Below are 130,651 nucleotides of genomic sequence, written 5' to 3' on the forward strand. Positions count from 1 at the left end.
CAAAAATACTCTGAAGTACCATTTCAAAAGCATTACATCAGTTCCATAGATATTTTAAAAGGCTTTAGAGATGCTCACAACTAAAGTTCTTACAACATATATTCACTGGGCAAAAGTTCACTTTACATTAGAAATTAACCAAGAGACATCTTAGAATTCTGATTTCTAGGAAAATACAAAAACAAAAAGATTAAACACTCAGATTACCATAGAACAGAAAGCATTTCACACTTGTGTACAAAGTTCTCTGAAGGTCAGGACTAGGTTGATACCTGGAGACAAAACTTGGCATGAAATAAAGTTATCATAATAATAGCATGCATTTTCACATACAGGACAGGCTGATTAATAGTCAGTAAAAGTTCCCACATTTCCATGAGATTCTCCAGTTTTATCTCAAACTCTATACCAAGGCACAATGCTATGGCTTAACTCTATCAAGATGACATCTGAGATCACTTATAATTCTTTGCTAAGTACCTCTGGAAATTTTAGTTACCAAAAGTCTCAGAGATCAAATAAAAACACTGGTAGGACAGGTTTTGCAGCTAACTTTATAACTCTAGAAACTCATGTTTTAAAATAAACATGAATCTGTTTTTATGTACCACATTATTTCAACTCACAAGATTTTCTAGGTCAAATATTCTAATCCAATGCAGATACAAATATGTACATTGATATAACAGCATAAAACCTTTGAACCACCAATTAATATAAAACATGATAAAACCCTCTTTGACTTAATTTCAATAGTTCTTGTCCCTTAGTTATTTAAATCATAAGCTTTCTACACCAGTTACTTTTACCAATTCCACAAGAATACAAACATGTTCTCAGACACAGAAAAAGCCCTTTAGTTTTTTCCAAACTTTGATATTAGCATAAGAAAAAGCACTTGGACTGTCAATGTTTATGGAAACATAAGAAAACTATTTATGAATATGAGGAAACTTTATTTTAGTGGCTTATGTACCTCTGTTGTTTGTAAAACAGCTAAATTCCTCATTACAATTGGCTGAGGCTTGTAAGATAAAGCCTTGCATTCTCTGGACTCTATTTCACTTTGGTTTCAGGTTCTAGTTCCACAGCTCTTCTAGATAGTACAGATTCTTAAAAGAATTACAACTGTTAACCATTAATGTTCTTCTAATAGGAAATTTAGATTGAGAATTCTGCTTTCTCTGTAGGCTCAACCTTCTGATAAGAAATCTTCATTTAAACCTTGTCAAGCAAGTTCCAAAAACAACTGCATTCCTTAAATCACTGAGTTGCATATCACTGACATCTCTAGAATTTCTACTTCTGATTTCAGCCTGGTCCCAACACTCTAGTGTTCCACATAGAGAGACAGATAGACAGACACAGACAGACAGACAAACAAGACAATGAACTGACTTAAACACCACACATACATGTGCACACATCTGTAGTTGATCGATCAATCTGACCCTTCAAAAAAATGGCAGGGAGAAACTGATGGACTGAGAAAGGAAGGGACTGTCCCCAGGGCGAAGAAACCTTATTGCTGATTGGGAACTCTGCTCCCCATTTCCCAGCCTGACCAGCCAGTCTCCCGCTTGTTAAAAATGGGTCAAGAAAGCACTTTTGTTGATATAAGCCGGCAAAATAAACTATGACAAAGATGTTACCATATATTGGCCAAGGCTAGTTCTGAGGCAGGGAGCTAGTATCATGTTCTTGCATTTTCCTGCCTCTTTTGCTTTGATAATCCTATTTCTTTTGTTACCTGCAAAGATCTGACTGCAGAATGATCTGGTAACGCAAACTGCCATTCACTGTATATTCTTCCCAATATTCTAACTTATACTCAGGCCACGTGGTGTTACAGAGGTCAACAAGATACTCCTTATCTAAACCATCTACTTGGAAGCTCTTCCGGTCCCCTTAGGAGAGGCAAAAGTGATAGACCTGGAGAAAAGTTTTGCCAAGGAACCATCCCTTTTCATAGATTATTGCTTGCAATTAGGAAATCATCTGAGGAGCTTCCAACTAGGTAGTTTTAGATAAGGAGATCTTATTGACCTCTGTAACACCATGTGGCCTGAGTATATTGGGGAAAGATAGCCAGTGAATGGCAGTTTGCATTACCAGATCATTTTGCAGTCAGATCTTTGCAGGTAACAAAAGAAATAGGAGAGTATCAAAGCAGAGGAGGCAGGAAAATGCGAGATCTTATGATAAACTGTTTGACATCAGAAACAAAGAAGCCTATCCCCATGTCTGATAGGAAGGTACTAGTTCCCTGCCTCAGAATTAGCCTTGGCGAAAATATGGTAACATCTTTGTCATAGTTTATTTTGCCGGCTTATATCAACAAAAGCGCTTTCTTGACCCATTTTTAACAAGTGGGAGACTGACTAGTTAGGCTGGGAAATGAGGAGCAGAGTTCCCAATCAGCCGCCCTGGGAACTGTCCCTTCCTTTCTCAGTCCATCAGTTTCTCCCTGCCATTTTTTTGAAGGGTCAGATTGGTCGATCAACTACAGATATGTGCACATGTACGTGTGGTGTTTTCGTCAGTTCACTGTCTGTCTGTCTGTGTCCGTCTGTCTGTGTCTGACTGTCTATCCATCTGTGTGTCTGTGTGGAACACGTGAGTGTTGGAACCAGGCTGAAATCAGAAGTAGAAATTTTAGAGAAGTTAGTGACATGCAACCCAGTGATTTAAGAAATGCAGTTGTTTTAGGAACCTGTTAGACAAGGGTTAATCCTTATCAGAAGGTTGAGCCTACAGAGAAAGCAGAATTCTCAATCTAAATTTCTTGTTAGAAGAACATTGATGATTATATTATTAACAGTTGAAATCCTTTTTGAACTTAAGAATCTTGTACTGTCTAGAAGAGCTATGGAACTAGAGCCTGAAACTAAAGTGAAATAAGAGTTCAGAGAAAGCAAGAACTTGTCTTACAAGCCTCAGCTAACTTTTATGAAAAATTTGTAAGAGGCAGTTTCCCTTTTCTCACAGAACCTAGCAGGTCTTAGATACGGAGATCTCAGGTGCTAGCCAGGCCTGATCTTTGGGTTGCAGATTCCCAGCTCTAGGCAGGCTAGTCTTTGGTACGAGAGTGGAGAGAGGATTGGAATAAACTGCAACTAAGATCAAGCAGCCTGGCCATAAGGTTTCCTTCCTTTTCCTGCCCATCTCCATCTACCTCCCTGGAGTGGGGGAAACTACAGAACGCTGGCGGTGGGAAAGATAGATTGTTGCCATCCTTTTTGTGCTCACACAACAATTCAAATATTTTCTTATGCTGATATCAAAGTTTGGTTAAAAAAAAAAATCCAAAGGGCTTTTTCTGTGTCTGAAAGCATGTTTGTATTTTTGTGGAATTGTTAAAAAGTATCTGGTGTAGAAAGCTCATGATTTTAAATAATTAAGGTACAAGAACTATTGAAATTAAGCCAAAGAAGGTTTTATCATGTTTTATAAAAATTGATTGTTTATAGGTCTTATGCTGTTATGTTAATGTACATATTTGTATCTGCATTGGATTAGAATATTTGACCTAGAATATCTTGTGAGTTGAAATAATGTGGTACATAAAAACAGGTTCATGTTTATTTTAAAATATGAGTTTCTAGAGTTATAAAGTTGGTTGCAAAACTTATCCTACCAGTGGTTTTATTTGATCTCTGAGACTCTTGGTAACTAAAATTTCTAGGGCTACTAAGCAATAAGTTGTATTGAATTAGTCTCAGATGTCAGCCTGACAATTAGAAGCCATAGCATTGCTTGTCTAGTGCTTGAAAGTACATGCTATTATTTTGATAATTTTATTTTATGCCAAGCTTTGTCTCCAGGTATCAACCTAGTCCTGACCTTCAGAGAGCTTTGTCCTCAAGTGTGAAATCCTTTGTTTCATGGTAGTCTATGAGTGTTTTAATCTTTATATCTGTGTTTTCCTAGAAATCAGAATTCTAAGATGTCTCTTGGTTAATTTCTAATGTAAAGTAAACTTTTGCCCATTAAATATATGTTGTAAGAACTTTAGTTGTGAGCATCTCTAAAGCCTTTTAAGTATAGAACTGATGCTTTTGGAATGGTACTGCAGAGTACAGTTTTGTCATGTTAAGTGGATTATTGGAAGCTGTGTCTAAACTTGGGAGATCATGTTGCACTAATATGGATGTATGTCATAAGTCAGAAAGATAATGGATGGAAATATCAGAGGGAAAAAAAAGGAAAGGAATTCTGTTAAAGTGAGGTTGATTTTTAAATGAATGAAAGTTACAGAATGTATGTAAAGGAATGTGTAGAAGGTTTGAGGTTGTTCTAAAGAAAAGGAACTGGTCAAACTGTTATAAGAAACGCTTTAAATCACATGCAGAATTCTTCTAGCACCTTTGTGGTAAGATCTATGGAAAAGATGATTGATGGATTATCTGGACTCCTGTTACAGTGCTCTTAAGATCATTGAATTTTTCAAAAGTTGCAGGAAATCAAGGGTTTTGACATGGGATTAAAAACATGTTAAACGGTATGCTTTATCTCTACAGATTTTAGCTTCTCTGACTAGGACCCACAGCAAACAGGTGTATTACATCTCTGTGAGTAAAGTGAAATACTTGCTTTTCTCTTCTTTTGTACCTTCAGTATGTTTTTTGATGTTTCATGGCACTATGTTGATTTGCATAAATCCAGATAAGTCTTTCCTCTCTGTAATAGGGTCTACCCCTCATGCAGACAGGAAAAACCAGCCATGGGACCCCAAAGCCCTCTTCCAGGGAAACAGTTAGGGGATCTGTCTAAATGACAGGAGCAGGGATTTAACAGGTACTGTTTCAAGAACCCTACAAACCTCAGGGCGACCCTAGAGGCAGGCTGGCTCGAGAAAAGACTGGAAACCATCACTGCTATGGAGAATGAGGAATCTAGGACTCTGCAATGACTAACTCAGACTGGGCCTACTCTCAGCGTCAAGGAGAAACCTAGAAACCAGGATTTCTCCCAGCCCTGAAGAAGGGATGGGATGGATTCCTTTCTGCCAGGACATCTCTGTGGAAAACGAGGACCAAAGCCACAACCCGAAGGCTCGAGACATCGCGGGACATCTTCTGGCCAGGCCTGGGTAGCTCTGACATGCCAGATAAGATTAATGAAGATTAATGCCACTATTGTTGTGTCTCCTGTCTTTAGCTGATCCCCAGGACTTCTCAGTAAATAATTGGGTATCCCAAATGGAGAGTTCTCTAATCTTACTGTGCTTATGCAAAAGAACAAGCCAGGTTTGTTAAACTATCTTGCAACGTTTTAAAATGAAGGTGGAGAGAAAACCATGTTTCTGTAACTTGCTTTTTGTAAGAATCAGATTCTAATTCTACAGAGGTGATTGAATAAATGTATTCTAATCTTGATCTAAAAGGTACCCCCTTTGGGGAAATTTAGATAAAACTTAATTTACTGTCTGTAGGTAAAACAGCCTGATCTGTAAAGGGAACTCAATATTATACATGCTGTCACTAGTCTGATACGAGCATTGAAAGCCAGAGCTTTACTAGGGTGAAGCTCATCTCAAAGTGCAGAATTGCTTTCCCCCGGTCTGAATTGGCCAAAGTGTCGAGAAAGGCATCTAAACTGGTTAAATTAGAGTAGATTAATATCTAGTTCTAAAATACTGTGAATTTTCTTTCTATACTTTATTGCATCTCATTTTCTGTGAACAGTCATTTGGAGAGAACAAGAATATTATCAGCTCTTAATTTCTGTTGCATCATGGGATTAACAACTCCTGGACCAATGCAATGGAATTTTATTAAAGGGTTATATTTTAACACCACTAGTGAGAACCATCTTCCATGGGGAGGAACTGAACAGCAAGTAAGATAGAAGTAATTCAGAACTGTGCTTTCTGTGCCATTAATGAACCTAGTGGAAATCCTGAGCCTCCTTTCCTAACACCTGTTCAGCATCAAGGAACTTAGAGGTGAATCGGCAGCTTGACCTTATACAAATGATCAAATGTTCATATGTTCAATGTATAAATATCTGTTGGTTCTCATTGATAGCTTCAGTATGTGGGCAGAAGCTTTTCCAATCTGCACTGAGAAAGCCAGAGAATGGCTTGGTGTTTCTGTGACCATTAGAAAAATCTGAACACAGGAAGTTATATTATCAACCAAACCTGTTTGTAGAGTTAATCCTTTTCATTGTTTTAATGATAGAGATGGGTATGGCATTATGTTGCTTTGGTTTCTGTTGCTTTAACTCTTTTTAAGACCTCATCGAGAAATCTCTCACATCCCTGTTCGAGATAGTCTCCCAAAACCTGAGAGGACTCGACCTTCGACCTGTTGTTCCTCAAGAACAGAGGGCTTTGCTCTGATCTGGTGGAGGGAGGCTGTTTCTACGCAGACCACACTGAGGTTGTCAGAGACTCTATAGCCAAGCTACGGGAAGGCCTTGAACGACGTCGGAGAAGCCTGGGAGAATTGGTTTGAGTCTTGAAGATCCTCCTAATTCTGGGCAACAATACCGGACTCTACCCACTGAGGAAAGCTGCTCTTAACCACGGGTCCTTGAATTAGGCCCCGACCCCCACACAATCTCTAGGATTAGAGATGCTCATGAAAAGAGGTGGGGAATGAAAGAATCCATATTAGGGCATCAAATTTTTGTGTACTTTAGTTAACTTGCAACATTGCTTTCTGTAAAACTGCTTGGCTGCTTTGCACCTGGGGGAGAGGGGACTTGGAAAGTGATTTACTGTCCCTGAAATGTATTGTCTCAGTAAAGCACCCTGCAGATTTGGGTAAAGGATAACTCAGGATGCGGGTGGTTGGGGGAAATTGCCCTTTCCTGGAATGTATTGTCTCACTAAAGCACCCTGCAGACTTGGGTAACTCAAAAGGAGGATGGTCAAGGGAGATTACCTAAGGCTTAATGATTCCAGCTATAACCTTGCTTGTGCTGACAATCGATGTACATAAATGCTGATTTTTGAATCTATAGGCTAAGGAGTGAGGTAATTTTAAATGGATTGGTTAAGAAAGTATATGTTCTTACAAATCTATTGGCTATGAAATGCGCGGGCTTTGCTGTAACGGCCAGTGAAGGCCTATATAAGATCCCCTTTGAAGAAGTTCGGGGCTCTCAGCCACTGCCCATTTTTGGGGTATGCTGCAGAGCCCCAGCATGCTGGTCTAAATAAACCCCGTTTTTACTCCTGCAGGAATTGTGTCTATCTGGTCTCTCCGCACCTCCCAGGGCTAGGGAACTCCCGATCCCAACACTGGTGTCTGGGCGCACCTGAGAGGAGGTACTGACTGTGGCTCAGAACACTCAGGCCTGTGCCTGTGGCCCTGTCAGAACCTGTGTACACACACAAAAAATAAAAGGCCGGCGGTCAGGCCGTTTCCCCACTCCAGGGAGGTCGATGGCGATGGTCAGGCGAAGGAAGGAAACGAGGGCCAGGCTGGTTGGTCTTAGCAGCAGTTTATTACAGGGAAGAGATGTATGTCATGGAGGCCGCAGGATCTCTCAAGCACGTGCACCTTTGTTCTCTCAGCTTCTGTCCTCAGCCCCATCTTCCCAGGTTCTCTGACACCCGTGTCCCCCAGAGCCTGGAATCTCCCTTATATAGATCATGTACCTCTAAAGGGCACAATATAGTGATGTCATCAAAAGGAGTTACAGAAAGAACATTGAGGCAAACCAGACATGTTTCTTGACATCCACATTGTTTCTTGACATCCACAGGCCAGGAATCCTGGCCTCACCTTTTACAAGCACTTGGATTTGCATCCCAAAGACCAGCCTGGCTAGAGCTGGGAATCTACATCCCAAAGATCAGGCCTGGCTAGCACCTGAGATCTGCATATCCAAGACCAGCTAGGTTTCTGTGAGAAAAGGGAAACTGCCTCCATATACTGAAATCATTTACTGAAGGCAGTGTGAAGGGGAGAAAGTTCAGTCTCATCCAAGCTAGTCAGGACACACAGGAAAACTGCTTCTAGGACAGAGTCTCATTTAGCAGATCAACCCACCCTAGAACAGATTTCCCTGGATGTGTTTCTCCTCTCCTTGTCCGACCAACCTATTATAAGCATACATAATATAAACCATTTTGTATGGACAGAGTAAGAAATACTTTGAGCTTATAGAATTGCTCTCCCAGGGCCATCTTGATCTCAGACTTCAGTGCTCAGGCCAGATATCTTTCCTATTCCCAGTAGCAGGGTCCTAGTCTCGTCGTTACCTTTGGATCATGACAGCCTATGATCAAACTCTTAAGCTATAGTTAAGAAGCGTGGCACCTTGGCCTGGCCCATCGCGATGCCAGTGTAGCACATAACTTACCGGCTTGCCCTGGTTCCATCCAGTCCCACGTCGCGACCCTGCTTTTGGGGTGCTAGGAAGTGAGGGCAACTGAGGCTTAAGAGGAGAAGGCAGGTGCCCAGGATTGAATAATATTCAAGGCCAATCAGCTCCTAAGTTACAAAGCATAATATTAACGGTCTTCCTGTATCTGTACAAAAAGGACATTGTATTAAAGCAAACAATTCAAAAGACATAAGGAGAGGAGAAAGGCAATATTGACTTACAGTACAAGTTCAGCGTCCTTGAAGGATGAGCCCTTACAAATTGGTTGGGGAAAAGAGCACAAAGAAATAGTTACAGACAAACAAAGTAATGGGAGTGGCTTGGGAGCACTGTGATGGGTGCGACCTGATAAACCTAAGCTCCTTGTACTCCAACACCCATGGGATGTTGGGAATCGAACCCAGGTCAGCTGCGTGCAAGACAATTTTCCTACCTGCTATACTACCTACCTCCAGCCCCGATGATAGGATTTGGGATACAAACCTAGCAGCATCCTCCTGTGTTACATTATGATCATCACCTAATCTCGCCTGCACGGCAGAGCCTGGCAAGCTACCCGTGACGTATACGATATGTCAAACACAGTAACAACAAGTCGCACGATGGAGACGTTACTGGGCCCGCTCGAGCAAATCAATGAACAACGGGAGGACCGTGACCATGAAAGTTCAGTTCTATTGCAATCAACAGAAAAAAACGAAATGATAAAGAGAATATTAATTCAGCATTTAAAGATATGACAGCAAGGTCTCCCTGGGGTCATCTTGGTGGCGTCATCCGGGCCCTGGGGCTGCTGGACCTGGGTGTTGGGCTGGAGAAGGACCTTGCCTACCGTGGCGCCCTTGCTGGATCTGTGGTGGATGACAGGGGCGTCCAGCGGTCCCCAGCGGTCTGGCACAAGACAATTATGTAGGTGGCTGAGACACGGTGGTCTCGGGGTGAGGCTGCATTGATCGGGGCCCCACTGGACGGGAGCCGGCAGACCAGGCCTGGTCTGGACTCTGGACAGCAGGAGGGTGTCCCTGGAGGGGCGGTCGTGGTGGGTGTCTCGGGGCAGACTGCAGGGATGGGCCTCTGCGCAGCTGGGGAGCCAGGGCAGAAGCAGTGGCTATCACCGGGCAGGATGCAAGGTGGCAGCTGGGGTGGACAGCGTGGGCCTGCTGATCGACTTCACAGTGAACCATTGCTGGCGAGGCAAAGCGTGCCTGGACACGAGGCCTGGGCCCAAGGAGGGGTGGGGAGTGGGGCGGCGGTCGTCCAGGACTGGGAACCTGCAGGGAAGGGGCCTGCGGGGCCCAATCCCGTCGCTGGACGGCCACTCTTCTCTGGTGGGTGCTCCGCAATCTAGGAATCCACGCCCCGGCAGAGCAGGCGGACCCGAGACATCCAGCCTGTTCCCGCGCTGGGAAGAGAGGTGGCGGAGATGTCCATAAAGAGGTTGGAACCACTGGCCGGCGTGGTGATGCTGCCGCTACCCTGCTGGGAGGCCAGCGAGTGGTTGGAGCTGTCCGCCAATTCGCAGGAGGGGTGGATGGTCGCGTCAGGGGAGCCGGAGGCCTCGGCCGCAGTGGTGGCGGTGGCAGCAGTGGCGGCGGTGGCGGCGGTGGCAGCGGCCGGGGCAGCCATAGCCGAGGCCGATTCTACGTCGTCCTTCGCCTCCTGCATCTTGCGTTGGAAGGACCACAGCCACCAGATAAGGCTGACAAAGTAAAAACTGGCAGCGACATAAATCATTGCAGACCAGGACCCCTGGCCGGTCCACACTCCAGCTAGCAGCAGGGAGACGCTGGCCATGATAAAGGCCAGTGTCAAGGCGCACAACAGCTGGATGCGCCGCAGTACCACCCACCGCTGCTGGGCAGACAACTGCCAATTCCAGGGCAACCATGGGCTGCCCTGGGAATCCATGGCGCACGACAAACTGTCACTAGGCGTATTGAAGCTTCTGGCCTGAAGCGCAGCTACAGGCCAAATGAAGCCTAGGCAGCCCCTGCCTCTCCTAGGCACCACGTCGGGGCGTGGCCCGCACTGTTATGTCATGTGCAGGGCACAATGGGCTGGGACAGGAGGGGTTGGGGCCCGCATGTGCAGTTGCTTTGCTCAGCCTGCCGGCCTTCCCTGCCGGCCCCTAACCCATCCATCTGAGTTGTCCTGGGAGGAGGGTGGTCTGTGTCCTGGCCACGTGGCACAGGAAGTGGTGCTGCTGCCTCCTCCCAGGTCTGCGCCTTCCAGAACGAGGGCGAGGTTCTGGAGGAGAGCCAAAGTCAGCCAAAGTCACTCCCAGCAGCCAGTATTGGTGCTAGGTCCCGAGTTCTCTGTCCTTTGGTCCCTGCGAGTGGGTGCCAGGTGGTTGTTGATTCTGAGGTGGGAGGAGAGCCTAGACCCCCAAGGACCGTGGATTCAGGGAACTTCCAACAGACCAGTGATGCTGCCTGGCCCTGAGGTGCAGTCGCCTGAGGGATCTGAGTTTCCCCGCCGTTTGGGAACTGCAAGTTGGGTGTGGGGTGCTTATGGTGTTAGGTCTTCCCTGGGCCGGATCTTCTTTCCCATGGCCTGGCTGACTAGTGAGATGGTGCTCTTGGTGGGGGGAAATAGGTCAAAGAGCTGAAGCACTTGCGTAGTGTGACGCAGCTCCAGGTTTGATCTCTGGCAATGCCAGGGTGACCCCCCACCCTCTCACCCCAACCCCAGCCACAAAGTTGGGACCCGTAGGCAGGGTGTATGAGCAAAGATCACTCCTTGAGCTAGTCAATAGCAAGCCTGGATGTGTATTCTGTCTATGGGTTTTCAACCTGGCTTCTTTCCTTCCTTCCTTCTTTCTTTCTTTCTTTCTTTCTTTCTTTCTTTCTTTCTCTCTCTCTCTCTCTCTCTCTCTCTTTCTTTTCTTTTACCATTTTGTTTGGGTTAGGAGTGTTGTTGCTGGCCTTTTTTTTTTGCTCACAGGTGGAAAATGGATTTCTAAAGCAAAAAGGGTCTGGAGTGACAGTACAGAGGGCAGGGGATTTGCCTTGCATGTGGCCGAACCAAGTTCTACACACATAGGCACTGCATATGGTCCCCCAAGCACCACCAGGGGATCCCTGATGCAAAGCCAGGAGTAAACCCTCAGCTCTTCTGGTGTGGCTACCAAACACACAAAACATAAAAACAACCACAAGGGGCAGAAAAGATAGCGCATGAGGTTCAATCGCTTGGCTTGATACAAGTTGGATTCTCAGCACCATGGAGCCCCCGTCTGCCCTAAAGACACAGACACAATTCTTTTGAAATGATACTTTGCATGATTACACTTTGCCCAGAAAAATTTGATCACAATTTTTTTTAATGGTAAATAAGAAGGTTCTTTACATTTTAAAGGGACGTTAAGTCCACTGGAAATTTCACCAAAACTTGGTAGGATCTCTGCCATCACAGTTTCTATTATAGATTGCCCTGTTTCCTACGCATTAATTTACACCAGAGAATTGAAGTTGTTTCAATGTTTCTGCTACTGGGTGAAAATCATTAGTCTTCACAGGCAAGCTTTAAAACTTTAAAAGTAATTGTATATCTTTTGTTCTCCTTGGGTTTAGATGATAGGTTTTGGCTATTTTGGGGGGGGGGGGAGGGCGGGTCACACTCAGCAATGTCAGGGGTTACGCCTGGCTTTGCATTCGGGGATTTCTCCTGGCAGTTTTCAAGGAATCCCATGTGTGTAAACACACAAAAAAGGACAGGCAAGGGGGATGGTGGTGGCCTATCTCTCTCGCCGTCCACGTTCGGTAGTCTCAGGCCGTTTCCCAACTCCAGGGAGGTCGATGGCAATGGTCAGGCGAAGGAAGGAAACGAGGGCCAGGCTGGTTGGTCTTAGCAGCCGTTTATTACAGGGAAGAGATGTATGTCATGGAGGCCGCAGGATCTCTCAAGCACGTGCACCTTTGTTCTCTCAGCTTCTGACCTCAGCCCCATCTTCCCAGGTTCTCTGACACACAATCCCCCAAGAGCCTGGAATCTCCCTTATATAGATCATGGTACCTCTAAAGGGCACAATATAGTGATGTCATCAAAAGGAGTTACAGAAAGAACATTGAGGCAAACCAGACATTGTTTCTTGACATCCACATTGTTTCTTGACATCCACAGGCCAGGAATCCTGGCCTCACCTTTTATAAGCACTTGGATTTGCATCCCAAAGACCAGCCTGGCTAGAGCTGGGAATCTACATCCCAAAGATCAGGTCTGGCTAGCACCTGAGATCTGCATATCCAAGACCAGCTAGGTTTCTGTGAGAAAAGGGAAACTGCCTCCATATACTGAAATCATTTACTGAAGGCAGTTTGAAGGGGAGAAAGTTCAGTCTCATCCAAGCTAGTCAGCACACACAGGGAAACTGCTTCTAGGACAGAGTCTCATTTAGCAGATCAACCCACCCTAGAACAGATTTCCCTGGATGTGTTTCTCCTCTCCTTGTCCGACCAACCTATTATAAGCATACATAATATAAACCATTTTGTATGGACACAGTAAGAAATACATTGAGCTTATAGAATTGCTCTCCCAGGGCCATCTCGATCTCAGACTTCAGTGCTCAGGCCAGATATCTTTCCTATTCCCAGCAGCAGGGTCCTAGTCTCCTCGTTACCTTTGGATCATGACAGCCTATGATCAAACTCTTAAGCTATAGTTAAGAAGCGTGGCACCTTGGCCTGGCCCATCGCGATGCCAGTGTAGCACATAACTTACCGGCTTGCCCTGGTTCCATCCAGTCCCACGTCGCGACCCTGCTTTTGGGGTGCTAGGAAGTGAGGGCAACTGAGGCTTAAGTTGAGAAGGCAGGTGCCCAGGATTGAATCATATTCAAGGCCAATCAACTCCTACGTTTCAAAGCATAATATTAACGGTCTTCCTGTATCTGTACAAAAAGTACATTGTATGAAAGGAAACTTTTTAAAAGACATAAGGAGAGGAGAAAGGCAATATCAACTTACAGTACAAGTTCAATATCCTAGAAGGATGAGACCTTACAAAGTGGTTGGGGGAAAGAGCACAGAAGTGATTACGAACAAAGTAATGGGAGTGACTCGGGAGCACTGTGATGGGTGCAACCTGATAAACCTAAGCTCCTTGTACTCCAAGAAGAACCGGGCCTCTTCCTCCAGCACAGGAGCTTTCAGAAAACAGGAATTGGGGGGAAATGGCAGCTGGGCAAGAGAAACCTTGTGTCTCAGGTCCCTGACGACCAGTCTACTCCCACAGGCCTCTATGCTGTAGACAGCACCTGCGTTTCCATTCTTCCACTGTTTACCTAGGGCCAAACAGACAGTGTCATTGTCACAGTTAATTCTCACTTGATTTGGTCAATCCAAAGTCAATCAAATTTCAAAGAATTTTTTCATACACTGTCCAAGGATGAACATTCCTTCAGCTTTTTCATAAGTATACAGGTAATTATTAGAACGTTCGTTCTCACTGATGATGACTTTGTATAGGGACAAAGAAGACGCTTGTGCCAACCTTGTCTGCCCTGTGTACAACTCAGTGTTCAAAAGATGACCCACGAACCTCAGGACTTTGTTCTTGGTGTCATCACTGAAGAATCCCAGCCCTGTCAGGTGCTTAGAAAGACCCAGTAGAGGCTGGAGTGATAGCACAGCGGGTAGGGCATTTGCCTTGCACACTGACGACCCGGGTTTGATTCTCACAATCCCATATGGTCCCCTGAGCACTGCCAGGAGTAATTCCTGAGTGCATGAGTAACCCCTGTGCATTGCTGGGTGTGACCCAAAAAGAAAAAATAAAAGGAAAAGAAAGAAAAGACACAGGAAGTGTCTTCAGCACATAATCTACTGGGCCAATGTCCTGGTCCTAGTGCAGAGACACACACATTCTACAAACGTACAGTGTGCAAACCCTGAGCAGTGTCAGGTAAGGCCTGACTCTGCCCCAAACGCATGGAACCTCGGCACTGGCTGTGTAATGTGCGTGTACCCCTTCATTTCATGGAGCACACAGATCTGACCCCACCTGCACTCTCTCCAGCACTGACAGCAGTTTCCAGGGGAGTGGACCTCCAGATCTCAGATATAGTCTGGAGCGGATGGGGAGATGGCACCGTTTCCTAAAGTTCCTTCACCAGGCCAACAGGGCACCTTCTTAGATCTACGAAAACTTGTGTCCAATCATCCACTTTAACTGACGATTGTATAAACATTTAAAAAACTTGTTTTCAGCATATTAAATAAGATGCAGTTCTCTTTTCAGTGCTTCTTGATGCATTTTTTAGCTGTTTCACTCATACTGATGTAGATTAAAAATATCCTGGTTTATCACTAGTAATTTAATGGAAACAATGAAATAATGATCATTCATTTTGTGTTTTTTCATTGTTAGACACTCCTAGCATGACAGAACACTTTTAAATTTTGTCCTTAATAGTAATTTGGTCAGGCTCAATGGGATGCTTTGTACATGAATGTCTCAAGTTTATTTTCCATTACCAGTAATTGACACCCGAGCACTACACGTGGAACCAGAACAGAGACAGGAAGTAAACGAGTATTTCTAGGTGTGTTCTCCAAATCAAAGAAAAACATACATTGTCCATATTTGCATAAAATCATTTTAACATAATGATTAGTCATCAGTTTTATTATAATTTATTCATTTGCCCTCTTGGCCGAAAGTGTGATTCTAACAAGAAACACATATTCAGTATTTGTCTTTTGTTGACATTGAACTTTTAAAACTCTTTCAGACATTCTTCCCACCCCAGCGAGACCACAAGTTGCCCCCACAAGTGACTCTCCAACACGGCCGTGGCCCCAAGGCACACGGACCTAATTCAGAACCCAGCAGTTTTTGGCAGAAGTGTGAATGGACTATGCTATGGCGCCATGTTACCCCCCACCCCCGAGGGAAGGGGTGTCTGTCTCTTCCGCCCGCCCCCTCCCCGGCGTCACGGTGGCTGCTGCCTCAGAGCTTATTGGACAGCCAGGTATGAACTGGTGGTGACGGGGCAACTGTGGCCTAACGGGATGGGGGGTGGAACCGGCACGTCCTTCCCTCCCATCTGAGACCACGAGTTGCCCCCCATGAGCAACTCTCCGGCACGGCCATGGCCACAGAGGCACACAAACCAATATCAGAACTATGCGGCTTTTTTTTTGCTTTTTTTGGGTCACACCCAGTGATGCACAGGGGCTACTCCTGGCTCTGCACTCAGGAATCACCGCTGGCTGCACTCAGGGGACCATATGGGATTCTGGGAGTCGAACCCAGGTCAGCCGCGTGCAAGGCAAACGCCCTACCCGCTGTGCTATTGCTTCAGCCCAGAACTATGCGGCTTTTGCAGAAATTCCTCCAGACTTAATTAGTAAAATATCAGAAATCAAAATAATCCGGTATCTTGGCCGCACAACATCATATGGTCTTCATAACCAGAAATAGAAAACAAATCATTTCATGATGCTTTTTCAGCAGGTCTGATTGTTGGGGTAAAATTCAAATAATAATGGTGCATCTTTTGTCGAAAGAAACCCAATGTTCATACACAGTTGCACAAGAGTGTGAAGCCAAACTGTGGCCTCATGGGATGGAGGGCAGCTTTGGGCAGAAATGTGAATGGACTATGCATTAAGCTATGGCGCCATGCCCCCCACCCCGGGAGGGAAAGGGTGTCTGTCTCTTCTGCCATCCTCCCCACCCCGCCACCTCCAAGCATGTTGCTGTTACCTCAGAGCTTACTGGACAGCCAGGCATGAGCTGGCAGTGACAGGGAACTGTGGCCTCATGGTATGGGGGGCAAGGTTCATGAGTCATCTTTTGAACACTGAGTTGTACACAGAGCAGACGAGGTTTATGGTTAGGGTTCAGGGGTTAGTGTTAGGATTAGGGTTAGGGTTAGGTTATTTTAAGATTGGCGTTATGGTTAGGGTGGGATTAGTGTTAGGTTTAGGTTAAGGGTTAGGGATATGATTAGGTTTGGGTTAGGGTTGTTCTTGGTGTCATCACTGAAGAATCTCAACACTGTCAGGTGCTTAGAAAGACCCAATAGATACTGGACTGATAGCACAGCGGGTAGGGCATTTGCCTTGCATGCGGATGACCCAGGTTTGATTCCCACAATCCCATATTGTCCCCCGAGCACCACCAGGAGTAATTTCTGAGTGAAGAGCCAGGAGTAAAAAAAAAAAAACCCCAAAACAAAAAACAAACAAAAAAAACAAAAAAAGACCCAGGAAAGTGTCTTTAGCACACAATCTACTTGGCCGAAGTTCTGGTCCTAGCCACTGCATTCCGAATTGGGTCCATGTGCCTCTGGGGCCATGGCCATGCCGGAGAGCCGCTCATGTGGGGCAACTCGTGGTCTTTGGTGGGGTGGGAAGGACATGCCAGTTCCGCCAGACTCCATCAGCTGCTCCTCACGCTGGACCCCTGCAAACACAAAGACATCAACTCTCCTCACACCGAGGATTTGCCACTCCCCTCACTCCCATGCTCCGTGTCTCTGTCGCCCATGAGTTACCGCCTAATACAGCCACCAGGAGAAGCCAGCTCAGCCCACATGCCACGCTGGTTCCGTCTCAGTCGGGATGGAGCCCCTGGGAGCCCCTGAGCTGACTCCTCTCCTGGAGCTGAGGCTGGGCTGGGCTGTTTTCACCACAGCAGGGAGAAGCTTATTTGCAAATTCTCCTTCTGTATAAAAAGTTCTAGTTTGAACTTCCACCAGGTAATTATTTGGAGATGATTTAAATGATATTCGTTCATGTTTATAGTTTGAGACAAATCATGCAATTTATTTAATATCATGTGTATTAAGCAGATGAACATTAACACAAAAGTCCTTAAATACTTGGACACTGTGTTGATCACAGATATCTGGTGAGTATAGGCTCTAGTATTCAGACCGGTGTGTTCTCTGAGCAACTGAGTTAACAGTGGACTTGGGTTGGAAAGGCTGTCCACAACTCAGGTCCTTACCTTGCTCCTAGTTGACTGTGCTTGATCCCCAACACTGATAGTAATGTCAGATGGGATCCCTGACCCAAGGGGGACCCCTCTTGGCTGACAGGAGGGGCTCACCATGCACCCCCCTTTTGGCTGTCAAGAGGGGGACCCAATAGGACCCTTCTTGGCCAATTGGATGGGGCTCTCACCCCACCTCAGCCACCAAGAGCGGGATCGAAGAGGGACCTCACATGGCCCACTGCTTGGAGCTCACCACACACCCTCCCGCTCTTGGTCTCCAAGAGAAGGATGAAGGGGACCCTTCTGAGCTTACTAGAGGGGCTCACTTTGCACCCCCCATCTTGGCCGACCAGAGGGGGCTCACCACACATGTTTCTCTTGGATCCTCCCTCCAAGAGGGGGGACACAAAAAGGGCCTCTCTTGGCTGATGGGATGGGGCTCACCACTCACCCTCCCTTCTTGGCTGACCAGAGTGGGTTCACCATGCAACCTCCTCTTGGCCTCCAGGAGGGACCAAGAGGAAACTCTCTTGGCCGACCAGAGGGGTCTCACCACTCACACCCCCTTCTTGGCCGCCAAGAGGGGAACCAAGGGGCACCCCTCTTGGCTGACGGGTGAGGATCACCAACCACCACCTCCCTCATCTTGGCAGCCAAGAGGGAGACCCAAGGCAGATCGCTCTTTGCTGATCAGAAGGGACTCACCATGCACCCCCATCTTGGTCACAAAGAGTGGGACCCAAGGGGGATCCCTCATGGCCAATCAGAGGGAGCTCACCATGCACTCCATCTCTTGGCTGCTAAGCGGGAAACCCAAGGGGTCCCTCTTGGCTGACTGGTTGGTGCTCACCACTCACCCTCCCCTCTGGCTACCAGTAGGGGACTCATGGGGGAACCCTGTTGACCGACTGGAGGGTGCTCATTACACACACACCCCCACCCATGACCAACCAGAGGGAGCTCAATATGAGCCTCCCCTCTTGGCCACCGAGAAGGGGACCCATGGGGGAATGCCCAAGTGGCCGACCAGAGGAGGCACACCACACCCCCATTCTTGGCCAAAATGAGAGTGATCAAGAGGGTCACCCTCTTGGCTAACCGGAGGGGTCTCAGCAAAGGCGTCCACCCTTCTTGGCCTCCAAGAGGGGGACCTAAGGGGTACCTCTTCCAGCAGACTGGAGGGGGCTCACCACGCATATTCCCCCGCTCCCAGCCACCAAGCGATGGATCACTGAAGGCCCTTCTTGGCTGAGAGCGCTCACCACTCATCTCCTCATCTTGGCCTCCACGAGAGGACCCAAAAAGGATCCCTCTTGGCTGACTGAAGGGGTTCACTATGCACTCCAACGCTCTTGCCCTATGAGAGGGGAGCCCTAAGGGGACCATTCTTGGCTGACCAGAGGGTGCTCACCATGGACCCTCCCACTCTTGGCCATCAAGAGGGGGAACCAGGAGGAACCCCTCTTGGCTTATGGAGGTGACTCACCAAGCACCCTCCTCATCTTGGCTGCCAGAGGGGGACCCAAAGGGGACCCCTCTTGGATGACAGGAGGGGGCTTATCATGCGCCCACCCTTCTTGGACAGCATGTGGGAGACCTATTGGAGACTCCTCTTGGAGGACCAACTGGACTCACCACACACTCTCCCTTTTGACCTCCAAGATGTGAACCAAGGGTGATCCTTCTTGGCCGACCTGAGGGCATCACCTCATACCACTCCCATTTTTGCTGCTAAGAGGGGGACCTAAGGGGGTAGCCCACCTGACCGACTGGAGGGGGCTCACAACACACCTCCACTCTTTGCCAAATATAGGGGCCTCACTGCGCACTCTCTTCTCTTGTCCACCAAGAGGGGCATCCAAGGGGTCCCCTGATGACCGACCAAGGGAGGCTCACCACACATCCCTCCGTCTTGGTCGACCAAATTGGGCTCACCATGCACCCCCTCCATGACTGTCAAGATGTGGACAAAGAAGGACCTTTCTTGGCCGAACAGGTACAAGGCTCACCTTGTACCACCCCCATTTTTGCTGCCAAGAGGTAGATCCAAGGGGGACCCCTCCTGACCGACCAGAGCAGGTTCACCACGCACTCCACCCTTCTTGGCCTATAAGAAAGAGACCTGAGGGGACCCCTCTTGGCTGACTGGAGGGGGCTCACAACACACCCCCCTTCTTGGACGCCAAGAGGGGGATCCAAGGAGGACTCCAGATGAATGACCATAGGGGTTCACCACGCACACTCCTCCTCTTTGCCGCTAGAGGGAGCAAGCTCACCAAGCATACCTACCTATTGGTCGCCAAAGAGAGACCCACGTGGGACCACTCTTGGTCGAACTGAGGGGGCACACCATGCACCCCCTTTCTTGGACTGCCAAAGGAGGATCCGAGGGGGACCCCTCTTGACTGACAAAGTGGTTCACCATGCCACTCCCCACTTGTTAACCAAGGGGGGGACCCAAGTGGGACCCCTCTTGTCTGCTAAGGGGGGATTTGTCATATCACACCCCCTCTTTGCCAACAAGAGGAGGCTTGCCGCGCTGCCCCCTCCAGGACACTGAGAAACAGACCCAAGAGGAACCCCTCTTTCCCACCAAGAGGGGCTCATCACTCCGTCCACCCTTTTGGCCATTGAGAGGGGGACTCCAGGAAACCCCTCTTGCCTGCCAGGAGGAGGATAGCCACGCCGGTGCCCCATTTTGGCCACCAAGAAGGGGACTTAAGGGACCCCTTTCGCCCAACAAGAGAGGGATCAAGGGGGACTCCTCCTGTTCACCAAGAGGGATGGGCTCGCCGCGCCACCCCCAACTATTGGCCACGAAGAGGGGAACCAGAGGGAGACGCTCACCTTATTCCTCCCTTGGCCACCAAGGGGGACCTGAGGGAAACCCCTCTTGCCCACCAAGAGTCGGCTCACCATTCCACCTCTCCTCTTGGTCGATGAATGGGGAACCCTAGGAGGGACCCCTCTTGACCGCCAAGAGGGGGCTTGCCATGACACCCTCCTGTCTTGCCTGCCAAGATGGAGACCTGAGGGGGCTCGCCCCGCCATCCCACCCTTGGCCACCATGAGGGGGACCTAAGGGAGACACATTTTGCCTGTCAAGAGGGGCCCGCCCTGCCACCCCAGGCTTGGCCACCAAGGGGGGCCCGAGGGAGACACCCTTACCCACCAAGAGGGGACTTGACCTGCCACCCACATCAGTGCCACCGAGAGGGGGACAGAGGTGAAGCCCTCTTGTCCAACAAGGGGGTCTCAATGCCACCCCCTCTCTTGGCTGTCAAGAGGAATCCCGAGGGAGACCCTTCTTGCCAGCCAAGAGGCAGCTCACCACGCCACCACCCCCCTTAGCCACTGAGAGGGGGATGCGAGGTGGACTACTCCTGGCTTCTCCCTGCACCCCAAATACTTGTGTCTGCTAGGAGGAGGATCCAGAGGGAACCCCTCCTTATCAACACGAGAGAGTTCTCCCCCACAACCCCTCTTCTGGCTGCCGGGAGGGGCACCCAGGGGGACCTCTGCTAGCAGACATGAGTAGACTCTCCCCACACACCCCCTTGTGTCTGCCAGCTCTCCTCACACACCCCGCTCATGGCCTCAGGAGGAGCACCCAGGGGGGACCCATCTTGGTTAATGGGTGCTATCCCTGCATCCCCCACTTCGTGGCCACCAGGAGGGGAACCTAGGGGGGGACCCCTCCTGGCCGACACAAGGGACCTATTGCCGCACTCTCCACTTGTGGCTGCTAGGAGGGGCACTTGGGGGACCCCTCCTGCCTGACACGATGGGACTCCCTGTACCCCCTCCCTTGTGCCCACCAGGAGAGGCATCCAGGGTGGACCCCTCCTGGCCGACAAGAGGGGACTCACCACATACCATCTCCCTTTGCGTCTCTCAGGAGAGGCACCCTGGGGGGACTTCTCCTGGCCACCAGAACCAAGAGCCAGGCTCCTGGCCACCAGAAGGGGACCCAACGTGGACCCCTCGGAAGGGCCAACTGGAGGGGGACCCAGAGAGGACTGCGCCAGTCCACAAGATGGGGCTCTCCCAAGAACCCCCACTTAGCGACCAGGAGGGGGACGTAGGGGGAAACCCTCCTGGTGGAACTTCTTTGCATCCCACCTCGTGGCTCTGAGATAGGCACCCAGAGGGGACCCCTCCTGGCCGACAAGAGGGGGCTCTCTACAAACCTCCCTCTTGTGGCTACCAGCCTTCACCTCATCCCCCCCCTCCAAACTGCGCCAGGAGTGAGACATTGGGGAAACCCCTCCTGGCTGATTGTCTTGGCACCCCCCCTTGGTCTGCCAGGATTGCACCCAGGGGGGACCCTCTCCTGGCCAACAAGAGGGACCTCTTCCTGTGCCCTCCCCTCATGGCTACTGAGAGGGACACCCAGGGGGAACCCCGCCTAGCCAAAAAGAGAGGGCTTCTCCGCACCTCCTCCCTGTGGCCTCCAGGCTTGTGGCTGCCACGCTGGTGACCTAAGGGGAATCCTTCACAAGGGCTACTGGAGTGGGACCCAGGGAGGACTCCTCCTGATTGACAAGATGGGGCTCTCCCCTAATACCCCCACTTGGCCACCAGGAGAGGGACTAAGGGGAACCACTCCTGGCTGACAATCTTTTTTTTTTTTGCCTTTTGAGTCACACCCAGAGGCGGTGCACAGAGGTTACCCTGGCTCTGCACTCAGAAATCACACCTGGAAGTGCTCAGGGGACCATATGGGATGCTGGGAATGGAACCCGGGTTGGCCGCGTGCAAGGCAAATGCCTTACCCGCTGTCCTATTGCTCCAGCCCCATGGCTGACCATCTTGGCACTCCTGCCTCATGGCCACCAGGAGGGGCACACGGGGAGCCCCTGGCTGTCAAGAGGGGGCTCTCTACACACCCTCCATCTTGGCTGCCAGTACTCCCCACACCCCTCCCCCCACTTGGCTGCCAGGAGGGGAACCTAGGGGGGACCCCTGCTGGCCGACTGTGCTGGCACCCCCATCTCATGTTTGCCGGTATGGACACAAGGAGCGCCATCCTGGCCGACAAAAGGAGGCTCTCCCAACACTCCAGCCCCCTCGTGGTCACCAGGAGGAGCACTGACGGGGGACCCCTCATCACCAACACTAGAGGGCTCTCCCCAAACCCTCCTTGTGACTGATAAGAGGGGCATCCAGAGATGACCTGTCCTGGCTAACAAGAAGGCACCCCCCACACCCCACTCATGGCCTCCAGAGGGGCACAATCCTCCGGACAATAAGAGAAAGCATCCCCCTGGCTGCCAGGAGGGACCAGGTCAACACGAGTGGGGTCTCCACACACCCTCCACACACACCCCTTGTTGCCGCCATGAAGGGTACCCGGAGAGAACCCTCCAGGCCGACAGGAGAGGGTTTTCCCCACAACCCCCTTGTGGCTGCCAGGAGGGGCACCCAAGGGGACCCCTACTGGTTGATAAGAGGGGGCTCTTCCTGCACAACCCCCTCATGACCTGGGGGACCCCTCCTGGCCGAAAAGAGGGAGCCCTTCCCACACCCCCCATTAGCCGCCATGAGGGATTTCCAGGGTCGCCAAGAGGGGCTCTCTTGCGGCTGCCAGTAGGGGACACTGAGGGGGACTCCTCCTGGCTGACAAGAGGGGAGAACCCTGCTAGTCAACAAGAGGTGATTCTCGCACCCCTCTCTTGTGGCTGCCAGGGGATCCTTCTAAGGCCTGACCTTATGGGGGACCCAGGGAGGACCCCTCCTGGTCAACAAGATGAGGCTCTCCTAGCACCCCCCACTTCCTGGCCTCTAGGAGGGGTACCCAGGGGGGATGCCTATTGGACAACATGAGTGGTTCTCCCTATACCCACCCCTCGTGGCCGCAGAAGGGGCACCCCTCTGGGTCAACAAGAGGGGGCTCTCCCGCACCCCCCACTGTGGCCATCAGGAGCTGCACCCAATCGTTCCCCCTCCTGGCCAACAAGAGGGGCCTCTCCCTGCACCACCCCCCGTGGCCACCAGTGAAGTTGCCCAGGGGGTAGTCCACCTGGCCGACAAGAGGGCACTCTCCCTGAGCCCCCAGTGGCCGCCAGGAGGGGAGCCCAGTGAGGACCCCTCCAGGACCTCAGGAGTGAGCTCTCCCCGCAGTCTCCTCCTCTTGGCTGCCAGGAGAGGTGCCGAGGAGGGACACATGCTGGTCCCAAGAAGCTCTCCCTGCAGCCCACCCCAATGGGTGCCACCAGAAGGGGTGCCCAGGGGTCTCCTCCTGGCCCACAAGAGGTGCCTACAAAATGACCTTTTGTCCACAGCCAGCCCAGGAGGTCAGTGACCATGAGGCCAACTTGCAGGAAGTCAATCGACTCTCTAGTGACAATCCACCAAACCAATCATACGTGTCTCCGTGAGTCCCAGCTGGGACTGGTCAGTACCAATAGCTTTGCTCATTCCGCTTCTGAATCAATCAGAGAGCACAAACATGCCCCCTGTGGTCATACAGGAAGTGCCACTAGTCAGTGCCTGTCAGCTTGCCAGCCCACAGCCGCTATGTCTAAACTACAAGCAGCTCTGAATGGACACTTGCCTTTCTCGCTTGGTCGTTCTTTGGTTGTTCCTGTCCATCATTGATGTGCCATCTTCCTGGCCGGGGAGGGGCCGGGAGTGGACACCAGCTCTGACCCTGGCTAGGTGTGTGTGTGTGTGTGTGTATCTGTCTGTGCCTATCTGTGTGTGCGTCTTTGAGCGTCTGTGTCTATGTATGTGTAGCTATGTGTGATTGTGATTCAATGTGTCTGTGTGTATATGTCTGTGTGTATCTGTATCTGTGTGCTTGTATGTGTGTGTATGTAGGTGTGTCTGTGTGTCTGTTTATGTCTGTGTATGGTTACTGTGTGTGTATGTTTGTGTCTGTGTAACTGACTTATAACCAATCACTAAGTACAAGTAGTGAAAAGCCTTCTTTCAGACTGCAGCCAAAAGGGTGGTCCGCATTTAGTCCCTGTTATACAATGCTCTGGTGTGAAAGCCCATCACTTTTGAGACTCGGGGCCACTTCTTCTGAGCAGGCTGCTGCTGTGTTGGTGAGCCAGATGAGGGCCGTAGCTTAAGCTAGCCGATAGAGACCTTTGGCTTAGTGCGTCGCAGTCTGTCTTCGTGTGACTCCTTCGGTGGGGTCTCGGCCTGGTTTGACATCTGGATGTGTGTGTATCCCTCCTTTCTCCTCCTTCTCTCCTTCCCTCCCTCCCTCCTTTCCCTCTCTCTTCTCTCCATCCCCTAGCTTTGCTGTCCCTTCTCTCTCCTTTCTCCCTGTGGTTATTTGATAGTATCGCAATGGCCAGGGCTGTGGACACTCCGTGTGCTCCCCTGCTCAGTGCTGGTGACCAGCAGAGCTGCCCACTCTCCCTTAATGCCAGGCGCCCACACTCACCAGAAACTAAACTCACAGCCTCACACCTCCCGGGCAGAGACTTTGAGCCACTGAGCCCCTCATCCTTTCATTTCATTTTTTTCCGCGCTGGACAGTGCTCAGGGCTTACTTCTGGCTCTGTGCTCAGGGATCACTCACGGTGGTGCTTGGGGGACCAGATGGGGTTCTGAGGATCAAACCTGTCTCAGCCGCGTGCAAGATGAGCTCCACACCTACTCTACCATCTCTCCGGTCCCGCCTTTCATTTCATTTTTACGTTTTGGTGTCTGGTGCTTTGGTGCATTTTGATGTTTGATGCTTTGCACATATGAAGCACATTCCCTATCACTGAGCTACATTGTGGGCTTTTGAAATGAGCCTTTTAAAAAATTTTCGCGAGTCAGGGATTTTCCCCATCCCTCAGCAAACCTCCCCTCCAGCCGGTGTCAGTAAGAGGGGCACACGCGAAGACCGAAACCACAGGACCGAGCCGGGAGGGCAGCCTCGGAGGGGCTCTGTGCTCCACCAGCCCCTGCCAAGGGGACTAAAGGCCTGGCAGGTTCCCAGGGACCGGGCAGGGGAGAATCCCTGCTGACAAGGAACGCTGAGAACAAGGGCAGAAGGAAAAACTTCAGCTGTTCGGTGGGGCCCGTCTTGGAACAGCTGCCCAGAGCTCCTGAGGGCAGTGAGTGGGGACGGCTCCTGGGGACATGTTCTCCGCAGGGACCTTGGCGATCATGAGGGAAGGCAGAGTCTTCCAGGGGCGCTGAGGAGATCTGTGGGTTCCCGAGTCCCTTCAGGAGAAGGCACGTGGCACGGTCCCTGTCAGACTCCCTCACCACCACAGCGCTTGCCCCCATGCCTTGGGAAGTGACCTCTGCAAATGGTGGCAGGCACCGCTCTGAGGATACGCCTGATTAGAGGTGCAGGTTCTGTGACGGGTGGAAGCAGGGTCCTCGGCTGCCCCTGGTGCTGTTGAGTCTGCGGGTGCAGGCCTGCTGCCCCGGGGCTAGGCGCCAGAGGCTCTGGGGCCACCCTACAGTGCGTGGACCACCATGCAGGACTGGGATGGACTGGGGAGGACCGGAGAGGCCCAGCTCTGCCCCCTGAGCCCTGGTCCTGGTACTGCTGTCTGCGAACCCCATGCCCTGAACTCCACCTGACCATCACAATCTTTCTTCCCCAAGGCCTCTGGCTGTGGGTGATGAGCCCAAACAGAGCCAAAATCTCTCGGACCATTTCCCAGGCTGTGCCTCGGTCCCAGATGCTCCGGCTCAGCCCCGGGTGAGAGATCTGGAGGAGCTGGGCCAGGAAGCTGGCACCACCTTGGGCCCGGCTCCCGCAGGTACCAACAACACAGATCCACAAGCAGGTGCACAGGGCAGGGGGTGGCAGGGAGGAGGACTCTGGGCTGGTCTTGGAGGCAGCCTCTCCCCCACCAGCTGAGGAGGCCCTGCAAGGACAGAGGTGGCCCTGCCCGTTGTCACAGGGAAGAAACGATGAGTCATGAGGGCTGGTGGGTCTCGGTGGGTGCCTGAGCACTGCGGGTGCACGGAGCTGGGTGTGGCCCCAAAGACAGAGGGGCAGTAAACAAACAGGAACCAGGGGAAGCCCCAGGACCAAGCCCCAAAACCCAGGCAGCTGAGCAGGCAGACGCTCACCTCCTTCACACCAATGGGTGCTGGGGGGGGGATGCTGGCCAGGTGGGCTCTGCTGCCCAGTACAAGGGATCTGGGCCCACCACTGTCTGCGTCCAGGCAGCCCAGCACAGATGCTGTTCCAGGGCAGCTGGTCAGAGCCCACCTGGCTTGTGTCTGCCCAGCGCCTCCATGGGCCTCTGCCAGGATGGGACCAAGTGAGGGGCGCTGTGCAGCTGGGGCGGGACCGGCCACAGGCTGTGAGGACGTGCAGGCCCCAGGGAGGCCGGCCCGGCCCCTGCAGGCCCACCGACTCCTGCGGCAGGCGTGCTGGGGGACTCTGGGGCGCAGGGCCGCAGGGGGCACACACCCAGCCGGGCAGAAAACCAACGTTCTTTATTGAGCTGGGGCCACTCAGGGGCCCGGCCAGAGCAGGGTGAAGGCCCCGCGGGCGCAGCGGAAGTCGGGCTGGGCCTGCTCCGGGCCACGCTCCACCGATACCAGGCGCCTCGTCCCGCGCTGGCTCAGGGGGATGCAGTCGGACACGCGCACGGCCAGCGGGCGGCCCTGCCTGGGGACAGGGCGGCGGGTCAGGGCGCCTAGTGGGCCGGGGGCAGCTCGCCCCTGGGGACACGGGGCTGCAGAGAGCTTGCTCCTGGGGACGCGGGGGCCAGGATACCTTGCCCCTGGGGACACGGGGGCCAAGGCAGCTCGCCCTTGGGGACACGGGGGCTGGGGGCCGGGACAGCTCACCCCTGGGGACGCGGGGGCGCGGGGAGGGCAGGCAGGACAGCTCACCCCTGGCAATGTGCGGCCAGCACGCCCACCAGCTCTCCCACACGGTTGTCCTGTGGGGGCTGCGCACAGTGCAGACACACCACCAGGTCGTCGTGGCCCTGTGCGTGCAGCACCACCAGCTGGTCCCGCCCACTGGTCACGCTCAGTCCGGTCACCTGAGTGAGGGAAGGGTCAGGGTGCGCACCACTCCGCGTACACAGCCAGGACGGACGTTCTTCTTCCTTCCGAGCCCCCAGGACACACTCTTGCCCCACCCTGCGTGGGGGATCTGCAGAGGGAGCAGAGGCTAGGGGTGCGCAGGGAGTGGGGGGGACACTCACCTCATGGATGGGCAGTGCCCGCATCACGCGGTACCGCCGGCCGGGCTCCAGCTTGTACAGGTGCCGGTCAGTGAGTAGGAGCGCCCGGTCCCGGCGCTTGCTGAAGCGGTTCACCTGCAGGGTGGCCATGGGGGTCACTTGTCCACACTTGGGGCACTCTGTGGGGGTGGCCGGCTGCCCCCTTCCTTACCTCTGATGGCAGGAGTTTTAGGAGCAGTGGACAGCCCTGAGCTGGGGTTGCCCTGTTGCCCTGCGCCTGGTCCTGCCCACTGTCCCCTGGCCCTTGCCTCCTTGGTTCTGCTTGTCCCTTGCACCCCACCCTGGCCGTGCCCCCCCACCCTGGGGAGCCCTCCTCACCTTCCGGACGTGGCAGGAGAAGAGAACCGTGCTGAAGCCGTCCTTCTCCCTCAAGCTCCTCAGCTGCTGAGCAAACAGATCTGAGGCTGCAGGGTTGTCTGTGGCCTGCGGACAGAGGGACCAGCTGGCACAGGGTCCTCAGTACCCCTTGTGGACCAGCAATCGCCCTTCCCCTAGGGCTGACCCCGGCCAGCCGGCTGCTCCCCAGGCCTCAGATGCATGCCCATCCCCCTCTCAACCCCTGGGTCTCCGGGGGGGTCTTTGCTGCTGGGAGGCCCAGGCCCAGCAGGGTCAGACACGTTTCCACGCAGGGCCTGGGACTCACTCCCGCCACCATGGGCTCTGCCTGGGAACCGGGGGGCGTGCTGGGAGCGGGGGCTGCGCTGAGAGCAGGGTGCAGGCTAGCAGGGGGAACATCTGGAGGGCAGCTGTGAGCACAGCAAGGTTGAGTGAAGAGACCCTGCGACTGCAAGGAGCAGAGAAGGGCAGGACCCATGGACAGACAGACAGACAGACAGACAGACAGACAGACAGGAGGGAGAACGCAGCTGGGCTGGGCAGGGCCGCGGCTCCCCCGGCTCTCTGCAGCTGCCAACACTCACTGAAGACAAGTAGTCCTGGCTCCAGGCCCGCTGGCAGCCCCAGTCCGGCCGCAGCCCCTGCAGGGCACCCATGGCCGCAACCTTGGCTTTGATCTGGGCCACATCTGAAGGGGGGATGTTCTTGATCAGCTGCCACGCCCGCCACCTGCAGGGGTCAGAGGGCGTCGTGCATTCCTGTCCAGGTCCCGTGCATCCCATGCAGGCTTTGCCTCTCTGGGGCCTGCTGCCCCCTGCAGGGGGTCTCAGGGCCTCTGCCAGAGAACTCCCGCCCAGCACCCCAGGCCCGCTCAGAGGCAGTGTCCCCATTCCCGAAGCCCAGGCTCCAGGCAGCTCGGGGCAGGCACAGCGGCTTCTCCCACGAGGGTCCCTGTGTCCCCGAGGGGCTCCGATCCTGCTCCCCTTCACCCAGCAGACGCTGGCGGTCTGAGTGGTTACCTGCGGAAGAGCACCTGGCAGGTGTCCTGGAAAGGCTGCAGCACGGCGGGGGGCGGGGGCCAGACCATGTCCCGCCCATACAGCGGGGGCTGCCGCTCGGCCTGGAACTGCTGCTGCAGCCTGGCCAGGTGGGCGCGCACCTTGTGTCTCCGGAAGCAGCGCATGATGGTGTAGACGGCCCGGAGCCGCCGGCAGCGCCACCGGGCCAGGGTGCCCCGCCACGCCTGGGGAGAGGACGGAGGGAGCCCTGGGTCAGGCCTCGCTGGGCCCCACGACGCCCCTTCCCCTGAAAGCACTGCTTCTCTCTGAAGCTCTCCCTCACCCCAGCCTGAGACTCTGGCTACGTCTGGGGCTCTGCCAGGAGCAGGTCCTAGAAAGAGCGGTTCTCGCCACTGCCCTGAAGTTGCCATTCCAGGGCTGGAGAGAGTGCAGTGTGGATGGCCTTTGCCTTGCACAGGACCGGCCTGGGTTCAATCCCCAGCACCCCATACCATCTTCTGAGCCCTCCCTGAATCCAGAGCCAGGAGTGAGCCCTGAGCACTGCCGGGTGTAGCCCCCAAAAGAAGAAGCTGTGATTCCTACAGCTGGGCACCCCCACGTCCTCTGTGAGGTTGGGGGCACGCTCTCTCCTACAAATGCACCTGACCTGCTTTCGGCTGACTTTGGGCTTATAGGAAAAGTGAGACAAAAGGCTACCCCAGGGCGACCCAGAAATAAGCCCCTCCCAGGGACAGCAGCCTCGACTGGAAGTTGACAGGGCGTGGACACTGCCGGATGGCCCAGCAATGAAGCACAAACTTTCGAGAAACCCTGTGCTTGAGATCATGATATTGTGACAGATTCAAAATGGGGGGCTGGAGCGATAGCACAGCGGGTAGGGCGTCTGCCTTGCACGCAGCCAACATGGCCGACCTGAGTTTGATTCCTCCACCCCTCTCGGAGAGCCCGGCAAGTTACCGAGAGTATTCGATATGCCAGACACAGTAACAACAAAGTCTCCAATGGAGACGTTACTGGGCTCGCTCGAGCAAATCGATGATCAACGGGAGGGCCTTTACTTTACTTTACTCAAAATGGGGGGTTGGAGCGATAGCACAGCGGGTAGGGCATTTGCCTTGCACGCGGCTGACCCAGGTTCGATCCCCAGCATCCCATATGGTCCCCCCAGCACCGCCAGGAGTCATTCCTGAGTGCATGAGCCAGGAGTAACCCCTGTGCAAAGCTGGGTGTGACTCAAGAAAAAAAATACCAAAATGGGTATCTGGCTGTTGGTTTGGTTTGGGGGCCATACCCACTGGTGTTCAGGGGCCACTCCTGGCTTGGAGGTTGGGAGTGCTCCCTGCAGTGCTGGGGGACCATATGGTGCCAGGGATAAAACCCAGGCCTCCCCATGCTACAGCCCTTGGAACATCTCTGCTGCACCCAAGTCACCCCATATGTTAAGGGAGATAAATGAAACGTGTTGTCACTGATGGGTCTGGTACTTAGAGGGGTGTTTGGGATATTCCTTTCAGTTCTGGGAGAACCTGTCACAACTCAAGATGGAACCAGGGTCACGCCAAGAGCCTCACTCCAGCCCTCTGGGTTCCAGGTTTTTTAAATTGCTGTTTTTGGGATACCCTGGCAGTGCTCAGGGCTTACTCCTGGCTCTGTGCTCAGACATCATTCCCGAGGGGTCCAGGGGACCTCTTGCTGTGGTGGTGGTAGGACACATGCAAGGCAAATGCCTTAAGCCCTGCACTGTATCTGGAGAGGGAGGGGCATGGGGCGAGCTTAGTGATAGCCCTCAGGAGACCCGATCTAATTCCCGGTCCTGAAAAAAAAAGAAAAATGGTAAGAAGATGTCATATTTGGGGCTGGAGAGCGTTTAAAGGACTGGGCATATGGTTTGTGCAAAGCAGGAGGCCTGGGTCCCCAAGCACTGTCAGGAGTGAGCCCTGAGCACTGAACTAGGAATATCCCCCAAGCACTGCTGGTTGTGAGCAAAAACGAAACAAAAAATAATAAAGTAAAAAAGATGTCATGGTAACAATAGGGCACTGACCTACATATTAGATACTGAGATGTATTTTTTATTTTGTCAGTGTTAGAGTTCTTAAACTGCTGATGTGAATTTGGATCTAAAAATTAAAATACTAGTTCTTAGAATATGCTTCCTGAAATAGGGTCCTATGATGTGATTCCACACACACACACACACACACACACACACACACACACTCCTTTATGTGAATGTGGAGAAAAGGTGAGTACACAATCGTCACCATTTAAATCTTTCAGCGTTGCTGCTAAAGCAATAAAAAGTTATGGGGAGAGGTGGATAAGAACAAGATGATTTTTGAGCAGACGTTAAGGGATTTCAGCTCCTAAATAACCGGTTCCCAGGCTGGAGCGATGGTACAGCGGCCGGCCCGGGTTCCATCCTCGGCAGCCCACGTGCTTCCCTGCTACTAAGCTCCGAGTCCCTGAGCACCGCCGGGTGTGACCCCCAGACCAAATCAAACCAAGCGTTTGTATTCCAGGCACCAGGCGGCGCTGTGGGCGCGGGCAGCGGCGGGTTCTCCACTAGCCCTGCTACCTGCCCAGTGGAGGACAAAGGAAGGAAGCCAGAGGCTCCCAAATTCTCACGCCTCCAGATCTTGTTTGGAGCCCCTCGATTCGCCGCAGCCTGAAGCTGGGGACCACGGAACCAATGTGACCTGGGAGGCACCCACACTTGTTGCCTGAGTAGCGCTGGGGCGGCCCCTACTGTCCCCAGGGTTCCTGTCCACCCTGGACGCTCGGTGCCCAGAGCTCACACCCCTCCCACCCGTTAGCGGAGCCGCCCCGCCCCGCCGCGCCCCGCCCCGAACCACCCCGCACGCCACGCCCCTTCTGGCCCCGCCCACAAGACCGCATACAAATGCTTGAGCCTCCGGGCCCGCCCACAAAGCCCCGCCCACAAGGTCACTTACCTTTGCTTGATTCCTCTGGGCCACGCCCACACGCCACGCCCCCTTCTGGCCCCGCCCACAAGACAGCATACCAACGCTTGAGTCTCTGGGCCCGCCCATAAAGCCCCGCCCACAAGGTCGCGAGAACCTTTGCTTGATCCCTCTGGGCCCCGCCCACACGCCACGCCCCCTTCAGCCCCGCCCACAAGACCGCATGCCAATGCTTGAGCCTCTGGGCCCGCCCATAATGCCCCGCCCACAATGTCGCGTACCTTTGCTTGATCCCTCTGGGCCCCGCCCTCACGCCACGCCCCTTCTGGCCCCGCCCACAAGACCGCATACAAATGCTTGAGCCTCCGGGCCCGCCCACAAAGCCCCGCCCACAAGGTCGCGAGAACCTTTGCTTGATCCCTCTGGGCCCCGCCCACACGCCCCGCCCCTCCTAGCCCCGCCCACAAGACCGCATACAAATGCTTGAGCCTCCGGGCCCGCCCACAAAGCCCCGCCCACAAGGTCGCGTACATTTGCTTGATCCCTCTGGGCCCCGCCCACACGCCACGCCCCTTCTGGCCCCGCCCACAATACCGCATATCAACGCTTGAGCCCCTGGGCCTGCCCATAAAGCCCCGCCCACAAGGTCACGTACCTTTGCTTGATCCCCCTGGGCCCTGCCCACAAGCCACGCCCACTCTGGCCCCGCCCACAAGACAGCATACCAACGCTTGAGCCTCTGGGCCCGCCCACAAGATCCCGTACAGTTGCTTGATCCCTATGGGCCCCGCCCACACGCCACGCCCCTTCTGGCCCCGCCCCCAAGGCCGCATACCAATGCTTTAGCCTCTGGGCCCGCCCATAAAGCCCGCCCACAAGGTAATTTACCTTTGGTTGATCCCTCTGGGCCCAGCCCACACGCCACGCCTCTTCTGGCCACGCCCACAAGACAGCATAACAACGCTTGAGCCTCTGGGCCCGCCCATAAAGCCCGCCCACAAGGTAATTTACCTTTGGTTGATCCCTCTGGGCCCCGCCCACACGCCACGCCTCTTCTGGCCACGCCCACAAGACAGCTTACCAATGCTTGAGCCTCTGGGCCCGCCCATAAAGCCCCGCCCACAAGGTCGCGTACCTTTGCTTGATCCCTCTGGGCCCCGCCCACACGCCACGCCCCTTCTGGCCCCGCCCACAAGACAGCATAACAACGCTTGAGCCTCTGGGCCCGCCCATAAAGCCCCGCCCACAAGACAGCATACCAATGCTTGCGCCTCTGGGCCCGCCCACAAGATCGCGTACCCTTGCTCGATCCCTATGGGCCCCGCCAACAGGCCACGCCCCTTGCGCCCCGCCCACACACCGGTGCTTGCCCCGCCCCCTGTGCCACGCCCATGCGAGTCTCGCCCACGGCTTGCTCCGCCCCGGGCCCGGCCCTGCCCCGCCCCGCCCAGCCCCCCCCTCACCTTCTGCAGCAGCAGCACGATGATGGGGATGAGGCGGGCTCTGCTCTGCTCCAGCGTGACCAGAGTTCGGGGCGAGCGGATGAACAGCTTGCTGTGGCCGAAGGCCACGTCGTCCTGTAGCCCATGCTGCTCCAGGAGGGCGGCCACGGCTGCCCGGTCGGAACCCAGCAGGTGGTTGGGCCACGTGTACTCACAAGTCATCTTGTACCTGTCACCGCAGGACCCGCAGAGGATGTGAGCCCCCCGGGGTGAGCCCCCCCTTGGCGCGCCCTCCGGCCCATCCCTGGCCGCACCTGCCCTACCGGCCCCTGCCGCCCCACCTGGCCCAGCCCTGCCGCTGTGCTCCGCCTCCACGCCCTTGGCTCACTGGCCTCTGCCTCTCGCAGGGACAGGAGAGGGGGTCTGTACCTGAGCAGAAAGCGGGAGTAGGGCTGGCGGGAGGCAAAGCCGGCCCTGCGGACCCTCACATTCTCCAGCAGCCCCAGGTACGTGACCTGGTGGCAGCAGTGACTCTCATCCAGCCTCTTGGCCACCTTGTCTTCGTTGGGCTTGATACAGCGAACATAGAAGGGCTCCTGCCAGGGACAGGACAGTGTGGGCTGGCCACTGCCGCAGGCCTGGAGCACTGGGACAGGAGAGCTGTGCGCAGTGGGGAGGAGGGGAGCTCAGGGTGGTGGTGGAGCAGGGCCTGAGGCTGGGTAGCGCAGAACAGGCCCGCGAGACCAGTCGGTCTGGGAAGCTGTGCCCACCCATCCCATCTCTCACTTCATAGGCTCTCAGGCTGTCCTGGGTATTGTCCAGTCACCCTGGCCCCCTGTGGCACCTGCCTCTTAGCTTCCTAATACAGTGCTCCTATCCGGTGCTCCCACCCAGGGCTCCTTGCTCAGTGCTCCTGCCCAGTGTTCCTGTCCACATGCTCCTGCACCACTGAACAAGCTTATGGCTTCCCCTGTTGTCCCTGTGACCCCAGGGCCATGACCCTCAAACTCAGAGCAGGAATCCCTAGACCTCACCAGAAATCCCACAACCAGATTCTGCTGTTCCCACCGTGAGAGGTGTGAGTGCAGCACACTGGGTGGCCACAACCTCCCCCAGGACACGCGGTTGCGGGTCAGGCAGAGACAGTGGCTCTGGGAGGCCATACCTTGGAGGCCAAGTTCTCCACCAGGGCCACCATGGAGTTCTTGAAGAGCGTGCCTGCTGTCAGGGGCCTCCTGGTCACCTCAGTGATGTCCTGCTGCCCGTCCGGCCACATGGCCCGCACGATGGGGTCCTTGCTGTGGACACAGGCTGCATGCCCAGCTGCCCTGCCTCAGCCCTTGAGGCCCCATGGCCTTTGGGCGGGGCTGGGGGGTGGGCTCAGAACTGAGCGGCCTGAGCCTCTGGCCTGCAGCCACCCCTGTTGAATGCAGCGGGTGCCCCGTTACCTGTTGTACAGGAGCCGCTTGAAGTCCTGAAAGAGGGAATCTCTGTTCTTGTCGATGAAGCCCTCCACTGAGTACCTGCGGGCACAGGCCTGTGAGGGTGTCTGCGAGCCCCTTGCCCCACCTGCCCGGCTCTCTCTCCCATGCTCCCCTGAGTCACCCGCGCTCCCAGGGAGAACACTTCTTCCAAAGGCGCACTCACGACGAGTTACTTGAGCTCTCTGTGCTTGCTGTGCCAGGCCAGGCTCAGCACCGTTTCCATGAGTCTCGGTGACGGCCACCGGCCGCACCTCATGAGCACTGAGGACTCAGACTCCACTGCCTTGTTCCTCGCTAGAAAGCTCAGTGCCACAGTCTAGGTTCTACTTCTGGCGGGCTCAGGCAGCTGCCCGGACCTGGCTCCAAGGAGCTCCCACCTCCACCCCATAGGATCTTGGGCCCCAGTGCATCCAGTGACTTCTGCGTGGGAGGGTGCTCAGACTATGGACTGGTGAGCAAGCGTCTGAGCACGACCACAATGGGAATGTGACAAGAGCCTGTAAGAGCACTGCAGTGAGAGCACCGTGATCCCTGAAGCACGGGAGCACCACAGCTCGAAAGCGCACACACAGACATCCAGGGGTGAGCAGTGCCACTGGCCACCAGGACAGCAGCAGGCGACTAACTTCAGGGCTTGCATGTGGGTCTGGTCAGCAGATCTGACCGACATCCTGTGTTCCGTTCATCCCATCCTATTCTTCTGTTCCTTTGTTCTGTTACTGGACCACACCTGGTGGTGCTCGGGCCTCTATGCTCAGGCTCTGTGCTTAGAGCTCACTCCTGGCTCTGTGCTCAAGGAACACTACTGGCAATATTTGTGGAACCATATGCAGTGCCAGGAATTGAAGCGGGTTGACCGCGTGCAAGGCAAACATCTTATCCACATACTACCTCTCTAGCCCAGATAAAGATCTTTATTTGTTTACTATGATCGGTTATTCTTTTTGCGTTTTGGGTCACACCTGGCGATGCACAGGGGTTACTCCTGGCTCTGTACTCAGAAGTTACTCCTGGCGGTGCTCAGGGGACTATATGGGATGCTGGGAGTCAAACCCGGGTCAGCCGTGTGCAAGGCAAACGCCCTACCCTCTGTGCTATCTCTCCAGCCCCCTGATCTATTATTTTTTGACCATTTCTAAAGCTGCCCGGGGATCAACGCAGGCCGGCGGCAAGATTACACACACCTTATCTGCACTAGCACTGTTTTCCAGGGGAACACTTTTATTAAAAATCTATCTTTTATTCTGGGGTCATGCCCAGCAGGGCTCAGGGGTTCCTCCTACCTCTGTGATGAGGAATCACTGCTGGGAATGTTCATGACTACATGTGGTGCCAGGGATGAAACCGGGGTTGGCTGCATCCAAACAGCACCCACTCCGTTATCTCTATGACCTGGACAGGTGTTGTGTCAAGTTCCCCCAAAGATACACCTGCACTTGAAACTACTGTTTCAAGGGTCACTCCCTGATTTTTCCCTTGCGAGTCCGGTGAGGGGTTTGATTTCTGTGTTTTCGGAAGGGGGTGGGGGCGGCTGCGGACCGAGTGGGCAGGGAGGGCTCTTGCCTTGCTCGAGGCCGACTGGGGTTGGAGCCGGGACCCCCAGATGGAGCAGCCGGGCGTAAAAATTCCTGGGGTAGACAGAGCCAGGGCAGAAGCAAGCGCTGAGCACAGCCGGGTGTGGCCCCCTCAGGAGAGCGTGGGAGGGGGGCGCAGGGGTGCTACCCCTCTTCCACCCCCTGCCCGCACCCGCCTTACGTGACGTCCCCCGCGTAGTGCTTGATGCGGAAGTCCCGGCCGAACTCCATGGTCTTGTCGGTGGGGCACAGCTGTGGGGCAGCACAGGTGAGCAGGGTGGGCGCGGCCCGGGCCCCGCCCGCACCGAGGGCGCGCGGCGCGGGCGCACCTGGCGGCTGCAGTAGTGCGGGTGGTGGCGGTGGTGCGTGTCCAGCGTCTGCAGGAAGAGGCGGTCGGTGACGGTGCCCGCCGTGCAGCAGGCCTCCTCCAGCACGGCCAGGATGCCGCGGTGCGGCCGCTCCACCAGCTCCACGATGGCCGCGTTGTTGAAGTACTCCACCTGCACACAGTGAACCGAGCCGCCAGCACCTCCTCGCGCGCCCCGTGCGCCCCCCGTCCCACCGACGCCCCGCCCGCGGCCGCCCCCGCCGCACGCACCGCCTGCCAGGCGATGCCCTCCCGCTCGTACTCCTCCTGCTCCTGCTTCAGGATGAGCTGGATGAAGAGCTGCTGCAGCTTCTCGTTGCAGTAGTTGATGCAGAGCTGCTCAAAGCTGTTGGCGGGCCGCGCCCAGCAACGTGCTTCACTGCACTGGCTCTGGCTCTGAGGATTCCCCCCCTCCCCCACCACCACCTCCCTCTGCCCCCGCCTCTGCTCACACCCTTCAAAGCAGTTTTGGGGGGCTGGAGCGATAGCACAGTGGGGAGGGCGTTTGCCTTGCACGCCGCCAACCCGGGTTCAGTTCCCAGCATCCCATAGGGTCCCCAGAGCACCGCCAGGAGTGATTCCTGAGTGCAGAGTCCTGAGCATCGCTGGGTGTGACCCAAAGAGAAAAAAATAAATAAAAGGAAAGGCTCTCTTTCTCTCTCCGAAGCAGTTTTTGGTTTGGATCAGGTGTTAGGGCCACACCGACCGTGCTCATGGCTTACTCCTGCCTCTGCACTCAGGGATCACGCCTGGTGGGGCTCGGGGAACCCTGGAAAATGTCAGGCATCCCTCACTTAAAGGGAAGTGAGCCCAAGATTTTGTCTTCCTGGTCACCGCCAGGTGGACAGCACAGCATGAGGCATGAGGCAGGGAGCAGTGGGGACAGTCCCCAGGAGCCTGTTCCCTTCCCAGGGGCACTCCTGAGAAGAAGGGGGCCCTAGTGGGGAGCGAGTGGGGGTGTCCTTGGTCACCCACCTGTTGACTGGGAGCACCTCGAAGCCGTAAATGTCCAGCACACCGATCACCGTGTCCTTCCCGTGGCGCCTGGGGTCCCGGTCCCGAGGCTCCATGACACCGTTGATGCGAGCCACGACCCACTCGAAGAGTCGCTGGTAGATAGCCTGCGAGGACGCCAGGAGCCTGTTACCAGGGCTGCATCTGGCCCTGACCCCTTCGGGAAGGCTGCTTGGGTCCCACCAACCCTGCCTCCTTCTCCCGGAAAACCTTAGCACAGGCATCGCGGGCATAGCTGGCCTCCGCCGACGTGTGGCCCTTCTCAATGAGCTCCCGGCCTCCCGAGGCCACGGTGCGGGACAGCAGACAGCGCAACAGCATGTCCCGGGGCGTGGCGGTCAGCTCAGCCACGTGGTCCACCAGCTCCTCTGCCGCCACTGCCACATGTCCTTGCTCTGGCCCGTCCTCTGCCGTCTCCACAAACTCGATGTTTCCCTGGTGAAGGGAAGCGTGAGGGGACTGGGCTCCCTGCTCCCTGCTGGAGGGGTGGAGGAAGGGAGGGCAGTGCAGGCGGGCAGAGCTGCCTTAGACAGCCGAGACGGGCCCGCGCCTTCCCCAAGACCCCCGGACTCCTGACGGATCCCACTGCATGACTGCAGCCGCGTTCTGCCCCTCCTGCTCCTCCAGATCCCGCGGACGAGAGGCTCAGAGGCAGCGAGTGACCCGCCAAAGCCACCCAGCTCCGGAATGACAGAAGACGCTGGCACACCAAGCACAGCCTCATCGCTGGGCCCGACATGCCTCGTTCTGAGCAGGAACGAAGCTCAGGCCGGAGCCTCAGCCAAAGCCATTGCATTTTCAGCAGAGGGGAGCTGACCAGAGGCCTCCCGAGGCCGCTGTCTGTGCAGTGGGAACGCCCCAGCCCCCTTGGCGGCTCACCAGGTGCAGTATGGCAGCCAGGACCCGGCGCACGGAGCACACCTCCTCTGCACTGAACCCAATCACCCGCATGGCCTCTTCCACCGCCTGGTGGTGGCTCCTCTCATCCGTGTCCAAGGCCTGGGGGCGAAGGGACTCAGCACACCAGGGCCAGACTGAACCCCAATCCCTCTGTCCCCGCACTGACCTCCCCCCAAGACCATCAGTCAGGGCCCCAGACGATGCCCCGTGAACAGCTGCCTTGTGCCTGCACCAAGACTGCGGGACAGGGATGGATCAGCCAGGCTCACAAAGAGCTCAGCCCCGCCCCACCTACACTGAGCCCCGCCCCAATCACACTGAGCCCCGCCCCATTCACACTGATCCCCGCCCCCACCTACACTGAGCCCCGCCCCATTCACACTGAGCCACGCCCCCACCTACACTGAGCCCCGCCCCACTCACACTGAGCCCCGCCCCCACCTACACTGAGCCCCGCCCACTCACACTGAGCCCCGCCCCCACCTACACTGAGCCCCGCCCACTCACACTGAGCCCCGCCCCACTCACACTGAGCCCCGCCCCATTCACACTGAGCCCCGCCCCAACCTACACTGAGCCCCGCCCCACTCACTGAGCCCCGCCCCACTCACACTGAGCCCTGCCCCCCTACACTGAGCCCTGTCCCGCCCACACTGAGCCACACCCCCACCTACACTGAGCCTCGCCCCACTCACACCGAGCCCAGCCCTGCTCACTCTCGGCCCTGCCCACCTACACCGAGCCCTGTCCCCCTCACGCTGAGCCCCGCTCACACTGAGCCCCGCTCCCTGGCGGGTGAAGTTGTACAGCGCAGGATTTCTCTGCAGGTGCAGCGCTCGCAGCTCCTCGTCCTCACACCCTCTCAGCATCTGTGGGACCATGGCACCCTCAGTTAGGGTCCCTGAGTGCCGGCTGTTCCTCTACCTCCACCACTCGCCCCTCCCGGGCATCCAGAGATGGTGTGGACATTGCCAACGAGCTGGTAGCTCTCACTTTGGAGATCAGAGTCCACTGGAGTGAAAAGCTGTCTGACACAGCACCCAGTGGTTCCGACCCATATTTGGCTGGTTCTGACCCCTCTCCAGGAGAAACAGGCTAAATGCCCCTCTGGAACAAGCAGAAAGAGCCCCCAGTTGTACCCAGAGCTACCATCCTCCCCCTCCCCCCACATGGTCTTAGCACCCCCAAGGGGGTGGGGGTGCCCACACTGGGGAACACTGGTACTGAACCCAGTCTATAAGAACCCACATCAGGGGTCATGCAGTGTAGACACTGTCCAAGACCAGGTAGAAGCAACTTTAGCGACTGACACAGCTTCAAACAGGGGATCAGTCTCACTCAGTGGATCTGCCAGTGTAGACTTCCAGCATCCTCAGAGCACCCACTAAGTGAGCCAGACCTGATTTAGACGCAGGTCAGTCATGGCGTAGACACAGCCTCAGTGAAGCTGGGTAGGGAGGGTGGTGGGGTGGCCCTGCCCCCCATGTAGCCTACCTGGTAGAAGGAGTGGAAGTTCCTCTCCCCCACGTGCTGCTTGAGGACCCGGGACTGTAAGGAGAGGGGGCGACTGAGTGAGGCTTCCACTGCCCCAAGCACAGCAGGAGGCCGGGGCTTGCTGGGGAGTCCTGGGGCCCTGAGGAGGAACTAAGTGCGGGTGCCCGGCCAGGACACTTGCCAGGGACCTGGGCATGGCAGGGGCTGTGCGTCATGCCCACCTTCTCCAGCAGGTAGCTGTGGATGTGCCCGCCGATGGGGTCCCCTTTGAAGTCAAAGTTGATGTCCATGTACTTGCCGAAGCGGCTGGAGTTGTGGTTGCGGTTGGTGCGTGCATTGCCGAAGGCCTCCAGCACGCAGGTAGACTTGAGCAGCACCTCCTTGACCCTGGACGGTGGGGGCGGGGGACTGTCATGAGGCAGGCCCCTTGCTGTGGGGATGCAGCCCACTCCAGCCCTCTCCGTGTGAGGACCTGCAGTCTGCAGTGGCCTTCACTCGGCTGCCCCGCGCACCCCAGGGACAGGGAGCCTTCCTCACAGATGCTTGGAAATGTTGCTGCCACACAGCTGTGAGGCATGAGCTGGTGTGAGGTGGTGCGAGATAGTGTGAGGTGTGAGGTGTGGGCTGGTGTGAACTGGTGGGAGGTGTGAGCTGGTGTGAGCTGGTGAGAGATGTGGGCTGGTAAGAGGTGTGAGCTGGTGTGAGGTGTGAGCTGGTGAGGTGTGAGCTGGTGTGAGGCGTGAGCGGGTGTGAGCTGGTAGGAAGTTGAAATGGTGTAAGTTGGTGTGAGGTGTGAGCTGTGAGCTGGTGTGAGGTGTGAGCTGCTGTGAGCTGGTAGGAGGTGTGAGCTGGTGTGAGCTGGTGGGAGGTGTGAGCTGGTGTGAGTTGGTGAGCGTTGTGAGCTGGTAAGAGGTGTGAGCTGGTGGGAGGTGTGAGTCTGGTGGGTGTGATCTGGTGTGAGCTGGTAGGAGGTTGAGATGGTGTGAGCTGGTGGGAGGTGCCGACCCCAGGAAAGCTTCTGCTTCCCAGTACCTCGGCGCCCTCGTTCTTTCCTGAAGGAGACTGCCACCAACTTGCATTCCTTCTCCCCCGAGCCCCATTTCATCCCATCTCCACAGGAAGTACTATGTCCCCACGAGTCCCCATGTGTAGGACAGAAGGACTCTGATTTCCAGATTCATACTCTCTACCCAAACCTCCCGCCTACTGTCCGGGGCCTTTGTAACCACTGGCCAACGCCCCTTCTGTCGGGACCCTTGGGAGGGACTGCGGCAGCACGGCACCTTGGCAGGGAGGTTTGCAGGGTCCTCAGGGGCTGCTCTGGGCTCGGAGCTCAAGGCAGTGACCAGGAGACCGTGTCGTGTGGGGTCGCACGCCGTGGCATGCAGGTGCTGGGCTGCCGGACGCTGTCCCCAGATGGCCGAGCTGCCTGTTCCGAGCATGTGGCGCGCCCTGGAGCCTGTGGGCAGCCAGCGCCCTGAGCCTCACCTCTCCACCTCGTCCCTCTGACGCCCTGAGCCTCACCTCTCCACCTCGTCCCTCTGGCTGGGGTTGGTGACTGCTGCGATGTACTGCATGATGTGCTTGCTGGCCTCCGTCTTCCCTGCCCCGCTCTCCCCTGGGGAGGAAGGGTGAGATCAGTGCCCCCGCCTAACCCACACCGGCTCGGTCCCCTCCCTGGCACCAGGTGAGGCGGCTGGGCGTACCTGAGATGACGATGCAGGTGTCCCTGGCCCGCTGCTTCATGGCGCGGTAAGCAGCGTTGGCCACCGCGTAGAGGTGGGGCGGCCGCTCGTATAGCTCGCGGCCCTGGTACCGGGCGATGGCCTCGGCTCCGTACAGGGGCAGCTCCTCATAGGGGTTCACGGACACCAGCACCTCACCGATATAGGTGTAGATGTGTCCCTTCTCAAACCTGCCAAGGAGGGCCGGGCCTCAGCACTTGGGCCACCCACACAGCCAAGCCCCGCGGCCTGGACACAGGGTCCCCCGAGGGGCTGAGAGCCGAGAAGGGGCAGGGCTGACTCCAGTCTCCCAGGTGTCACTGAGGTCTGAGCTGGTGCGAGTCTACTGCACTATTGGGTGCCCGCCCCAGCACAGAGCCGTGTCGGGGCCCTGTACCACAGGGCACCTGACCCCTCACTCCGTGAAGGGCGCCCTGATATCACAGGACCCCTCTCTCTATGAGAGGTGCTGGTAGCATAGGCTCAGCCCCTCACTCTGTGAGGGGTGCCCCAGTCACAGGACCCTGACTGCTCATTCCGAAAGGGGACCCCTCAGTCCATGGTACTCCGACCCCTCATTGTATGAAGGGGCCTTGGCCTGAGGCCACCGTGGGAGCTGACGTGCAGGGGCTAGGACAAAGGGTTGGCAGGGCTGTGGGGGAGAGAGAGCTGGCAGGGGTGAGGGGAGCTCAGAGGGCTGGCAGGTAGGGGCGGGCTATGACTTGTTTCCGGTGTGACTCAGGCGGGGACCCAGAGGCAGATCCACCCAGCCACACCCAAGTGCCCAAGGGGTGCAGCAGTCACTGCCCCACCCCACCCTTTGCCCAGATGAGGTGACAGCAGGGGCCCTGGGCTGGTCCCTCAATCGCTCTGCCTCAGTGGGCACTGCCGGATGTCCCCTTGGTGCTCTGGTGCTCTTGTGGGCTGACTGTCGGGGGTTCCTCTTCCTGTGCCCGCCTCTGATGAGGGAGACCGGGGCTCTCTCTCCCCACACCCTGGACACTGCCCCTGGGTCCTGCTCTCCCATCCTGGCTGGGCAGCAGCGAGCCCCCTTAAAACAGGAAGGTCCTATCAAAGCTACTTTGACAAGTGCAAAGTAAAACCCTGCCTGGCGCTGGGCCTACACACCGCAGAAGCTAGCTTGGTTCCAGTCCGAACCTGCCCCGCACCCCACAACATCAGTCTTGCTCGGGGAGTCCCAACCCCAAAGCCTGCGTGTGCCCTGGGCTTCCCCTGGCCATCCGAGATGGGGCCACCCTCACTGCTCTCCATTCAGCCCTGCTCGCTGCCTCCTCAGTGGTGAATCTGCCCCATGTCACTTCTCCCAGTTGTAACCAACCCCCAGAGCGTCACCCCAGCTGTCCATCCAAAGCCCGGGGGACACTTGGCAGCTTCATCAGACTCAGCCCCACACCTGACAGACCCTCGCCTGTCCAAGACCCTGGCACCCTCCTAGTCCTGACTGAGGAGGAGGCAGAAGGAGCCCTGCGGGCAGGAGGGAAGGGCTGGGGAACCCGTCCTGCCCACCAAACCCCATCATCTCAGAAAGGGCTTGCGCGGTGCTGGTGACGGTCATGGGGAGGCCGTGCCCTGGCTACCTGGCTCGGAGGTTCTTCATGAAGTCCTCCAGCGTCACCTGCTCCAGAAGCACGAAGTCTGGCTGGCCACACTCGGGCCCCTCCTCGGCCTCCATGGCGCTGGCGGGCTGCGGGCGGGAGAGCGTCTCTGCACTCACTCAACCTCCCTGCACCTCCCCGTGCTGGGGGGAAGCAGGAAGTGGGTTCTGGCGGGGAGAACCCGCCCTCCCCTTTAACCACAAGCCCTCCCTTGGGACTCTGACCCCAGCTTCCTGGGTCTGCAACCGGCCAGACACGAGGGGATGCTCTGAGGCTGCTGTGAACCCCGAGGGCCACCCGCACCCCAGATATTCAAGCATTCAAGCTTCCCAACCTTGTCAGAAATCTGTATGACCAGAAGGAAAGAGTATTTGGCCTGTGCCATAGTCAGGGGGCGTGGTGCTGGTTTAGCTTGTGGCCGACCCTGATCCCCAGCACCGCAGAGGGTCCCCGAACCTTGCCAGGAATGACCCCTGAGCCAGGAGCCGGCTCCAAGCAAGGTGTCGGATATGGGCACGCCACCCTGCCAAAAAGCTTCCACTGCCAAAGCAGCCCTCTACACAGGTTCTGGGGGTTAAAGACGATAAAGAGCTAGAAGATGCCAGAACTGAAGCCTTCCCGCTAAAGTGCCTGAGAGTAACCCAGAAGCGCCTCCCACACGGCCCACCAAGTGTGCTTTCCGGAGCCCACCAGCCGTGATCCTGAGCACCTGTGATCCTGTGGCCCCAAATCTCCCTCAACCCCCCAACAAAATAAATTCCTGCGGATGGCTCCATACCTTGGAGTGGAAAGGGTTTGATTGTCCAGTGAAGCCTGACCAGGCACTAGCACCTTGAGGGGTCACTGGATGAAAACTCACTCCCGCCAGGAGCTGGGGCTAACACCTCTTGGGGCTCTGGGATCCAATCTGAGTCATTTCATCCACCCAGGCCTGGTGACTTCTTCTGTACCCCCAGCTTTTGGGTTGGTGATCTTTTTTTTTTTTTTTTGCTTTTGGGGTCACACCTGGCGATGCACAGGGGTTACTCCTGGAGGTGCTCAGGGGACCCTATGGGATGCTGGGAATCAAACCCGGGTCGGCCGCGTTGAAGGCAAATGCCCTACCCGCTGTACTATCACTCCAGCCCCTGTATTGGTGAATTTTTAGGGGGCCACACTAGTGATGCTCAGAAACCATATAGGGTGCTGGGGTCAAACCCAGGAATCTCCACTCTTCCTTTACAAAACATTTTCAATATCATTTTTCCAGAGCGACTGACCAGACGACAGCTGCGCCCCCAACAGTGGTTCCTCTCTCACCGCTTCCCGACAGTGAATGGAATTCATTTTCTCACTGCAACCCTGCCAAGTCTTCCCAGTCCTTTGGGTAGGTGCCATTCCTCTGATGTAAGATGCGGGGGACAGATTGAGGGGCACTAAAGTGAGGGGACCCCGTGATCCCGCAGCGACTGGCTGCAGCCCTGTGCTGTCTCGGGCCACTCATTGTCACTTTAATTTGGATTTCCCAGATGATCGGAGAGGGGAATCATCAAATGCCTACTGGCTGTCCTCGTGGGGAAGTGTCTGTTCACCGACCTGCTGGGCTGATGATTTTTGGTTTTGAAGGGATTTCCAAATCTACACAGAAAGTGGGGGAACCCTCCCCACCCTTGCACTTCCCTTTCTAGAGGGTTTCGTCCTGTGTGGATTAAAGCAACCCTTAATGAAACAGACCTGGAGAGGTCCCAACACCGAAAGTTGAAACCAGAAACAATCAGATGGGTATGAGTCAGGTTCTGTGGAGGGGCAGGGGGTTTCCACCTGAAATGTCAGGACCTTTCTCCTGAGGGCAGTGGGTTCGAGAGCTGCTGTTGCCCTTGAGCCTAAATGCACCCGGGACAGTGGTTCCGCCCCCCCCCCCCCCCCGACAGCTTGCGCAAGATTTACTGCCCACAGCGGCGGCAGTGATGATGTCACACCAAGAAGTCCTGTGGGCAGGACCTCGGCTCCGTCTGCGCCCCCAGGTGATGGGCAAACAGGGCAGAAGGGGACCCCCACAGTTCTCTCTCTCACCTACATCAGTTTCAAGGTAGTTCCTGGCCACACTCCAGCCCCAGTGTGGGGTGGCAGCTCCCGAACCCCCAACCCTTCTCTGCCCCGTTACACTGATTAGAGGATTCACGTTTGACAGTTTGGCTCCGTCTCAGGCCCCAGGGTAGGGCAAGACCTCACCAAGACCTCAGCTCAGGCTGAGAAGCCTGTCTAAAGTTGTCTGCCACCCCCTTGCCCCAGATCAGGTTTGGGTTCGCGGTTCTGGGCAGTCATCATGGAGAGCAGCCCCTCGCAGGGAGAGGCTGCACTTTCCTTTTCAGTGTCATCGGTCTGGGCGTGCAAGGGACTCGGGGGTCCCTACAGGCTCCGGCAGCTGAGCTGACCTGGGACACGGTCACAGAGATCATGGCGTTCCTTTCCTAAAGTCCCAGGCCAGCGGGGTCGCAGACATACTTACTGTCAGCAGCTGTGGGTCCAGGCTGAGGTGCCACCAACAAGTCTGTGCTATGCTGAAGGGAACAAGGGGCAGGAAATGCCACCAACCCAAGGGACCCACGACCCGTCAAGAAATCACCCAGAAGCAGTGTCTGCCACGTCACCCAGACTCCAGCTCTCAAAGGTAGAGGAACAGGAGACCAGGAAACCCCTCCGTTTGGCCGAAACTCCATCAACGGCGGCACTTTATTCTCCTCTATGTAACACAGAACCAGCCCGAGACAGGGACGCAAAAGGCACTTGCCTTGCATCCTGCTGACCCTGGCTCGGTTCGTGGCCCTGGAAGTGAACCCCTGATCAATGCTGGTTGTGGCCCCCTTTCCCACCCCCCCAAAAGAATGCAGCCTGAATTGAAACACAGCAAACACTTTTCTGGGAATGTGGCTTGGCCGAGGAGAGCGTGTCTTCCCTGGGTTGGATGCCAGCAGCACACATCACTGTATCACTGTCATCCCGTTGTTCATCAACTTGCTAGAGCGGGTACCAGTAACATCTACATTCGTCCCAGCCCTGAGATTTTAGCAGCCTCTCCTTACTGGTCTTCCCAACACTGCCATATTGGAGGTTCTTTCAGGGTCAGGGAAATCAGACCCATTATTGTTACTGTTTTTGGCATATCGAATATGCCACGGGGAGCATGCCAGGCTCTGCTGAGAAGCACACATAGAAACCACTTAATCCAGAAATCCTTTGCCACTCATCCAGAGGGGCTGGAGTCCTGGGAAGGAGGAGGCAGGTGAGAACCTGGAGACAGAGAATCCACCAGCCCCACACAGCCCATTCCAGAGACCCACAGCACGCCTCCTGGTGGGCAACAAGGAGGGCTGTTGTCACCGCAGAGTACAGGCATGGACAGCTGCCTCATTGTCTGTCACACCCTCCCTGGGTTACCCACGTGGGCAGCACAACCCTTGATGTGGGATTCCTCTGATGCTCTGTAAAAAGAAGAAAGAAAAGTGAGAAAACTGGAAACACCTTCCAGGGCTGTTGTTAGTAGCCAGACATAATAAATTTTGTCACAGACGCTGAGTGTCCCTATGGCCACCTCTATGAGCTGAGGCCTGAGATGGACGGCAGGGTACATGATGCTGCCGGCAGGAGAGACTCCCCAGGCAAGAGGCAGTGAACCAAATCCCAAACCAAAGGCTATGTCAAAGAGCCAGGGTTCCACCCGTCAGCTATCAACCAACATGCTAAGGGACTTTTAGCTATAAAGGCCTCGTAAGCTCAAAGGCCGTTAACTTTTCTGGGACCCAGTCATCTCACTGAAGTCAGTGTTTTGAAGAGCTGGGGAGATGGCACGAAGTCCTGGTAGGAACCAGGCTTTGCATACGGGGTCCCAGGCTTGTCCCTCAGCTCCGATGGGGGGTCAGGGATAGGGACAGTGTCATATTGGTGACCACAGCTGCTGAGTGGCCAGGGGAGACCTTTTAAACACTCACCCTGCCCAGGGTCCACAGAACTGTATCAGCCCTCTAATCTTGGCATTCTGGATCCTGGGATGAATTATGGTACACTCCGTGTCACGTGCGGTGGCAGGGACACGGCAGGGCCATCAGGGAACTGTCTCGAAATCTAGGAGGCTGCATGCCCTGGTCAGCAGTTTTCTGGACTGATAGAACACAAGGCCATGTGAGTCTGAGAGGCGGTCCTTCCTGGCCACTGACAGCAGTGGCCTCCAGTTCCCCCTCACGAAGGGTCGCCCGAGTGAAGACAGAGCCACGGTGCGCTCAGGAAGGAGCCAGCACGCCCGCTTCTGTCCGAGGTCACTGCATGGAACATACACCTCACCCTCACCAGAAAGGCCACGTGGACAGCACCAGGCAGGTCCAGGCTGTTGGAGCTGGCGTTTACAGGATCTGTCAGGACTGCTGATCCCAAACCTGGACGCAAAGGCTGAGTGTCTAACCCGGAGCCTCCAGCTCTTGCTGGGCAATTCCAAGCACTACAGGTCCCAGGCCTCCCATCTTTCCGGAACCTAAGATACCTCATGGCACACCGCCCACCCCCCAAATTTAGAGTGAGTGAAAGATCAAGACGCCTGGCACTGCAGTATGGCCAACCGTCGCTCTCCTCAAAGTGGGATGTATGTGTGGAGATGTATGTGTGGATTCACTGTCACACAGTGCTGGGGGCTCACACTTGAGTGGGATTTAATTAGGAGAAGCTGTAGCATGACACAGGACATGCTTACCTTAGCCTCACTCGGGCCTCAGGGGCAAGTCCTGCTATGGGATTTGGCCTGCTGTTCAAGCCTTTTTAAAAAAATTGTTTTGGGGCCACACCTGACTGTGTTCTGGGATCACTCCTGGTAGGACCTGGGGGCATGAACCAGGGTTTGCTGTACACGTGCCTTCCTGCTGTTCCACTGCTCTGTGGCCCATGTCAGCCTCCTAGCTGCTAACCACACTGGGCCTTTAGGGCAGCCTTGCTCATCCCTGCCGACTCCTGACTCCCTCCCTCTGCTCCCACCGCTGCCTCTCTGAGCTTTCCCTTCATTAATTACCTTTATTTCCCATAGCCTATTACCCCAAATCCAAAACAACTTCCAGGAAGCCCTAAATAGTCTACTATATATGGACCCAAATAAGGCCACCACGCCCCCAAATGTGTGAAACACAAATTTTAAAACCGCATTCTGGGGAGATGGCATTCAGGGAGAAAGCACATCGTGTGCACGTGGGCACCTTGGGCACAATCTCCAGTGCCACACGGTGCCCTAAGCCAGTTTAACCTAGAGCCAGCCATATGTAGGAAACAGCTTTCTTCACCAGAACACTACAGAAGAAAGCAAGCGATGGTCTGGAACTTATAACCTTGCTCTGGATGGAGCAGGGCGAGGCCTCAAACTGTTTCATCTTGTTCTCACCAGCACTGCGGGAATGCACAGGGTCACTTCGGACCCAAGCACACTGGAGGCTTGCACGAGCCCTAAGCTAGAGGGAAAGGAAGTCCCAGCTGGGCTTCCTTTCCAGGACCCAGAGACTCAGTGCAGGGCTCTTGTCTGCAGCTGACCTGGCTCCATCCCCTGAACCACCAGGAGGGATCCCTGAGCACTGCCGCCCAGGGTCACTGCAGGGGCTGTTCAAGGAACCCAAAGACCCAGGGCGAGCCCCGGCCCGGCCCGCTCAGTTGGACATCTCAGAAAGCACGTGCCATCCCGAAGGAGAACAGTGAATGGCGAACGGATCCCGATGAACGGTGGCAGGAATGCGGAGCCCAGCTGGTCAGCACCACTTACCAGGCACACAATGCGCCCTTCATGCACAGGAAAGCCCAGACGGCCAGGCCGGCCAGCACTGCAGGCAGCCCCCAGAAGGATGGGAAGAAGGCAGCAGGGGCGGTGGAGAAGGGGGCAGGTCTCCGCAGAACACGGTAGACCAACCACTCCTCATACTTCCAGATGCCATTCTCTTCCCTTTTAATTTTAGTATTGGGATTTTTGTTTCTTAGGCCACATGACTGCAACGCTGTATCACTGTATCAGTGTCATCCCATTGTTCATCGATTTACTTGAGTGGACGCCAGTAACATCTCCATTCGTCCCAGCCCTGAGATTTTAGCCGCCTCTCCTTACTCGTCTTTCCCAACACTGCCATATTGGAGGCTCTTTCAGGGTTAGGAGAATGAGACCTGTTATTGTTACTGTTTTTGGCATATCAAATACACCACAGGTAGCTTGCCAGGCTCTGCCTGCAATATATATACATACATATAAATATTTGAATTATATACATAAATAAATGAATTATATTTATTTATTGACTTTTTGGGTCACACCTGACAAGCTAAGGGGTTACTCCTGGCTCTGCACCCAAGAATTACTTCTGGCGGTGCTTGGGGGACCATATAGGGTGTCGGTCCCATGCAAGACAAACGCCCCACCTCCTGTACTATCTCTCGCGCTGTTGCACTTTTCAAAACCTGCTTCCTCATCTTCAGAATGGCAATCACTTGAAACTGAGTGATTGTACAGTGGGTATGGTGCTTGCCTTGCCCATAGCCAAACGGGCGCTTAGTCCCCAGTGCCCCAGGTGGTCCCCCAAGCTCCACCAGGAGTGATCCCTGAGCAGAGCCAGGAGTAAGCCCTGAGCACCACTGAGAATAGCCCCAAACAACGCAGAGTGGAGATAGATTTAGAGAGCAGAATGAAATAAAATTACATAAATTCTACTCTTAGGAAAATAGGATCCAATAACATTATTCATGGGGGACCTTTTGCTAAGAAAAGCTGCCCATACTTCATTTGGTCCTTCATTGTGCAGACAGGGGTACCTGGAGTTCTAGATTTCAGTGGGTTGAGATTTGCAATAAGGACCGTGCCAAACAGCTTCTCACGGGCCCCAGTGAGTAGGAGAAAGGCACGTTTGGCCCAGAACTTGGCCTTCTCCCTTATTTCTGTCTGGTTGATATGAAAATCCCTACCAATGCTCTCAAGGATACATTCAACCTGCCATTTTGATGGTACTAGAGACAGAAAACGTGGCTTTAATATAGTTAGAATTAAATAGTTCTGCTAATTGCTTTAGGCCACATCAGACCACATCAAACATGGGTCGGCAGCATAAGGCAGGAATCCTGCTTGCTGCACTATCTCTACGGTCCCTCCCTGACCTTTAAAAAAAAACCAATTTTATTTTTATTTTATTTTAGGGCTGGAGCAATAGCACAGCGGTAGGGCGTTTGCCTTGCACGCAGCCAACATGGCCAACCCGAGTTCGATTCCTCCGCCCCTCTCGGAGAGCCTGGCAAGCTACCGAGAGTATCTCGCCCGCAGGGCAGAGCCTGGCAAGCTCCCCGTGACGGATTCGATATGCCAAACACAGTAACAACAAAGTCTCCAATGGAGACGTTACTGGGCCCGCTCGAGCAAATCGATGATCAACGGGAGGGCCTTTACCTTTTACTTTTATTTTTATTTTGGAGTGAGCAGTTCTCAGAGCTTACTCATGGCTCTCTGCTTAGGGATCACACCTGTCAGGGCTTGGGGCATCGATGCTAGGGATGGGACCAAGGAAAGTGTCTTCTTGCCCACTGTATCTCCCAGGCCTCTCCCTTTACATGTGTATGTAGACCTGGAATGGATGTGTAACATACAGCTGGGCTCACTGCTCAGGACTATACTCCTTGGGAGCACTCACTTTAAAATGTCATTGTCAAGAGGATAAAGCCTCTCTTCTGGTTCCTTAGTAGGTCAAGGCCCCAGCTACATACTGAGTCCCAAGTTGCTCAGCCTAATTAGTGCAATGGCTTGTGTCCACCTGGTTATTAAGAGCAGAGGGTTTTCTGGTTAAGGGGAAATTTGGGGAAGGAGAGATAGTGCATCGAGTAAGACACTTGCCTTGAACACAGCCAACCTGGGTTCAGAACCTCATCTGGACCCCTGAGGTCCTCCTGGAGTGATCCCTGAGCACATCCAGGTGTGGCCACCACCCCCCCAAAATGAAGAAAAATTAGAAAATAAGAAGGAACCGACATGGCAGTACAGTAGATAGGGTATTTGCCTTGCAAGTGGCCGACCTGGCATCCCATATGTCCTCCCTGACCATCTCCAGGAGTAAGTCCTTAGTGCAAAGCCAGAAGTAACCCCTGAGCATCATCAGGTGTGGTCCAAAAATTAAAATAAAAAAAAAAAGAAAAGAAAAATTTTCTTTTAATTATATTTACTTCATATTACTTCATACAAGTCAGGGAAAGCATGTTGTAAGGGCACCTGCGTGATAGTACAGTGGGTAGGGCATTTTCCTGGCATGCGGCTGACCCAGGATTGGGCCCTGGCATCCTATATGGTCCATCGAGCACTACTAGTAGTAATTCTTGAGTGCAGAGCCAGGAGTACCCTTGAGCATCACCGGATGTGACCCAAAAAGCCAAAACATGAAAAAAAAGCACTGGAATGGAATTGGGGATATTCTTGGGGATCACTTAATCACCTGACATCCCATTACTCATAGATTTGCTCGAGCGGACGCCAGTAATGTCTCCATTCATCCCTGTCGCGTGCTAGTGTAGCCCAATGGCGTCTGCTCACTCCAGGAACACGAAGAGCCTCAAACCGTTCATTCAGGGTCTTGACAAAGAAGTCTGACCATCACATAAGTGGGTGGCCATGTGATCTTTTAACATCCTGTGGAATCCAGTCGGTAATGACTCTAGCCCAGTGGTCATCTCCAAATCGCATTACGTATCCAGCCCATCTGATTTTCAACGCCTTGGCAAACATGACAGCATCCTTGATACTCAATCGTCGACAGAGGTCGGAACTCCGGCTTCTTTCTTTCACTTGAGTGAAGTGTGATACTCCAAGCATAGCTCTTTCAATTCCTCTTTGGGAGACCCGATTAGCATTTTCATCCTGTTTTCATAGGGCCCAGGTCTCTGAGGCGTATGTTAATGCAGGAAGAATGGTGGAGTCGAAGAGATGTGCCCAGAGCCAGAAGTTCTTTGTCCTCTTAGCTATTTCTTCGACGCTCTTGAAGGCATTCCAAGCCACTCTTTTCCTCCTACACAACTCAGGTGCCAGGTCATTCATCATGTTGAATTTTCGACCTAGGTACACGTAACTGCTGCATTCAGAGATGTTCATTCCGTTGAGAGTGAATGGAACAAATGAACATTGTCTTCATGAGATTCACCTTCAGTTCAACCTTTCCAGACTCATGGTCGAAGTCGGCCAGCATTTCTGCCACTTGGCTAATGTTTGGTGTTATTAGAATTATGTCATCAGTGAAGCAGAGGTGGTGTAGTTGCCGACCGTCTATCTTCACTCCCATTCCTTCCCATTTCAGTCGTTGCATGATGTTCTCGAGGGTGGCACTGAGGAGTTTTGGTGAAAATGGTATCCCTGCCGAACCCCTCTCTTTACCTTGATGATCACTTCCTTGTAAAATGGTGAGACCCTGGTAGTGAATCTGTAATACAGCTCACGGAAGATCCTGATGTATTGAGTTTGAACGCCCTGTTTGGCTAGGGCTTTGATGATTGCTTCCAGCTCAATAGAATCAAAGGCCTTCTTTAAATTAATGAACGTTAGACAGAGCGGTATCTTGAACTCCCAAGAAAACTCAATGAGCTTGGTTACCATGTGGATATGGTCGATCGTGCTGAATCCTTTTCGGAACCTGGCTTGCTCGCATGGTTTCCTTCATTAGTGTTCTGCCAATCCTATTCAGGATGACTCGAGTGAACACCTTGTAGATGACAGATAACAGGCAGATTGTTATTGGCAATAGTTGCCAATGTCGTGGATGTCTCCCTTCTTGTACAGTAGAATGGTCCTTCTAGTTTTCCATTGGGATGGAACCTTGTATTCAGACAGGTAGCATGTGAAAAGCTGAGCCAGTGTATTGATGAGTACTTATGGCAGGTTCTTCAGGTGTTCTGGTCTGACCTTGTCTGGGCTGGCTGCTGTTCACTTCTTTACCAACAAAATGGCGTGTCGGATTTCAGAAGGGAGAATGTTGGGAACGACATATCCATCCTGTGGAATTTGGTATATGGGCAGGTGGACATGGCTATAGAAGAAATCTGAGTAGAGGTCATGGATAATCTTCTCCATTGCCCTTCTGGAAGATGTGATAGATTCATCAGGACATCAGAGTGCAGTCATTTTGGTCTTGTAGTTGGTGAAGGACAGGCAGGTATTGCAAATGCTTTTCTGGCTTCTGCCGCATCTGCCAGCACTGCTGCTCTTCTCTCTTTGAGGTCTTCCTTTATCACTTCTCTGCACTGCTTTGCGAGCTCGAAGTTAGCTTGTGGTTGCTAACGTGCCCAGCCACGTTGGCGAATGAGCTCGAGAGTTTTTGAAGACAGGAGTTTGTTTGTGGCTTTCTCTCCCTTGGCATTCCTTGAACAATCATGGAGGTGCTGAACCAGTCGATTGTATTCTTCATCAATGTGGTCAACAACGGCATCTTCCCATGTTGCTGCAATAGTGCCAAAGAGCTCCCACTTGGTGGTCATTCTGGGAGTTCTCTTCTTAAATTTTGCAGCCCTTTCTCTCCGCTCCATGAAGTAGAATTTTGTATGAAGGAGATGGTGGTCCGATCCCATTTGGAATTTTGGGACAACAGCGACATAGGTCAGGCAAAACTGTTGATTGAATCTGATGTGGTCAATTTCATTGTGGAACTATCCACCGGGAGACTCCATGTCTAACGTTTAGATTCGGCCTTCTGGAACTGTGAACTACCATGGATGGTCTTGGTCGACATGATGAACTCAGTCTCTCACTCTGTTAGTTCCATTCTAGGCCATGGGTCCCGATGTGGAATTCTTCGGCCAATCTTCTCGGTCTTATCTTGGCATTAAAATCACCGACAATGATCTTGTAGAAGGTGTGGTCTTCTTTATAGAACTTCTCCAGTTTCATGTAGAATTTCTTAATTTCTTCTTCATCGTAATTGGATGTTGGTGCTGGCAGTGAGCCACATTTATTCAAGTCTAATCATCCGATTCGGGTTGTTAGGCATTTGAATGAATCAATGCTCATGGCCAAGTACGTGTTGACAAGGACATGGACACCACCGACGCCTCTTTTGTCACACGTTCGAGTTCTTCTCCAGTGTCGAAAATGGCATGATGTGACTGATGCCATCTTGGTGGGACCAATGATGTCGTACTTGATCTTCCACACTTGTACCATCAGGTCCTCGATGGATGCTTCCAATGCCAGCATATGCGCGTTGAAAGTGCAGATAGTCATTTTAGTCCTTCTTCGTTTTGGCAGCCTAGTTTGACCCTGAGATTTTATCAGCCTCTCCTTCCTCATCCTTCTTAACGCTGCTGTATTGGGGGCTCTTTCAGGGTCGGGGAATGAGACCCATTGTATTTACTGTTTTTGGCATATTGAATACACCACGGAATCCTACGCCATGGATTCTTGGAGATACAACCAAGAATTCCAGGGTTTTGAGTGTTCTTGACATCCACAAAGACTACAGACTCAAGGATCAGGAATATCAGTCTGGAAAGGCAGGATTCTGATTTTATTAAGTGCAAAGCGGTACCTGAAACTCAAGTGTAGCCCAAGTAAATACTTGCAAGCACTCTACAGTATACACACCCCATCACTTCATTAAATTTTATTATTTGGAGCAAAAATGTTGCTTCCAGATTGCTCTCCTGGAAACTCAACATTCACTCAAAGAGGTTACCTTCCTCGCCACCTCAAGGAATGCTCTAGCAGGTGCATGTTCTTTGAGGTTCTCTGTCCATCCCATTCTCTTTGCTGTAAAAGAAAGAGAACTAGAAATGGAAATGGTTATGGAAGACCGAGGTGTGTAGAAGTGTATCTGTGTGACAGAGAAAGGTGGGTTCTCCCAGGACTGAAGGCAGAGTTTTAAAATTTTCTTTCTAAAATTCTGTCTCTCCTACCCCTGCCTAAATTCTCTAAAGAGGGTAGATACTTCATGGAAACTTGTGAAAGTAATATTAAAGAAAGGATGCCAAGATGAAGGAATGGGTGTTGGAACATTGCAGGACTGAAACCCAATCATGAACAACTTTGTAACTGTGTATCCCACGGTGATTCAATTAAAGAGAGAGAGAGAAGAGAGAGAGAGAGAGAGAGAGAGAGAGAGAGAGAGAGAGACCGCCAAGATTAAAAATGAAAGTCCTCAGCACTGCCTTACTTTGTGCTCAGGTCCCCCCCACACACACACAAAAGAAAAAGAAATAGAGGAATACTGGTTATATTGGTACCAGATTACATGCTAGGTCTGCCACAAGGTTCTTATTGGCAGCTTGATTTCGTGGCAAAACACTGGGCCAACTTCTCTCGGGACTAGGGCGCGGGGGTCCTAAGTGGTGCTCCCGCTAGCTTCTGAGACTTCAGTTTTTAGGGTGCTTCTCGGCAAACTGGCCGATTCCCTTTTGGTTTGGGCCACACCCGGCAGTGCTCAGGACTTCCTCCTAGCTCTGTGTTCAGTGACCACTCCACCAGGGCTTGGGGACTGACCTAGGTCAGTCTTCTGTCCAACCTCTGTATTAAACTTTATTTTTTGGTTTTTGGGTCATACCCGGTGGCGCGGGGGTTGCTCCTGGCGGGGCTTGGGGGACGGGGGGCAGAGGAGCGCCCCACCCACTGTACTATTGCTCCCGCTCTAAACTTTTTACTTAAGTAAATCTGCACTCTCTCCAACCCACATGTACTTTTTTCTTCAATTCTTTTCTCCAACCCCTATATTACACTTTTAAAATAAATATGCACGAATAGGGAGCAGCAGCAGCCCCAGGGTTTGGGCTCAGTGCGGCCGGGAAGCCGAGACAGCTGCTCTCCTGGGTGCGGTCGTTCTGACGGTTAGTGCTTTCCCCGAGGTGTCGAGGGACTAGACTAGAGTAAGCCCTAGAAACCTCAGAGCAACAAAGTGGCTAAAGGAGAAAAAAAAAAAAAAGACGCGCCGGGCCCTCCCTTCCGGCCCGGCTCCGCAGCCCCGGGGCTCGCCGCACCCCAAAGCCAACCCCGGCCCGCCAGCCCCGGGCGCCCTGGCCCCGCCCCGACTCGGGCCCGCCCCGACGCAAGCCCCGCCCCTTTCCGGGCCCGCCAGCCCTCCGCGCCCAGGCCCCGCCCTGACGCAGACCCCGCCTCTTCCCGGCCCGCCAGCCCTCCGCGCCCAGGCCCCGCCCTGACGCAGACCCCGCCTCTTCCCGGCCCGCCAGCCCTCCGCGCCCAGGCCCCGCCCCGACTCGGGCCCCGCCCCTTCCCGGGCCCGCCAGCCCTTCGCGCCCAGGCCCCTCCCCAGCGCAAGACCCGCCCCTTTCCGGGCCCGCCATCCCTCCAGGCCCAGGCCCCGCCCTTACGCAGACCCCGCCCCTTCCCGGGCCCGCCAGCCCTCCGCGCCCAGGCCCCGCCCCGACTCGGGCCCCGCCCCTTCCCGGGCCCGCCAGCCCTTCGCGCCCAGGACCCTCCCCAGCGCAAGACCCGCCCCTTTCCGGACCCGCCACCCCTCCGAGCCCAGGCCCCGCCTCGACTCGGGCCCCGCCCCGACGCAGGTCCCGCCCCTTTCCGGGCCCGCCTGCCTTCCGCGCCCAGACCCCGCCCCTCCCCGGCCCCGCATCTCCCCAGCAGGGAGCCCAGCTGGGGCCCAGCAGGAGCACTCCCGGCCGAGGCGCTCTGTGAGGGTGGGGCAGGGGACGGGAAAGGGGCGGGGCTAGATGGCTCCGCCCCCGGGCGTGGAGCGGGGCGGGGCCCGCAGGCTCCGGGCCGAGGCGCTCTGTGAGGGCGGGGCAAGGGGCGGGGAAAGAGGCGGGACAAGGGGCGGGGCGATCTGGGCTCCGCCCCGGGCGTGGACCTGGGCGGGGCCAACACGTCCGGCCCGGGGTGCTCTGGTGGGCAGGGCAGGGGGCGGAGCTGGACGGGGCGAGCAGGGCTCCACCCCCTGGAGTGGAGAGGCTCCGGGCCGAGGGCGCTTTGTGAGGGCGGGGCACGGGGCGGAGCTGGGCGGGGAAGAGCGAGTCTCCGTTCCCGAGCCGTGGAGCGGGGCGGGGCCTAGCAGGCGGGCTCTCTGTGCGGGGGGGGGGCCGGGGGCGGGACCGGGCCCGGATCCGCCCCCGGGGTGGGGCTGGGCGGGGCCAGCAGGCTCTGAGCCGCGGGCGCTCTGTGCAAGCGGGGGCGGGGGCGGGGCCGGGCCCGGGGTCCGCCCCCGGGGCGGGGCGGGGCGGGGCCAGCAGGCTCTGGGCCGCGGGCGCTCCGTGCGGGCGGGGTCGGGGGCGGGGCCGGGCGCGGGGTCCGCCCCCGGGGCGGGGCGGGGCGGGGCGAGCAGGCTCGGGGCCGCGGGCGCTCTGTGCGGGCGGCGCTCCCGGCCCGGAAGTGCGGGGTGCGGGGCGCGCGCGGCGGGGGCGGAGACTGCGCGGGGCGGGCGGTGCAGGAGCGCGGCTGTGGCCGGCCGCGGGGCCCGGGCGGCGGGCATGTAGCTGCCGGGCTGGCCGGGCCGGGCCGCTGGCGGCGACATGGACGAGGAGGGCAAGAAGGGCAAGAAGGTGAGCGCGCGGGCGCGGCCTCGCGGGAGCGGGCTCCGGGCGTGCCCGGGACGGTCCGCGGGGCGGAGTGGGCGTGGGCAGGGGCGCCCGGACAATGGGGCTCGGTGGTCCCCGCCGCGGGCCGGGAGGAAGCGGCCACGCCTTTCCGCGCCTTCCGCTCGGCGGCGGCCCCCGAGGCCAGGCCCGCACGTGGCCTTCCTGCGGGGCACGGGGCGTCGGCGCGGCGGAGGGGCTGCAGCCCCGGGACGGCGCCCGTGGGTGTGAGCGGTGGGCGCGCGCCCCGCGCCCCTCCCGCGAGCCTGTCGCGTCCCGCAGCTGCCCACCCCTTGGGAAGAGGCCCCGTTGGAGATGCAGGGTGGCTGGGTGGTCCTCGGGGGTCTGGCGGTACTTTCTCACTTTCGCGGGCGCCCGCTCTCGGTGGTGCCCAGGGCTGCTCTGCCCCCGCCCTGCCAGGGAAGCTGTCCTGGCAGGGCGCAGGGTGAGGGGATCGAGCCCCCCGCCGCGGTGCTGCCGCCGGGACCCCTCCTCGCCCGTCCTCGCTCTGCCTTGCCTTGGGCACGCGTGTCCGACCGAGGACGCCGTCACTGGTCACGGCGCAGGCTGCAGAGATGCTGCGGGGTCCAAGCAGTGGTCCAGGCAGGAGAGGGAGTTGGGCGTTGCTGCCCGGGAGAGTGAAGTCCATCCCGCTCTTTCCCGCCCTGCAGCAGCTTTGGTGGTCAGTTCCAGCGTGTGCTCGGGAGGGGACATCCGCGCGAGGGTCTAACTTGTGGGTGCGCGAGGGATGGATGGACAGGTAGGGACGGACAGTGCAGGCCCTGCTGTGGCTTCCCCGGGAGTGGAAGGCCCCAGGACTCAGGAATCGCGGACACTTGGGCAGTAGGGATGGCCCGTGACTGATTTCACGTCTCTTGTTAACGGTACACCCAGTTGTGAATAGTTGCCAAAGTTAGGAGTTTTGTGATTCAATTCAGACACTGCTCTCATTTTCTCATCCAGGTAGAGAGGAACCAATTTTTGTTACACTCGGTGATGCTCAAGTTGTCACTCCTGGCTCTGCACTCAAGAATCACCTCTGATGGTGCTCTGGGCTAGATCGAACTTGGGTGGGCACACGCCCTAGAGGAACCAATTTTTGTGCCCAGGGATCACTCCTGGTGGGACTCAGAGGACCGTAGGAGGTGCCAGGCTTGAGCCTGGGTCTGTACGAGGCAAGTGCCCTAGTTGCTGGCCCCAAGAGGGACTGGTTTCTCTCCATGCCAACCTGAAAGCACACCCGACTTCCTGGTCCTGCCATGGCCGTTTGGCAGAACCCTTCTGCCCTCCTTCCCTGTTCAACATAAGGTCACCTCCAAACCTCCGGCTCATGAAATCTGGGGCCTAAATTGTTCTCACTAGGCTTAATTATGAGAGCGGCCTATTTACTGATGATACCTGGCAGTGCTCAGGGGCTCCTCCAGACCACGCGGTGCTGGGGCAGGGAACTGTGAGTTGCTGGTGCTGGAACCTGGGACTCCAGCTTACGCTCCAGGCTTTGGAGCCGTCTCCCTAGACCACTTAGTGTTTGGGTCACAGCCATGCTGTTCAGGGCCTGCTGCTGGCCTGGAGCTTCGGGGGCTGGACTTGTCGTACCCCGGGCACCGTGAGGTTCTGGAGCTCAGGTCTGGAGCTCCTACATCAAAGCTTGTTTCAGTCTAGCCCTTTGCGCTATCTTCCCAGCTGGAGACCTACTTTTTTCCCCTTTGGTTTTGGGCCACACCTGGCGGTGCTCAGGGCTTACTCCTGGCTCTGCACTCAGGCTTCACTCAGTTTGGGCAAATCATACGTGGTGTTGGGGATCGATCCTGGGTTAGCCACGTGTAAGGCAAACTCCCTCCCCCATGTCCTGTCGCTCCGGCCCGTCTAGCTGGAGACCTAGCTAAAACCCCCTGATAACTTAAATGTTTTATGAAACTACAGTTTGGACATCGACTTATTTTTTGGTTTTTGGGTCACACCCTGTCAGTGTGTGGTTCAGGACTTCCTCCAGACTCTGCACACAGGCGTCACTCCTGGCGGGGCTTGAGGGACCATATGGGATCACCAGGATGGATACTCGCTAGGCTCTGTGCAGCGCAGGTGGCCGCCTGCTATGCTATTGCTCTGGCCCCCAGTTTGGACATTTAAATCTTGAAGCTGGCTCCTTGAGAAGATGAAAATCCAAACCTTAAAAGAAGTGAAAGGCAGGCTCTGCATAGGTCCCCAGACCAGAGTGTTTGGCCGAGCCCTTACTCGGCTGCTCTCACATGGCCTATTTCCTTAGGAAGCGATCAGCAGGCCAGAGACCCAGGAGGCCAGAGGAGCTGACAGAAAGTGGCCGACACACAGCCTGTCCCCTCGTCTGCTGCCTTGGCACCCACCCAGCGGTGACTCGAATTCTTGTCACGTCCCTGAAGACCTGTGTGATGGCACTGTCAAGGACTGAGCTGTGGGGAGGTGGGGTCTGGTGCGTCTGGGGACCGGCACGTGGATGCAGTCGTTGGCTGCTAGAACTCCGGGGTTCAGGGAGTAGAATCGGCACCTAGGGGACCCCTCCTGCCGACCCGTCTCCCGAGTCCTGGTTTGGGATTTGGAGAACAAGACCACCTCCTTGGAGAGTGCGAGAGCTTCATGTGCTTTGGCATAGTCTGTAAAAATACAGTGGTAAGAAATGCAGGTCGGGCACCAGAGCGATGGCACAGCAGGCAGGGCACTTGCCCTGTATGTGTCTGACCCGGGTTCAGTCCCAGGTACCACATATGGTCCCCTGACCTTCCAGGTGTGCGCCCTGAGCACAGAGCCAGAGTAAACTCTGAGCATGGCGGGGTGTGAGCAGAAAAAGGGAAAGGAGGGGCCGGAACAATAGTACAGCGGGTAGATCCCTGGCACCCCATATATTCCCCCAGCACCGCCAGGAATGATTCCGGAGTGCAGAGCCAGGAGTAACCCTCGAGCATCACCAGGTGTGAACCTCTCCACCCACCCACCCCCCCCCCAAAAAAAAAGAAAGTAAAAAGAAATGCAGATGTATGTTTGAATTGGGCTGTATGATATTTCTGATTTGAGGGCTACACCCAGCAGTGCTCAGGGCTTACTCCTGGCTCTGTACTTACAGGTCACTCCTGGTGGGGTTTCAGGGACTCTCGTGTTGAACACGGGGCGTCCACGTGTGAGGCAGGTGCCTTCCCCACTGTGCTCTCTCTGGGGCCTTGTGTGCATTTTGATGCGCACACTCCGGAAAGCCAGTTGGGAAGCCATCATTGTGCTTCAGCCCTTTGGGGCCTGGCCTCTGCCCCGCTGCTGTCAGTCTTATTTGTTTGTTCTTGGGCCACTCCTGGCAGTGCTCAGGGATCTTCCTGGCTCTGCACTCGGGATCACTCCTGGCAGTGCTCAGGGATCCTCCTGACTCCGCACTCGGGATCACGCCTGGTGGAGCTCAGGGATCCTCCTGACTGCACTCGGGACCACTCCTGGCGGTGCTCAGGGCATCCTCCTGGCTCTGCATTTGGGATCACTCCTGGCAGTGCTCAGGGATCCTCCTGACTGCACTGGGGACCACTCCTGGCGGTGCTCAGGGCGTCCTCCTGGCTCTGCATTTGGGATCACTCCTGGCAGTGCTCAGGGATCCTCCTGACTGCACTGGGGACCACTCCTGGCGGTGCTCAGGGCGTCCTCCTGGCTCTGCATTTGGGATCACTCCTGGCAGTGCTCAGGGATCCTCCTGACTGCACTGGGGACCACTCCTGGCGGTGCTCAGGGCGTCCTCCTGGCTCTGCATTTGGGATCACTCCTGGCAGTGCTCAGGGATCCTCCTGACTGCACTGGGGACCACTCCTGGCGGTGCTCAGGGCGTCCTCCTGGCTCTGCATTTGGGATCACTCCTGGCAGTGCTCAGGGATCCTCCTGACTGCACTGGGGACCACTCCTGGCGGTGCTCAGGGCGTCCTCCTGGCTCTGCATTTGGGATCACTCCTGGCAGTGCTCAGGGATCCTCCTGACTCCGCACTCGGGACCACTCCTGGCGGTGCTCAGGGCGTCCTCCTGGCTCTGCATTCGGGATCACTCCTGGCAGTGCTCAGGGATCCTCCTGACTGCACTGGGGACCACTCCTGGCGGTGCTCAGGGGATCATATGGGATGTTGGGGTGAACCTGGATCAGCTGCGTGCAAGGCCAGCGCCCTTCCCGCTATACTGCCTGGCCGTCCACTGCTGTTAAGTTTTAAGTCACATTGCTTGTAGGGCTGTGATTTGAGCCTGAACAAATTTATTATTTTAGGTTTTGGGTCACACTCACACCCAGTGGTGTGTGGGACTTACCCCTGACTCTGTGCTCTGGAGTGATCACCTCTGGTGGGACTTGAGGAACCATATGGAGTGCCGTGTGCAAAACAAGTGCCCTGTCCACTGTAGTATCGCTCGGGCCACAGAGTTTTTTTTTTTATTAGAGAGGGCCCTCCCTGGGTCCCCTTTACTGAGATCCAGAGGTGTAGGTTCACAGGTGGGTGCTTGAGTCCAGAGATGTGGTGCTACATGGGCTCCCTGGGGCATAGGGGCCACCAGAGCTGTATCTGGAGGTGCTGCAGAGTCACATGGTGTGTGTCAAAGTCAGTGTCTTGTGCAGGTGGACTGCGCATGCCCCTCCTTTAACTGCTCCTCCTGCCCCCAGAGTTAGGTGTTTCTGCATCACTCTGTGTCATTTCATTCCTTAAATGATTATACGAACAAAGATTATATGGTACCCGGGAGATGAAGGCCTGGATATTAAAGGAAATGAGGAATTACTATTTTTGTGGGTCTTAATATTTTACATTTTGTCACATTCCGATAACTGAAAGATTAAATAAATGCTTTTTGCTGCACGGCCTTCTAATTTTAAAAATAAAGTTATCTTCCTTTTATTTTCTGTTGAAAAGAACCAGTGGTTGTGCTGCTAAACTGTTTTTGTAACTAAGTTTCGTGGCTGTGGGGGTGGAGAGATAGCACAGCGGGTCGGGTGCTTGTCTTGCCTGTGCCTGGCTTCGGTTCCCTGAGCACTGCCAGGAGTGATCTCTGAGTGCAGAGCATTGCCAGGTGTGGCGCAGAAACCAAAATAAGTTTCGTAGCTGCCACCGCCAGAGCTTGGGTCAGCAAAGTGAATATGGGCCCTTGTTCCCTTTTCAGCTTTTCTCTTGGAGACTCATTGCGGGGTGCGAGGTGTGTCGTGGGGGGCTTGTGGCTCTCAGAACGAGGAGCCAGAGAACCAGGGTGAGGTGGGCGGACCCAGCCTTGGTCAGGTGCCCCAGAGCCCGGAGTGATTGGCAGGTGTGAGGTTCACGGTGCTTCCGGTTTGGAGAAACCCATTTCCACGGTATCCTGTATTTCACAGGGCTATTTTTGTTGTTGTTGATATCCTGTATGTCATCGGATTTTGATTGCTGTTGTGCCTGGGCTCCTTGTCTTTGTGTGTGGAGATTGCTCCTGGTCGTGCTCAGGGGACCCTGAAGTGCTGGGACTGACCCTGGCCCCTCGTGCACGCGGAGACTCTGTCCAACTCCCGGAGTCCACGTGTCATTAGTTTTCAGCATCAGAAACTTTGATATTGATGACATCCCCCCCTCCACCCCCCATTGTGACGATCCAGATTCAGAAAGCATGTGCGGGTCTTAGAGTATTTCTCTTGGTGTACAGGGCATTAGTGGGCGAAGGCAGTGTAAGGGGATGCTGCTCTCAGCAGCCGTCCCATGTGGAACCGCTCAGAGGTACAGGCTGACTCACTCTGCCACTTGAGGTGACAGACAGACAGACAGGCATCTTCTTTGTCCTCGGTTTCTTCATTTAAGTCAGTGGTAACAACCCAACTGCCGTGTCCTCCTCCTGGGTCGGCTGCCAAAAAAAGACCAGGTGTTTTGTTTGTTTGCGTGTTTGGTTTTGAACCATACCCAGTGATGCTCAGGGCTTACTCCTGGCCAGGCGGAGGGGGCTCTGGGGTGCTGGGGACGGAACCCTGGTCAGCCACATGCAAGGCACACTCCCTACCCGCAGTGCTATCTCTCCAGGCGCTAAATCTACTCGGTTTGACTGATCAGGTAAACCTCTCCTGCTATCCCTCAAAAAGCCCAGTACACTCTTAGAGATGGGCTAAGTGCATTTTGTTTGATGTTGAGAGAGGCCAGTGAAGGTGTTTCGGGGTGGGGCGGTATCAGTGAGTCCAACGTGTGTGTGTGTGGGGGGGCGTACGGAAGTCTGACAGCAGAGGCGGAGGGGCTGGGGGTGCCGCTGAAGCCCCCGGACTTTCCATCTGTTCCTCTAATAAGTCCTGGAGGCTGGGCCATCGCTGGGGCCTGACGCGTGCCTTGCGGCAGGAGGCCCACCTTCATTCCTGGCCCTGAACACTGCTGGGTGAGGTCTCAGAGGAGCAGCCATGTCCATCAGCTGAGCTCCAGGTGGGCTGTGGGCTTCGAGGAGAGCAGCTGTGCTGACCTCGGGACAGGTGTGGGCCCGGCTCTGGTGCACACAGCTGTTTGCTGGCTTCCTTTCTCCACCCTGTTCCTGCAGTGGCTGGAGCTGCCTCTGCCCCGCGGCTATTTGAGAAGAGCCTTCAGAGGGCCCCGTCAGTGACCCTCACGCCGTGGGGCTGGCCAGGGAACTGGGGGGAGGGGCTTGCCTTGCATCCCGCCAACCCCAGTTGGACCCCAGGCATCACTGAGAACCGCCAGGGGTCACTGCTGAGCGAGAGCCAAAAATGCCTCCCTGAGCACTAAAAGGTGAGCCCCCCCCCCCCAAAAAAAAGAGCAGCCAGACTCACAGGACTGGTGTTCTTGTAGCACTGTCCTCCCGTTGTTCATCGATTTGCTCGAGCGGGCCCAGTAACGTCTCCATTTTTTGAGACTTGTTGTTTCTGTGTTTGGCATATCGAATACACCACGGGGCGCTTGCCAGGCTTTGCCGTGTGGGCGAGATACTCTCTCGATAGCTTGCCAGGCTCTCCGAGAGGGGGGGAGGAATCGAACCTGGCTCGGCCGGGCTGACTGTGCGCAAGGCAAACGCTCTACCACTGTGCTATCCCTCCAGCCCGGTGTTCTTGTAAGGAGAGAGAATTTGGACACACAACTGACGCTCAGGATGAGCATGAAAGGACAGCACCAGGGAGAGGGGCAGCTGGTCAGCCCGGGGAGAGGGGCTGTCTGCAGCCACGGTGCTGCCCTGAAGCCTGTGGGGGGGGGGGGGGGTCTGACCACTGCCCCTCAGCCGGGAGCCGAGAGGGCAGCCTGTTTGGGGTGGTTTGGGGCCTCCCCCTGCGGTGCTCAGCTTATTCCTGGCTCTTGCACTCAGAGTCACTCCTGGAGAGTTGGGGGACCCGGGGCCGGGGGTGCCCCGTCTGGCTGTGTGCAAGGCCAGATTCCCTGGAAAGGTTTTGCAGCCAGCCTGGGTCAGCACTGGTGATTCTGCTGCAGGGGCCACACCTCCCCTCAGGGAGCCCCCCAGGGTGAGGACGGGCTGTGGCTCTAGGTCTCCCCTCAGTGCAGGGACAGTGGCTCCTGTCAGGTGGGGGGCTTTTGGGTACGCGTGTATGTATGTGTGTATGTGTGTGGGGTGGGAGTGTGCAGGGGTCTGGGGGGCTGTGGAGGTGTGTGTGCAGGTGTGGAGGGGTGGCAGGGTCGGGGGTGTGGGAGAGTGTGGGTGTGTGTGCAGGTATGTATATGTGTATGTATAGGTGTGTGGGGGTGTATGTGTGTGTGTGTATTGGGGATTGAGATGGAGGACTTTATTTTATTTATTTTTCTTTTTGGGTCACACCTGGCGATGCTCAGGGGTTACTCCTGGCTCATGCACTTAGGAATTACTCCTGGAGGTACTCAGGGGATCGTTTGGGATGCTGGGAATCGAACCCGGGGTGGCCGCGTCCAAGGCAAATGCCCTACCCGCTGTGCTATCAATCCAGCCCCCCCCCCCCCCCAGACGGAGGACTTTAGAACCGCCTTTCAGAGTCAGTGAGAGGGGGTTTCTTTGTGCTGGGTCAGTGCCCCCAAGGCCAGGGTTTCCGACAGTCTTCCTCTGGCCTGTAGAGAATCTGGCGTTCGGGCGCCTGGCTGCAGGCGTGCTCAGAGTGGGCCATGCCTGCGGGGAATAACTCTCTTTATTCGAAGAGTGGGGAGCCTGCCGTCCAGGCTCCTGTCGGATGGAGAGGTGAGCCGTTGCTGCCGCCGCTGCCAGTGCCTCAGAAGCCAGGATGCCGAGTGCTGAGGGCGGGAGGGACGCCGTCCGGCCCCCCACTGGCCTCTCCTGGGGCTCCGAGGGGCGGAAGCTGCGCTGGACGTTGCCAGTCTGTGCTTGGACGTTCCCTGCTGCTCTTGTCCGAAGGCTGGGCCAGGCCTTGTGCTGTCGGGGCCTCTGTCCAGCCCCCTTGACCTCTCTCTGTTGCTCCTGTCGTGGTGGCCTGTGTCTGTCTGCCTGGTAATCCAGATCTGTCCGGGGCTGTTTTCTCAGACTTAGCGCTGTCAGACTCAGTCTCCCCACCCACAGCCACGGTGTCCCATGGTGTCAGTGTCCGATGTCACCACAGTTGGGAGAGTGTCTCCAACAGGCCTCGTCCACCTGCTATCGTGACTCTGCCGTGGTTTCTGTCCTTTTGTTTTCTCCAGAGTCATTCCTCCACCCCTCTATTCCTGTATCTTAGTTTTCTGCTACTATCACGATCACTAACGCCGGTTGTTTATTGATTTGCTCAAGCGGGCGCCAGTAACGCCTCCATTCTTCCCTGTCACGTGCCCGATGGCATATTGGGGGCTCTTTCAGGGTCAGGGGAATGAGGACCATCATTGTTACTGTTTTTGTCATATCGAGTACGCCATGGGTAGCCTGCCAGGCTCTGCTGTGCGGGCGGGATACTCTTGGTAGCTTGCTGGGCTCTCTGAGAGGGATGGAGGCTTTGGGGGCAGCCTCTATTAGAGGCTTTTACAGGTGTTCCCAGTCAGGCATATATGCAGGTCGGACACTCTTGGTAGCCTGCCAAGGTTCTTTGAGAGAGAACTAGACAATAAGAGTTCTTGCGGCTGCATTTGGGGTCGCGCACTTCTGGGAGCTTGGATTTATGGTCTCTGGATCCTGGCCTTTGATGGGGTTACATGGCATTTGGTGGGTTTAACTGTCTAGCTACTGGAAGGTGGGGGATCTGGGTGGAGGAGGCCCAGTCCCGAACTGAGCAGGCTTGGAGATCTCAGCCCCGGGTCCCGCACACCTGGGTTCCCCTGCCGGTTTCCTTCATGCGTGAGGCTCTTCCAAGCATGTGGAAAGTGGTCTCAGCACGGCTGTGGCTGGGTCCCGGAGGTCTTCAGCTGCCGGGACGTTCTGAGGTCTTTCTGCTAAATTTCAGAGTAAATGGCAGGGACCTAGGGAGAGTGGCAGAATCACCCAGCTTGCAAGGGCACTCCGCCAGCCAGGGGAGTTTGGTGATCCCAGGGTCTGTTTGGTGTCCCCCTCCCAAAGTAAGGGGTGTGATCACTGCCTGTTGGAGCCAGAGTGTTTGACAGCAGCAAAGGAAGGGAAGCAAGGACGAGACGTAGCAGAGCCGGAGAGACGGGTCAGGGTTCGGGTGCTAGTCTCGCTCTGGCCAGCCCACGATTGGGCAGTTGAGCATTGCCAGGAGTGGCTCCTGCGTACGGAGCTGCGTGGCCTGATGCCCCCACCCGTTCCCCACCCCCCCAAAAAATAAAACAAAAATCTAGGGAACAGGGGCCGGAGAGATGTCCCGTGGGTAGGGCAGGCACTTGTCTTGCGCGTGGCCGACCTTGGTCCGATCCCCGGCATCCCATATGGTCCCCTGAGCACAGAGCCAGAAGTAAGCTCTGAGCACTGTTGGGTGTGGCCTGAAAACGAAAACAAAACAAAAAACAGCCCAAACCAAGGGACCAGAGAGATGGCTCAGCCCCGGGCCCACTGGCACACGGCCAGGCCCCTCCCTCTGCTGGATTGGCACCGTGTGTGTTGTAAGTGCTCTGGAGAGACTCTACAAGGGTTCTGTAGTTGAGCATATGTAGTTTTAGATGAGTCGCCTCGAGACGACTGGGCTTCAGGCACCCCTTTTTTCAGCACCGTCCCTCCAACAGTGTCCCTGGTCCCCGGCCCCTTCCACCCTCCAGGCGGCTGCTATAGAGGAACTATATATATATATATATATTTTTTTTTTTATTTTTTCCCCTTTGGCGATAGCACAGCGGGTAGGGTGTTCGCCTTACAAGCGGCCAACATGGCCGACCCGAGTTCGATTCCTCCGCCCCTCTCGGAGAGCCTGGCAAGCTACCGAGAGTATTCGATATGCCAGACACAGTAACAACAAAGTCTCCAGTGGAGACGTTACTGGGCCCGCTCGAGCAAATCGACGATCAACAGGAGGGCCTTTACCTTTACCTAAGTAAGGTTTTGCACTGTGGCTTACAGTCCTGCTGTTGATCAGGTTTCCTACATGTCAGACCCACCTCCCCAGGCTGAACGCCTCCCTCCACCATAGTTGTGGCCCACCCACCCCCTCCCGTCCCCCAGCCCCTCAGGTGGCCTGTTTGCCTCTGCAGACCGGCTCTCCTGTCCTGTTACCATTGCCCCTGGGTATTCTTGTTCCCCCACTGTGTTTCCTTATACACCCGTGTTGGTCACTCACGTGTTCCTCTCCAGGGCCCTCCAGTGGCAGCAAACTGCATGCCTTTATCTTTCCTTACGGCCGAGTAATATTCCATTGTGTAGATGTACCGCTTGGATACTTGGGTTGTTTCTACATTATGGCTATTGTGGATAGTGATGCAAGGAACATAGGGTCAAATATCTTTTCTCCATTTTGTTTCTGGGCCCTGGTGGGGGGGGGTATATTCTTTTTTTTTTCCCATAGTGGGGACAGTATTTATTTTTCTTTTCTTTTTTTATTTATTTTTTAATATTTATTAGTGAGACACCATGAGGTACAGTTGTAGACTTACAAATTTTGTGCTTGGGTTTCAATTATACAATGATCCAGTACCCATCCCTCCACCAGTGCCCATTTCCCACCACCACGGATCCCAGTATCCCTCCCACCCCCCATCCCCCCCATCCCATCCTGCCTCTGTGGCAGGGCATTCCCCTCTGTTCTCTCTCTCCTTTTGGGTGTTGTGGTTTGCAAAAGAGGCAATGGGTGGCAATCGTGTTTGGTCTATAGTCTACTTTCAGCATGCTTCTCCCATCCTGGGAGGATCCTCCCAACACCCTTTATTCGGTGCTCCCTTCTCTATCTGAGCTCCCTTTTCCCCTAGCGTGTGTGGCTGGCCTCCATGCCATGGAGCAAAATTCCTGGTACTAATCTCGGCCACTCTTGGGTGTTATATTCCTATTTTGTTACTTTATGTTCCTGGTTGCAGGGTAAAATGGAAGCTCAGTTCCTAGATTTTTTAGGAATGTCTGTATTGTTTTCCAGAAAGGCTGGACCCGTCGGCATTCCCATCAGCAGTGAAGGAGAGTCCTTTTCTCCCCACATCCACACCAGCACTGGTTGTTCTTGTTCTTTTTGTTGTGTACCAGTCTTTGTGATACGATATCTCATTGTTGTGTTGATTTGCATTTCCCTGATGATTAGTGATGTCAAGCATTTTTCCATATGTCTTTTGGCCATTTGTATTTCTTCTTTGAGTAAGTTTTTGTTCATTTCTTCTCGAATTTCTCATGGGGTTGAATTTTTTTTTTAATTATTGTCAAGTTTTACCAGTGTCTTGTATATCTTTAGATCTGGAGCAATAGCACAGCGAGTAGGGGGGTGTTTGCCTTGTACGCGGCTGATCTGGCCGACCTGAGTTCAATTCCTGCGCCCCTCTCGGAGAGCCTGGCAAGCTGCCGAAAGTATCTTGCCCGCACGGCAAAGCCTGGCAAGCTACCAGTGATGTATTCGATATGCCAAACACAGTAACAACAAGTCTCACGATGGAGACGTTACTGGTGCCCGCTCGAGCAAATCAATGAATAAAGGGGAGGACTGCTACAGTGTATATCTTTGATATATCCCTTATTAGATGCGTGTTGGATGAATAGTTTCTCCCATTCTGGGGGCTGTCTTTGCATTCTGGCCATCATTTCCTTTGAGGTGCAGAAGCTTCTTAATGTAGTCCATTTCTTTATCTTTGCTTTCACTTGTTTGGTCAGCGGTGTTTTACCCTGAAGTTACCTGCAACTTCAGTGTCGTGGAGAGCTCCTGCCTACATTTTCCTCTGCACCTTATGGCTTCCGAACTGACATGGGCGTCCTTCTTCCATTTGACTTGACTTTTGTGCCTGGTGTGAGCTGACCAGTTTCCCCAGCACCGCTCGATGAAGGGTCTTTCCTTGCTCCACTTAATATTTTTTGCTCCTTTATTGAAGGTTACATGATCATATACCTGAGGTCCGTGTGAGGATATTCAGCTCTGTTCCACTGATCGGGGGATCTGCCTTTACGCTCGTACCAGGCTGTTTTAGGGCAGCTTGAAGTTGTACTAAGCGATGCCTCCCGTCTTCCTTTCCCCAAGGATTGCGTTAGCTGTTTGAGGGGGTTTTATTGTTCCATATGAATTTCAGGAGTGTTTGATCTGTTTCTTTGAAAATGTCATGAGTATCCTTTTAGGGACTCTATTGAATCTGTGCAGTGCTCTGGGGAGTATTGCCATTTTAATGTTAATCCTCCCAATCCATGAGCAGGGGATGTGCTTTTATTTCCTTTTGTCCTGTTTTACTACTTGAAGTCATATCTTGTTATTTTCTTTGTGTAGGACTTTCACCTGTTAAGTTAAACTGATTTTAAAGTACTTGATTTTCTGAGGCACTGTTTTGAATGGGATTGTTTTTTAATATCTCTCTCTTTATCATTATTTGCATATAAGAAAGCCATAGGCCTTTATACATTAATTTTGTAGCATGCCTGTAATTTTACTATACAAACCTGTTGTTTTTAGGAGCTTTTTGATAGTCTTCGGATTTTCTAAATAACAGCGTCATGTCATCTGCAAATAGTGAACGCTTGACTTCTTCCTTTCCTATCTGGATGCCCTTATTATCTCTTTCTTGTCTAATTGCGTTGGCAAGTACTTCTAGTACCATATTGGATAGAAGTGGTGAGGGCGGGCACCTTGTCTTGTTCCTGGTCGTAGAGGGAAGGCGTTTAGTTTTTCCCCATTGACAGGTGGAGGGGGGGCCACGCCTGGCCCAGGGTGACAGGCCGGAGGGCATGCCTGGCCTCCTGTCCCCAGTGTCCAGCTGGCCTTTGCTCTCTGGGTAGGCTGCCCTTCCCACATCCCATAGGGTTCTGGGGTTGCTCCACCTGGTAGAGACGCAGCTTGGCGAGACCTTGTCAGGGGTCGCTGCTCGTGTGCCCCCGCTCCTGCCGGGCCCCGTGCTGCCTGTCTCCCTGTGGCCTCAATGGCCCTCTGTCCTCCCCGCTGTCCCTACCCCCTCTCTGGGTGGTTTCTGCACAGCCTTTAGGGGCTGTCAGCATCTGGGGAGTGGGGGGTTGCCAAGGCGGATACCCCCAACGGATTGGAGGCCGCTCTCCGTGGCCGGCTGCCGTGGCCCTGTGCTGGTGAGGGATGCACTTCCTCAGTGGCCCTGTGAGCCTGGGGAGGTAGACTCAGCCCTCGTCCTGGCGTGGGTCATGTGCCCGGTGCCCCCTGCTTGCAGTGGCATTCACCAGCAGTGTGCACTGTGGGCCCCAGCTGGGCAAGGCCGGCGTGACACTGCCAGCTGTGACATAGCAGCCAAGTCTTTATCTTCCCAAAGTGCCTGATTTTCTTCCAGAAGGTTCTGGTGGGGTCCGAGTGGCTGCAAGGGCCGGGCTTGGCCGCGCAGGCTGTGCCCAGAGGCTGGTCTGGGGCTCCCGTCAGCCCGTGACCTCTGCCCCCGCCCGCAGCTTGGGACTGCCTCCTTGGCTGCTCGTGGGGTACTGCCTGTTCCCAGGGGACTCCCTGTATGGGCCCCTCCACACCCTGGTTCCTACTCCGTGGCCCCGCCTGGGGGGCTGGGCGGAGTCCGGCCACAGCTTGCAGTCTCTGAAGCACCACCGCCAAGAGGGACCTGAAGTCAGGGCAGCCGGAATTGAAGGTGCTTCTTTTTCCTTTCTGCTTTTTGGGCCACACCCTCCAGTGCTCAGGGAGTCCTCCTGGCTCTGTGCTCAGGAGTCAGCCCCGGGGTGCTCAGGGGGCCACATGGGATGCCGGGATTGAACCTACACCCTCCCCGCTATTCTCTTGCTCCAGCCCTAGACTTGGGTGTTTCCTTCGGTGCTGCCAGGCTGCGTTTCTTGGGCAGAAAGGTGGGGCGGGCATGGGTGAGACGGCCCTGCCCCTGCGCCCCTCCCGGCTCTGTAGCCCCTGGGCCTTGCACTTGGGTCAGAAGAGAAGGTGTGGGGCTGGAGCGATAGCACAGCAGGTCGGGCATTTGCTTGCACCCGCGGCTGGCCCAGGTTCGATTCCCAGCATCCCATGTGGTCCCCCGAGCACTGCCAGGGGTAATTCCTGAGCGCAGAGCCAGGAGTAACCCCTGTGTGACCCAGAAACGCAAAAAAAAAAAGAAGAAGAAGAAGAAGAAGAGACGGTGGCGTTCCGTGTCCCAGGCCGTGCCTCGGTCAGAGTAGGAGGACTGTCCAGACCGTCCACGCGAGGCCAGCAACGCCCTGTGGGTCAGGAGGCCCCGGCACGGTCCTTTCTCCCCGAGTCCGTGTTGCGGTGCGGAAGCAGAGGCTCTTTCTGGACTGGGCTGTGGAGTGTCTGGAGCCTTCAGGAAGACGCTGGGTGAGAAGAGCAAGGAGGGCCGTCCCGGGCCCTGGAAGGGACTCGGGCTGCCCAGCACAGACTGTCAGGATGCTGATTCCAGCAGCTGCGGGAGAGTACGCCCACAGCACGGGAAGTCTCGGGTGGGGTTTGGTCTTGGTGCCGCACCCGGCAGTGCTCAGGACTGGCTCCCGGCTGTGGGGTCACTCCTGGCGGGCTGCAGGGGCCCTCTGGGGCGCTGGGGAATCAAGCCTGGGTCAGCTGCATGAAAAGCAGAGTCCCTCATGTTCTGCTCTGTCCGTTCGCCCGTGGGTTGGAGGGCGGGTGTCCCCAGCCAGCAGTGCTGGGGCCGTGCTAGCCAGGGACTCGGGAAAGCAGAGCGTGTAACAGCCCCTTGGACGCCCCGCCCTGGAAATGAATCTTAACCGTCAGGGGTAGTGGGGTAGGTTGGGAAAAACGAATACCATTCAGTTCATTCTTCCTGTTTTACCGCAGAGGAAACAGTTTATGACCCCGAGATTAAAACACAGACAACAGCTGAAGACAAGTTAAAGTCATAAAAAGACGAGGCAGATGCGGTGAAATCTTCCATAATCCGGGATATGAGGGAGTTCCCTTTTCCTCGAAATTCACAAGTCATCACGGGGAAGAGGCTGTAGTAACGTGAAAAATCTGAGCAGGGAGGGGAGAAGAGGAGAGAGGTAGGGACAGGGACGGGGCAGGGACAGGTCGGGGAGGGCCAGGCCGGAGGCAGGACCAGGCCGGCAGTGCGCTGGCCTTGCGTGTGGCCTGCCGCCTTGCCCCGGCTCGTGTAGGCCCTGGAGCACTCTGCAGGAATGCACGGCAGAGTGCTCCCGATACGTGAACAAAAAAGAAAATTTAAGAAGAATTTACAGTTTTTTTTTAAAATTTTTATTTATTTTTATTTTTTTTTAAATTTTTAAAAAATTTTTTTTTATCATTTTTTTTATTAGTGAAACACCATGAAGTACACTTATAGACTTATAAATTTTTGTGCTTGGGTTTCAGTTATACAATGATCAAGTACCCATCCCTCCACCAGTGCCCATCCTCCCCCACCACGGGTCCTAGCATCCCTCCCACCCCCCCATCACCCCCCCCCCCCCGTCCCACCCTGCCGCTGTGGCAGGGCATTCCCCCCTGAAGAAGAATTTACAGTTTAAGGGGCTGGAGAGATAGCACAGCAGGTAGGGCATTTGCCTTGGACACGGCCGATTCGGGTTTAATTCCCAGCACCCCAGAGGGTCCCCTGAGCACCGCCAGGAATGATTCCTGAGTGCAGAGCCAGGAGTAACCCCTGTGCATGGCTGGGTGCGACTCAAAGCAAAAAAAAGAAGAAGAAGAATTTGCCATTTAAAAGGCAAGTTCCGGTCTGTCTGTAGGCACCTGCATCTTTTTTTTTTTTTTCTTTTTGGGTCACACCTGGCGATGCACAGGGGTTCCTCCTGGCTCATGCACTCAGGAATTACTCCTGGCGGGGAATCGAACCCGGGTTGGCCGCTTGCAAGTCAAACGCCCTAGCTGCTGTGCTACCTCTCAGCCCCGGCACCTGCATCTTTAAGGCCAGGGTCTCTTCATGCTGAGCGAGCCCCTCATATACACGTCCGGTCGGAGTGTGCTCCATCTGGTGACCCTTGGGAGAGCCGTGGGCAGGCCGGGCAGTGGGGACTGTGAGAGGACCACAGGTGACTCTGGAGCCCCGGCCTTCACCTCTGCTGACCGTGGATCAGCGGGAAGGGGATGAGCTCCGCTCTGAGGTCCCCGGGGCCCCCAGGCTTTCCTGAGCCCCCTGGGCCAGCACCCGCCCCACAGTGACAGGGTCGGGCGGGGTAGGCCCAGGCTTGGGTGCACATGTCCCGAGGCTGAGTGTTTTGTCCAGAGCAGGGCATCCACACTTCTGTTCTTGAAATACCGAATGATAATCTCATGAACATGAACAACTGTGTAATTGAAGAGCGGGGCCCAGAGTAGCAGGCAGAGGCTGGAGCCGAGCACGGTGGGGTGGGCGTTTGCCTCGTGCACTAGCAGGCCTGGGTTGAATCGCCAGCCCACGTGGTCTCGCGGGCACCGCCGTGGAGTCACCCCTGAGCGTTGCCGGGTGTGGCCCGAAAACAAAACAAAACAAAAAAGAAACATCAGACAGAAAAAACCGGAGGGGCCCAAAGGAGTAATGATTTGGATTGTTTGTGGAAGGCCAGTGTGGGTGGGCAGTGGAAGAAGGGAGCAGGATGAGATACAGGAGGTAGACAGGACTTGGGTTCTGATTGTGTTTGGACTGAGCACAGAGCCAGGAGTAAGCCCCGTCCACCGCCAGGTGTGGCCCAAACCCAGAACCCAAATATTTGAAAACAGACAAAAAGCAACATCCCTCTCCCTCCCCCCCCCCCCCCCCCGAGAAACAGAACAGACCCAGAGACTCAGTTGGATCTAGGGGATACTGTTCAGAGTCACTCAGCAAGAGAATTAGGGCAGCCGACTCGTTCCCCAGAGGAAATGAGGCCAGGCCAGCCTAGTTGGAGCCGAGGCGTCAGGCACCGAATGCCCCCCCCCCCCCCCCCACACACAGCGCAAGGCTCAGAAAGCACCAGCCAGCGTGTCGAAAAGCACAAGTCCTCGGACGTGCGGAGACGGGATGGTGGGGAGATGTGATGGCTGGGATGTCACGTGGCCCGGGGCCGGGCGGTGGTGGCTTCCCGCCACATGGCGAGGGCGCAGGGCTCTGTACATGCTGGTCACGGCGCGTGTCCCCGGTCATGCATGCCAGGCAGACCTGTGACCGCCTCTCCCACCTCAGACCAGCCTCTGCAGGACGAGGTGACGCTCCTTTCACAGAGCCTGCGGAGGGCAGGGCACGGGGTCCGGGTCCTCGGCTGCCCCTGTGGACATTGAGGCTGGAGGGGGGAGGAACCTGAGTTTCCTGCAGACCTGAAGAGCTGAGAGTGGACGCAGGCCAGCACGCGCCCTTAGGATGACGCCCACCCCTGGTGGGCCCCACGATCCTCCTCACTGGCAGCTGTTATCAGTGAAATAAAACTGGGGAGAAAATGACACAACAACACGGGGTCCTGGGCTGGAGCGTCAGTGCAGTGGGAGGGCTCTTGCCTTGCACGCGGCCAACCTAGGTTCAGTCCCCTGACCCCGCAAGGAGTGATGCCTGAGTGCAGAGCCAGGAGGAAGCCTGAGCACTGCTGGGTGTGGCCCCAACCAAAACTATAATAATAATAGTAATAATAATCACAACACGGTGTTCAGGACTGAGAAGGGCAGTGTAGGGGTCCAGCCTGGAGCTCCCGCCTGCAGGCCCTGGTGCTGGCCCGGAGTGACTCTCCCAGCCAGGCTGCCTGGTGGCTTCAGGGCCAGGGTCTCAGGCCCCGCAGAGCTTGGGGTCCTGGCCACCCAGTCTTGGGGTATCCGGGGCGGCATCTGGTGATGTGTGGGTTGAGGTAGTATGAGGTTATGATCCGTGCCAGTCCCTGCCAGGCATGTGCCCCAACTGCTGAATGACCTCCTGCTCACCAGTTCTCTTTGTATTTTTGGGTCACACCTGGTGGAGGACCTGCTCCTAGCTTGCACTTCAGGTGAGGCTCAGGGGACGGACATATGGGGATGCTGGGACTCGAACCCAGGTTAGCCGCATGCAAAGAAAAAGCCCTCCCCGCTGTGCTATCCCTTCAACCCCTCCTCAGTTAATTTTCTTTAATTAAAAATAAACAAAAAGTTATTTGGCGGCCAGAGGCTGACTGTGGGGCTCAAGGCTCTCACTGTGCCTGGTCCTTGGCAGCCCTGAGTTACGCCAGGTTTGTGGCCCAGATTATCCCCTCCCCCCCCAAAAAAAAGAAACCAAGATTTTTTCATGTAAGAAAAAAATGCAAGTACAAAGTTGACCACCGTATGGGAAAAGACCATTAGGTGTCTTGTAAGTGAGAGGTATTGATTTGCAATTTTGATCTTTCACATCCGCAGAGTGTGTTCACTCGGGCTGGGCACCCCCACCCTGGGCTTGGCCCCTGCGGCAGTCCTGAAGCAGGGCACGCGGGTCTGAGCCGGCCACGGGCACCACAGCCTCGTGGAGGGGCTTGTCAGGTGGCCTCTGTCCCCCGGGCTGGGCCCTGCCCACAGCGTTTCCCGCTGATCGCGGTGCCCGGGGGTCTGGTATGCAGCGGTAGGAGCAGCCGCTTGCTCTGCCTGGTTGTTGTTCCCGGTGTTCCGTCTGTGCTCTGTCCCGGAGTTTGAGAGGACCCTCGTTCTCTGCCCGGGGTGTCCCGTGCTGTGTCCTGGAGCTGAGACGGGTCCTACAGGAGCTCCCTGGGGCTCAGCCCAGGCCCGGCTCAGTCCCTCTGGCGCCCTCTGCTGGGCTGTTCTCCACCACGCGCTGCGTCTGGGCTCACTGCACAGTTGCTGTCCTGGGGTTTTTATTTTATTTTATTTCTACACTAGATTCCTGGGTTCTGGGTTTTTTGGGGTTTTTTTTGGGGGGGTGGCTTTTTAGGGTCACACCCAGCGATGCTCAGGGTTAACTCCTGGCTTTGCACTCAGGAATCACTCCTGGCAGTGCTGGGGGACCATATGGGATGCCGGGGATCGAACCCAGGTCGGCTGCATGCACGGCAAACGCCCTACCCGCTGTACTACCGCTCCGGCCTGATTCCTGGGTTCTAAACTTGCTTGGAGTTGGCTTTTTTACCGTCTGCACGCAGTCATCTCCTGGGATCGGAGGGAGCGGGGAGTTTGCCGACAGGCTGAAACACCGCCCAGTTCGAGGATTCTCCTTCTGTGACTTCTGGCTGATTTCTGTGGGAAGCTTTGGCAGATCCACAGAAGCCTGCAATGTTGGCGGGCATGCACGATCGCTTTCACTTGACCACTGCTTTTGTTTGGGGGGGGGGGGCACACCCAGTGCTGCTGAGGCTGACTCCTGGCTCTGCACTCAGGGCTCACTCCTGTGGGCTGGGGACCAGGTAGGACCCTGGAGACTGGCCCCGCGCCTGCCCCTCGGCTGCTCCCCAGCTCAGGCACACAGCACGCTTCCTGGCTGGGTTCCGTGTCCCTCCCGACGTGCTCTCTCCGTGCCCTCCTCCCTGCATTCCTCAGGGGGGGGGGGGGGCGCTGGCTTGGCGGCCCACCTCCACACGCTGGTCTTTCTCTCAGCATCCAAGTTTTTATCTTTTCCTTTGATGTGCTAGGACAGGGTTGGCAAACTTATAGAGGACCATATCCTTTGGTTTTGTTTCTTGGGTCAACACCCTGCAGTGCTCAGGGCTCACTCCCCGCAGAACCTGGGGGACCCCGTGGGGACCCGGGAATTAGACTGGCATCAGGCATGTGCAAAGTTGGTGGCTTAGCCCCTGAACTAGATAAGAAGTATTTCAGTTTTTGTGGCCCAAGAGGCAAAATCTAATTGTGTATCATGAGTTCCGTAAAAGGGAGAAAAAAATGTCCATTGTATAGAGAACTGTTATAGGGCTGGGGAGTTAACCATGGGGGTCGGGTACCCACCCTCCATACTGCCAGCCTAGGTGCCATCCGTGCCCCCATGTGGCCCCCTGAGCTTGCCAGGAGTGATCCTTGAGTTCAGAGGCAAGAGTGACCCTGAGCATGACTGGGTGTGGGCCCCCCACCCAGATTGTAGATATGAATACATATTATGGGGCTAGAGCATTTGCCTTGCACACGGCCTATCTGGGTTTGATCCCCGACATCCCAGATGGGCCCCCGGGTACCGCTGGGAGTCATTTCTGAGTGCAGAGCCAGGAGTAACCGGGTGTGAGCACAAAAGAAAAAACAAAAATTTCTGGCCACTGCCGGCAGGGTTCCTGCGATGCCTGAGGCCCAGCCCGGCAGTGCTCTGAGCCACCAGCTGTCGGAGTGGCCTGTGCGCGGGTCTGTGCCGTACGCAGCCCTGGCTCTGTGTCATTGCCCGTTTTCTTCCCGTTTGTAGCTCCTTCCCTTTCTGTGGGGGTGAGGCAGTGCTCAGGGCCAGGGTAGTATCAGCGCCCTGCGTGCTGGATCCCACACAGCAACGCCTCGGCCCAGCTCCTTCTCTTGTTACAGCTTTTCTTTCACCGCTGCTTCTGTGGGTGTGGCTCTTTTCCCCTTCGGTTTTTAATTTGGTTTGGAGCTACACCCAGCTTTCCCGACTCTGTGCTTGGGACTCACTCCCGGCTCTGGGCTCAGTGCTCACTCCTGGCTTGGGACTCACTCCTGGCTCTGTGCTCAGGGCTCACTCCTGGCTCTGTGCTCAGAGCTCACTCCCGGCTCTGAGCTCAGGCTCACTCCTGGCTCTGGACTTGGGGCTCACGCTTGGCTCTGGGCTCAGTGTTCACTTCTGACTCGGGGCTCACTCCTGGCTCTGTGCTCGGGGCTCACTCCTGGCTCTGTTCTCGGGGCTCACTCCTGGCTCTGTGCTCAGGACTCACTCCCGGCTCTGTGCTCAGGCTCATTCCTGACTCTGGGCTCAGGGCTGACTCCCGGCTCTGTGCTCAGGCTCACTCCTGGCTCTGGGCTCGGGCTACCTTTTGCCTCTGAGCTCAGGGCTCAGACTTGGCTCTGGGCTCGGGGGTTACTCCCAGCTCTGTGCCCAGGGCTCACTCCCGGCTCTGGGCTCGGGGCTCAAGCCTGGGATCACGCCTGGCATCTTGCCTGCTGTACTGTCTCTCTGGCCCTTCTTTCGTTTCTTCTGCAGTGCTGAGGGTCAAACCCAGGGCAGTAGTCGTCAGGTTTTCTGCTCCTGGACCACACCCAGGGCCCTAGGGTAGGTTTTTCAGGTGCCACTGAGTGTCCCAGCCCTCTGCTAAGACACGTACCTGCCCTACCCCAGGGCCTTTCCCTGCCTCTCCTGGGCCTCTGGTTTGTGGGCCACACGTGCAGTGCTTGGCTCACGGCGCCAGGGGCCTGGCACGAGCTGCCTCTGGCCTCACGCATCTGGGAGGGACAGCAGGGCTGGCTAGTGTTCTCCTGGCCTCAGTTTCCCTGCGGAGGCAGTGGCGTGTGGAAGAATTGTCTGCTCCGTGAGCACCTGATGGGACCGTGTCTCTGCCGCTCTTCTGGTTTCTTCCCCCAGGGTCCGTAGCCGAGACTCAGGCGCCCCCCCCCCCCGCCCCCCCAGCCCATTCTGCCAGGTGGCTTCAGGAAGGAAGGGTCCGAGAGGCAGGGGGTGGGTGTGGAGGGAGGGCCCCTGGCCACGTGGGGTGCTGCTAAAACCGGCCGATGCGGTTCATCCTGCTGGTGGCGTCCCACCAACCCTCCCGGGACACTCGGCAGAAGCCGTTCCCAGCCGTGCTGCTGAGTTCTGCTGGGGGCCTGGGGCAGCCTCCTGGGGCCTCTCTGCGCGACCCCCCCCCTCCCCCAGCAGGTGCTGGAACTCCCACACCTCAGCTCACGCTGGGCTGGCTGTGCGCAGAGCTTCTGAGGAGACGTGTGGTTTCAGGGGCCGCCGGGCTTCCTGTTTGTTCACTTGTTCTGCAGAAGGAGGTCTGACGGCAAGCCGGGTCGGGAGGGGGCGGGCGAGCACAGTCACTGTCAGCGGGGGGACCCGCGGCGCAGACTCCCGGGCGCCGTCCATGGAGAGTGAGGTGGGTGCTCCTGCAGGGCTCCCACGTGGCGGAGCCCGGGGGAGTCTGCCCAGGTGGGTCCAGGGTGGGTGCAGGTGGCACCTGGTGGATGGTGTCAGACTGAGCTCAGCCCGATGGGTTGTTCTTGCCCGGCTTAGCCCAGGGTAGCCACCTGGGTGCCAGGGGAAGGTCATCCTCAGGGGCTTTGAAGTCAGCCGCGTGCAAATCTGAACGGGAAGGGGGCCTCGGGCCAAGGTCAGGACATAGCATTAGCACAGCCGCCGGCCCAGGCTCAGCCCTGGCAGCCCCCCACCCCCAGAGCCCACCAGGAGAAACCCCTGAGTGCTCAGAAGTGACTCTGAGCACTGCTGGGTGTGGCCCCAAAACAAGAAGGGGGGAGGAAAGAGGGGGAGGGTGCCAGCACCCCCATGTCCAGTTCACGCCGTGTCCAGAGTGCAAACCTGGGCTGTGTAGAGGGCCCGGAGTCCAGTGGGTACTTACGTTTTGGCCTCTGTAGCACCTAAGCAAGGTAAACACTGCACTGTCCTCCCGTTGTTCATCGATTTGCTCGAGCGGGCCCAGTAACGTCTCCATTGTGAGACTTGTTGTTACTGTGTTTGGCATATCGAATACGTCACGGGGAGCTTGCCAGGCTCTGCCGTGTGGGCGAGATGCTCTCTCGGTAGCTTGCCGGGCTCTCCGAGAGGGGCGGAGGAATCGAACCCAGCTCAGCCGGGCTGGCTGCATGCAAGGCAAACGCCCTGCCACTGTGCTATCGCTCCCGCCTACATTTTTCTGCCAGTTTGGTTTCTGGGTGTTAGCTGGAATGAAGAGGGGCCCAGTCCAGGGCTGCACTGGGAGAAATGGGCTCCTAGCATCCCACTACGTGGAACCACAGGCTGGCAGGAGTGTCCGTAGAGCCCAGCTGCTGGCTACTTACAATTGCCGCTTTCCTGAGCGGGGTCCCTGAGTGGGCAGCCTCGGCCATGGCCACAGGGTGAAACAGAGGCTCCGTTCCTCCATCTGGACAGCTGCTGATTGCCCATCAGATGCCGCTGAGTACTGGACCTACGGAGACCAGGGAAATGTTTAATAAAAAAAATCTTTGCACACACACACAAAAAAAACTTTGCACATGGAAAAGTGTTTGAGGCAGTTTTATGTGATCGGTGAAATCAAACCTGTCTTGCAGTGTCCTGTAAGATTCAGGCCCCAGAGAGAGGGCTGGACACTGTCACAGAACCCTCCGGTACCCGGTGCCAGTCTCCCTGTTCTTGATGATAGCGCTGCCCCGTGCTGGCCTGGCCGTGTGCGCCCATAGAGCTGTGCTACCTGGCGCGGCCGTAGCCCCTGACCGAGCTGAAAGTCCGATGCTCTGGGGGTGCAGTGACCTCAGTTCAGTAGCCCCGTTATGCCCGGTGCGCTGAGTGGGCTTGAGCTTCGCATGTGGAGAGTCTTCCAGCAGACCGTGCTGAGTGGCAGGTGTGGGCTGTGCTTCTTCAGTGCATTTTGAACAAGTCGTTTAGAACGTAAGATGGAAAATGCTGTAAGGATCTAGGGCAACATTACTCAGCCGGAGGCCGTGTGGGCCCTGCGGCTTTCCAAGGGGCCAAGAGGTGAAATTGTGTACGTGGGCGGGCGTGGCACAGGCCTGGGGCCAATAGTAGGACAAGGGTACCACCCAAGGAGTGCAGGCCAGAAGGGGACCAGGTCGGGTCCAGGCCAGGGAGCGCTGTTGGGGCCTGAGAGGGACTGGCCAGGCGTAGCGCCCGCACCAGGGCTGGGTCCTGGAGACCTTGGGGCCAGGAGGGTTTGCTGAGAACTTGGCACCGCGCCCGCAGAGACGCTGAGGCTCTGCCACAGATGTGAGCTCGCTGAGTGCCAGGCTGCTCCTCCGTGGACTGAGATTCTAAGGGGATGACAGACGCCAGTGACTGAGGAAAATGCTGTTGAACTAAGAGTGTGCGATTCAGGCACTGAAACCACTACTTAAAACTGCACAAGGGCTGGAGCGATAGTACCGTGGGGAGGGGCTTGCCTGGTCTGTGGCTGGCCCCTGAGCACTGCCAGGCGTTCATCCCTCGAGCTTTGTTTAATGGTCCAAGAGCAGAGTCAGGAGGAACCCTGAGCATTGCCGGGTGTGTCCCCAAAAGCTTACGCTCCTCGCCCCTCCTGAAAACCTGCTTATTGATCTGGAGAACTTTCCGGCATTCACTTCGTCTGTGTGCCAAAGTGTCTTTCATTATTTCTCCGCTTCGATTTGTTGTGGCTTGGGGGCCACTGCCAGCAGTGCTCAGGGCTCCTGACTCTGTGCTCGGGGACCCTCCTGGGCAGCAGCGTCCCTCTGCACTGTCTCTACCCCCCCCGCCCTCCGTTTCCATGCTCAGAGGTAGCCCCAGGAGCATGGGGGGCAGGGGTCCCGGCTCCCCTTCCAGCACCGCCTGGCACCCTGAGCACACACAAACACAGCGTTCGTCCCCCAGCTCCACGGGTGCTTGTTAGACTGTTCTGGAAGGGCCGAGAGGCTCCAGACCCACCCTCCGGTCCCCGTCTTCACCCCTCTGCCCTGCTTGCAACCTTTGCCTCTGGGAAGACTTGCCACCATGTGCCCTGGCGAGCGCAGAGCCCCTTCCTGGCGCGGGGCACGGAGCCTAGGACGGCTCTGTGCAGGGGAACGCGGCATCCACGAGCACCCGGGCCAAACCCTGCGTGGGGGGTGGGCTTGGGGTGCCTGACTCTCTCGCCTGAGTCACGTGTGCTCACCTGGCCGGTGTCCTGCTGCCCTGCCCTGCCGCCCTTCCAGGTTTGTTTGTGAACTTGCTCCTCCCGCTGAATCTGCCCTGAGGAATCGGGTCTCTTTTGCTGGCCGTGAGTGCTGTGGGCACCAGCTGCCCATCGACTCCTCTCCTGGCAGTGCCTGGGGACGGGGCGGGGTGGCAGGGCGGGACGGGGCGGGGGCTCCCTCCTGCAAGGCCCAGGTACCCGTCAGGGCTGCAGAGGGTCTCGCTCTGGGCAGGCTGTAGGGCTTGGGTCAGCCTTTCACTGTGTCCTGCATCCTGGCACGGTGCACGGCTGCCTATGGCCGGTCTCCTGTGCCCCTCAGGGAGTGCCAGGTGACAGGCACTTCCAGAACCCTCCCCAACTGGGATCCCACTGGCTGTGCTTCAGCGACGTGACCTTTGTGGGGTTGCCAGGCAGGAGGGCCTGATGCCGACCTCTGGCTGGTCTCACGGCTGGGCCCGGCCCAGTGTCCCTGTCCCGGGGCTACCGCCCCGCCCGCTGCTCCAGACCTGAGCCTGACCTGAGTCTCTGGGGGGCTGTGGGGGCGGGGCCAGGCCGTGTCTGCAGCTGGCCCTGCCCTTTGGCCCACTGGGAGAGGATGTGGAGCAGGAACTGTCCTCCCGGCGGAGGACCATCCAGCAGTGGTCAGGGTTGGTTCCTGACTGCACTTCGGGATCATTCTGGTGGGCTTGGGGGACCATATGGGGTGCTGGGGATCGGACCCAGGTCAGCCACGTGCTAGGCAAGTGCCCTCCCCGCTGTGCAGTCCCAAAACCACGTTTAAAGAAGAGCAAAGCAGACCCGGGAGCGGACCTCCACTCCACATCACGCACCTGAGACCTGCGGCCTCTGTTGTGGCTGGGGAGGAAAGGCCCAGCCCATGAGAGAGGGACCTGGCAGCTAGGGGCTGGAGCGGGTGTCCGGTGCCGCCTGCTGTCCCGTCTCAGAGAAGCGTGGAGGGACCTCCTTGTGTCATCTCTGATGGTGGGTCCATGTGTTCCACGAAAGTCTCCTCGCTAGAGTTGACGTGTTCATTCGCTCGCTCATAGAATCCGCGATGTCAGAGCTTCACGGTGGTCTGTGGATGCTCAGGACGGCCTTTGGGGAAATTTCCCCCGGTCCAGAGGGTGGAGCCTCAGCTGCCGGTGTGACCCCCCCATCAGGACACAGGACACAGGAGTGGGGAGCGTGAGGTGGCGGCCGAGGGTCTCTTGATTTCCAGGAAAGTGGACCCTCACCCCCCTGGACTCCTAGGGGCGAGCGGCAGGGATGGTGTGGTCTTTGGACAGTGTCCATTGTGAAAATGACGACTTTTGCTGCATGGTTTTGTTTTGTCTTTCGGTATGTGGGCCACACCCAGCGGTGCTCAGGGCTTACTCATGGCTCTGGGTTCGGGGGGACCATCTGGGTGCCGGGCACACACGGCGAGCACCTTCCTGTACTGTCTCTCCTGCTGTGTCGCTTTCACTCGGTGAGTCTGTCTTGTGAGCGGTTGCAGTGGGTCAGTGGGATAAGAGGCTCATGTGTATCCAGGGATTCGGGTCTCGGCGAGGGGTCCAGGCTCTGACTGGAGGAGGGGCACAGGAACAGGGCGGGGGCGGGGACACCGCGGCCTCCTGGGCGTTGGGGCGTGCAGACGTCCCTGTCCTCCTCCGTGTGTGGTAGTGGGCCCCAGGCGCCGGGTGGGGCTCAGCAGGTGGTGGTTCCCTAGAGCGTGCAGGGCTGGTGCGTGTGTCCTGGCGTCTCTGGCGCAGGGTCCCCGGTCCAGCCTGTGCCGCAGGCCCCGAGCCAGGCACAGCGGCAGGTGCTGCTCGCAGTAGCAGCCCGCTTCCACCTCACCTCGGCGAGTGCTCTCATTTGGGCTCCTGTTCTTCCTGCCAGCTTCCCGGGGGGTGGGGGTGGGGCACGCGTCCCACGAGCACAGCAGCCAGTGGCCCCTGTCTGGATGCCTGGGGGCATCTCCCCCAGCACGGGGTGGACCTCCGGGCCCTTCTGGGGCTCTTCTGAGCTCCCCTGCCCCAGGCCCTCGCCAACCGCCAGGGTCCCCCCCCCCACTGCGCTTGACCCTGGCTTCTGGACACGGTCCTGCAGGCGCGAAGAGACATGCCCTGCGGTGTCCGACAGACCTGGACACCGAGCCGGGGTGTCCGAGCCCCTGGTAGTGCCGCCCACGGGCCTGGCCTCGAACCTGTGGTCCCAGAAGTGCCGGGCGGGCGCGGGCGAGTCTGCGTGAAGCCTCGCCGGCGACCGGCTCCAACCCTCCCTCGCCCCTTTCTGCCCGCAGCCTGGCATCGTGTCGCCGTTCAAACGCGTGTTCCTCAAAGGCGAGAGGAGCCGGGACAAGAAGGCGCACGAGAAGGTGACGGAGCGGCGGCCCCTGCACACGGTGGTGCTGACCCTGCCGGAGCGCGTGGAGCCCGACCGGCTGCTGAGCGACTACATCGAGAAGGAGGTGAAGGTGAGCGGGCCGCGGGCGGACCCCCCAACGCTCGCCTCTCCGCTCCCCCGTCGGACCCCGGGGCGGGTTCCTCTGCCCGTGCGCGTCGCCCTCCTCTCTCGGGCTCTAGCGTGTGCCTGTCAGCTCGGAGCTGCCCTGGTCAGGTTGGGGCTGAGGGGGCCTGCGCCTGCCACACGTCGTGGTGACTGTGGGTGCGAGGCTCCAGCATGAGGAGGCGAAGATGGGGAACTCGAGTGCATGCTCAGGCCAGCAGAACCCGGGCTTTTCCCTGGCTGTCCCCGGCCACTTCCTCTTCCAGAGTCCTCGGAGACACGCGGCTCTGAAGGGCTGAGTGTGCTTGGCACTGACCTGGGGCTCGCCCTGCCCCCCCGCCCTCCCCCCCACTGATGCCCAGGGTCAGTCCTGCGGGCTGGGGTCCCAGATGATCGGCTGGTGCCAGCGTGGTGGCAGGCACAGGCAGAGCCCTGAATGCCGGAGGTCTGCATGGGCCCACGTCGCTGCCTTCTTTTTCACACACCCAGCTGTGCTCGGGGACTTTTGGCTTGGTGTTTGGGGGTTCCTCCCGGGATGCCTGGGCGGGATCTGGGATTTTCCCCAGGCCTCTGAGACAGACAGACAGGTGCTCTGCCCCTGAGCTGCACCCGTTCATGGCTGCATTGTCTTCGAATGTGTGCTGCGCCGTATTTGTCTTCGACTGTCTTCAACCGCAGAGGTTTTACTATCCCAGCAGGGTCGTGTCAGGGTTGAGTGACTGGGCTTGGAGGGACAGTGCAGGGTGCCTGCCTCTTCCAATGCAGCCGATGCCAGTTTGATGCCTGGCGCCACAGATGGTCAGTACCAGGGGTCAGTCCTGAGCACAGAGGAATAGACCCTCAGCACCCTTGGGTGTGGCCCACGAGCAGAAGAAAGAAAAGAGGAAATCTTGCAGTTTGCTGCAGCTAGGCTGGAACTGGAGGATGTCAGGCTGAGCAGGGACTCAGAGGGAGAAGGATAAGTAGCACCTCATCGCACGCACACGTGGGGGACGGGCAGAGGAAGGAGCAGCAGCGGCCATTCATAGCAGACCCTGGGTCAGCTGAGTGCTTGCGGGGGTGATGAAAAGAGACAGTGGTAGAGGAATGCCGACGTTCTGGCAGGTGTGGTGCTGTGCCCTTGTATTCCTAAAATATTCATAATGTAAGTGCTGATGTAAATCAGGGCGTCTTAAAAGAGAAAGGAAGTGACTGGATCAGAAGGGGCGTGAGAAATAACAGGAGTGTGTGAACTGAGTCTGGTGTGAAGTTGCAGAAACGTGACTTGACGGAGGAAAAGAGCAAGCTGAAGTAGGTGAGGAGCGGGAGGGGGAGAGATGGCCAGGGCGGGGGAAAGAGCAGAGTTAGAAATCAGTGGGAGGCAGAGTGGTAAGAGACAAATGTGGTGAGAGACAGGAAGTGTGGTGAGAGACCGGAAGTGTGAGAGGAAGTATGGGAGACAGGAAGAGTGCTCAGAGCCGGAAGTGTGGTGAGAGACCGGAAGCGTGGTGATGTTAATCGTTCACAAGCCCACGCTCAGCCAATGACTGGCAGAGACAAGATAGATTTCTTAAGGTTTTTCCCACCCAACCAAACACACTCCTACAAAGGGACCCAGTGCTTGAGGGTTCCCAAGCCTGAGAGACGTGGGACCTCCAGCACCTGGGTAGCAGGCACGATTTCCTCTTTTCTTAGGTTACGAGACAGAATGCATCCTGTCCCTTCGCGTGGCGTCACATTCCCATCTTACCTAGAGCAAAGCAGATATCTGCGTTCAAAATCGAGGGATCGGGGGATTAGCACGTCCTGACTCGGCCAAACATCTGTAGTCATGCACCAATCGTGGCCTTGAGTCTGGCCTTGGGTCTGGCCCGTTCTTCCTCCTCCGTTAGTTTGTGGGTGGTCAGAAGGGACCATCATATTTCAAGGTGGAGTTACTTTTTGCCTCTCAGGGGGAGACAGGAAGTGTGGGAGACAGGAAATGTGGGAGATAGGAAGTATGGAAGGTAGGAAGTGTGGTGGGAGACTGGAAGGGTGAGAGATAGGAAGGGAAGCATGAGAGGAAGACTGGAAGATGGAAAGAGTGGAAGACAGGAAGTGTGTTGGGAGCGAGGAGGGGTGGTGCAGAGGGGCAGCACAGAGCCATGGGGGTGCAGGTGCTGTGGGCAACACTTGGAGGCGTGCCCCGGGGCGGGGGGCAGCAGGACAGGATGTTGTGAGGCTCAGAGGAATCACTGGTTGCTTCTGCCTGGCCCCCAGCCCATGTGTCCCCTGGGTGCCCCTGTGTCGCCACACCCTTTGACGGGGCTGGGATGGTGGCGCTCGAGCGGACGAGTGAGCCCTGTGGGAGATGCCAAGCTCCATCCTTGCACGCCAGAAGCTCGAGGGTCATTGACACCATGGCCATGGCCGCCCTTGTCCTTGTGCCTGTGCAGCTGTTTCAGGCGTCAGACACTCAAAGCCTTGGGGTGTGGGGTGACTGAGACCCCAAAGCTCAGTGAGTCCCTGTCAGGAAGAATCATGGTCGAATCATGGTAGAGGGATGGTGCTTTGTTAGGACCACGCCCTCTCCCCACGAAGACTACAGGACACTGGCCTCACCAGGTCACATGAGGGGCCATGGGACACTCCTCACGGTGTCACATGAGGGCTGGACACCGGCATGTCACGTGAGGGGTATAGGACTCTGTTCTCTGTCGTGTGAGGGGTGTAGGACACAGGTCTGTCATGTGAGAGCTACAGGACACTGGTCTCTGTCACGTGAGGGATGTAGGACACTGGTTTCTGTCATGTGAGGGTATAGGACACGTCTCATGTGAGGGGTGTAGGACACTGGTCTGTGTCACATGAGGACTACAGGACACTGGTTTTTGTCATGTGAGGGTTGTGAGACACTGGTCTGTCATGTGAGGGGTGTGAGACACTGGTCTGTCATGTGAGGGGCTCAGTGCGGTGCTTGCTTCTCATGTCAGCTGGGCAGGGCTCTGGGGCACTGTTCCCCCCCACCTCCTCTCCCGCCCCGACTGCACAGCTGACATGTCCAGGGGTTCTCAGGGTAGGACAGTCAATGTGTGCTTCTTTCAATCCCTTGTGGACACGGGGCCTTCCCCAGAGGCCTTGGGAAATGCGTGTGCTCCATTGACTGCAGTCCTTGCACCCTCTTTATGCTTCTCTGTGTCCCGAGATGCGCCCCCGTTGGGTTTGCGGCAGCCCTGGACATCCCTGTAATCTGCCCAGAGGTGGGTCTGACCCTCATGCCGCTGGAGTCCTGGAGGGCATCATGGCTCTGCTGGGCCTCTGGGAGCGCGGTGGGTGCTGGGCAGGCAGTGGGGTTGCTTGGGCTGTCCCAGAGGGTGGGCAGGTCACCTCAGTCACTGGGCTCTGGACTCGCCTGGCTCTGTACACTCCGACCTGATAGAGGCCCTTGTCGATGCCTGAGATCCTGAGTACTTGGTTGTCCTGGATGTTGTTTCCGCACTTCCCGGGCCAGTTCCTTTGGGACCCCCAGGACGGTCACTGCCGGGCACTTGCCATGACACCCCAGCTCAAACAGGCTGCTCCTTCAGGGTGTCTGGCTTGGACTGCTGGGGCAGGGCTTGACGTTGCCTTTACTTTCTGTGCTTGTGGGTGACATCTGGTGTTGCCCGGGGGACTCGGTGTTGCCGGGGATGGGACTCAGTACCATGCCAGACCCATGCCGTCAGACTGCGAGCGTGCGTGGGAGTACATCGATGTGCATGGTGGGTGTGAGTGAGAGACTGAAAATATGGGGTTCTGAGCAGTGTGTGTGTGTGTGTGTGTGTGTGTGTGTGTGTGTGTGTGTGTGTGAAAGAGAGAGAGACTTGACAAGAATCGAACCCAGGGCATATGCTCCACATCTGAGCACCAGCCCCCGTGTCTTCATTCATCTCGGGATTCCCATTTTCCCGACTCTTGCTATCATTATGGTAGTAGCCATCCAGATGGGAGGCGTGAGAGGGCTTCTTTGGTCTTCGCCCTGGTCTGGAGGGTGCCACAGACAGACACCCAGGGCCGTGGCCTCAGGCTTCCTCCCTGAGCCCAGCCTGCGACTGCGCAGCTCTGGCGCCTTCTCCCTGCCCCTGGCCTCTGCCCAGAAGGCCTCTGAGCAGTGTCTTCTTGGTTCTGTCCTGACAGAACCTCTCACAGGCTCCCACAGACCGGGCGGACATGGGGCCACACGCCTGTGCACTGTCCTGAGACCCACCTGCCAGACCGTGTTGGAAGAAGTGGCCGTGGTCATCCACTGCCTTCCTCTGCCACCGCCCCGCCCCCCGACCCAGCCCAGGCTGTGTTCGGGGCGGGGGGGGGGGGGGGATGCAGGGTTCCCCGGCAGACTCAGGGCAGCGGGGTTGGTGCCCGGCGACCGCCCTCTTCCTCACACGCTTCCTTTCAGTACTTAGGTCAGCTGACGTCCATACCAGGATACCTGAACCCCTCGAGCAGGACGGAAATCCTGCACTTCATAGACAATGCCAAGGTACCGTCCCCGGCCCTGCCTCTCTCCCCTCCTCCCATCTGTGCGCCCGGCCCACCGTCGGCTCTGCTGTCCGCACTGGCTGCTCCCTTCTGGGCTGTGTGCAGAAGCCGCATCTTCAAGCTGCTCCCAACCGTGTGTCCAGGCCAGACCGGAAGGGCCTGCACGTGCGGTGATGCAGTCGTTCCGGAGCAGGTGTGGCTGTGTTTGGGCTGACTCCCCGAGCACCGAGCACTGAGCACTGAGCACGAGCCTGTCTGGGCCCCCATTCCTCACACTGTGCTTTCCTGCAGAGAGCCCACCTGCTCCCTGGCCACTTGACCCCAGAGCACGATGCTGTGATCAGCCTGTCTGCCTACAACGTCAAGCTGGCCTGGAGGGACGGGGAGGACACCATCCTCAGGGTCCCCATCCACGACATCGCAGCTGTGTCCTACGTGCGGGACGACGCCTCGCACCTGGTGGTCTTGAAGACAGGTACAGGCCCGGGCTCAGCACTGCGCCCCCTGCCCCCCCCCCCGCCCCGCCATAGCAGCCCCCAGCTCCAGGCCGGCCACACCTCGTGTCTCTGACTCGGGGCCTTGGGCCGCCACTGCCCATGCCCGGGGTGAGCTGGACTCCAGCGTCCCGGTCTGGGAGCCCCGAGCAGGGGTGAGCAGCTGCCGCGTGTTCTCCCCACACAGGTGAGGCCATACAGTGCGGACAGTCTGAGGCTGAGCCAGGCCGGTACTGGTAGAACCGAGCCACAGCCCGGCATGGCTGTGCCGGGGACCACAGAAGGGCCCAGGAGGAGCCAGCGTCCTCCCTGCCCACGTTTCATCCCACCTGGGGCCGGCAGCGCACTGCTCCGGCCTAAGGTCCTGCCAAGCTACCCCTGTGCCACGGCTCCACCTGAGGGCGGATGGAGAAACCTTTGTCCTTTGACTCTGCCCTGCCCTGCCCTGCCCACAGAGGCGAGGTTGGCATGAGGTGCTGCCAGACCTGCCTGCATGCAGACAACGCTCTCTCCTGCTGAGCTGCAGGAGTGAGTTGAGGGCTCTACCCAGCCACACCGCTGGGGGCCGGGACGGCCACAGTTTCCTCTGCACACACTTGGATACACTCATGACACACACGCACTCACACACACGTCCATGTCCACACATGCTGACATACACAACACACATCCACACACACACACCTCACACGCACTCACAGTCCACACATATACACAGTCGCGCACACACACACGCACAGATACTGACTGCTCACATGCCTCCCTCCCTGCACACCTGGCACACGTGTGCACACCTCATGCTCCTGCATGAGCGTGTGTAGACACCTGTATTCGCCATCCCACATGGTGTCTGCAGCTCGGAGCTGCGAGGCACCCCCTCTGCTCTGCCTGTGTCCCCGCCTTCATGGTTTCCCGAGTACCTTGTAGGCCCCAAACGACCGTTATTTAACCAAGGAGTTAAACGTGGCTGACAGTGCAGAGTGTTTGCTGTGATCGTGCATCTCCGCAGGGGCGTCTTGGAAAGCCTGTTTCCTCTCTGCGGGCGGGTGAGGGACAAGCAGTTGGCCGACCTGATTTGCAGAATGCAGTCAGAGGGCAGGGGGGTGGACAGCAGGGTCAGAGCCTGGCTCTGCACCACCTCCCACTTGTCAGCCCCGTGGGAGGCAGGAGTCTGGGCAGGACAAAGAGTGGCTCTGAGTGGTGCCTGCTGGCCTTCCCGGCTGGCTAAGCCTCACGTTTCTTGGGCCGTGAGACATTTTGTTTTTGCATTAGAAGGAACTGCTAGAGAAAACAGGTTTTTATTTTGAAATGAGAGAACGAGCTCTGGGGGGTTCCTGCCAGAGTCGATGGGAGCCTGGAGCTGGTGCTTTGGCCCTGCCCAGCGGAAAGGCTGTGCACATGGCCTGTCTACCTCGTGATGGCTCCCAGCATTCAGGAAGTGGCCTGCATGCATGGCCTCAGGCCTCAGTCCCCATGCCTGTGGCCCTGGGGACAGTCAGTCAGCTGCAGGCGGGGTAGGGCCCCTATGTGTTGTTGGCACCTGGAGACAGCTGAAGCAGTGGCCTGTGGGCACAGCCTGCGAGTCCCAGGCCGCCACTGGGGGGCAGAGGTGTGCTTGTGGGGACGGGCAGGTGCTGCTCCCCGTGGGCACCCCACGTGTGGGGGTGAGCGCGGCCGGCCGAGCCCCGCACCTGCCTTGACTTCTTGTGGTGTCTCCTCGCAGCGCAGGGCCCTGGCGTCTCCCCCAGCCAGAGCCTGTGTGCAGAAGGTTCCAGAGGCCTCTCAGCCGGCTCCCTGTCGGAGAGCGGAGTGGGGCCCGTGGAGGCGTGCTGCCTGGTGATCCTGGCGACCGAGAGCAAGGTCAGGCCCAGACCCTGAGCCCACACCCTGTGGCCACAGTCACTCGGGGTCCTGCCCGGGGGTGTGCAGGACTGGGAGGCAGGCCATTGGGCAAGCCCAGCGTCCTCCTTCAGTCAGCACCGGGTCCAGCCCCTGCTTTCCTAGGCTACATGGCCCGCGGGCTGGTTCCCGGCGTCAGCCTGGGCACGACTGTCTCCCCGCAGGTGGCCGCAGAGGAGCTGTGCTCCCTGCTCGGGCAGGTCTTCCAGGTTGTCTACACGGAGTCCACCATCGACTTTCTGGATAGAGCCATATTCGACGGCGCCTCCACGCCCACCCACCACCTGTCCCTGCACAGTGGTACGTACAGCTGGGTAGGTGCAGGAGTGGGGGGTGGCGCTGGCCTGGTGGTCTGGACCCCACTGTCCATTGGCCCCCGCCTCAGCACGGCGTCCACTCTTTCCCGGGCGCCGAGGGCGCCTCCAGGAAGGCGCATGCTGAAGTCACTGCACACGGCGTCGACGTTGGGGGTGCTGGAGAAGGCAGGGGAGGAGGCAGGCGGCGCGGCGGGGTGGACCGTCTGGGCCTGCCCTCCTGCCCATGCTCTGCTGGACACGCCGCCCACTTTCATGAGCACCAAACCCCATGAACAGGTGGGGGCTTCTGCCCCCCCCCACCCCCCCCATCGTGGGCAGGGACCTCTGACCCCACAGCTGGGAAGAGAGGCCGCTGGTAGGCCTCACCCTCGCAGCCGTGCCACCTGTCCCGGAGCCACCATGCTGGGTTGCTCGTTGCCGTGTGTGGGCTCCCCATGCGCCCAGAGCATCCTGCAGGCCCCGTCAGCACTCTTCCCCCCCTGGCATCAGGCCTCGGTTCACACTGAGAGCCTCATCCCAGCCCTGGTACGGTGCTCCTCACCGTCTCTGAAGTAGCAAAGACTCACTGCGCCCGTGACCTCCGCATCTGAAGGAGTCTGTGCCATGGGGACTGCCCTGTCCGCACGGTGTCCTTTGTGGCCCTGCCCCTCAGGGGCACACATACTGCAGACACGCCGTGCTGCTGTGGTCAACCAGCAGACTTGGTCATCTCGGTCAGGAGCAGTGGGATGGGGGATGTGGCCAACCCCACTGGGTCACCCCCTGTGCCTGTCCTGCTTTGGTTCTACACTCCCCCATGGGTGGCCGGGGTCATCTGTCCTGTCCTGTGTCTGCCTCTACGTGGTAGCCGCGTCGTCTCGGACAGGCTTCTGGCAAAGGGACTCACCTGGCTCTGGGAGACGGAGCAGCTGCCCGTGTGGCGCCAACCCTGCCCGTGCGGTGGTGGCACCAGCCACCAGGTGCCACTCCAGCCTGGCTGCAGGCCTCAGGTGCCCTCCCCGCTCTCTGCCCTCTCCCCAGATGACTCCTCCACCAAAGTGGACATGAAGGAGCCCTACGAGATGGACGCCAGCACTTTGTGAGTGCCCGTGGGGAGGGTGGAGACTGCGGGCCTCGGTCACTTTCCCGCTTCCTCCTGAGCCATCAGCCCTGGAGGCTGCCTCACCCCTCCCAGGGCGGGGCCCTGAGCCACTGCCAGCCTGCCCTTGTGTCCCCGCAGTGCCTTCCCCGAATGTGTGCACCCGGGCGGCGTGTCCCCCTCGTCCTTTGGCATGCCAGCGTCTCCCCACGCCAAGACGGCCAGCGAGAGTGAGCTGAGCGCCAGTGCCGCCGAGCTGCTCCAGGACTACATGCTGACCGTACGGCGTGACCGGGGCGTGGGCAGGGAGGGGGACTTGGGGACTGACGGGGACCACGGGCCACTCCCTGAGAGTCCTCGGTGCCGGCTGGGCAGAGGGACGGCCCTGCCGCAGGGCCGTCCCTCGTCCTGTCCTTGGGAACTCCGGCTCCCGTGGCCGGCGGGCGGGCTGAGAGCTGGGCAGGAGGGCTGGCTCCACGCCCGGTCACTGCCGTGTGCTGTCCCCGTAGCTGCGTACCAAGCTCTCATCCCAGGAGATCCAGCAGTTCGCGGCGCTGCTGCACGAGTACCGGGACGGGGCGTCCGTGCACGAGTTCTGCATCAACCTGCGGCAGCTCTACGGCGACAGCCGGAAGTTCCTGCTGCTCGGTGGGTCAGCCTCTCCCTGGGGAGCGGGTGGCCACCCCGAGGAGGGGCGAGGAGGGGCGAGCCGGGGGGCTCGGGCGCTGGAGAGGGCCAGGGGCTCGTCCTGGAAGGTGGTGCCTGGAGCCAGGGCAGTAGCGCAGCAGGGTTCGATCCCCGGCCCCCCACGGGGTTCCCCGAGCCCCACCGGGAGCGAGCCCTGAGTGCAGAGTCAGGAGGAGTCCCGAGCACTGCCGGGTGTGGCCCCCAAGGAAAAGAAATAAGTGGGGGCTTAGCAGGCTCTGGCGAGGAGTGGGGCTGAGGGCGCCCAGTCGGCGTCTGGGGGTGAGTTACTGCCTGAGGTCTCCCAGCTCTGTCCCCGGGGACACAGTGGGCGAAGGTGGCTGCGTTGGGCCTGCAGCCTGGACTGCTGGGGCGGGTTGCCTGTGGGGTACAGGGTGGGGACGACGTCCCTTCCTCCTGTTCTCTGAGAGCACGCCCCTCTGGTCAGGCAGTCAGACCCCAAGGGTGGCCATGGGGTTGCGTCCCTCGGGGCCTTTCTCCTGCCCTCCCATGGCGTGACCGTCAGGGGGCGCTGGTAGGGCCAGAGTATACGCGTCTGAGGTTGGCGTCTGCCAGGGAATGGGGGTGAGGCTCAGTTGTCCTGGCAGGCGCTGCTGCACGGCCCGGGTAGGGCGCGGGTGCCCGCCGGCCCCTGCCAGCTGCCGTGTCTGCAGGTCTGCGGCCCTTCATCCCCGAGAAAGACAGCCAGCACTTTGAGAACTTCCTGGAGACCATCGGCGTCAAGGACGGCCGCGGCATCATCACCGACAGCTTCGGCCGGTACCGGCGGGCCGTGAGCTCCGCCTCCGCCTCCAACGGCAGCAGGGCGGCTGGGAGTTCCGACGACCAGTCTGCCCCCTCCGAGGGCGACGAGTGGGACCGCATGATCTCGGACATCAGCAACGACATCGAGGCGCTGGGCTGCAGCATGGACCAGGACTCTGCGTGACGTGCCCGCGGCCTCGGTGTTCCCTCAGCGCACAGCCTCTACTGTGAAGGAGCGTGGCGGGGCAGCGGCTGTGCTGCCGCCGCAGGGTCTGGACACGGGCCGGGCCGGGCTCCGTTTTGCACATGACATTCCTCTTGCAGCTCAGAGACCGTAAATGCGTTTACAGCAATGTGAATCTATCTCCTCTCTGACGCCCCGGGAGAGGCGGGTGTGGGGGGAGGCTTTGGCTCCTTGCACGTGGGGCCCGGGGACGGGCCAGCGATGCCCCAGGCATGTAGCCAGAACCCCCAGTCCAGGCCCCGGCCCTTGTTCCAGGTTTGCCCACCACCCGGTGGGCTCCAGGGCTGACCCTGACCTGCACTGGCACCAGACCATCCACCTCCTCGCCCCAGTTTCTCAGCGTTGGGGTCCCCAAGCTTGGTGCCTCTGTGGGTGGGAGTGGGGGTGCAGGGCTGAGAAAGGTCAGGGGCTGGGACCCCCGCACCCCACGGCAGCCGCACCCCTGACCATGACAGTGTGCTCTGAGGAGCACCTCAGGGCCCTGGGCGTGAGACGGGATGCCCTTGGCTGGCCAACCGGGCTCTGCTCGGACAAACCTGGCTGCAGGAGAGCCACAGTTGGGCTGGGAAAACCGAGACACATGCAAGGCAGAGGGACGATCATATGAGCCAGGGCTCCTGACCGTGCATGCAGCCTGCAAGTGTCTGCAACCCGCAGGGACAGCTGCAGGTGCAGGGGCTGGCCCTCTCAAGCCCAACCTGAGCTGGCCACAGGCGGCGGGCTCTGTCCTGTGCATGGTCAGAACTGCTTTTCCCTAGGGCCGCAGAGTTGGGGGGGGCGGGCGGGGGCGGGCATTTGCCTTGCATGTTGCCAATCCGGGTTTGATCCCTGACGCCGCCGGGAGTGATTCCTGAGTGCAGAGCCAGGAGTGACCTCTGAGCATGGCCCGGTGTGGCCCCAAACCAAAATAAAACAAAAGCCTAGTTTTTCCTCCTGGGGTCTTCTGCCTGCGCACTCCACCTTTCTGTGTCTGTCCCCAACCCCTTTCTGGCACTGGGCTCTGCTCAGCTGGATACCGAGCTCCTGGGGAGACCTCTCGAACCTGGTGCGCAGGGCTGGACACTGGGGCACTGGCCACTGTTCTGATCGGATGCTTTCCTATGTCCTCTCTGGCCTGGGTGCCCCGTGACCCCTGCCCCCACCCCCAAAAATCGTCTCCACTCTGGGCCACAACCAGGTGACCAGATGGCCAGAGGCTCTGGAGAAGCCATCTGCCCAGGGTTCGAGGGACACTGAACACTGAAAGAACACCAGCCTCCCCAGCAGTGTCTGCATGTCCTCGTGTGCCCTCTCGGGACCACTGCCCCAGTGCGCGGGCTCCCAGCACCTCCCCCCCACACCCCTCCCCGGAGCAGCAGCAGCAGAGTGCTAGCAGACACCCGTTTATTGAGCATCAGCTGGGGGTGGGGTGGCAGGAGGCGGCGGTCGGAGGCTACATGGTCAGCTCCTGCAAGAAACCGCTTGGTCAGGCTGCGCCCAGCAGGGACCCCCGCGCAGCTGCCGGCCCCACCTGGCTCACCATGATGGCATTCACGATGTCGCTCTGGCTGTCCCTCAGGGCGCGCACTGCCTTGGCCCTGGACACACTGGCTTGTGCCATCACCAGCTCGATGTCCCGCAGCTCCAGCCCTGTCTCGTCCACCTGGAGAGCGGGAGCGGGGCAGCGTGGCGGTCCCGGCCACTGCCCCGCGGCCCAGCACACCCGCCCCTCCCGCCGGCTCTCACCTCCTCCTCCTCCTCCTCCTCCCTGCGCTCGGGCCTCACCCGAGGGCCGGGCGCAGACTCGGGTGCCAGGGTGGAGGGCTCCGCGGGCATCTTGAACTTCTCCGCGGCAGCTCTGTGCGCTTGCTGGGACAGGTCCTCGATCTGCGGGGCAGCGTCTGGGTCAGCGGGCCGCGCCCCGCCTCTGGCCCCTGGGTGGGCCGGGCCTCGCGCGCCCGTTCCTCGCCACCTCCCGGTCGGTGAGCGGACCCCCGCTCTGCCCAGCCTCCCCCCCGGCCCGCAGCACCTTGGCCTCCCCGAAGACCACGTAAGTGTCCGAGGCTGGGCTCTTGAAGACGTCAGGCTTGGCGATGACGAACAGGATGTTCTTGGACTTCTGGATGGTGATCCTGGTGACCCCCTGGATCTGCCGCAAGCCCAGCTTGGACATCGCCTGGGGCGCAGGGGGCTCCGCTCAGACTCGGACGTCAGCCCAGGGTCCCACTCGCGAAGGAGGACCGCCGCCGGGGACAGGGCCCAGCGCCACTGCAGAGGACTCGTGCGTGCTCCCAGGAGCCCACGTGCACCACAGGGCATTGGCTGAGTTTGCCGGGACCCGCCCCGCCCACCCGGCGACCCCGGCGCTTCACCAGAAGGGGTGCCCTTCCTGCACGGCCCCATGCTCCCCCAAGGATCCCTGTGGGGTGGGTCAGCTGGGCAGCCCGCCCTCCTTTGAGTCCCAGGCCCAAGCCCACCTTCCGGGCCTTCTTCTCACTGCGACTCTGCTTGGCTTTAGCTACTGGGTCCTCGCTGCTGCTGCCGCCGCTCGCCAAAGCCTGGCAGGGAGGGGGCGGGGCCTGAGCGCGGGGCGGGAGGGACCCCAGAGCGGGGCGGGAGGGTTCTAAGCGCAGGGGCGGGGCCTGAGCGCCGGGGGTGGGGCCCGAGAGCAGCGGAGGGAGGGTTCGAAGCGCAGGGGCGGGGCCTGAGAGCGGGGAGGGAGGATTATCAAGTGCAGGGGTGGGGCCCGAGAGCGGGGAGGGAGGATTATCAAGTGCAGGGGTGGGGCCCGAGAGCGGGGGCGGGGCCTGAGCGCCGGGCGTGGGGCCCGAGAGCAGGGGAGGGAGGGTTCTAAGTGCAGGGGCGGGGCCTGAACGCGGGGAGGGGCGGGGTCCGAGAGCGGGAAGGGAGGGTTCGAAGCGAAGGGGCGGGGCCTGAGAGCGGGGGAGGGAGGGTTATCAAGTGCAGGGGCGGGGCCTGAGCGCCGGGGGTGGGGCCCGAGAGCAGGGGCGGGAGGGTTATAAGTGCAGGGGCGGGGCCTGAACGCGGGGAGGGGCGGGGCCCGAGAGCGGGGAGGGAGGGTTCGAAGCGAAGGGGCGGGGCCTGAGAGCGGGGAGGGAGGATATCAAGTGCAGGGGTGGGGCCCGAGAGCAGGGGAGGGAGGGTTCTAAGCGCAGGGGCGGGGCCTGAACGCGGGGAGGGGCGGGGGGCCGAGAGCGGGGAGGGAGGGTTCGAAGCGCAGGGGCGGGGCCTGAGAGCAGGGGCGGGGCCTGAGCGCCGGGGGTGGGGCCCGAGAGCAGGGGAGGGAGGGTTCTAAGAGCAGGGGCGGGGCCTGAACGCGGGGAGGGGCGGGGCCCGTGAGCGGGGAGGGAGGGTTCGAAGCGAAGGGGCGGGGCCCGAGAGCGGGGGAGGGAGGGTTATCAAGTGCAGGGGTGGGACCCGAGAGCAGGGGAGGGAGGGTTCTAAGCGCAGGGGCGGGGCCCGAGAGCGGGGAGGGAGGGTTCGAAGCGCAGGGGCGGGGCCTGAGAGCGGGGACGGGAGGGTTATCAAGTACCGGGGCGGGGCCTGAGCGCCGGGGGCGGGGCCCGAGAGCGGGGGAGGGAGGGTTATCAAGTGCAGGGGTGGGACCCGAGAGCAGGGGAGGGAGGGTTCTAAGCGCAGGGGCGGGGCCTGAACGCGGGGAGGGGCGGGGCCCGAGAGCGGGGAGGGAGGGTTCGAAGCGAAGGGGCGGGGCCCGAGAGCGGGGAGGGAGGGTTATCAAGTACAGGGGCGGGGCCTGAGCGCTGGGGGCGGGGCCTGAGCGCGGGGTGGGCTCCCCGGACCCGGCACCTGCGTGGGGTTTTGTGCCGTCTGAGGTCCTGGGGACTCCTGCTCCTCCGGCTCGGGCTCGGCCGACGACTCGCCATGGCTGTCCGAGTGCTGGCCAGAGCCTGGGGACAGAGTGCGGGTGGCTCGCCCCGTTCGCTCCGCGCCGCCGGGGCGGGGTCCGCGCCTGCACTCCCCTCTCCGGGCCCCTCACCTTCTTCTGGGCTGTCCTGGTCGTTCTGGGGCTGCGCGGCTGGGGGTCGGCGCGGGCGGGCTGGGCTCCGGGGCCCAGAGCCAGGAGGCACGTGGCAGGGGGTCGAGGCCCTGGAGGCGGAGTCTTTGGCTTGGGTGTCCCCTGCGGGGGCCACCTTGAGGCTGAGGAGTGGGGAGTGGGCAGGGAGACTGACCTGCTGCCTGGCCCTGGGAGTGTCCGTGGTCCCTGAGGTGGTGCCCGCAGCCCGCGGGACTGCCCAGGGCGGCCGGGGTCCCAGAGAGCGCAGGGGCCCTTTCCCTTCCACCCCGGCTTCCCAGGGGCCCTGGCGAAGGGCATGTGCGGGGGGCAGCGTGGGGGGCAGCGCTGTCCCCGTGAGGACACCTGAGAGCCTGTCCCGAGAAGTGGGGGGCTGCGAGGAGCAAGGGCCGCGGAGTGGGGCGGGTGGGGGGCGCGCCCCGGACTGAGCCTCTGAGCATGAGTCCCCGGGGGCCTGTGTGCCCACAGCCGCGCGCTCTGGGCCCGCCCTTCCCGCCACGTGGTTCCCCCCTGCCCCGCTGACCTCAGGGCCGCTGCTCTCGGGGGCCTGCCCAGCACCCTCCAGCGCTGGCTCTGGGGCCCCTTCACCCTGCTGCCTGGCCCTGGGGGCTTCCTCCAGGGGCGGCGGGGGCCGGGCCCCGTCACCTGTGTGCAAGCGTGGCCCGGGCCCAGGCGGAGCCCGGTGCACGCGGGGGTCTGCGCCCGGCGCTGGGCCTCCCGCTGGTCTGTCGATAGCCCTCTCGGGGGCTGGCATCTGACACAAGACCCCGCTTGCTTCTTGCTGGGCGGTGCTGGCTCCAGCACCGGTCCCCGGGCCGCAGGCTGCGTGGGTGTCTGGGACCTGCCGGTCTGGCTCCCGGAGCGAGGGCCGGCCCGTCGGTCCCTGCTGGGGCTCAGGGCTGGCCACCGCGGGAAGACCCGCGGCTGCTTCTTCCAGATTCTCCCGGGAGTCTGGGCCGTGCAGGATGCCCGCGTTTTCCTGCAATGTCAGGGGTTCCTGGCCCAAGGCTGCCCCGACTCCTTGCTGCAGAGGCTGGGCCGTGGCTGCGGTTGTCGGTTCTGGTCCCGTGATGGGGCCAGTTTCTGTGCTCCTGATTCCAGGGCTTGTCTCAGTGAGGCCAGGGGCTTTCTTCAGGTCGTGGGGGTCATGGGCTTCGGGGGGCCCCTGACTTTCAGGGGCGCAGGTGCTTTCGTCCTCTGGGACATGGGCCCCCGGGTCCCCACTGTTGTTGAGCAGAGCAGGTTGGGCGTGCGGCTCTCCGCTGTACAGCTGCTCATCATCCGCCCCAGCATAGGACGCAGAGTCGGGGTCCGAGGAGGTCGCCGAGGCATCGTCCCTGAAGGCAAAGGCCTCGTCCATGCCCTCGGTGATGGACAGGTCAGACAGTGACTGCAGGGAGGAGGCAAAGGTGCTGTCATCTTCCGCATCCCCGTCCCCCGAGGCCACCTCCTCCTCCTCCTCCTCCTCCTCGGGCGGCAATGGTGTCACCTCCACGGTGTCCACCTGGAAGATAAGGCTGCCCTGGAAGGGCAGGAGGTCAGCAGGGATCATGGGGTCATTGGCCAGGAAGTCCAGGTCCAGGTGGCCCTCCTGGCTCCAAGAAGAGCTGCTGTCTTCGGACAGGCTAGACTCGGGGGAAGAGGAGCCGGGCCGGGCCGCAGGAGGCTGCGCCCATTCACCCTCCGTGGGCCCCGGAGGGGAACGGCCCCAGCCCGAGGCAGCGTCCGGCAGGCTGAGGGAGCAGGAGGGAGAGGAGGCCCAGCTGTCCCCATCTGCTGTGACGTAGGAGCCAGAGGGCGAGGTGGGTGGCGAGTCTCCGAACTCGGCTGGCATGTCCCTCGGGCCCTGGCCACGCCCCCGGGCTGGCAGCAGGGTCCAGGCGGTGTTGGGGGTGGACGGAGGTGTGAAGTAGGACTCGGGCTCCAAGGCAGTCAAAGGCACAGGAGAGTGGCCCTGAGAACACGGCTCGGGTGGGGGGCTCAGTCCGCAGGGCCCCCCCTCCTGCTCCCTGAGCTCGCTCAGGGCAGCCCCCCACTGTGTCTCCTCGCCCATCACAATCCGAGGCTCCAGAGCGTCTGGGAGAAGGCCCTCCGTGGGCAGAATCTCAGGGGTCTTGGGGCTAGGAGCACCCTCCGTGGAGTCGGCCCAGGCCAAGGGGGCACTGCCTGGCCCCGCATCCCAGCTGGCTCCCTCAGGTGGGGGCCGGGTGCCGGGCTTGCTGGGCAGGAAGCTGAGGCCCAGGGGGTTGGGCCCAGGGCTCAGGGCGCACTGCTCCAGTGGCTCCCCTCTGGGGCTGGTGGCCAGCGCCACATGGCAGGCCAGATCTGTGGAGAGAAAGATGTGAGAGGACAGGTCTGTCCCGCGAGTGACCGCACAAAGGGCTGGGGGATCGGGTCACTCAGAAAGGCAGAGGGAAATCCAGGTGTCTGCTTTTCTGGCCCGTCGTACCAGGCGCTGGGGCCATCAGGCTCTCACAACAGTGCTGGGGGAGGGAGATGGAGTGGCGGGCCCCATAGTGCCAGGGAGCAAACGAGATTCTTCCAGGCAGTTCTCCCAGCTCCAGCTCGGTGCTCACATCTGGGGACTTCACATGCTCCGCCCTGGGGTCAGGCTGTGGCCGGGGCAGGGCACCCTGGGGTGAGCTCAGCACCTGACTGGAGGGTGTCAGTGCCGGTGATTCCAGAACCCTGTCCTGCTCTAGGGCCTCCGCTGGGGGTGTCTGGGTGGGTTCCTTGTGGGGTCACCATCCAAGGGCTCTGCCCCGTCCTGGGGCGGGGGTGTCCAGGTGTCCCTGCTCTGCCACTCACTGGTGGCCACCTGGGGACATCTCTGCCTCAATGGCTCAAACCCAGCACACTGTCAGGGTAGGCCAGGAAGCATGGGGCTGGGCAATGCCAGGCAACTCCACACTGACACTGCAGGAGGGTCCCTGGGGACAGGAGAGACACCAGCCTGGGGGCCCGGTGGGTGTGGCTCGGCACGGAGCCTTTGGTGTTTCTAGCCCATTGGTTCTTGGGGTGGGGCAGGGCTGCCTCCTACGTTGGGAGGCTGGAGGGGGCAAAGGACTGACGCATCAAGGTCATCAGCAGTGCACGGCGCTGGCTGGAGCCCGCGTCCCCTCCCTGGAGCCCAGGGCCCGGCCTGGAACAGCCTGTCCACCTCAGGTGACTTCTCCCAGAGGTGCCCTTGGTTGTGCTGGAGACGCACAGGAGTCCCTGTCCAGCTACCGCCCTAGTCTCCCAGGGGCCAGACTGGACTCGGACCCCTGCTCCACACCCCACCCCCACCCTAGCCTGCCCCTCCCTCTTTCAGGAGCTGTCTAGGCCTTTGCTTCCCTCCCCAGCCCCAGCAGCCCGCTCCCGGGGGGTCCCACAGGCATCTGGGTGGGGCAGGGCCCCGAGGCTGGGGTGCAAGGAGGCCCCACTCTGCAGTCCCGAGCAGCCGGCTGGCAGCTCAGCTCAGACAATGGGCGCGGGGTGTCGCCGCCTCGCTGGGGCTCCGAGGGCCCTGCCGGGTCCATCCCGCCCTTGAATGGGGCCGGATCCCGGGACAGGGTCCGAGGGGCGGGGCGGGGCGGGTGCGGGGACAGGGGCGACAGGGCGCCGAGGTGGAGGTGGTAGGGAGGGGCCGCGGCCTCACCTGTCCGGCGCCCCGGCCCCTCTGTCTCGGCCGGCGGCAGCTCGGCGCGGGCGGCCTCCCCGGGCATGGTCTGGCCGTGCGCCGAGCTCCGCTCTCGCGGCGGCGCGTCCGTCGGTCCGTCCGTGCGGCCCCGAGACTGCGCGGCCGCCGCCCCTCGGCGGGCGGGAGGGGCGCGGGGCGGCGCCGGCTGCTGTCAGCGGCCACGTCAGCGCCCAGCGAGCGTGCGCGGGGCCGGGCACTGCGGGGCTCGCCGGGGGGCTCGGGGCGGGGCCCTCCCTGACCGTGGCCCCCCGGACCCACCTATGCCGCGGCATCTGCCCTTCAGCAGCGGTGCAGATCGAGAGAGGTAGCACCGCTCCTCCCCGGGGCAGGGGCAGCCAGAACGCGGGGTGGGGGCAGGTCGGGGGCCCGGGGGCTCTGGGAGGCGGCAGCAGCGTCACCCCGCTTCGGAGGCTCCGACCCCCAGCCGCCCGGGCCGGGGCGCCCTGCCGGTTCCCGGGACTCCATCCTAGCGGTGAGCCAGAGCCGCAGTCCCACTCTGATTGGCTGCTCTGCGCAGTCGTCGGTCGCCTTGGCAACAGCCTCCCGTCTCCCTGGCAACGGGCGCAGGCGCGCCAGGCAGCGCCGCTCTCCTGACCGAGCGGTCCCTGGGCTGTGCAGGGCCTTGCAGGCTGGGACAGTCGCAGCTGCCCTGCGCTTTCCACCTCGCCCCACAGCCCAGCTCTCGGATTGTAGCACCCAGTGCCAGGCGCGGGGGAGGCGGGCACAGATGAAAGCGCCGGTCTGGGGCGGGAATGAGTGCGGCCATTGTTGGCGGGAAAGGGGCGGGAAACTCGTGGTGGTCCTGCCCCCGGGCTGGCAGGAACGGTGCTGTGGCGCCCAGCTGGCCCCCCTAGCCCCCCTGGCCCCTGACTCTCCGGGCTCAGTCCCCACTGAAGCGCTGCCCCTGCGTCTCTTTCGCCACTGGTAGAGCCAGTGCATTTGTCCCCCAGCGACAGACACACCACCTTGCCCCTCAACTCCTAACTATGTCCCACTTCCCATCACGTATGTCCTTGTCCCGAACCCTCAGCTAGACCCACTTTCTGCTGCTCTGTGCCAGGGCCCGAGGGCTTCCAGCGTGGCCCTGGAACAGGGTCCTTTCTGCAACTCTAACTGCAGTGAAAAGGAACACTCCGACTTGAGCCAGTGTGCGCTGGGAGCACAGTCAGTTCCCAGGGGTGCTCCTGCCACAACCCCACCAACAGCTCTAGGGGCGTCTGCGGTGGCAGAGAACCTGGGCAAAGGAAGCACCCATGGTCCATCCCTTCAAAAGCGAACCGTGTCAGCTGAGTCCAGCACAGGGCACATGAAGCTGACCGAGTGTCAGTCTCCGGATGCTGCTTTGTCACTGCAGTCAGCACCTCATGTGAGACCTAAGCAGCATGGCTGCAAAGTGAGTCACCCTCATTTCTAGGGCATCACTATGGGCGTGAAAAAAATGGATCAGAGTGATAGTACAGCGGGGAGGGCCTTGCACATGGCTGACCCGTGTTCAATCCCTGGCACCCGATATGGTCCCCTGAACTCTGCCAAGAGTGATCCCTGAGTACAGAGCCAGGAGTAAGCCCTGAGCACTGCCAGGTGTGAACAAAAAAAAAGGGAGGAGGAGGGGGAGGAAGAGGAAAAAGAGGAGGAAGGAGGAAGAGGAGGAAGACTGCAGATGCTGCTGGTAAAATAAACTTGGAACTGCACACACAGACAGCATTTGCCTTGTGCACAGCTGCGACCCTGGTTCAATGCCCAGCAACACACTCGGTCCCCTGAGTCACACAGGGTCATTCTGAGCTCTAGGCACTGTCTCACCGCCTGGTGTGGCCCAACCCCCACCGTCCCCACTCCCTCAAAGGAACAGACAATAGAAAGAAGCAAATGCAGATTGTAGAACAATCACAGACATGGAAAACCTGCCCTATGGAGGCCAAGAACACAGTGCAGCAGTAGAACTCTTGCCTTCAGGGATGACACACATACAATGATAGAACACTGATGACATGCCAATTGAACAGGGGTTAAAAAGCACACTGAAGAAAATAAGTGCATCAAGAATCAGGAAGCTGGGTGACAAGAGAAGATTGGCCATTCATACAACTGGAGTCCCAGGAGAGGAGAGGCTGGAATGAAAAAAACAATTCAAAGAAATGACGGTCGCGTTGTACGACTGAAACCCAATCATGAACAAATTTTGTGTAATTGTGTATCTCATGGTAATTCAATTAAAAAGAAAGGTGGGGGGGGGAGACTAAAAACAACCTTTGACAGAAATGTCCCAAATGAGGTAAAAGAGGAAAAGCAGCTGAGCAAATTTCAAATACAAGAAATCGAGGAAGTTCACATGGACACTTCAGAATTGAACTCTGAATTAAAGACAGAGCAATCTCCAGAGCCAACCCAACGAGATGATACCAGCAGAAGCAGCAATTAAGACAGTGGATTTGGGTCAGCAGTTAGGGTGGAGCTTGTCTGACACTGAGGATGGGAGGCGGTGGGACCAGACTACTGTGTGAGAGAGACTTCCTTTCAAGAAGGAAGGGGAAGATATTTAAAAAATTTATTTAAGGCCAGAGCGATAATACAGTGGGTAGAGTGTTTGCCTTGGACGTGGCCGACCCAGGTTCAATCCCCAGCATCCTATATGGTCCCTCAGCACTGCCACGAGTGATTTCTGAGTGCAGAGCCAGGAGTAACCTCTGTGCTTTGCTGGGTATGACCCTCCCCGAAAAAATTATTTTACTTATTTTCCTTTTTGGGTCACACCCGGCGATGCACAGGAGTTACTCCTGGCTCTGCACTCAGAAATTACCCCTGGTGGTGCTCAGGGGATCATACAGGATGCCGGGAATCGAACCCGGGTTGGCTGCATGCAAGGCAAACACCCTACCCGCTGTGCTATCGCTCCAGCCCAAATTATTTATTTTCGGGCTATGCCGAGCTGTGCTTAGGGCAGACTCCTTGCTCAGTTCTCAGCGATCACTTCTAGCAGGGTCTGGGGAATCATATGTGATGCTGGGGGGTCAAACATGGGTTGGCCACAAGCAAGACAAGTGCCTTGTTCACTGTACCAAAAGATTGGACCAAAAGATTTTTTTTTGTGGGGCACCAGGTATTGATCCGAAATCTGCCATGTTCAAGGAAAGCACCTTACCCACTGCACCAACACTCTGGACCCCCTGAAAGACATTCTTAGCTAAGAGAAAATGAAAGTGATTTCTCACTAGCCAACATACCGGCAAAGACTTTCAAAACAAAAGGAATGAAAAAAGGAAAGCCGGGGAAGTCTTCACCAGGAAGAAAAAAACAGAAACATGGGGAAACAATGGGGCTGGAGTGATAGCCCAGCGGGTAGGGAGTTTGCCTTGCATGGGACCGACCCAGGTTCAATTCCCAGCATCCCATATGGTCCCCCAGCACCACCTGGGGCTAGAAAGAAAAAAAAAGAAACATGGGGGAACAAAATAGGTATCCGTGAAAAAAGCAAAAGCCCTCCTCTCTGACACACAGAAGGACGGGTAAATGGAAGCTGAATCCGACAGTTCAAATTTCACACAAAGCAGTCAAACCAAGGTCACATCCCACAGACAGCTCTACAGACAAGAGTTTGACTGCTCTGGGCAGAAGCACCCCAACAACAACAGAGCCATGCCCTCAAAACCATGATCAACGACTCAAGAGTTGTTACACCGCAGGAGAGCAAGGTGAAAAAGGAAAAGAAACAACCCACAAATAAATGAGATGACTGACAGTAAGGAGACTTGAAAACCACCTGCCCAGCATCTCAGAAAGCTACAAGGACCCGAGAGAGAGCTGAAGGCTAAGGTGCGTGCCCTGTAATGCTGACCCTGGTTTGAACCTGGGCACAGGGGCTCCTGCACACCCCCAGCATCACAGCCCTCCCAGCACCCTTTCACCCACATGCCCAGGGGAGGTCTCCAGGTCCCCTGAGCACTGCTGGGGAGGTACTAAAAAAATCCCCAAAGTCTAGAAGAGCAAATGAAACACACTGAAATATAAATTCACAAACTAAGAGGCCTGAGTTCAATCCCTGGTACGCCAGGAGCAGCTACGCTAGGGAACAGTCGCTGAGCACTGCTAGCGAGCCTTGGGACTGGGGAGTACAGGAGGTAAGGCCTTGGGGAGGGGGAACCTTCCTCTGTGAAGGGGAACCTGCCTCTGGCCCACACCCCCCAGGGCTGCTGCATCTGGTCCCCTGAACGCTGCCCGGAGTCATCCTGAGCACAGAGTCAGAAAAGGCTGAGCACCACCAGGCGTGGCCCCAAAGCATACAAAAAAAGGGCAGGTGGAACTATGCTGTTCATAGAAGCCCTGCGAGCCCAGTAACAGGCACAACAGAATAGGATAGAAAAAAATATAGAGATAAGTGCTTTTGGGGGGCGGGGGCGGGGATGGGAGGTATCGGGCCCAAAGTGGCTGTGTTCAGGTCTCACTCCTGTGGCGATGGGGGACCACAGGCTGTAACCAGGGATCAAACCTTGGTCAATCGTGTGCAAGGAAAGAGCCCTCCCTGCTGTGCTATTTCTGCAGCCCTGTCTGGTGGTGATTTATGTGGTCCATCGTTTTCTGTTATGCTGGAGAGAGTACATGGGTTAAGGCACTGGCCCATGTACCGTGTTTGATCCCCAGTGTCCCATACAATCTCCTGAGCCAGGAGTAAGCTCTGAGCACAGTTGGTGTGATCCCACAAACAAAATTAACCAAACATAATCCAAAATCCAAAAGTAGGAGTGACTATCTTAATATCTGAGAAAGTTGACTTACGGCAAAGAAAATGATGAGACAGAGGGATGAGTTATTTAACAGATTTACCTACAAGGAAGATGTATTTTGTGTGTACACCAACCTGAGACTCAGACTACACAATGCAAAAAACAGACATGACAGGGCTGGAGCGATAGCTGTGGGGAGAGCACTCACCTTGCACAAGGACAACTTGGGTTTGATCCCGGGCACCCCATAGGGTCCCCCAAGCACTGCTAGGAGTGATGCTGAGTGCAGAGCCGGGAGTAATCCCTGAGCATCTCTGGGTGTGGCCCCAACCTCCCACAATTGACATGGACCGAGGGAAAAATGGGCAAACTAATAATTGCAGCTGCAAGCCTGACCCCAACACCAACCATCACAAAAGCCAGCAGACACTGAAGATCCAGACACAGTTCCACCACCAGCACCCACTGCAGGGAACACTCCAACAGCAGAACACAAGGATTTACTTAATTTGTGTGTGATTTCTGCCACAGCCACTGACACCTGGGGGCTCATGCCGTACTCAGGATCAAACGTGGGCCTCCCACAGGCATAGTCCAGCCCTTCAGACATCTTCCCAGCCCAAGAATATAAAATGAGGAATATTTAATCAAGATCAAGTCCCAGGTCATGGAACAAACAGCACATTTAGAAGAACTGAAATCAGAGAATGTAAAGCTCAGAGCAGAGGACTCAAACTAGAAATCAATAAGGCTGCAAACGCCAGGAGGAAATTAAGAGTATCGTGAATAATTCATGGCTCAAAGAGGCGTGTTTTAAAGAACGACAACTTCATCCAAAGCAGGATCCACAGCTAACTCAGCAGAGACGTGGCACAGCTGCTTCCAAGAGATTTCCAAAGAATCTGGCTGTTTCCTTAATGACTGACAAGTGCCCCCACAAAGAAACCAAAAAAGCAGAAGGCACTAGTAAAGGGCACAATTAACAACAGGAAAATAGGAGTAAGTGAAACGAAACGGTTCTTTTGAGCCACAGCTTCCCTGACCCTATTGCAGGTGGCAGTTCCTGATCTCCAAAGTTTTTCTCTTTCCCTCTCCCCTCCCACTTCTCCCTCTCCTTCTCTCTCTGGAGACTAACAAAGCCTGGTACCAGATGACCTGAGACACTGAGGGAACATGGCACTGAGGGAACAACTTGCTCATGAATCCAACAACTTCAAAGAAATGAACAATTGCCGGAGTATCAAACCTACCTATGGGAGCAGCCAGAGGCCGTGTTTAAGGGAGAAAGTCTGAGGGAGCTGCTGTAAATATGTCCCCAGAACCAGACAGGTGAAATGAATAAAGGATGTATGATACCATATCCCTTAGGAGACTGCGAACAGGAGCTGGAGCATAGTACAGTGGGGAGGGAGCTTGCCTTGGATGCAGCCATGTTCAGTCCCTGAACGCAGAGCGAGGAGTAAGCCCTGGAGCACCCTGAGTCTCCACCCCTCCCCTCCCAAACAAAAAATCTTAACTGCAACCAAAAAATTAGGACACACCTAATTTCTATAAACTTGCAATGAGCGATCCAAAATTGAAATAGAAAAAAAAATCCCAATAGACACCAATGAAGTAACTATGGGAACATATCCCATATGAAGGTCATATACCTCAGACCAACCTAAATGTTCACTGATCCCTTCTAAGAATCCAGACAGGGCTGGAGAGAGAGTACTGCAGGTAGCGTGCTTGCCTGGCACACGGATAACTGGGATGCCTAGCATCCCACACAGTGCCGTAAGCCCGTCAGGAGTGAACCCTGAGCAGAATCAGGAATAACCCCTGAGCACCACTGGGTGTTGTCCCAAAATGGAACAAGAATTCAGACCAACATGCATAGGAAATGACCAGTGATTTCTGAAATCCACTGGCACTTATTTTTTGTTTTTGGGTCATACCCAGCTGTGCTCGGAGATCATTTCTGGTGGGCTCAGGGAACTCTATGGGGTGCCATGAGCAAACCTGGGCAGGCCTTCTGCAAGGTGAGCACCTCCCCACCATCCTATCTCTCAGGCACACAGAGAATCGTCTACAGCATTCTGGGGTTCTCCAAACTATGCGCCCAAGCAATTAGCCTGCATAGACAAGGAAAATAGAGACATGTTTATACAGGAATGCTTACTGCAACACTATTCATGTTAGTCAAAAGGTGCAAGGATCCACTGACATACAAATGGACAAACCAATCATGGTATTTATACAAAGAAATAATTCATGTCCATTTGAGAAAAGGGCTGGAGGCCACATTCTACCACATGGAAGAACATGGGAACATAATGGGGCTTGGTCACAAGTCACATTCACGTGATCCCATTCACATGTGACTTCCAAACAGGGAAACTGGTGGTGTGGGGGGAAGGACTGAGGGGAGGATGCTGTTTCTTTGAGGTCATAAATCAACCGCAGTGACAGACACATATTTTTGGGAATAGAGGGTGTGATTATTTGGTACCACACCAAGCAGTCCTCATGGGTCATTCCTAGTGTGCTGGGTGGGACTGTGGTACCACGTGTGGTGCTGGGGATAGAACTAGGGTTGGCTGTGCACCTGGCAAGTGCCAGTGCCTTCTGTACTTCCAGGACAAGATTTATACCGTAAGTCTTAAAGGCAACAGAAAGATAGAGATTAGAAATGAAGAAACAAAAACTACATGGAAAATCCAAGGGTACTTAACCAAGAAACCACAAACAAATGTACGAAACCCTGTGCAACTATTCACAGACCAGAAGACCCCACAGTGAAGGCCTTGATTCTTCTCAAACTGGCTCTATTACATAGTAGATTCTATTAAGTCTTCTTAAGGTCCTCTAAACTCTCAGTACTTCTGCAGATACGATCACATTAAAGCAACGGAGTAAGAATAATCAAAACAATTCTGAAAAAAATGGACTCAATCTCCTAACATTAAGGCCAGCTTTATAGCGACTGTAACTGTGACTGTAATGGCGGAAGGGCAGTCCACAAGACCAGCAGCAGGACCCCGAACTGGGTCTCTGACATTTTACAGACCAAAAATGTGTGACGGGAAAGCACAGCCTTTTCAGCAGACGGAACGAGTGACGACACCCGCTCCAAGCTGCACAGAAACCAGTTCCCTTATTAGAGCAGATCCTCACGTGGATCGCACAGAACAAGCACATCCGATAAAGGCAGGCCCGATAAACTGTCCTTCAGATAGACTCTCGGAGCTCAGAAAAAAAGTACAATTAGGATGTGGGCGAATGCCACAGTGAAAGGACCCGTTAGGGATGTTCAACACCACTAGCCTTCAGGAAGCATGGATGCATAGCACCAGTGCAAACGGCCAAGGGGAGGACTCTGGAAGTTCGGTGATCTGTTCAGAAACACACTCCATGGGCTGGAGCCAGAGTACAGTGGGAGGTGTTGGCCTTGCACTGGGCTGATCCGGGTTCACCCCTGCCCTCCCATAGGCTGCCCCGAGCCCACCAGGGCTATTGGCAGGCTGCTAGTGGGCCCTGCGCACCACTGGGTGTGACCCAAAGGTCAACCAAACCAAGGCCCAAACCAAAATAGAAACACGTAAATTCCACACAAGCCAGCGGCTGCAGCTCTGTATTATAGTAGAGAATGGAGTTAGGGCCACACAAGCACCCCACTTGGGGCTGAATCACCCATGTGATGGCAACAAGGGCAGCGACCTGGGTGTAGGGTCACGGGCGAAGAGCGCCTGTCCTTACAGACCTGCTCAGGGATACCTCCAGGCTGCAGGTGGCCACTGGCCCTGAAGGGCAGCGTGAGGGGCCTGGTGCTGTGGCATGTCCTGACCCTCAGCTTCCACAATCTGAAGGAACACTGCCCCCTGCAGTCTAGGAGACACCGCAGATGGGCAAGTGGGCGGCGAGGCACAGGCCCAGACCTGAAGTCCCCGAGAGCTGTAAGGGGGATGAAAGGTGGAGAGTTTTGCACGGCTGTGCAGGGCCCTGGACCCTGGGGGCGGCAAGTGGGGGGACACTGGTTTCATTCTTGGCATCTCTCAGGCCACTTGGAGTACAAAGCACACTCCTCCGACAGCACTTGGGGGCCAGAGAGCTGCAGTGGGAAAGCACCGCCTTTGCACCTGCTGACCTGGGTTCGAGCCCCAGGCCTGCTCAGAGGGGCCCCGAGCCATCGCTGGGTGTGTCCCCCAAACCAAACCAAAGTATTAAAGCAACATTACCTCATTCAAGTCAGAACAAAAACCAAAGTCTGAGCAGAAGAGCATCTGCGCTTCCTCCGTGGCATCCAAGCGTGCGCCCTGGCCCAGCTGCCCGGGCCAGTTGCCCCTGTGGGAGCCACCCGGGCAGGAGCCTCAGCAGCTGGGGAACCTGGACAGCCCCCCGCCCCAAGGTAAAGACCAGTGTGTGCCAGCCACCTGGCTCTTTGCAACTCTCCAGCCTCGAGCCACTGTGACTGGACATGTCCAGTATGGGGGCTGAGAGTCGCCCATCTCCTCTTGACTCAACCCTTCTCCTGGGTGGTCTCTGTGGGAGACCTGAGAGGGCGATGCTGCGGCAGAGCAGGACTCTGGCAGGCTAGGCCCCTGTGGGCAGCAGGGTCGCGGGCAGCTCCTGGTCTTACAAGCCCAGCCCCCTCGCCCACGCCACTCCCCAAGGCCAGGATGGGGAGGGCAGTGGCGCTGCGAGCACCAGGCCAGGTGTGGGGGCCACTGCCACAAGAACAGAGCCCCCCCCCCCCCGTGGCAACAGAGCGCGGGGGCAGATGGGGGGCCGGAAGGGACACGCTGGCGACCCTTGGCTTCCAGAGGCACCGGCCCCTAGACCCTGTATGCCAGAGCTGACGAGCTGACGGTGAGGTGGTGACAGAGCCGGGGGCAGCCTCCTGGTGTCGAAACCCAAAACGACAGATTTAATACCCCCAAGAGGGCCTGGGACGGCAGCCGTGCACCCACCAAGGTCCTGTACCCCGGCTCGTCCTCAGAGGCCCTCATGCCTGCCAGGGCCTCCACAGGGCAGGTCACTTGGCCAGGTCCTCGGCCACAGCTTTGCGAATCTTGTCCTTGAGGTAGGCGCCTTTCTGCCATTCCGACTTCAGTTCCAGCCACTCGTAGAAGGGGACCTGCGGGAGGGGACAGTGGGTCAGACGGGAGGGACACTGGCTCTGGCTGTGCTGTGCAGGGAGGCTGAGGGCAGGACCGAGACCGCGAGGAGCCTCTACTCAGGCACACGGGGCGGCAGGGAGCAGGGCTCAGGCTCCTGGGGACAGACCTTAGCAGAGCTGCAGGCAGGCTACATGGGGGCGCCCTGAGCAGGCGGAGGGCCCAACACACAGGGGTGACCGACTCACACTGACCACAGCGCACAGGACTGTCCCTGGACTTACATCGACCACTAGGAAGCCTGCGGCCAGCACGTGGCGCCGGGCCAGCACGAAGCGCCCCAGCAGGTCTTTGCTGCGGCTGTTGAAGTTGGGGAACTCCCAGCGCAGGAAGGCCAGCCTGGATGGGGACAAGGGTGCTGTGTGCTGGCTGCTCTTCCAGCCTGAAGAGCCGGAGTGCAGCCCCGGGAACCGCTCCCGCCTACCTCTTGGCCCCAGAGGGCAGTGGCTGGCTTCCAGCAGGCTGGGCGAGGTGCGGGGCCACGAAATCCCTCAGGGCCAGGAAGTGACCCTCGGAGTCCAGAAGCGCCTCAGCATCTGGAGAGGGTGTGAGGGGGGGGCAGCTCTGGGAGATCCCCCCACTGCAGAAGCCAAGGGAGACAGGAAGCCCCAGGGGACAGATGGCAGAGACCCCCCCAGGAATGGACAGTCACGGCAGACGTGGGTCGGCACTGGGCGCTTGGAGCGGAAGGCAAGTGGGGAAGGGCGTCCTTACCCAGGACCCAGCCGTACTGCGTGGGCACCGTAAAGCTGCCCCGATCGGAGGCCCCCAGCAGCCCCCTGAGGGTCTCCTGCAGCTCCTTCTGCAAAGGGGTCATCTTTGGCTCGGGGGCCGAGGGCGGGGGCAGCAGGGCTGAGGCGGGCAGCCGGGGGCCTGTGTACTCGGGCAGCTCCAGCTGGGCAGTGGCGTTGATGTGCAGCAGCTTCTGGAAGGTGCTCTGGTCCTTCGGTGACCGGGCCCCTGGGGAGATGAGGGACAGAGGTGCACTGGGGTTCCAGGCCAGCCAGCCCGCCCCCCCAGGCCCCCTGACGGCCAGTGGCTGTCAGTGCACCATGTCCCGACTGGACTGCGGGGCCGAGGCATCGGGCAGGAGCCGTGGCCCGGGCTCACCTAGAAACCGGCTGTGCAGCTCTGGCCGGAGCACCTGCTGCAGCTCCGCGGCCCGCGCCTGCTGCAGCACACACAGTGCCCACACCACGTCCACCTGCAGGGCTGCGTCCAGCTCGGCCAGCTCCGGCCCCAACTTCTCATGGACCTGAGCAGGGTGGAGGAAACAGGGTCTGCTCGGAGCCGGCAGCTATGAAGTCTCCCGACGGAAGGTTCCAGAACCCCCCACCTCGGGGCAACGTGGGCAGCAAAAGGAGGCGCGTGGCACCAGGTCCCACTCGGCCCACCCGCTCCTATTCATGGCCAGAGGAAACCGAGCAGCAAGCCCTGAAGCAGAGGACGCGGTCATGTGAGGGCACGTGCAGAGCGGCTGCCCGCCCACTGGACCTCTGGGGAGCCCATGGAGGCAGTGACGGCAGCAGGAGAGGAGCCCAGGGGCCAGGGCTGCCCCTCCCTACCAGGCTGAAGAACTTGTCCCCCTGCTCCGGGTGGAAGTTGAGACGGGCAAAGGCCAACAACACGTTGCACAGGTGAGGCACAGAGACGTCCTGGGCTCTGCTGAGCAGGTGCTGGGGGCAGGTGAGGCAGGAGGGTGAGGGCCGCAGGGAACCCCGGGCTGTTCGCCGGCAGCTTCCCCCCGGGCGGTGAGAGCGGAGCGCAGGCCCCCACCCCGTCCCGGGCTCACCTGCGTGAAGGCCTCAAACAGGGGCAGGTTGAGCCACTTGAGGAAGGCAAAGGACTTGGCGCAACGGGCCACCTCGCTGGTTGTGAGGCTGGGCACGCAGGGAAGCAGGTCGGCAGCCAGGCGCTGGAACACCTGAGTCTGGTGGAAGCCGAGTTTGCCTTTGGGAGAGGGGGCGAGGGTGCTCTGGTGAGGGTCAGAGGTCCCCTGGTGGTTCACCCTGGCCTCTCGGTGTCTGTGACCACACTCATCCCCCAGGCCCAGGCCCGTGGGTCATTGCTGCCGCGGCAGCCCTTGGGGCCGGCTCCCTGGGCTCACCGTAGGCGTAGGCCAGGTCCAGGAGAACGCTCTTAGAGAGGGTGAAGGGCTTCTGGACCAGGTGGTAAGAGATGGCCCGCAGCAAGGGGACCGAGCGCCGGTTCTGAGTGGCCAGTGTCACAAGCACCTTCCGCAGCTCTTCGGGGCCAAACTGCTCCACCAGTTCCAGGCACTGTCAACCACAGCCGGCAGCTATCAGCCGGTGGCCCAGGGCCCGGGGGTCCCTGCAGTGCGGCCCCTGCGAGACAGCAACTGGGCCTGAGCTCCCTGGGCCCAGGTCCGTCTGCAGGGCCTGCCCCACCCACCCCCACCCTGGGCCTGGATCCAGAGCCCCACAGCCAACACCCCCAGGCAGAGGAGGGCCCGGGTCCCGAGCACAGGCCATCGTGCGAGGGTGGCACCAATGGCCCGAGGGCCACGCAGCATCTCTCAGGAAAGCACCGGAGAGAAGTGGGCGTGGGGCCTGTCCACCACTCCAAGGCTGTGTGAGCAAAGCGAGTGCCGCCCTCCCGCACTCGCCTCAGGGAGCCCAGGCACAGCTGTCCCCACGTGGCCACCGAGTGTGGGGACCACGGCCCAGGACGCCCACGCCACCTCCTCCCCAGGGGCACACCCAGGCCAGAGCCTGAGCCAGGGCATGGGCGGAGGGCAGCCCTGTCACTACCTTGTCCTCCAGGCGGGTCATCAGCGACTCCGACAGGTGCCCCGTCTTCATCATGATGGCGACCAGCGTGCGCCCGTCCTCGATCTCCGCCCAGCGCCGCTCCAGGTGCACAAGCAGCTCGGTGAGCAGCTCCTGGGAGTCCCTGCCCTGCATGTGGCCGGCACTGGACTCGGCCAGGAAGGCCAGGTGCTTGTACTTCAGCCTGCGCAGGCGCCAGCGCACCTCCTGCTCCACCGAGCGCAGCTCCCGGGAGGCCGCGGGCAGCGGCAGCGTGTAGAGGCTGCGGAGCAGCTTCACCAGGGTTCCGTGCCAGACGGCGGTGACCTGAAGGGAGAGGGGGTCACCCGGGTGCTGCTGGAGAAGCCAGGGCCAGCTCCCGCCACTCGAAGGCTACAACTTTCTTTTGGCTTTTTTGGGTCACACCCGGCGACGCACAGGGGTTCCTCCTGGCTCTGCACTCAGGAATTACCCCCCGGCGGTGCTCAGGGGACCATATGGGATGCTGGGAATCGAACCCGGGTCGGCTGCATGCAAGGCAAACGCCCTACCCGCTGTGCTATTGCTCCAGCCCCCAGGCTAGAACTTTCTAAGGGGCCATGCGTTGGAGCTCTTCTCCCCGCCTCCGTCCCAGCCTGTTTTCTGGGCGCTTGTTTCAGTAAGCCCGAGTTCTTCGCTGCTACCTGCAAGCAAGAACTGAGTGGCATTCTTGAGTCCTCAGCACCAGCTGGGCTACAGCGGCTGCAAGCACTCAGGTTTCTGACCTGCGCCACCGGACACAACACCAAGTCAAGACCAAAGAGTGACCAGAGTCAAGGACCAGTTAGGCTTTGGTTGGGGTGCGGGAAGGGGGCACCAGGAAACAGACCCAGACCTCCTGTATGCCAAGCACGTGCCCGGACTTCTGCACAGTCTCTCCACTTCTGCCACCTGTGGCATTTGGGGGGTGGCACCCATGCAGCTGTGCTGTGCTAATCGTCTCGGTGACAGTTGTCAGCACTTGGGGGAACCCTATGTGGCGCTGGGGATCAAGCCTAGGTCAGTCACTTGCCAATTAAGCTTTTCAGGCCAGTTTCATCAATCAGCGTCACCTCTGCTCGCATCATTGACAACGTTCAGTCACTGAAATCTTTCTTTCCAGGAAGAGACAGTAAAGCCACATCTGCTCCAGTCCTGTGTCCACCAGCAGTGTGGAAACGTGAGGCTTCACAGCCACGCACATAAGCACGACCGTGCCTGGGCACGGGACGGCAATGCATGTTGGGGGGGAGGGGGGAGGAATGCCCATGATACAGGGGTTAAAGGACATCGTGCTGTCAACAGGCCCGAGTCACCCTAACACCTGGGGAACGAGAGGCTGGCTCCCTGCTGGCACCAACAGCTCCTGTGAGGTGCCAGACACCCGCGGGGTCACCACCCCACTCCACACCTGCTCGTTCTCAGCAGTGGAACCTGCACCTGGCAGCTGAAACCAACCCTGAGCTCGACCCTAGGAAAGCCCCGGCCAGGCTCTGGTCTCCAATTAGGGGCAGCCCTGCAGTGCCCCAGCGCTATTCTCTGGCCACCGGTCACCACTCCGTTAGCAGCTCCTCACCCAGACCCCACCCTCATGGTGCGTCCTGAGTTCTGGGTCAGCTTTCTGTGCCACCCCTGTAGAACTAAGAGATCACTTCTAGCAGGGCTCCGGGGATCAAACCCAGGTCGGCTGCCTGCAGGTTAAGCGGCCCACCCACTGTACCATCCCTCCAGCGACTCTGGGTCTTGTGAACTGTTTAGTGAGTGCTCAGGGCTTCTGCTGGTGATGTGCTTGCTCCTGCCAGAACCTGGGGACCACGTGTTGCCAGGGACCAAGCCTTCCCCCTTGCCCCCTCCGCAAAGCATATGTTCACCCCTCTGAACTCTCCCTCCTGCCAAGAAGACTCAGAAAGCGTGATTGCTCTTTATATTGTAAATGTTTTACTACCATGTAGCTTGCCAGACTTTGCTGTGTGGGCGAGATACTCTCGGTAGCTTGCGAGGCTCTCTGAGAGGGGTGGAAGAATTGAACCCGGGTCTGCCGGGCTGGCTGCGTGCAAGGAAAACGCCCTACCGCTGTGCTATCACTCCAACCCAAGCTACCTGTGACGTACTTGATATGCCAAACACAGTAACAACAAGTCTCACAATGGAGACATTACTGGGTCCATTTGAGCAAATTGATGAACAAGGACAGTGCTACTGATTTCTCCTTTAATACTGGATTAGGAAACTTGCTTCCACTGTAGGTACAGAATATTTCACAAACAACCAGCAAAGTGGCCTTAGGACAAAGAGACCAAAGCAGGGCTATCTTTTCAAGCTATACGTCCACAAAGACAACTGTCCGGTGACCTGACGGTCACATGCTTAACAAAAGTTCCATGGTAACACTGCCCTTCCTGCCTGTGAATTTAGTGCTTTCTGTGTATTACACGATCTCAGGGAAACAATGCACTCACGCTGCAATTCTTTTTTTTACTTTTTGGGTCACTCCCGGCGATGCTCAGGGGACCATATGGGATGCTGGGAATCGAACCCGGGTTGGCTGTGTGCAACACCCTACCCACTGTGCTATTGCTCCAGCCCCCATGCTGCAATTTTAAGGCACTCATGGAATGCACCCGTGGCTGAGATTAGGACCCTTTCCTCCTCCTTGACAGGGGCCAAGCCTGGCTTCCCCAGTGTCGGGGCGGGGGAGGGGGGAGGGTCTTCATGGCAGAGCAGCGTTCAAGACCCCAGTGTGCCTTGGACCCCGTGAAGGGGATCCTTCTGTTCCAAGTTCTGAACCTGCCCTACCCACCCCCAGTCCCAGAGATCCTTCTAGGTCTCCCTGGCTAGGTCTCCCTTCTAGGCCCTCCTGACTCCAGCATGCGCCCACCTGGCTGTTGGCGAGCTGGAGCAGCTGCTGAAAGCGGGCGTCCTGTATGAGCACGGCTTTGTCCTCTGGCTTCTCGGACAGCAAGCGCGAGATCTGGATGAGCATGAGGGCTGCATGGTTCTGGTGCAGGCAGTGGCCGGCACCCAGCAGGGCCAGAATGTCCTCCGGCCGAGTGGCCTTCTCAATGAGCTGGTCCACCTCCTGACGCTCCGGATACGGAGTAAACACTTGCTCCCTCTCCACAAGTTCTGACAAGGGTCCTGGGAAGTTGGAAGTGGCTGTCGTGGCCGAGGAAGCAAGGGTTTTATGGGCCACCCCGACTAGTCTCAGCGGGCCGGCGGGAGAGACGACTGGTGCTAGACGGCAGACTTCTCTCAGGAGACACGAGCATCGCTTCATCAGCTGTGCTGCCATGACAGTTCCGGGTGGCAGGGAAGCCAATCTCCCACGAGTGATTCAAAAGCCCTGGCGAGAAAGAGAAGGGGACAGTGCAAGGGGCAGTTCCTGACGCTCCAACCTAAGGAAATGGAATGAAATGGAATCACAGCATCACTTCCAAAACCATGCCCCACCTCTCCAGGCTAATAACCTGCACACATGCAATCTGCGTTCTTCTATGTTTGCTTTTTTGGGTCACACCTGGCAATGCTCAGGGGTTACTCCTGGCTCGGCACTCAGGAATTGTTCCTGCCGGTGCTCAGGGGGCAATGTGGGATGCCGGGGCTCGAAGCTGGGTTGGCCGCAGACAAGTCAGAAGCCCTTCCCACTGTACAATCGCTTTGGCTCTGTTTTGTTTTGGCCCAGCAGTGCTCAGGGGTTACTGCTGGCTCTACACTCCTCAGGAATCACACCTACTTGGACTCAGGGGACCATGTAGGATGTCAGGTATCGAACCCGGGTCGGCAACGTGCAAGGTAAGTGCCTTACCTGCTGTACTACTGCTTGGGCCCCAAAATCTTAATCTGAGTTTAAGAGGGAGCAAAGGGCTAGTTCACAGGACTGGGGCACATGCTTTGCATGCTGCAGCTCTGTACAGTCCCCCAAGACTGCTGGGCGACACCCCCAAACACAGAGCCAAGTGTTCCCGGGCACTGCCAGGCAAGACCTTCCCCCCCTTCCTTCCACCCCCAAATGAAATGACTGGCTAGGTCTAAGCATGGGCCTCAGGGGTGCAGCCTTGCACGGGTGAACCCCTGAACGCGACCCGATTCTGACCCCCACCCCAGCTGGCATACAGACCACCGACTCGAATCTTTAAAAGGAGATTGTTCCTGGTGCACTGAATTCCGACTCCGCAACTTACGGGAACGGGCTTTAACACCAAGCCCGGTCACATCACCGACTCTAAGCGACCTGGACCGGTCACTAGCCAGGTTCCAAGGCAGCCCCCAACCTCCCTCCTCGCGCTGGCCCGGCCGCTGGGCACGGGCAGCTCCACCCCTCGAACACGCGCCGCGCCGCAGTGACGGCGGCCCGGGCCTGGCTCCCCGCGGGGCGCGGGCAGGGCGCGACGCTGGGCGGGCCGAGGTTGGCTCTGCGGGGCCCGGCCCGGCCGGAGCAGGTCCCCGGCCGTGGGGACGAGCACAGCCCAGGGCTCGGGTCGCGGGGGCGGGCTCGGCCCGGCCCTGGACAGCTCCGGCGGGGCCCGGCCCTCGGACAGCTCCGCGGGGCTCCGGCGGCCGGAAGTGCGGCGCCAGACGGACCCACCTGCACGGCGGCTCGGCCGCGCGCCCCTCCCGGCTCGGTGCCCGCGAGGCCCACGCCGAGCTGCTCCTCGTCCCGCGGCGGCGACTACGGGGCCCCGCGGCCGCTGTCACGGCCGCTGACCTCCATGTGCCCCCGCGCCGTCCCGGCCCACGCGGCGCGGCGCGCTCCTGACGTCACTTGGAGCGACGCCGGAAGCGGGGCAGGAGCCGGCCGGAAATCCCCGCCCCTGGCTGCCCAGGACGCCATCATTGGTGAGGGCGCCAGGCCGGAAGTGACGGTCGCTCCCCTTCATTTTTGTTGAGGGCACTAGTGACCTACTAGGAAGTGGATGGGCGGCGGGGAAGCGGCAGTTCAGGGAGGAGGAGGTGGAGGAGGAAGAGGAGGAGGAGGGAGAAGGAGGAGGAGAAGGAGGAGGAGGAGAAGAAAAAGGAGGAGGAGGAGAAGGAGGAGGAGGAAGGAGGAGGGGAGAAGGAGGAGGAGGAGGGAGGAGGGGAGAAGGAGGAGGAGGAGAAGAAAAAGGAGGAGGAGGAGGGAGAAGGAGGAGAAGGAGGAAGAAGGAGGAGGAGGGGAGAAGGAGGAGGAGGAGGGAGAAGGAGGAGGAGAGGGAGGAGGAGAAGAAAAAGGAGGAGGAGGAGGGAGGAGGAGGAGAAGGAGGAGGAGGAGGAGGAGGAGGAAGAAGGAGGAGGGGCAGGGGAGGAGGAGGAGGAGGAGGAGGAGGATTTCCTAAGAATTGTCATTTGAGTATAAAATAACCCAGGTACAGGGGCTAGAGAGATAGCACAGCAGGTAGGGTGTTTGCCTTGCACACAGCTGGGGTTCGATTCCCAGCATCCCATGTGGTCCCCTGAGCACCGCCAGGAGTAACCACTGTGCATCGCCAGGTGTGACCCAAAAAGAAAAAAAAAATAACCCAGGTGCAGAGTAAAACACTTCAAACAAAACCTCTGATTAATGTTCCTTACGGTACAACGTTTTTATTTCCATGGAATTAATAATTGCCTTCTAAAGCTTAAGATATTTCACTCAATGGGTGTATGCACATGCTTTGTTCATGGGAGGCTGAATTTTATTCCTGAAACCAAATGGTCCCCAGCACATCATCTGGGAACAGCCCCCAGGCACAGAACCAGGAGTAGCCCCTGAACGCTGATCACCTCAGGATGTGAGCACCCCACCACCACCACCACCAAGAAAGAATTAAAGATTTCTTGTACTTATCATGAATTTGCTTCAAATCCTCTCTAGTTGTCTAAGTCTACCAATGTGTTTGCACATATGAGACAGGGCATCAGCTAAGCTTACTGAGAGTCTCTCCTAAGCCTTCTGACCTCCAGGGTGGCTTATCCCTGGCTGTACATTGGACAAAAGTGTCATCTTGGAATCTCCCTTTACTGCTGTGTTTCTTTTATTTCTCATCTATGTTCCCTTACCCTTTGTACTATGTACTATTTCTTGATTTATGCCCCTTTTCTGGTAACATATTCATGGCAGAGAGACTCAGCTGGTGTCACAAGAAGATGTCTTTCACCTGTTTTGTGCACCTCGAATCCCCTGCTTATTTCACCTGAATGTCATCTTTCCAGACTTATTCTGGGCCCTATGTCTCCTTGTTCACCTCCTCCATCTCTGTAACCGCTACAATTTCCTCTTGCTGGGCATGTTTGCCTCCTGCAGTCTACGTGGGAAAACAAATCCAGGTATTCCAGACCTCCTTTGGTGCGTCAGCTCCTTTCCCATCTTGCCTTCTGTCTCCCAGAAGCATCTCTCTGTCATTTTTGGCTTTCCTGATTCTTTCTTCCAGGTAATGCTGCATCCCTGTATGATTTCTTGTACTTTTATAAGCTCACTCTTCCTTTGGAAAAGTGGCTTCTCCCTGTCACATGTCACATGGGGTCTTCTTTCACTCCTCTACAAGGTGGTACAGGGCTTTCAAAGGAAAGCTCTTCTGTCTATATTCTCGGGGGGCGGGGGGAGGGTTGCAGTCTCATGCTGTTGACATTTTTTTTGGTGGATCATAGTCATTATCATTTGGTAAAGTCTTAGAGATGTTGATGAATCTGGAGTACACAGCAATATGTGCTAAACCAGGAAGTCTTAGGGTGAGTGGTGAGTGATATTTTGTAGGTCTCAAAACTGTAGGGAGGGGGCCTGAGCAGTGTTCTCTCTTCCAGATGGACATTAAGCCCTCTGCTCCCAGGGGTTCCCCTCTGGAATGCATTTGAAGCATTGGGGAAAGTTTGCTTTTGGGCTACATGCAGTGGTACTCAGACTTACCCCTGGCCCTGTGGTCAGAGATCACTCCTGGTGATGCTTGGAGGACCATATGGGATGCCAGAGATTGAACCCAAGTTGTACACATGCAAGGCAAGTACCATTCCTGCTGTGCTATCTTTCTGGCTCCGCAATGGGAAATATTTAATCCACACCCCTTAACAAGAAGTACCTAGGGGTCTGTTGTACAGTGGGTTGGACATTTATCTTATATGTGACTGACCTGTATTTGATTTTTCGGATCCCATATGGTTCCCTGAGCACCGCCAGGAGTGATTCCTGGGTCCAGAGCTAAGCCAGGAGTAGCCCCTGAGCATCACTGGGTATGACCCAAAAAGCAAAAAAAAAAAAAAAAGAAGCACTTTATTTTCCTTCCCATAGTAGCCTGGCCACTGTTGACCCATAGTGATGGGGAATTTTGACCAAAGTGAGGGAATTTAAATTGAAATGCAACTTTCCAGTTGGAGCTTTTTGTAGGCAGGAGAAAGAGTGAGTGGAGATCCCATAGTTCAAGAGTTTATGGCTTTAGAGAACACCCAGAGTCACACCTCCTTGTTAGGTTAATTCAAACCTTCTGGTGCTCCTGTCGCTTTGAGAACTAAGCCTTCTTCGGGACCCCAGGGGCGTAGCAACATGGGGCAGATGGAGTCCATGGCTCTTGCCTTTGTGGCCTTCTTCCTTTCTCCTGAGCCTCCCACTGCTTTGCCTTCTCCTCTGCCCGCAACTTCTGACTCCTGCTGCACAGAACCTGCTCCGCAGGGTCCCCTCAGACCTACTGCTGGCCCCCAGAGTCAGCTGGTCCAGATCCAGCCCCTTTCTCCATGCAGGGTCTCGTCCAGGTCAAACACAACTGGGGAAGCTCCGAGTTCCACCTCAGAGGGACCTCACGGCCCGCTCAGAGTGCAGCCTAGTGCCCCCATCCCATGTGGACTGCAAGGCGCCACGTTCTTTCCCTAATCCTGCACAGAACCTCCAACTCTTGCACTTTCTGAGCCATTGAAGAGCTTTGACTGACGGTGACAGGCCCCTTTCCGGTGTCTGAGTTCATGTTGGTGAGTGACTTTGGAGGGCGAGGGGGACCAGAGTAAGGAATTAATCATGTGAGTTGCGGTGGAAACTCGCTCAGTGTAGGCAGGTCTGGGGGTCCTGCACTCCTGTGCTCCCCCACATGGGTCTCACTGGCATCCCTTTGCTAACACACATAGGCAGAGCGCTCTGGGGGTTTCATGGACGGTTTCAGTGAATCGTGTGCGGGGAGTGATGGGAAGTCCATGTTTATAGGCAGGTCAGAAGCGCAGGCAGAGCCCAGAGCTCATGGCTACAGCTGTGTGTGTGTGAGTGCCCTCTCCCCGTGTGTGCAGTGTGGACACAAGATCGGGAGCAGTCAGGGAAGTGGCTGTAGGAATGCCAGTGGCCATGGGAGTGGACGCACATGCTTGGCCAGCATGGAGCTGCAGAAGGAGAAGGTGGCTGTGAGGAGTGTCAGCACTTAGTGCTCTGTCATTGCTGTGTCCTTGCACGTCTCCAAACTGCCACACAGCAGTGGGAAGAGACCGTGGTGCCCTCGTTAGCCTTTGCTATGAGCTCTGCTCCTGCTACCCCCATCCCAGCAACGCCTCTGTGAGAGGGGACCAGATGCCGCTGGCCTCTTGTCTCCCTCACGCTCAATCCCTGGCTCCCTGAACCCACTGTCTCACCCCACAGAATTGGCCAGGACAGACAGACAGACAGACAGACGTGAGCATAAACCCGACTTGGTTTTATTAGTAGCAGGCATCGTCTTCGCCCGTGCTGAATCCGAGAGAAGAGGTTCTTCTGAGTATGCTGGAGCTGGTCTCTCCCGGCAAGGGCATCCCATGGGGACAGTCTCTTACTGAAGAGGCGCCATGGCAGTGGGCATGGAGGTCTTAAGGGCTTTGGGGAGCTCCTGCGTGGCGGAGTCTGGGGGGGGGACAAGGTAGTCATCCAAGGGTGGGTGAGAGTGTCCCCACTCCTCCCTCTGGGAGGCAATATCAGTGGGGAGGGGCTGTCATGGGTGTCTCCAGGGCTGGGGAATGGGCTGCCCCTAAGTCTGTGATGGGAAGCATATGTGGAGCCGAGTCTCCATGCAGATGCTCCTGGTGTCCTTGCTGACATGGAAGTGCTCAGTTGGTGCTCACGTGTCAAGTGCCCCAGGGCTGCTAAGGCCGTGTCTGGGGAGCAGCCCCAGGCTCCGTGGGGGGGGGGCAGGGCACGGAAGGGGTGACTCGTACCTTCCACAGGCTCCATGCACTTCATGGCACACCGGCTGAAGCAGCACTTCTTGTTGCCAGTGCAGTGCTTGTCTCTGGAGCACTCGCTGCTCTCCATGCAGGGCTGCAGTGTCTGCAGGGCCTGCACCCGGGGGCAGTGGCCGGCCTTGGGGACAGGCACTGGGGGAAAAGAGACAGCTGTCTGCCATCTGCTCACCCCACTGGCCACCCAGCAAGCTGCTCTGGTGGTGCGTGTGTGTGTGTGTGTGTGTGTGTGTGTGTGTAAGAATATGTGCGTGTGTGTGCACGTGGTGTGTGGTGTGGTGTGGCATGTGTGTGGGGTATGTGTGTATGTGGTGTGTGTGGTGTGTCATTGCCTGTGGGTGGTTGTCTGTGTGTGTGTTTGTGTGTGTGTGTGGTGTGTGTATGTTATGTGTGCATGGTGTGTGGTGTGGTGTGGCATGTGTGTGGGGTATGTGTGTATATGTGCATGTGTATGGCATGTGTGGTATGTATATGTGTGATATGATGGCCTGGACCACTCAGTCCTGGCAGAGGTGCCGGGTGGACTCACTAAGCCCTGACCAGGGCTCGCGGTGACCAAGCTTTTGGTTTTCTAGAGGTGTTCGCTCACGTGGTAGACACTGACTTGGGGCGAACCTGGACAGGGTGGTTCCTTCTCCCAGTCGAGGACTTGGTGTGGGCCCGAGGGAGCATCGTACCTATGAGTGGGGACACGCAGGTGCGTCCACAGGCGAGGCTGGGGCAGCACTTGGTGCCCTGCTGGCACTGGGCGTCGGTCTCACAGGGCATCCTGGCAGCGCAGCGAACCTCCTCTGAAGAGCTGAGGTCCGAGCTGAGGGCCGGGCACACTTCCAGCAGCCCTGCACATGGAGGCAGGGCTCAGGCTGGCTTCCTCTGCCCCTTAGCAAGGAAGCCAAGGGGAATCGGTTCCAGACCCCACCGGGTTTGTCAGGAGGAAATAAAGCCAGCACCAGAGAGGTGCCTGTGATGACGGAGCGAATCAATCATGAAACGGGAGCAAGGCTGTGACGGCAGACGCAGGCTGCCGGGCTGGTGGTCTTCTTGAGTCTTCCGGTTGGGGGCTCCAGGCAGCACTCTACTCTTTTTGGGGGGCCACACCTGCAATGCTCAGTTACTTTGACTCTGTGCTCTGGGGTCATTCCTGGAGGACTTTGGGGACCATTTGGGGGTGCTAGTTATTGAACCGGTGTCAGCCATATGCAAGGCAAAGACCCTAGCTCTTTACTACTGCTCTGGCCCCATTTTTGGGGGGGCATATTTGGCGATGCTCAGGGTCCACTCCTGGCCCTGCACTTAGGGAACACTCCTTGTGGGGGGTTGGGGGACCGCATGGGGTGCTGGGGATCAGACCTGGGTAGGCCATGTGCAAGGCAAGTGTCCTACCTGCTGTGCTATTGCCCTGGCTCCAGAACTCTGCTTTTCTTTTCTTTTCTTTATGTGTTTTTTGGCCACACCCAGTGGTGCTCAGGGTCCACTCCTGGCTCTGTACTCAAGAATTATTCCTACCAGTGCTCAGGGTACTATATAGGATGGTGGTTTCGAACCTGGGTTGGCCGCACACAAGGCAAATGCCCTACCCACTGGACTATCACTCCAGCCCCAGTGCTTTGTCCTTTTGCCAGCCTGATCTCGGGGTGAGTGACCCCTCCACTCAGCAATCGCCCTGGGCATGACCCCTCCGCTCAGCAGTCCCCCCCGGCGAGTGACTCCTCCACTCAGCAGTCCCCCATGAATGACCCCTCCACTTAGCAAATCCAAGTCACAGGATTTCAAGCTGGAGGGAGGCTGGGGGGCCTGCTGGGTACCCCTAGGAAATGTGGGCCACCCAGGCCTACCTGGCAGTTTGAAGGCTGGAGCCAGGGCCAGGGCGGCCTCCAGGGCAAGCAGGACCAGGGACAGACTGGCGAGACAGCGCATGGTGGACAGTGGCTGGCAGTGGCAGGTACGGCCTGTGGCTGTGTGGTGCCTTTTAAAGGGGCGTGGGAGGTGGGGCCCAGGGGTGTGGGGGTGCTGGTGCTGTTCCAGATGGGCAGAGTTCTTCCGCCTTGGACAGCCCCCAGACAGGCCATGACTTGGCTTGTGTTTTAGTCAAACGCTTATTTAAAAACAATTTTTTTTGGCCACAGCTAACAGTGCTCAGGACTTACTTCTGGCTCTGTGCTCTGGGATCCCTCCTACTGGGCTCTGGGGATCATATAGGATGCTGGGATTTACCCGGTTGGGTGCATACAAGGCAAACACCTCCCTGCTGTATTATCACTCTGGCTCCTTCAGTGATATTTTAGGACGCACTGTAATTTTGTAATGATGCCCATGATCGGACTTCGTGCCTGCAATGTTTCAGCCCCAATGTTACCCCCACTCCCCACCCCCTCCAATCCAGCACTCATGGTTCTGATTTGAAAATAATTTCTAATCAAGTGAATAATTTCCTCCCAGTTTTGAAATGAATGCTTCTTTCTTACGAGAATTAAGAACAGGAAGGTCCTCAGAATGCATGCAGGACAGCACAGCTGTATTTTCCAGGGAAAGCCTCCGGGAGGAGGAAGTGACAGTTCAGTGCCCTGAGCTCCTGGAAAAGGAACAGGAGGGGCGGGGCAGAGGGGGCATCTGTGGAGGGTGTTTAATTTTCTTTTTCATTTCTTTATTTCTTTTCTTTATTTCTTTTGGCCACACTTGGTGGTGCTCAGGGCTTACTCCTGACTCTGTGCTCAGGCTTCACTGCTGGTGGGCTCAAAGGACCATATGGGTACCCGGCCCCAATCCTGGGTATGCTGTATGCGTGGCAAATGCCTAATGCTTGTGCTATCTTATGGCCATTTTTGTCTTTCCTGGAATGTTTTTTGAGGGTGACACTCCATACCTGGTGGTGCTCAGGGCATACTCCTGGCACTGCACTTAGGGATCACTTCTAGTGGGCTCAGGCGACCATATGGGATGGAACCTGGCTTGGGCATGAGCAAGGCTAACATCCTGCCTGCAGTCCTATCCGTTTGGCCCTATTTTCCAGAATGTTTTACTGGAAGGGACCCTCTGGTGCTTATGAGGTGCGCATTCCATGCAGAGATGGGGGCCGCCTCTGAGTCAGGGAATGCTGGGAAGTCCTCTCTCAGAGGATTGCTCCTTTGACATGGTGTGTTTCCACGTGTGTGTGTGTGTGCGTGCGTGCTTCCATATGTGTGTGGCCCATTCCCTGCCTCAACTACAAGCCTTTCCACTGCTGAGGCAAATTCCTTGCTGCTTCTGCCTGTGGGCCTGGGTGGACATGGGTTCCACTGGTCTGACCTTTCCTGGGTGGACATGGGTTCCGTTGGTCCGACCTTCCCCGGTGGATGCTGGGTTCCTGTTGCTCTGGACCTTCCTCAGTCCAGCCTGCATCACACTGTGGTGGGTGACAGAACCCTCAGTGACACTGGCCTGTGCTGGGTTTCTGCATGTTTCAGTCCAGGCACCCTCACTCCCAGGCCTGGTGGTGCTCACGGAGGCCTCCTGACGCTGCCTGATGGTTCCCCTCCTCCGCCCCACCCACCACAGCGTGGCAGCTTCTGGGATGGCAGCCCAGACTCGCAGCTAGGCTGGTTGGGGCTCTGGGAGTGTTGGCAGTGGTGACCCCAGGCTCTCAAGCCTCTCCCGGGGGGCTGGTGGGTCCCCAATATTTCCTCTTTGCTGTTTAAGCCCCTGTGTCTGCTAAGTGGGCTCAAAGATGCGATGGTCCCTTACTGGAGATACGGGTTCAGAGGGGTCTGCGACCACACTGGGGGGACACCCTAGGGCAAGCTTGGGGGGGGGGTCACTGGCTCTGAGCTCCTGGCCCTACCCTCCAGGCATCGTCCCTCCAGTCCCCCGCCCCTTCCCTCCCTTCCCGCCCCGCCACATTCTGGCCCCCGACCCCGCCCCGCCCACCCCATCCCGGCCCCGCCCCCGCCCCGCCCCGCCCCGCCCCGCCCCGCCCCAGGCCACCAAGGCCCCCGCCCCTTGGACCGCCCCGCCCAGGCCCCGCCCAGGCCCCCGCTGCCCGCCCCCCCCCCGCCCCGCCCCCCCCACGACCCCGCCCCACCCGCCCCAGACCCGCCCCGGTCCCGCCCCAACCTGCCCAGGCCCCGGCCGCCCAGGCCCCGCCTTCGGCCCGTCCCTTCCAGGCCCCGCTCCCCGCCCCGCCCCCGCCCCGCCCCAGGCCCCGCCCAGGCCCCCGCCCAGGCCCCCGCCCCACTCGGTCCGGCCCCGCCTCACCCCCGCCCCGCCCCATCCCCGTCCACGGCCCGGCCCGCTCTGCCCTTGCCCTCCGTGCTCTGCACCTGCACAAGCCCCCGCCGCTCTCCCTTCTCGTCGATTTGCTTTTGGGTCACTCCTGGTGGTGCTCAGGGGGTCTCACGGGTGCCGGGATCGAGCCCGGCCGGCGGCGCTCAGTGCGAGGCCCTCCTGATTTGTTTCGGGCGAAGGCCAGAACCCACTCTCACCCGCGAGCGTCCCCTCCGAGTGCCCGTCCACGGCAAGGCCAGGGTCTGGCTCTGTGGACCCGCCGGGGACACCGAGGCTGCCGGGCTCCGAGCTCGCTCCCTGCTGACCGAGCAGGCGGCGGACGGGGGTGCCAGCTCCTGTTCCTCCTGTGCCCCTGTTTCTGCACCGACACCCAAGGAGAAGGCCTGTCCTGCGAGCTTCTCAGAAGCTGCTGTCCCGTCCCTCAGGTGTAAGGACAGTGTGGCATCCTCTGTCCCCCTGTGCGGCCCTGGCCTCTAGGATGCGTCTTGCTGAGTACTGAGTATGAAATCGGAAAAACCCGCCCTAGGGAGACAGGACAGGACTCAAGGCACTTGCCTCACTGTGGCTGACCTGGGTTTGATCCCCGGCACCGCAGTGGGTTCCACAAACCCAGAATCACACCCTCACCCACACCCTCCGTTTTGCCAGCAGAGAAAAGGCCCAGCGTCATAAGCGCCCAGGTAGATGGGTCCAGAGGGAGGACCCTGGGGCCTTCTCTGAATGGGGGTGCAGATTCCCCCTCTGCCAGGGCCACAGCACTCCCAGCCACACACGGCCACCCTCCAATGCAGAAACGGGCCCGCTCCCAGAACGGAACCTCATCAATGTCAAGCCAGAGTTATAGCTCTACAGCTACTGTTCCAGATCTATGGCTCCCGGATGCCTGGACACCTCCAGATTTCACAGTACCGTCAGCCAGTGCGGTCACCACCAACCTGAAGCCCACCAAGCTCAACGAGCCTAAACAATGTGGCAGAGGCTCAGCCAGCCCCAGCCAGCACAGGAGAGCCTCGGAGACTTTAGTAACCTCATTGTGAGATGTAACCGTCATCACAAGTTGACTCCTGTTCATCTGAGATTTGATAATTCATTTGTCTTTTGTGTTATCAAAGCAGTATGAAGCACATTTGTGCTTGCAAGGGTGGGAGGGACATTGGTGTTGGAGCATGTAATGCTGGAACAACTGTATTTATAAACAAGTTGGTAAACCACGGGTTATAGTTTAAAAGAAAAAAAGTGTTCCCTGGCCCCACCAGGACACGAAGCACAGGCCAGGAATAAACCCTGAGCACTGCCGCTGTGCCCCACAAACCACATACACCAGAAAGAGAATCGGGGGATAATCAGACAGCTTATGAACTACACGTGATTCTTCTGGAAGGCTGGAATGCGGGCAGCTCTTCATTCTGGGCAACTGACTGGTCTTCGCTGTCTGAAGGCCTCTGGTCTCCTCTCTGCTTCTGGCTGCCTTGG

The 130,651-nt window shown here is 57.6% G+C and overlaps 4 protein-coding genes, 1 long non-coding RNA gene and 1 other non-coding gene across 8 annotated transcripts; 1 reads left to right on the forward strand and 5 right to left on the reverse strand.

Annotated features, from left to right (window-relative positions):
* Positions 1 to 26,718: 26,718 nt before the first annotated feature.
* LOC130044667 (unconventional myosin-Ig) lies at positions 26,719 to 43,453 on the reverse strand. Its single transcript, XM_056137285.1, has 22 exons — positions 43,338 to 43,453; positions 41,722 to 41,930; positions 41,540 to 41,633; positions 40,237 to 40,402; positions 40,016 to 40,069; positions 39,295 to 39,390; positions 38,501 to 38,620; positions 37,832 to 38,056; positions 37,583 to 37,728; positions 36,839 to 36,953; positions 36,570 to 36,740; positions 36,422 to 36,492; positions 34,631 to 34,705; positions 34,348 to 34,480; positions 33,612 to 33,778; positions 33,204 to 33,411; positions 28,817 to 29,040; positions 28,382 to 28,526; positions 27,780 to 27,884; positions 27,423 to 27,536; positions 27,103 to 27,257; positions 26,719 to 26,875 (listed from the first exon to the last, which is right to left on the reverse strand). Exons 1-22 carry the CDS (start codon positions 43,430 to 43,432, stop codon positions 26,719 to 26,721), a joined length of 3,045 nt encoding a protein of 1,014 aa, XP_055993260.1. The 5' UTR covers positions 43,433 to 43,453.
* Positions 43,454 to 48,677: 5,224 nt separating this feature from the next.
* On the reverse strand, positions 48,678 to 48,807 carry LOC130044742 (small nucleolar RNA SNORA9). The gene has a single exon (XR_008795492.1). It is a non-coding gene; the product is annotated as a small nucleolar RNA SNORA9 (small nucleolar RNA).
* Positions 48,808 to 57,696: 8,889 nt separating this feature from the next.
* CCM2 (CCM2 scaffold protein) lies at positions 57,697 to 95,364 on the forward strand. Of its 2 annotated transcripts, XM_056137289.1 has the most exons (10): positions 57,698 to 57,860; positions 85,243 to 85,416; positions 89,842 to 89,925; positions 90,216 to 90,399; positions 92,142 to 92,278; positions 92,482 to 92,617; positions 93,655 to 93,712; positions 93,854 to 93,992; positions 94,222 to 94,360; positions 95,071 to 95,364. In XM_056137289.1, the coding sequence occupies exons 1-10, from the start codon at positions 57,831 to 57,833 to the stop codon at positions 95,343 to 95,345; spliced, it is 1,356 nt and encodes a 451-aa protein (XP_055993264.1). In that variant the 5' UTR covers positions 57,698 to 57,830; the 3' UTR covers positions 95,346 to 95,364. The 2 variants fall into 2 exon arrangements, with proteins under 2 accessions (XP_055993265.1, XP_055993264.1); XM_056137290.1 differs by lacking the exon at positions 89,842 to 89,925 and having other exon boundaries at positions 57,697 to 57,860.
* A 1,407-nt stretch (positions 95,365 to 96,771) lies between these two features.
* On the reverse strand, positions 96,772 to 97,058 carry LOC130044670 (uncharacterized). Its single transcript, XR_008795485.1, has 2 exons — positions 96,925 to 97,058; positions 96,772 to 96,852 (listed from the first exon to the last, which is right to left on the reverse strand). It is a non-coding gene; the product is annotated as an uncharacterized LOC130044670 (long non-coding RNA).
* A 69-nt stretch (positions 97,059 to 97,127) lies between these two features.
* On the reverse strand, positions 97,128 to 103,727 carry NACAD (NAC alpha domain containing; the record flags this gene model as incomplete). The annotated part of the gene is made up of 7 exons (XM_056137342.1): positions 103,079 to 103,727; positions 100,243 to 101,763; positions 99,403 to 99,543; positions 99,213 to 99,313; positions 97,862 to 97,942; positions 97,414 to 97,560; positions 97,128 to 97,271 (listed from the first exon to the last, which is right to left on the reverse strand). Coding segments are annotated over exons 1-7 (2,202 nt in total), but the record flags the coding sequence as incomplete, so codon positions are not given.
* Positions 103,728 to 112,723: 8,996 nt separating this feature from the next.
* On the reverse strand, positions 112,724 to 120,514 carry TBRG4 (transforming growth factor beta regulator 4). Of its 2 annotated transcripts, none has more exons than XM_056137287.1 (11): positions 120,372 to 120,514; positions 118,665 to 119,129; positions 115,772 to 116,095; positions 115,108 to 115,279; positions 114,793 to 114,950; positions 114,566 to 114,676; positions 114,111 to 114,255; positions 113,715 to 113,960; positions 113,425 to 113,536; positions 113,225 to 113,339; positions 112,724 to 112,960 (listed from the first exon to the last, which is right to left on the reverse strand). In XM_056137287.1, exons 2-11 carry the CDS (start codon positions 119,076 to 119,078, stop codon positions 112,859 to 112,861), a joined length of 1,899 nt encoding a protein of 632 aa, XP_055993262.1. In that variant the 5' UTR covers positions 119,079 to 119,129; positions 120,372 to 120,514; the 3' UTR covers positions 112,724 to 112,858. The 2 variants fall into 2 exon arrangements, with proteins under 2 accessions (XP_055993262.1, XP_055993263.1); XM_056137288.1 differs by having other exon boundaries at positions 118,665 to 119,181; positions 120,372 to 120,504.
* Between the last annotated feature and the right edge of the window lie 10,137 nt (positions 120,515 to 130,651).

The sequence above is a fragment of the Sorex fumeus genome, unplaced genomic scaffold, assembly GCF_029834395.1.
Source record: "Sorex fumeus unplaced genomic scaffold, SorFum_2.1 ptg000123l, whole genome shotgun sequence".
In the NCBI taxonomy this organism is placed as follows: domain Eukaryota; kingdom Metazoa; phylum Chordata; class Mammalia; order Eulipotyphla; family Soricidae; genus Sorex; species Sorex fumeus.

Bases quoted from the DNA above. Each gene is read 5' to 3' on its own strand.
- CCM2 (XM_056137289.1), top strand. From the start codon at position 57,831: ATGGACGAGGAGGGCAAGAAGGGCAAGAAG. The intron at 85,417-89,841 runs GTGAGCGGGCCG...GCTTCCTTTCAG, and splicing joins ACATCGAGAAGGAGGTGAAG to TACTTAGGTCAGCTGACGTC. The intron at 92,279-92,481 runs GTCAGGCCCAGA...GTCTCCCCGCAG, and splicing joins TCCTGGCGACCGAGAGCAAG to GTGGCCGCAGAGGAGCTGTG.
- LOC130044667 (XM_056137285.1), bottom strand. From the start codon at position 43,432: ATGGAGGCCGAGGAGGGGCCCGAGTGTGGCCAGCCAGACTTCGTGCTT. The intron at 40,403-41,539 runs GTGAGGCTCAGG...CCCACCGTCCAG, and splicing joins CAGAGGGACGAGGTGGAGAG to GGTCAAGGAGGTGCTGCTCA. The intron at 27,537-27,779 runs GTGAGGAGGGCT...GCCACCCTGCAG, and splicing joins TCTCCTGCCACGTCCGGAAG to GTGAACCGCTTCAGCAAGCG.
- TBRG4 (XM_056137287.1), bottom strand. From the start codon at position 119,078: ATGGCAGCACAGCTGATGAAGCGATGCTCGTGTCTCCTGAGAGAAGTC. The intron at 116,096-118,664 runs GTGGGCGCATGC...CTCTCCCTTCAG, and splicing joins TCCAGCTCGCCAACAGCCAG to GTCACCGCCGTCTGGCACGG. The intron at 112,961-113,224 runs GTAAGTCCAGGG...CCCCTCCCGCAG, and splicing joins CAGGCTTCCTAGTGGTCGAT to GTCCCCTTCTACGAGTGGCT.